We start from the raw sequence: 144,179 nt of genomic DNA, 5'->3' as shown, positions 1-144,179 counted from the left end.
CAAGCTTAAGTGGGCCCAAGCCCGCATAAATGCTAGTTTGACTTTGAACTTGAGTGGGTTCGGTATAAATGGTAATAAGCATTCATGAGGCTCATTGATGAGTCGAGAAATGGAAATTTTGGGCTACTTGGGGCCCTAAAACTCAAGCCCATTTCTTGGCCCAAATATGTGAGTAAGCGTAATGTGAGAAATAGGTAGCCCATTCCCTTAGTAAAATAGTCCATCACTTTCGAGAGTTAGCCCATTCCCTTAGTGGGCTAACCCATCACCTTAGGAAAGCCCAAGCAACCAAAGAAAATATATGTAATCTCAACACTTGGCTGGAAACAAGAGCCACAATGAAGACAAAATATCACAGTAGGTAGAACACGCAAAGAACCAATGAGTATTAGCATGCGTGAGCGTAGCACCCTTCAAAACCACGCCCTTACCAATTTCTTTCTCCTACTAGCTTTTGCCATGGAAGAGGGAAGGAAAGAAGGTGAGGAGGTAGTCAAAAATAAGAGTTCAACACTCAGCAAATTTGTGGGAAGGCCTTGGAGCTCAAAAATCTTGTCTGTGTGTTTGGATAGAGGAAGATTTCACAAAATGGGGTGAATCGAAAGGAGAGAAGAGAAATGAAAGGGGAGACTTGGAAAAATTAGAGAGAAACCATTAGGGTTTGTTAGAAGGAGTAGCTTCAGCGGCTATAAAAAAGACCATCTCCTACCCATTAAACACAACCACATCCACTACTTCACCATTAGCTACAAAACTACATCCAGAGAGCAAGCATTATCTCTCATCCCGAAGCCCTGCAATTTCGTGCCCAATTCCTCCATCTACTCCCATTTTCTTTTCTGGCAAGACATTCCAGTCGACATAGTTTTGTCAGGCTGCAGGAAAATTACCCAACACACCCATTGTTCTTCCCATCTCTCTCTCTCTCTCTCTCTCTCTCTCTCTCTCTTCAACACCCTCTTCAACACCCTCTTAGAATCCCTTCCGTCTTTCCTTAAAACCCCTGTTTCTCATAAGAACTCATCTCTCTCTCTCTTTAATGTTAAACTCATGACTGCTTTGCTTCCATGCCACAAGCTTCTCATGCAGAGCTAAGAATCTATCGTAATTACTGTTAGTTTCGCTAGTGAAGATAACCAAGGTGCTTCCTAAAGCTCAGCTATGCTTTTAAAGCATTCTTGTGGTCTGATTCTTGAACTCAAACCAGGGGAAATTTTCACATTTGCTCTTTAAATAACCCAGGAGCTCACAAAGATGGTATGCCAGCTCTAATGAAAGTCCCTACATAAATTGGCGACTTTGTTGGGGATCAGGCCATTGTCTTCATCGATGCCTCCAAGAAAGAAGACTAAAGTAATACCATGGCTTCCCAAGACGGACAGGACCATGGTGACTCGGAATCAGGGCAAAATGCCTCTCCTAGAGAAGAAGAACATGCAAGTGAGAGCTTTTACCCTTTCGGACCTCATTGCAGCCATCCTGCTATGTAGGAAAACCTAAAGGAGATGGTAGACACAATCAAGAGCTAAAAACTTTCGGTCAGTCTCCTGCTGCTTAAGAAAGCTAAAGACCTCCCCAAAAGGAATTTGTCACACTCTAAGAAGGGCTCGAACAAAGGGCCATCTTCCATCACCCAAGAAGATGTCATCGCTATGCTAGAGAAGGAACTAAGTCAAAGCCAAGAAGATTGGAAGTATGTTCCTCAGCCGCTGTATCCATCAAGCTTACTCCCAGCCCTATCCCAAAGGCTATGAGGCACCAAGCTTTGTCCTTTTCGATGGGAGGAAAAGAAGCCCGAAGGAGCATGTCAATCGCTTCATTGATGCTTTGGAACCACATCTTGGTGATTATAATCTCGACTTGAGAATTTTTGAAAAGCCTTACGATTGTGCTTATCGTGGTATACGACATTAGCACCCAGACTCCATTCGTTCTTGGGAAGATTTGTATGGTTCTATAAAAAAATTCTGACATGAGGAAAGAGTTACTCGACTCAACTCAACAACACACCAAAAGCATAAGGGAAGACAATGGATTTAGGTACACAGATTTGGGACTGCTCTATTTGCTATGATGAGAAAGATGAGGAAGCACTTGTTGAAATTTGTATCAGCAACATTGTAGACGAATTCTGAGTTTATACGGAGAATATTGGCATCAGCCAATTTTCATTTCTTTGGGCTTGATGAGAAAAACAAGCATGTCGGTCAAGCTAAGCTGGTGAGAAGCTTGGAAGAGTGAAAGAGGAAGAAGCACACCAAACATTAGATGAGGATGACAAATCATCTAGTGACTACAATTTACAAAAGAAAAGACAGGCAGGCGTACCAGCCATTGCCATTCAAAGATTAAGTGTTCCATGCCATTCTTGACACAATGTTTGCTGATGGTGCAATCAAACCCTCCAAGCCTTACAAAGTCCAGTACTACCAAGAGGAAAAGGGTGATCTAAATGCCTGCCGTTATCATCGGTTTGTGGGTCATCCAACCCTTTGCTTGTCAAACTTTGAGGAAGATCTTGCACACCGAGATACATGACGGAACTCTTGAGCTACCCTCTAGGAAGCAAGCTTTTTGTGAAGACCCTTGCCAAAGCAGAAGGGGAAAGGAGATGCATTTTCTGTCATTACATGCTCGATGACTTGCTAGATGACAACGTATTGTGCCACCTGTGGAAGAATGACCCAAAGCCATCGGAGGCTATTTGGGAGCCTTGTGGAAACATAGAGAAAGCTTACTAGTGTAAATATTCAAAACCCTCAAGTTATAACAACCTATGGCCACTTACTGATGGATGGGAGGATGGTTCTAGCAGCGAAGTTATTCACTGGACATCTTTGGAAGAACACCACTTGGGGGCTACATTTGGTCAACAAGATTATCGAGAGATAGCTATCGTAACCTCTCATAACCTCACAAAAGTTGAAGAAAGGACAATGGGTTATGAGCTACAAATCACTCTTTGATTAGTTGGTGTAGGGGCTTTTTCTTCCTGACTACAAATGGGCTAAGCACCAAGAAGCAAGCGGAAAAATGCGTCCACATTATGCGAGATCAAAAATTAAGCCCAAAAAATGCTTGAAAGGGCAGTAGAGCCTTAAGAAGTATCTTGGTTACCTTCACCGACTCAAACGATAGCAACTTACAGATAATTTATGCATGCTTACAGATAAAATTTTGAGCTTGGCATGAGAGGCATGTGGCATGGAAGCAAAATCAACATGAGTTTAGCATTGAGGGGAACTTTAGGCTTTCTTAGGGAAAAGAGTGTTAAGGTAAGAAAGAAGAAACATGGGAGATTTGGCTAGGAAGAGATATGAAGAACAATACTCTTCGACGGCGACTTAATGGATACTCTATCTGCGAGAAAGAAAAATGGAGAAGAAGGTGAAAGCAGTGCACAAGATTGCTAGGTTTTTGCAAGTTAGAGAGAAAGCTTGCTCTCTAAATCTGGGTTGGATTTGTTAGGTAGGAGAAGCTTCAATTTATAGCCGCTAGAAACCACCGTTTTTCAAGAAACCCTAATGGCTTCTACCTATTTTGGCCAAGCTTTTCCCTCCTTTCTCATCTCTTTCCTTGGCTTTTCCCATTTTGATGAAATCTCTTCTATCTATTTGCACAGATCAGAGTTTTGAAGCTCAAAGGCCCCCTTTTCCCATAGCTATCTCAATGTGGACTTCTATTCCCACCATCTCTTTTATTGCTTTCTTTCCTTTTTCCATGGCTAAGTCTGATGGGAAAAGGAGTTGGGATATATACGCTGGTTGAAGGGTGTTTCTCTCTATGGCATCCTACTGCTAATACCCCTTGGTTCCTTGAATGTTTTGGCTTTGAAACTTGCTCCCTCCATGTCTTGGCAGCTCTGTTCAATAAACCTGGACCTTCTCTACTTGACTTTTACTTTTTTAGCAAAGGGCTGAGGCTTTTGTGGCTTATTTTGGAGTTTTGTATGGGCTAAGGTGGTTCCTTAAGCAAGTGGACTATTTTTGTTAAACATTGGGCTCTTTGGTTGAGTCAATAGGCTATTTTTGCTTGGGCTATTGGGCTATTTTTCTCCCTTGTGCTCACCCACATGTTTGGGCCTAAGAAATGGGCTTGAGTCCCAAGGCTCCCAAGCAACCCGAGACTTTCCATTTCTCGGTCCATCAATGGGCCTCATGTTGATTTATTACCATCCATACCACAACCCCTCAAGCAAGCCGGGCATTTGAGTGGCAGCTCACTTAGGCTTATGGCGTGGTTGGGTGTGAGATAACGATTTTGTGCTTGGCATGACATATTGCTTGGCATGTTTTAATTTTATCATCCACAGGAAGGATTGCGATGTTTAATTTCGGCATGGGCTTGTAGAGCCGGTATATTTTATCTCAACCCTTAGCATGGCGAATTTATTTAGCATGGCACGTAAACTACAACTTCGCATGTGGCGAGTTTTCGTGTACTCTGCTTTACACTTTTCCTTAATGGAGTGTCGTTTTGGGCTGATAATTTATTCGGGCCCAATCATGAATTTTTTGGGCCTCAACAGTTGGGTTATGAGTCGTATGCAAGTAAAGCAGCAGTTGTGGCTCTGTTAAAATATCTTTGCAAAGCATGGCAACCTAGTACAACACATGCCAAATACATGCCAACCTAAGCCACAAGCTTTCATGCTATTGCAAGTCATGCACACTCCTTGGCCCTTTCATACTTGGGGGCTTGATTTGATTGGAGTATTCATCAATGCAAAGTGGTTCAAGGCCTTACTATTGCTGAGTTGCTTTTGCACCTATCCTTTTGTTTCTGGCTTTTCAAATTTATTTCAAAGATGAACTCCTTCTGTGTTTTCACCATATGCTTTCACAACTTTTGTAGAATGCACCACTATTATAGCATGTCAAGGTGCAAGATGATATTTGCAATGAGAATGGAGTATTTTGGAGAAAGAAAAAAGCCTCTAGTATTCTTTCCTTGCTTTTACCTTCTTCTGTTTTGCAAAACATGTTCTTTTTAAAACAAAAAAATATAGAGGCAATGGGGCAAACATTTTTGTGATCTTTTAAAAAAAAATTGGCAGCATGTACCTTGCACCTACCACAACTCAATCTTTTAAAATCTCAAGCAACTCATGCATTTCATTATTTCCAACCAAGTGAAGTGTACAAAACAAGCTGGAAATCATTATCTCAATGCATTCCAAACCTCAACAATTCATGCATTTCATTATTTCCAACCAAGAAAAGGGTACAAAACAGGCCGAAACTTAATATCTCAAGCATTCTAAATCAAAAGTTCTGGCAGAAAGTATGTAACAAAGCTGTGTTTCAAGGTTCCAACAACATGAGCTTTAGGCTCTCCATAAATAAATAAATAAAAGGGGTACAACTCAAGCCCAAATGTAGTCAATTGTGCTACAAATCAATACACCCTGTGGTTTCAAAAGGAAATGCTACTAAGCACCAAGCCAGCCAACCCCACAACAAGAAATACAACCTGCAAGGTAAAATAAGGATTGGTGTTAGAGAAAGATGGTACTAGAAGATATAGCCTTGCTATATAAAAAAAAATAAAAATATATATATATCATGGTGCCAACAAGGAGAATTAGGTACCTCAACTAGATCACAGTGCATGACTAAAACAAAGCAGAAGAAGCACAGAGAGATGATCCTTTCGATGTTTCCACCACGCACCAAGTGCCATTATCAGTAGCTCATTTGTTAAGGAGAAGGTCTCGTAGCTTACGGCACTAGGTCTTCAATTCGTGTTCCTTAAGGCTCAACGCATTAATGAAAACTCTTGCTTAAGGGGATCGGGCATACATCTTTATGCTACAAGCAGCTCGTGCTCTAAAAACAGCGTATGCTATAACTGCTTCTACGTATCAAGCGGAAAGTCCAAGCGAGGTCCTAATAAGACACATGCTCAAACCCTTTCAACACACTACTATAAGGTTGAAAACGATGTCTACTTTGCAACCTTCAATCATTCGCAAAACATCATTGGTAGTTGGGTCTGCCAACTCACAATCGAACCACTCTGGCCAGCCCTTAGTGATGCTGCAAGGGTATTGAAAAATCAAGTGGCCGGAAAGCATGCATTTTTTCTATTCAACACATGGAAATGAGAGTAGCCTCCAAAGCTTACCCAGTGCCTATGATCAAGTCTTGGCAAGTGTTTCTAAGCGATGAAGGTAGTTGTCTCTTCTTCAGCCCATCGTGCAAGGGGAAATAGGCCATCACTCATCACAGAGGTCATCATGACTTATTACGTGAATCCCTACAAGAATTGCCAATAGAGAATATGCTGCAAAAGGGCAAACTATAAAGCTAGTTCTCTGTGTTAAAAGCCAAGCAATCTCCACACTAGCATGCAAGCAATATGAACTTCACAAACTAAGCAAAGCAAGCTATCTCATGCCAAGCGAAATGCATAAATAAAAAATATTTTCAAAGCATCATGCAATCCATTACTCGAGCTTATGACAAGCAAAGTTCCCATTCCATGCTCAATCAATCATTCCAGCAGACCTTTTTTTTCACAAAGCAAGTGTTGCAAACTGGACACTACTTACCTCCTAGTAACCTTTTTCACACAAAAAAATTCTTATGAGTTACAAGGTATTCTTACAGACCCATCATACACATGTTTATATCTATCCCTATAAGGCCAAGAAAATAAATAGTTATCCTAGTCCAAGCTCTAAGCTCATAAAAAGAAACCAACAGTGCTTTCCTCAAGCTTTCAACAACCTCTAATCCTATGTATTCATCATGCGATTACAAGCATACGCTCGTGATGCATATAGTACAACAACAATAAAAAGGTGGTCAAGAACGTGCACACGCAAAATATATGCCAAGCATGGCAAGTCAAGCTCACACTAAAGGAGGCGCAAGCAAATGTCCAAGCGACATGCAATTTACCCATGGCAAGCAAAATTCTCGTTCCATGAGCAACAAGCAATTCCCATGGCAAGAAAAATTCTCTCCCAATAATACAAAATTCAAGCATTTGCAAAACATGCATTACATCAGTTTATGTAGCCCTTTTCCCGCGACATAGAGAAAGCCCAAAGCTAATCAAGCACGTGTTCACAGGAAGAACGAGCCTAGGCCAAACACCAATCTATGTCTATGCCTACAAAGTCAAAAGAATAACACACATTTCTAGCAAAGAGTAGAACTACTTACCAAAGACCAAGATAGAAGTCTAAATGCCCAAGTTATAAACCGGTGCTCTCAAAGCTTCCGTAGCAAGGAATGTGACACAAGGTTTGCACCTTCACCTTTCTTGTGCGAGAGGCGTGTAAACCTACAATCACGGAGCAGCGCATCACGCACTTATCCATACCTTTTCGCTAGCACAAAGAGACCCAACACACGATAAAATGAAGAAAGAAAGGAGCAATCCATACCTGACCACTCCTTCACACAATTTCAGCAAAGGCACCCTTCAGACTTGCTCGAAAGCCAGCAAACCACGCCTTTTCCGGCAACTATGTCATGGGTACTCTCGTCACGGTGACAACAAAGAATGGATAAGTCGAGAGGTCTAGCGCAGCTGCAAAACAAGAAAAGAAAAACCCCATGAGGATGAAGAACCTAACAAGCCCCACAATAGATTCAAGAAATTGCAAAGAGGAAATGGCATACCTTGTTAATCACCTCAAAGGACGGCCTCGTGATGCACCAAGAAAGAAGGAATTGGGAATTTTAGAAGAAAAGTATGCATAGAGACAATCTCTTCTAGCAATAGCAAGTGGGTTTCTTCGGGCGGGAATGACGGAGTTGAGTTTGGCTTGAGCTCCTTTGATTGTAGTGGCGGTTCTTCTTGATCTCACTCTCCTCTCTCTCTTGCTTTGCGTTCGTTGGAGGAAGAAAAGGAAAAGAAGATGAAGGTGATGGGGAGAGGTTACTCAGTGCGTGTAAATAGGAAGGAGAAGAAGGAAGAAATAATAAATGAAAAACAAGGAGGAAATAATAAATGAAAAACAAGGAGGAAGTTGGTATCTGAGAAACCACAAATAACTGCTGAAGCTTATGAATTTGATTTTGGGGTCGGGTTTAATTATTCGCCCATTTGACACTTATCCATGGCCCTCATAATTAAGAGGGCTAATGTTGAGGCCCAAAAAATCCAGTTCGCCCAAATGAATTCTAAGTCCAGCACAATGCCTTTTTAAGAAAAGACCTGATTTGGAGCCCGCGAAAGTTCGTCATTCATGCTTGCACGAGCCACGACCACGTGCCATGCCAAGTAAATATGCAATTCGTCACGCTAGGAATTGAAATGAGCCTATAAAAGGCACTGGCTCTACAAGCCCATGCTAATTATCCTGTCAAGCATCATATCCCTTTTCAAAGACAATAAAATTCAAGCACACCAAGTGACATGGAATGCCCAGCGGAAAATCATTATTTTTACACCTAGCTATGCTACAAGCTTAAGTGGGCCCAAGCAACGCAAATGCTCAGGGCTTGCTGAGTGGGTTGTGGTATGGATGGTAATAAGCATTCATGAGGCCCATTGATGAGTCGAGAAATGGAAATTTTGGGCTGCTTGAGAGCCCAAAACTCAAGCCCATTTCTTGAGCCCAAATATGTGGGTAAGCATAATGACAGAAATAGGTAGCCCAGTCCCTTAGTAAAATAGCCCATCACTTTAGGGAGTTTAGCCCATTCCCTTAGTAGGCTAACCTATCACCTTAGGAAAGCCCAAGCAACCAAAGAAAATATTTGTAATCTCCAGCACTTGGCTGGAAACAAGAGCCACGATGAAAGCCATAATATCCATGTATATAAGCTGCAGGGAGGCTCCAGCACATGGTTAAAAACAAACATCAAGGTAGAACACGCAAAGAACCAATGGGTATTAGCGTGCGCAGAGCAAAAGCACCCTTCAAACCAACGCCCTTACCAATTTCTTTCTCCTACCAGCTCTTGCCATGGAAGAGGGAAGGAAAGAAGGTGAAGAGGTAGTCAAATAGGAGTTCAACACTGAAGCAGCTGCGAGAAGGCCTCAGAGCTCCCATAAATCTTGTCTTTGTGTGTTTTGACAGAGGAAGATTTTGGGGTGAATCTAAAAGAGAGAAGATAAATGAAAGGGGAGACTTGGCAAAATTAGAGAGAAACCATTAGGGTTTTGTTGATTCAATTCCTAACAACTAAAATGAGTTATTAAAAATAGCAACTTTAATTCTCGCAAGTGCACGAACCATTTATAGTATAGCTTATGTAAATACGAGGTCGATCCCACAGAGAATGGTAACTTGGTTCCAAGTTAAATTACTTAGAATGCTAGAAAAATATATAACAAAAAAACTGACTAACTAGCTAAAGGCAAGGTCGAATTCAACAATGCCTCTTGCTAATTTATCAAGGTCTAGGACAGAATCCTAGCACCACACACGCACTCGAAATGGGGGGTTTTGTTGTTGAAATGAAAAGAAGAGCGTGAAATGAAAGTGCTCGAAAGTAAACACTGGCAGCAATCAAAAAGTTGTGAAACAAAGATTGAGAGGTGTTAGAGCCTTGGAATCTACCACTAGTCTTCCTATCCAAGTTATGAATGCATAGAAATTGACTCAAGCTTCATCAACAATAGATTATCGCATACAAGCCTATGGTATCTAGGTGCAGGATGCATGATTCTCCTAAGGCATGTGATTATGCATGGTATCTACACAACACGTGATCTCTAATATGCAACCTAAGCATGGTATCTACTTAGAATAAAGCATACAAGAGTCATTAAGCTCCTTGAGAATATGATAATCACACAAGTCCTAGAACATGGTATCTGTCCTAGTCAACCTATGGTTATTAACCCCTTGAATGATTCTTAGGCCATTCATGTGTTGCTTGTGAAAGGAGAGTAGAATTGGTGAATCTAAACCCCTTCCCAACCTGTGTTAGATGCATAAAATCTTAGTTAGCTACTCCAACAAAACATACATCAAGCACATAATAAACTAGAGATTAACAACTTGGTAATGAAAGCAAGGAAATCAATTAACTATAAAATCATCCATAACATTGAATATTCATGACTAGGGCTTCATCCTAAGCCCTAACTAAATGGATTAGTTAGACATAACTATGAGTGCAGAAAATAAGAAATACATAGATAGGATAAAGAGAGGAGAAGAACTAGATGATGGCAGCAAGGAATTCCCAGGACAGCTCCAGCTCTCTTCTCTCTTTGTGGTGAATCTGAATGTGTGTTTGAGAGTAATGGATGAAGTGAATGTGTGTGTCTGCCTATCTCCCTTGAATGAGTGAGCAGCTCTCTATTTATAGAGAGAAATTTCGTCCTCCCCTTTGGCTGGTGAAGCACACCTCTCTTAGCTGCTCCCAACTGCTCCCTTCTGCCCATGCTTGCCACTTGCTCCAGCTGCCCATGCTTTGGTATGGTTTCTTTATGGAAAGCTTGACTTTTGTTCATCTTTCTGAGTTCCTGAGCTGATTTGACTCCCATGTATGGCTGCCCATGCTGAGCACATGGCTCTAGGGATGTAGATGTGATGGCAGCCAATCATGACATTTCTGTGACCTTGGTTCAGTCTTTGACGTGTTAAGGGCTCCAGATTTATCCAATTGGGCTGAAATTTGGATATGTTATAATAGACACCCATTGGAACAACTTCTATCAAGGATGTATCCTCATCCGACCTGTGTAAGTTACTGAAATGAGGCCTGAAAGATGACCTACGAAACTGGACTGACAAGGAGTGTGGCCCAAATTGGGTTTGTCTTTAAGCCCATATTCCTTTCATCCCAATCAGCCCTTAACAAGCATGGATTGCATCAAATGTGATCTCTTGCTGTCTTAACCTACAAAACACACAAACATAGGTAAGAGACTCAAAATAAAGAGAAGCTAAACAAAATTACTAAGCAAAGAAGGCATGCAAATGTGTGAAATTATGACCTTTATCAGGTTTCTTAGAAAGGAGGAGCTTCCAACGGCTATTAAAAGGGCCATCTCCTACCCATTAAACACAACCACACCCACTACTTCACCACTAGCTACAAACTTACATCTAAAGAGCAAGCATTATCTCTCATTCCTGAAGCCCTGCAATTCCGTGCCCTATTCCTCCATCTCCTCCCATTTTCTCTTTTAGCAAGACATTCCAGAGTCTAACATAGCTTTGTCAGGCTGCCAAAAAATTACTCAACACACCCATTGTTCTTCCCATCTTTCTCTCTCTCTCTCTTCAACAAACCCTCTTAGAGTCCCTTCCTCCTTTCCTTAGAACCCCTGTTTCTCATAGGAACTCACAACTCTCTCTCTCTCTTTAATGCTAAACTCATGACTGCTTTGCTTCCATACTACAAGCTTCTCATTCCAAGCTAAGAATCTATCTGTGAGCGACTGTTAGTTTTGCTGGTGAAGGTAACCTAGGTGCTTCCTAAGGCTCAGCTACCCTTTCGAAGCACTCTTGGGGTCTGATTCTTAAACTCATACCAGGGCAATTTTCATACATTTGGCTTTTTACAGTGACCTAGGCTACAGATGCGGAAAGAAAAAGCCCTTACAATGGGTTTTCAAACCCACCCTAAAGTACCCCTAGTTGCTTTGGAGCAGTTTGTCATTTAGAAATAATGGCCTAAGTTTGGGAACACAGGCAGGTGTGGTGCGAGGAATGGCTCGGGGCAACTAATAGTCCCGAGGCTGCGAGGATTGCAGCTCGGATTTCGCCGTATCTTGAGGCTGCGAGGATGTAACAGACAAGGGGACATGTGAAGGTCGTCTTCTCTTGATCCTCTGGGGCTATGGCGATTTGGTTGTAGCCTGAATATCCATCAAGGAAGCAATAGTGGCTATGGCCAGCCAATCTCTCAAGCATCTGATCAATGAATGGAAGAAGGAAGTGATCCTTGCTTGTTGCTGTGTTGAGCTTCCTATAATCGATGCAAACTCTCCAGCCCGTGGTCACCCGTGTAGGTACAAGCTCATTTGCTTCATTCTTCACCACTGTGATACCTAACTTTTTGGGAACAACTTGCACTGGGCTCACCCATTTACTATCAGAAATAGGGTAAATAATACCAACATCTAAAAGCTTCATTACCTCTTTTCTTACCACCTCCTTCATGTTCGGATTGAGACGTCTTTGGGCATCCCTCTTAGGCATTGCATTGTCTTCCAATAATATCTTGTGCATGCACAGTGTTGGGCTTATGCCTTTGATATCTGCAATGCTCCACCCAATTGCAGTTTTGTACTCTTTTAGAACTCTCAAAAGCTTCTTCTCATCATTTGGTTCGAGATGTGAGGCAATGATAACAGGTAGAGTCTTATTTTCATCTAAATAGGCATATTTAAGGTGTTTTGGCAATTCCTTTAATTCCAACTCTGGTGCCTGCACAATAGAAGGTAAAACCTTATTAGTAGGTGGGGGTAATGATTCAAATTGGTTTGCATACCTTTTCCAACTTCTATGTAGCTATCCATGCTGCAAACAAGCTCAAGAAGTAAAGGAGATATCACAGCCTCTAAGCTGTCCACTTCTTCTTTCCTTATGCTTTGTGTAATGCATGCTTCAATGGGCTCCAAATAACTCATTGGCAGTGCTTCTTTCACCATAGTATCAATTGCATCAAGCTGGAAAACTTCATGCTCATCACTTGGAAACTTGGAGGCTTCAAACACTTTGAATGCTATTGTCTCATCAAACACGTTCATGGTCAATGTACCCTTCTTCACATCAATAATAGCACCGGCAGTTGCCATGAATGGCCGACCTAGAATGAGTGGTAACTGATTGTCATGAATTGGTGCTTCTTCCATTTCCAACACCAAGAAATCTGCTGGCAAAATTAGCTCTTCCACTTTCACCAAAACATCTTCTAGAATGCCCTTAGGGTACCTAATAGTTCTATCTGCCAATTGAATGCTCACAGATGTGGCTTGCAACTCACCAAGGTTAAGTTTTTCATAAACATGATATGGCATAAGGTTTATAGAAGCACCAAGATCAAGCAAAGCTTTTTGAAACTTAAAATCACCAACTATGCAAGGTATAGAAAACGAACCTGGATCCTTTAGCTTTGGAGGTAGCTTTCTTTGTAACACTGCACTTACCTCTTCACTCAATGCAACTTGTTCATGCTCTTTGAATCTCCTCTTGTTAGTGCATAGATCCTTCAAAAATTTTGCATACTTTGGAATCTGAGCAATGGCATTGAGCAATGGGATGTTGATTTGCACCTTCTTGAATGTTTCCATTATCTCATCCAAGCCTTGATCTTTCTTTGACTTTGATAACCTGCTGGGAAAGGGTGCAATAGGCCTAAAAGCATTAGTTGAAATTGGAACTTGATTAGCATTAGATGATACCTTAGGGCCTGTGCTCTTTCCTGGAGCATTGAGGGGCTGTTTGTTGGAAGCTGTGGGCTGCCCATGTGGTGGCTGAATGATCTCCACGTTTTCTCCATCTTCTTGCTCTTCATTGACATCTCCAACCTTGTTATCAACTTGTTTACCACTTCTCAAGATGTGTACTGCTTTAGCATGCTCTTGATGCCTTGGATTCACCTCTGTTTGGCTTGGGAAAGTTCCGGATGCTCTATTGCTCATGGAGGATGCAATCTGCCCAACTTGCACTTCTAGTTTGTTCACTGCATTTTGAAGATTCTGATTGGTTTGCATCTGTTGCCCCATGAACTTCTTGAACATGTCTTGCAATTCTCCCATTTGATCACCCCTTTGCTCTTGCACTTGTTGGGGAGCTTGCTGGAATTGCCTTTGTTGTATTTGAAATCCTGGGGGAGGTCCTTGAGATTGTTGAACATTTGAGTTATTGCTCCACTTGAAATTAGGATGATTTCTCCACCCCGGATTGTACGTGTTTGAGTAAGGATCATTATTAGGATTCCTTGCTTGAAGGGCATTTGCTTGTTCTAGCATGTGCTCTGCAAAAGATTGATCTTGAACTTCTACTTTGTTTCCTAGAGGGCCAGTCACTGCCTGTTGAAGCAAAGAACACATAACATCAAGTTTTGCAGCAATCTCATTATTAGTACTTACCTCAGAGACCACAGCTTTCATAGGAGCTCCTCTTCCTTTATTGTGGCTCCATTGTTGAGAGTTAGCACTCAAAGATTCAAAGAGAGTAAAAGCCTCATCTGCTGTTTTGTTCATCAGTCCTTCTCCACTTGTTGCATCTACCATCATCCTTTCGGAATCAAGCAAACCTTCATAGAAAGATTGCATTTGCATCCAACTCTCTATGTTGTGGTGTGGGCAAGAACTTATCATCTCCTTGTACCTCTCCCAACATTCATGAAAAGCTTCTCCTTCCTTTTGTGTGAAACCAAGGATTTCCTTTCTAATTTTGTTAGTCTTTTGAGCCGGAAATAATTTCTGCAAAAACTTATTAGAAAGCTCATCCCAAGTACAAATTGAAGCATTAGGCAAGAGTATAACCAAGACTTAGCCTTATCTTTTAAACTGAATGGGAATAGCCTCATCTTAATCTGCTCATCATCAAGGCCATGAATTTTGATCGTAGCACATATTTCAAAGAATTGCTTAATATGCATGTAAGGATCCTCAGTGGTATTACCATAATAAGTTGGAAGAAGATGAATCATACCACTTTTAAGCTCAAACCTGTCAACTGTGAGTTGAGGATAGACGATGCACGAAGGTTGATCGGTGACTTTGGGAATGGAAAACTCACGCAGGGGTTTCCGAGGTTGGACAACAAGCGCACCACCTCCTTCAACATTATTGTTGGTGTTCGGAATCTCTGCCATCGTGCTTGAACCTTCAGATTCGGAACTTTTAGAATCAGCACTTGAAGAACTATAATTCCTCCTCAAACCAGCACGTACAGCAGCGGTTCTTGGTGAAAGTGGCTCAGGTGAACTTTGCTCTTGGTCAGATTCGGACATGCACACACCAAGGAACTCAATTCAGTGCTTTCAATGGAGATAACAACTAAATACAAAAACTGAATACTAAAAGAAAAACCAACGAAAAGAAACAAATGAAACAACCAAAAACAAAACAATCAAAGTAATCTAACTATAGCACCAACGTTACCGGTTCCCCGGCAACGGCGCCAAAAACTTGTTGATTCAATTCCTAACAACTAAAATGAGTTATTAAAAATAGCAACTTTAATTCTCGCAAGTGCACGAACCGTTTATAGTATAGCTTATGTAAATACGAGGTCGATCCCACAGAGAATGGTAACTTGGTTCCAAGTTAAATTACTTAGAATGCTAGAAAAATATATAACAAAAAAACTGACTAACTAGCTAAAGGCAAGGTCGAATTCAACAATGCCTCTTGCTAATTTATCAAGGTCTAGGACAGAATCCTAGCACCACACACGCACTAGAAATGGGGGGTTTTGTTGTTGAAATGAAAAGAAGAACGTGAAATGAAAGTGCTCGAAAGTAAACACTGGCAGCAATCAAAAAGTTGTGAAACAAAGATTGAGAGGTGTTAGAGCCTTGGAATCTACCACTAGTCTTCCTATCCAAGTTATGAATGCATAGAAATTGACTCAAGCTTCATCAACAATAGATTATCGCATACAAGCCTATGGTATCTAGGTGCAGGATGCATGATTCTCCTAAGGCATGTGATTATGCATGGTATCTACACAACACGTGATCTCTAATATGCAACCTAAGCATGGTATCTACTTAGAATAAAGCATACAAGAGTCATTAAGCTCCTTGAGAATATGATAATCACACAAGTCCTAGAACATGGTATCTATCCTAGTCAACCTATGGTTATTAACCCCTTGAATGATTCTTAGGCTATTCATGTGTTGCTTGTGAAAGGAGAGTAGAATTGGTGAATCTAAACCCCTTCCCAACCTGTGTTAGATGCATAAAATCTTAGTTAGCTACTCCAACAAAACATACATCAAGCACATAATAAACTAGAGATTAACAACTTGGTAATGAAAGCAAGGAAATCAATTAACTATAAAATCATCCATAACATTGAATATTCATGACTAGGGCTTCATCCTAAGCCCTAACTAAATGGATTAGTTAGACATAACTATGAGTACAGAAAATAAGAAATACATAGATAGGATAAAGAGAGGAGAAGAACTAGATGATGGCAGCAAGGAATTCCCAGGACAGCTCCAGCTCTCTTCTCTCTTTGTGGTGAATCTGAATGTGTGTTTGAGAGTAATGGATGAAGTGAATGTGTGTGTCTGCCTATCTCCCTTGAATGAGTGAGCAGCTCTCTATTTATAGAGAGAAATTTCGTCCTCCCCTTTGGCTGGTGAAGCACACCTCTCTTAGCTGCTCCCAACTGCTCCCTTCTGCCCATGCTTGCCACTTGCTCCAGCTGCCCATGCTTTGGTATGGTTTCTTTATGGAAAGCTTGACTTTTGTTCATCTTTCTGAGTTCCTGAGCTGATTTGACTCCCATGTATGGCTGCCCATGCTGAGCACATGGCTCTAGGGATGTAGATGTGATGGCAGCCAATCATGACATTTCTGTGACCTTGGTTCAGTCTTTGACGTGTTAAGGGCTCCAGATTTATCCAATTGGGCTGAAATTTGGATATGTTATAATAGACACCCATTGGAACAACTTCTATCAAGGATGTCTCCTCATCCGACCTGTGTAAGTTACTGAAATGAGGCCTGAAAGATGACCTACGAAACTGGACTGACAAGGAGTGTGGCCCAAATTGGGTTTGTCTTTAAGCCCATATTCCTCTCATCCCAATCAGCCCTTAACAAGCATGGATTGCATCAAATGTGATCTCTTGCTGTCTTAACCTACAAAACACACAAACATAGGTAAGAGACTCAAAATAAAGAGAAGCTAAACAAAATTACTAAGCAAAGAAGGCATGCAAATGTGTGAAATTATGACCTTTATCAGGTTTCTTAGAAAGGAGGAGCTTCCAACGGCTATTAAAAGGGCCATCTCCTACCCATTAAACACAACCACACCCACTACTTCACCACTAGCTACAAACTTACATCTAAAGAGCAAGCATTATCTCTCATTCCTGAAGCCCTGCAATTCCGTGCCCTATTCCTCCATCTCCTCCCATTTTCTCTTTTAGCAAGACATTCCAGAGTCTAACATAGCTTTTGTCAGGCTGCCAAAAAATTACTCAACACACCCATTGTTCTTCCCATCTTTCTCTCTCTCTCTCTTCAACAAACCCTCTTAGAGTCCCTTCCTCCTTTCCTTAGAACCCCTGTTTCTCATAGGAACTCACAGCTCTCTCTCTCTCTTTAATGCTAAACTCATGACTGCTTTGCTTCCATACCACAAGCTTCTCATTCCAAGCTAAGAATCTATCTGTGAGCGACTGTTAGTTTTGCTGGTGAAGGTAACCTAGGTGCTTCCTAAGGCTCAGCTACCCTTTCGAAGCACTCTTGGGGTCTGATTCTTAAACTCATACCCAGGGGCAATTTTCATACATTTGGCTTTTTACAGCAGCCTAGGCTCGCAGTAGCTGCCGGAAAGAAAAAGCCCTTACAATGGTTTTTCAAACCCACCCTAAGAGTACCCCTAGTTGCTTTGGAACAGTTTGTCATTTAGAAATAATGGCCCACAAGTTTCGGGAACACCTGAACCGTGTGGTGCGAGGAATGTGGCTCAGGGCAACTAATAGTCCCCGAGGCCTGCGAGGATTGCGGCTCGGATTTACTTCGTATCTTTGAGGCCTGCGAGGATGTAACAGACAAGATACTTGGAATTGATGGTTCACAAATGGGGGTACGCCTAGGTGGTGAGTGCTTTAGTTTTAAGGGAGTATATTGTATTTTAGTCATTGGTAAGGTTTTCATGAATAAATTTCAATAGTTTTATCGTTTTCCTACTTATCTAAGATAAGTTAATATAAATCTTTGTGTATATATATATATACATACAATAATGTAAGTTCGTATATATAAGTGAATTACGAATTAAAAGAATTTAGTGAGTGGACTTTTGTTTTCATAAATGAGTTTATGCAATTCAATTTCATTATTTGAGCTTGAATAAGTATTAAATAGCTCTAGTTTTTCTAGCATGTTTTGCTGAGGTTAAATATTTTATTTATATGTTGCCGAGTTGAGAACGTTTAAAGAATATGAAAAATAAGAATTTCAGAGAACTATTAGATGGGATGGCAGCAAAGTTTTAAGATAACGTTTTATTTATTCCAGACCTTCTAGAAATATATATTTTCTTAAACCACCCTAGGTACCCAAATATAATAAATGTTGCCGTTAGTATTTCAATTGCCTTCAGATAAATTGGTTGCCTTCGATTAGGTCAGCATGCTTGACTTTGCTCCACGAGTCCTAGGGGTACTCGGACCGTGCGAAGCAGGACTGGATCAGCCTGACTAAATATCCTCGAATCCTGCGAGGATTGCGGCTCAGTCGACTTTATGTTACCGACACCTGCGAGGACGTGTCACAAATGTGACACAAAGAATTGACAGTTAATTGTGGGATTAAATGGAAATAAAGGAATTGACAGAAATAAAATGGGTACGCCTAGGTGGTAGACTAAATTTCATTTTCAATGTCTTCAGCGGAAGGATGTTTTGAATAAGTGTGTGAATGGTCATCTAAATATAGATATGAGTTGCGTTTTGTTTGGGTTGAACCAATAGGAGGTCATATTGGTTGTGGTGCCGTGAGATAGGGAATTCTTTGTTTGAGATGATTAAGGTGAGTAAATCACATGGAAATATGTACCTTTTGAGGTCTTTAATGGCACTTCTATGTCATGGAGGGATGCCAAAAGAGTACTCTCTTTTTTTGGTCTGATCAAAAGAGTACTTCATGGAGTTAATTATGAAAGATCGGGAAAGTAACCATGGCGAGATGGATGATGATTACAAATCAATAAAAGATCCTTTCTGGAATTCTTTTCGAAGAACTATATTGGCAACATCGTTTGTCAATTCTAAAGAAAGAAGGAAAATATTAGCAAGTCAAAGAATTCTAACTTCTCTTAATGGGAGAGCCAAAGAAAGTTAAATCACAAGTGGAAGCGGCTAGTTTTTAGAGCTTTTAGCTATTAAAGGATACTCTTCATTGGAGAAGGAGATTTCTCTTTTTCTGTTTGCTTAGTCAGAGATTTTAGCTTGGTTGTCAACATGGTGGCGGTTTCTTTTGACACCAGAGAGCTTCTAATGCTGAAGTATTCAGAAGCTATGATTAATGTGAAATGATTAGAGGCAAAGAGAGGTATGTAGTATGAGCCAACACCCTTTTTTGATTAGATTACGCTTTGATTGCATAATCTATAATTTTCCTCACGCCGGTTACTTACTTGGCTCCTTTACTCCTAAACACAATAGATTCTAAATTTCATTTCCCTCATAATGTGATCAGGGAACTAGAGTCTTTAGCAGCAAACAAATGTTGGGAGAGGTACTAGAGTCCCGACATTTAAAAATCCGTACCCCTTCCAATGACATGTATGAAATTTAGAGGACGAAATTTTATAAGAGGGTGTTGAGGCCCAAAAATCCAGGGTTGGGCCCAAATAAATTCATGGCCCAGTGTTACACCTTATTAAGAAAAGACCCGGTTCGAAGCATGAAAAATTTGTCATTCACGCTTGCACAAGCCACGACCACATGCCATGTGAAATAAATATGCAATCCGACACGCTAAGAATTAAAATGAGCCTATAAAAGGCAATGCCTCTACTAGCCCATGCTAATTACCCCACCAAGCATCATGTCAAAGACAATAAAATTCAAGCACAACATGCCATGCCAAGCAGGGAACCATTACTTCACAGCCACGCTACAAGCTTAAGTGGGCCCAAGCCACGCAAATGCTCGAGGCTTGCTTGAGTGGGTTGTGGTGTGGATGGTAATGAGCTTTCATGAGGCCCATTGATGAGCCGAGAAATGGAAGTTTTGGGCTGCTTGGGAGCCCCAAAACTCAAACACATTTCTTGAACCCAAATATGTGTGTAAGCATAAAATAGAGAAATAGCCCAATACTTTAGGAAAAATTAGCTCATCATCTCAATAAAAATGATCCATTACTTAAGAGGTTGGCCCATTCCTTTAAATACACTAACCCATCACCTTAGGAAAACCCAAATAGCCCAAGTGGTTTAGAAAATATCCAAAAAATCTCCAGCACATGGTTTGAAATGAAACCACGATAGAAAACCAGGAGACGTTTGTACACTCAGGAAGCTGGGAGACACCAGCACAAGGCCAAAGACAAACCCAACGCAAGCCATCAAAGAAACCAAGGGATGCTTAAGCAAAACACCCTTCAAACTAGCGTACATACCCATTTCTTTCCCCCCACCAGATCTTGCCATGAAATAGGGGGGGAAATGAGGAGAAATGACAGCCAAAAATAAGAAATCACCATTGATAAGCCTAGAGCTCCCAAAACCCTATTTTTGGTGCGATTGGGCAGAGGAGAACTTCACAAAATGGGATGGATCGAAGGGAGAGAAGAGAAATGAAAGGGGAGACTTGGCAAAATTGGAGAGAACCCATTAGGGTTTCTTGGGAAGGAGGAGCTTCCAACGACTATAAAAGGAGGTACCTCCTACCCATTAAACTGAACCAGAGTAGTCGAGCAAGCTTATTCTCTAACTGCTAACATCAAGCCCAAGTGTCTCACCTTCTATCTCCTTCTTCTTTATCCTAAGCAATACACATATGGGGAGCAAGCTTTATCTCTCCTCCGTAAAGCCTCTACAATTTTGAGCTCTATTCATCCATCTCCTCCCCTTTTCTCTTCTGTTAAAACACTCCAAAGCTTGACAGATTTTTCATCAAGCTACCGGAAACTACTCAACACACCCATCATAACCCCATCTATCTCCCTCTTCAACAAACCCTTTAAGAATCCATTCCCCTTGTCTTAAAGCCCCTGTTTCTCATAGGAATTCACAGCCCTCTCTCTATTTATGCTAAACTCATTATGGTTTTGCTCCCATACCACAAGCTTCTCATGCCAAGCTAAGAATCTACCTATAAGCAACTGTTATTTTTGCTGGTGAGGATAACTAGGGTGCTTCCTAAGGCTTCACTACCTTTTCGAAGCATTCTTAGGGTCTGATTCTTGAACTCAGACACAGGGGGTAATTTCACCCATCTGCTCATTACAGCAGCCCAAACAAATTTATCGATCACTTTGGAACAAAAAAACCCTACAGGGGGTAGATTGTAGCAACCCGATTCTAAATTAATATTTAATTATTAATTTATTCAAATAAAAGACAATCTTATCCCGAAATATATTAATGGTTTAAAAGTTGACTTTTTATTCGAGAAGGAATTTGGGGGTGTCAGTTATACCTTTGCGTAGAGCACATCGAGATGAGTACGTAGACACGTGGGGGCTCAAATCCGAGTTGTATCGAGAGAGATACGATCACAATTCAAGTAGGGGAAAATCATAATTTTGCCAAACTGGTTTTTAAAACCTGAATTTCTCTCTCTCTCTCTCTCTCTCTCTCTCTCTCTGTGGTTCGCACAGCCCCTCCCTCTTTGAAACAACAGCGTGGTTTTTCCGTCGCCACAGCTACCACACGCCACCTTTTGGGTGGCACGGTCCCAAAAGAATCAGGCCACCTCCCTCTTCCCATTCCGACCAACCTCAGTACTGGAACTACCAATCTTTGGCAGAAAATTGAAGAAATCCAGGCTGTTTTGGACAGTTTTGACATATTTTTGGGAAGCTCGTTCGGGTGTTTCCGACGGCCAAATTTTGAGATCGAGGTAGGCATTCTCTTCCTCTCGAGGTGCTCTAGCTTCTGGTTGTGTTGGATAGGAGAAATTTCTGATTTTTGGAGGGTAAATAAGTGATTGAAAATCTGCCAGTATTCGGTCTCCGATTCCGGCCACTTCCGTCGACTTTTTGGGGTAGGTCCAAGAATAAAAGTGTCTCCAAATGAGGTTTTACACCTAGGGTAGGAATCTTGGGCCTTAATTTTGAGAGTTTTTGGGGGATCGTTATCGCTTTGGGCACACATGTGTGCCATGAGTGTGGCGGCGAGTGGGCCTTTGTAGCAAAGGGGCATTGTGTCCCAATGCGATCCTCTAGTTGTCACGAACGAGTAGGCATGCTCGAATTCCAATTTGGATACCGTTTGAGCCTCGAATGGATTTTGCATATTGTGCGATTCCCTAGTTTGATAGGTTCGGACCGTTGGATCGAATCCAAATTTATGTATGTTGTACCTTGTATTTCTAGGATCGTATGGGATTCGATGGATCGTGAATTGGAGACCCGGATACTCCGAAATTACGAATCCTAGGGTTAACTAATGGTAACTGTCCGATCGTGCTATCATGATCAATTCGACCCTCCGATTCGGACCAAACTCGCAGGACATGGTTATTAAAATATGTGGAACCTATAGAAATTCCTAGAATTGTGATCAGAGGTCGTGGGCCCTGCGGGCCAGTTGACCAAAATTAGGCAGTCTGGACCCTCAGTTGACCATGAGTCTTCCGAGGTAGTTTGTCCAAGATTAGGTAGTGGATACCATGCCTGAGGCCTTGTCGAAACCTAGTCACCTTCGTATCTTCATCCACCATCAAGGAAGCTGCAAATCTTTCCGAGGTCCATGAACTTTGCTATGTACTCAGCCGCAGTCATCTTCTTGCCTTGTTCTATGGCGAAGAATTCTTGGATCTTGGTTTGCTTGAGGGCAGTTAGAAAATACCGGTTGAGAAAGTATTCTTTAAACTAGTCCCAAGTAATTATGTCAGCATACGGTGTCCCACAAGTTGCTTGCCTCATTTTCCAGCATCTGGGTTGTAAACTTCACATAGTATTCATATGGCGCTTGCATAGAGTCTGACTTCTTCTCAATATGTTTGAGCCAGCCTTTAGCTTTCTCGGCTTCTATTGCCCCATGGAACTTCATAGGTTTCATTTTTAGAAACCGATCCATGAAAACTTTAACTCGCGCTCATGTTTGCGGTCAAACCTGACTCGCCTTATACGCCTTGAGTTTCAACCGGGCTTTCATGGAAAATTGAGTCCTAGTACAACATTAAAAAATGTTACTAAAAATCCCTTATTTGCATGGAAGTCTTTATACTTGTGTTTATTGGCACTTTGGTACTTTAACTTTGTCCAATTTATAATTCAATCCTCAATAATTGCACATAGGTATGTATGTTCCGAGAAGTCCAAAAAACAGTCCTTGAGGTTCCATTCCTAGTCCAAAAACCGTTAGTTTCATGGTACAGTACAGTTCAAGTCCAAATAGTCCTATGTTATCCATACATCTAGCCCAGAGGAATATTAATAGGTATAACGGGGTCCAATAATTATGGTCCAACGAAAACAGGAAAATAGACCATAGGATTCTTAAAGTGAATGAAAAATGACATAAGGAATCGAGATCACCACGGTTGGAAGAGTGATGAATAGTGAAACCTGTTGTAAATAGTGCCTATGAATAGTAAATTCCTAAAATGAACAGGAAACATAAACTATTAACTTAGGGAAGTGAATAGTGAAATTGAATGAATAGTAACTCGAAGAAGGTTGAAATAGTGATTTTGGTGGAGGAGGAAAGAGATGAAGAATGGTTTGAAGGTTTTGGTGTGAATAAAAATTGAGGGAAACTATCGACATCTAGTATTTTTCCTTGAAGTCAAAACACCAAAATTCTAACTTCAAATTCTTCGAAATTAATTTATCCTCAAATATAATAGTAGTATTTAATTGTGGAAATAATAATGTGAGCTTCGGAAAAATTTCAGAATATTAGTACGGTCACTATAATACTTGCACGGTCCTATTTGAGGGTAAGTTGAATTTTTCCACAATTAAATGTTTCTATGACTTGTTCACATAACTTGGGCAACATATGGTCAGTGTGCCACTATGTATAAAAAGCAAGGTCTTAAATATCGATAGTTTCGGAAATATCGGTTGTTCAAAAACACGAAAATATCTATGAAAATATCGAGAAAATATCAATATTAATAAAAATTGGATAAAAATCATGGAAATTGTGATATATAGTTTTAATAAAACTTTAGAAGAATTTTATTTAGTCAATCATCTATTATTTTGACACAAAAAATTGGAAGGAAATGCATTGCATAGTGGGTTTGAGTGATTTAAGTTGATTATATTGCGAGCTGACAAACTCTATGACTTAGTGTTTGCCCGTTTTGCGTTCACTCCTGTGATGGAAGGGCAAAGTTCCCCACGCCTTGAGAACCATAGATGGTTGACAAGTCAGCTTTCTTTGGTGTGCGAGCGTGCCATCGCTAGCAAAACAAATTCTAGCAGACTTAGTTTGGAGTAGATAACTTGCGCCCAAGTTACTGATTTCTGCAAACAAACGATTGTGAATTTGGGTGAGGAATATCTCCCAAGTAAGTTCTTTTTCTTGCCTCAAACGGGTGAGGACTTTAACAATTTATCTCAAGATATAAGCAATTTATTCGCCGTAATGGTTGATGGAATTTAAAGCATTTGAATCGATGGGATTTAAACTGCATTTTTAAGCGTAATCTGATGGAATTTGAATCGCTTTTTAGGCGAATCGCCTTTTACAAAACTATAACAATAAATACTCATGCTAGAGAGATGAAGATACAATTGGAACTCCATTTACCTGGATGGGAGGCTCGCTACAATTTGGAAATGTCCGGCCGAGGAATCGCCCAGCCGGATTGGAAATGTCCGGGCGGATGGAATGTTGACAACTCGATTGCTAAGTTTCAACTTTAAATCGATACCAAAGGTTGGTTCTGCGAGCTTCAATGTACTTTAAGCTTTTGTGAAGTTTCGAGTGGGCGAATGCGCTTCTTGGGCGTATGGTCATTCTCGAGATTTCAGATGGGCTAGAGACTGCACTGTGAAATTTGAATGACTTATTTTCTAAGTCTGAACCTTGGGAATTCTAATCTAAAGCTGGTTTTCACTTGGAATTCAAGTGAGCTTCTGGCTGAGTTGTTTGTTTGTGTCTTGGCTCAATGAGCTTTGGCCGCTTCAGTGTTTTGAAGTCATTTTGAGTTTTTGTTTTTGATTGATTTTCTGGTTTTTGAGTGTCCTCTACCCTGTCCACTCCTCCTTGTATTTATAGAAAAACTGCTTTCTTCTCTGGAGTAGGGTGATTGTGTTTTTATTGGCGGCAATGATATTTTCCCCCTTTTCCTCATTTCTTCAATTTTGGTGATAGGCTTTCGGATAGGTGATCACTTCCTGTTTTTAGCTGCCTGACTCCACGCTTTCTGCTTATCCTTTCGAGTTTGTAACTGCGTATCTATCTTGGGAGATTTACCTTCTCTGTAAAAGACAGAAAAAATCTCTGTATATACATATATAAGGGACTTAATCTTCAGATTCTTCTTGATGTCACGAACCCTTCATCACTTCTTCTATGGCGCTTGTTATTGCTGACTTTTTCATTTCGTAGGTCGCCTTTGTCGACTTTTCATCCTACGACTTCGCCATTGCTTGACTTTTATCCCAGAGGCTGCCATGTCTTTGTTGTTCCCTCTTACAGTCTGACTCCCTCTTCCTATTATGTTGGGCTGTGAGGCCCAAACCACTTTGTTTGTTCGATGGGCCTTGGATGTGTCAATTTTGGCCCAAACAATGCCCCTTAAGTTTGAATCGTTTTTTGGAACGGTTTCGACTTAAATAACATGGCCATTAAATTGGCGCGTGGTAAATTCCCGCTAACTAAAAAGTATAGAAATACAACAAAAAGGGACAAACTTAAAAGCAGTATAGAAACAAGGTAAACTTAAAGACATGGAAGTACAACAAAAGGGACAAACTTAAAAGATGTAGAAACAAGGGTAAACTTAAAGACAGTGGAAGTACAACAAAAAGGGACAAACTTAAAAGACAGAAGTAGAAACAAGGGTAATTTTGAAAGGAACCAAAAGATTTCTAGTGTAATCTTGTGTCTATCCCGGTCTGTTTGTACAGCCTGCATCCCACATGGTTGGATAAAACTTTTTTAACCATTTGCCATTGATTGGGGCCGTATGAACTTCTCCATCCCTATCCTGCAACCTGTATGCCCCCATTCCGAGGATCTGGTTGATTATGAAAGGGCCTTCCCATGTAGGTGACCATTTTCCATAACCAGACCACATGGGTTCCGAGGCGAACGCCTTCCGGACTATCTCCCCTTCTTCAAAACTCTTGTCCCGACTCTCTTGTTGTAGGCCCTTGATACAGCCTGTTTTCCTGCCAGGAGTTTGTTGAGAGTGTCTATTCTGCCTGCATCCAATCCTTCCAGTTCCAGCATAGCACGGGAGTAGCTTTCTCCTACTAAGTCATGTTGGTGAGCACTCGAGGGACGAACAGCTATCTCCATAGGCAGAATTGCATCATGACCGTAGGTTAACGATAGAGTCATGCGGTCGCTTCTCTTTTTGAAGTTCTATATGCCTGAGTTTCTGACTTCTCATGCCATTGTTTGATTCTTCTCAAGCATTTTCCTGATAATGTTGATGATCACTTTGTTGCTTGATTACTGTCCATTGGCACAGGCATAATAAGGAGTGGATTGGAGCAGTCTGAATTTGAATGCCTCTGCCATGTCCAGCATTTCTCTGGATATGAAGGAAGATCCTCTATCAGTTGTGATTGATTCTGGGATGCCAAATCTTTGGATAATCTGCTCTTCTATGAAAGTGATGATCTCTTGAGATGTAGTAGATTTAACACCTTGGCTTCCACCCACTTAGTGAAATAGTCTGTGGCAACAATGATAAGCAGTGCTGGCTCTTTGGTGGATAGATCTTACCAATGAGATCCATTGCCCATCCTCTAAAGGGCCATGGTTTTACCACTGGATTCATGGGAACTGATGGAGCTGCTGGGTGGGCCGTGTCTTTGACAAGATTCACACCCCTTGGAATAGTTAATGCAATCTTTCATCATGGTTTGCCAGAGTAGCCATATCTCCTAATTAACCAGCACATTTTTCTCCCACCTTGATGCGCTCCACAGATTCCGTTCACGCATTGGCTACACCCTCTAGGATGATCACACGTGGCCTCACCACAGCAGCCATCAGATGAAGCAAACTCGATGCGATCTTTGCAGAGTCTCATGTTAGACGCCATTTAATGCATCCTTGCTCAGCCAATCAACTACGACCATGTCACACCTACTCGAGTACCCCCAATTTTAAAACCTAGAGCCACAAAATATTCTCCAAGGAGCTCTACTCAGCTGGGGACTTGGGGGCTACCCGATCGACTGTGCCAATCATGCCATTTGAAAAGGCTCGGCTCACTCAAAACGCAAACTACCTAACAAACTCCCCACCCAAGATCGGCTCATTTAGTTAAGAGTTTGGGGGCTACTGTTAATGGCTCATACCATCACTGTGAGCCGAGCCTATTAGAAGAACGCTACGTGGCGGTAGTTGGGCTGGGTTACCTTTAATACCCACCCTATCATACTTGGTACCCTCAGAATAAAAGGCCTCCCAGCCAAGATCTAATGGGATAAAGGTTGAATCAGAGCTCGGGCATTTGAACACCGACCCGACCACTCTAGTGTTGTGTTCAACCAGAGGCGCATTAATGATCCACATGCACGATCAAACCCTTGTCGCGTCAAACACTCCACCCCTTTGGTAAGACAGCCTGGCAAGTGAGATAGATCAGTTAATGTACATCCCACCAAGACCAAGTGTCGCCTTACCCCTTGATTCCCGAGTGAACAGACTGGTGAGGGAGAGGAGGATCATTTAATATACCTCACATTCAAAGCCACATGTCACTCCGTCACACAATCCCTGCCAGATAGTATGGTGATCAGAAATAGGTCATTGAATGTGGTCTAGTCTACCAGGGGAAAGGAAGATAAATATATCCTCCTTAAGTATCTTTGTCTCTCCTTCTCCCCCTATAAATACCGCTCACCTACCTCTTGACAAAGGTAATAAATATTCTCATCGTGCAAACCCTACATCCATTCTCTCCACCTTACAACCACTTCTGACTTAACCATCGGAGGGAGTTCAACTGGGACCAACCCCAATTCGCTCCTATTCTGATAGCTGTTCAAATTGTGCAGGTCTTCTCAACTCGAAAGATCTGGTATAGGCCTTGACCTCAATCCGAGTCCATGTTGTACATTATACGAGAAGGATATGCGGTTTACAAGTAATATTTGAGAGAAATCAAAGTGTGATTTTCCTTTGTCATAAGCTCTTATTTATAAGGAACCAGGTGACTAGAGATAGACTCACAAGTCTCGTAGTAATACATGGACTACGACTCGTAGATATATTACGTAAGATAAATACATGATATTTACAAGGGCATCTACAATAATATTTACAACATACATATATATATATATATATATATATATATATATATATATATAGTTACAGGATGATACAATCGCGGACACGCTGTCTACAACGACGCCTCTTGCCATTGGTCCTGTGTTCCTTAGAATCCATGCTACTTTGTCCGCTCTTGATACTTCGACTTCGACTTCGACTTCTGTTTTTTCTGTAATAATAAGTAGACACATAAAAAAAGACTATAAGCTTCACTTCACTAATGTCTCCGAATAGAATTAAATACCTTTACCTTCACGAACGCTTAATACATAATTAATTAAGGGTCCGTTTCACAATTATTTTAATTTTAGTTTTTAGTTTTTAGTTTTTAGTTTTCATTTTTTTGTGCTAGAGTGCAGAGGAAAATGAGAGTGAGAATGAGAGTGATTGTGAAATTGAGAGAAAATATGTGAGGGAAGGATGGGAGGAAGAAGTAACAAAAGTGAAAGCAATTTTAAATAGATTTCAGTTTTTAGTTTTAGTTTTCAATTTTGTTACTCCTCCCTCATATCCTCGCCTATCATCTTCTCACTTCCATTCTCCCTCTTGTTCCTCCATATTTTAGCACGAAAAATGAAAGCTAAAAATAAAAATTGAAATCGTTATCAAACGGACCTAAAGATGTTATTCATTACCAACAAGAAGACCATCCTTTATGCATGAAGCATGCATGCATGCATCTTCTAATACCAAAAACATTTCTTTTACGCTCTTGGTTGGTAGCTTTAACTTGTAATTGAAACGAAACAAGGTCGTGGTATAAAAATGGTAGGTCATGTCAAATATTTCAGAATTTCTTTAGGGCAACTAATTTTCTTGGTCTGTATTCTCTTAGGAATATTTAAAAGCTATTTTCCTAATCACAACTTGTCTGTCGCTTAACTGATACCGTCTACAAAATTAAAAAAATTAAAAATGTTTTTTCAATATACAACACTTATCTTTTTTTCTTTTTGGAAGCAAGCGATATTGTTTTCATTTCAATATACCTCTTTTGGTATGATGGCTTGCTTGGCTGGCTCACTTGTAGTTTAGTAGGTAGCTAAATAAACAAAATCCAGCAAGCACAAGAGAAAAATACTCCTCAAAAAGAATCAGCAGCAAAAACATCAAACGCATCAGCAAGTGATTCTTTGATTCTTCCCCAAGAGCAATCGGATATGCCTCACGCCCAAATTCATGCAATTTATTTACAATCACAGTATACAAGCGCCACACAAAAGAAAACTTCATAGCGAGAAAAGAAACCTCCTAAAAAATTAATTTTTTATAATTTTTTTTTTTAAAACGAAAACAAAACCTTTTTCCCTTTTAAAAAACTATTCCTAGATTCCAAATTGCCTTTAAAGAAATTACCGGGCTTTCGAATATTTTTCGTACGTAGGGTCTCCATCTTCAATGGGTGAAAGCATCCCCACCACTATAAAGATATTCCTATTTTTAGCTTTTAATTTTCAGTCAAAGATAACGAAGAAAAAAGAGAGGAACCGAAAGAGAGATGATAAGAGGTCAGCAACAGACGAGATAAAATACATGAAATTCACTTCCGTTTTGCCATCTTTACCCCTCACTTCTTCCACATCTCTCCCTTTTTTCCTTAATTAAAAGATAAAAGAATTATCAATAAATAAATAAAACAAGGTTGTAAAACAGACCTTAAACTATGTGTTTCCGCATTTTTTTTTATCCAGAAAAATAAAACATTTACCTTAAGACTGCAGATAGACTTTAAAAATGTCCCTAAAAAATACAATCAACGAAACATAAAACACAATTTCATGCCATAAATGGAGTAACTGGTTAAGTTTCATCAGAAGAAGTAGGTTCACATTTCATTTCCGTTTATACTTTCTTCCATCCAAGTCTAGCATTTAGTATACTGAATCACATACGGTGAACTCAAACTCATCCACCTGTGCATTTCAGACTCCAAGACTGGCGTACGAAATAGTTTTCCCATAAAACATGATAAACAGAAAAGAAAACAGCAAGGGCGCACAAACAACTAGTCTATCGCATCTTCACAACCCAAAAAACACATAAACCACACTGCACAATGTAGCCTTATAATATGGTTCAAATCATCAAGATTTGTCTATAAGCCGCGCGCTAAGGCAAGACTATGGCTTTAAAAGGCGTCGTGTTACGAATACAAACGTCATCCTCCAGCAACTTCTGTATCAACAGGAGAGAGAGAGCGAGAGAGAGAGCGAGAGAGAGAGAGAGAGAGAGAAAGAGTAATACGGGGAACTTCGCATACAAACACATTAGGTCCCTTTAGCAGGTCATCTTGAGGGAAAAATATAACGGGCAATGAAACTGATGGCCAATTCAAATGTGTACCATGGTTTTTAAACAGGAATATTTGAAATGAAAGCTATCAATTCAAATTTCATACTTTCAAACAGAAACAAATGAGCACAAACGCATGACAAGATCATACTAACCCGAGATACTAAAACTTGCAATATTAACAATGATACTCACCCATAAGCAGAAACATCAGATTCACCCAATTGTTCTAGGTCATTGATACCAAAAAGAAGAATGAACAGACCAATGAAAAGTAAGGGACACTACCAAAGAGGAACTATTAAGAGAGCAAACAAGTAGATACTAGAGGAACAGTACCACAAATAATGCATACAAGAAAAGAGACAATGAACCAACCAAAAGCTAGCAATACCAAATGAAGATGTCCTAAGGGGATACGGAAATCTCTTTAAACTTATCTGCCCAGTCCCTTTTACGTTTTTATATCAAATTTTTGATTTTGGTCAATTGATCCTCACTTGGCCATCATGACTTTGACGAACTCCTCGTAGTTGATCTGCCCATCACCATCCACATCAGCCTCACGAATCATCTCATCCACTTCCTCATCTGTCAGCTTCTCACCAAGATTTGTCATAACATGACGAAGCTCAGCAGCAGAAATGAAGCCATTCTGGTCCTTATCAAACACCCGGAAGGCTTCCTTGAGCTCCTCCTCAGAATCAGTGTCCTTCATCTTCCTGGCCATCAGGTTAAGAAACTCAGGGAAATCAATGGTTCCATTCCCATCAGCATCAACCTCATTGATCATATCCTGAAGCTCAGCTTCAGTTGGGTTCTGACCAAGTGAGCGCATGACAGTCCCAAGCTCCTTGGTAGTGATGCAACCTACATCAAAATTTAAAGAAACGTTTAAGCAGAATACAGCTAAGAAATTGGTGGGTGGGGAATAGTAACCAGGCTACTAACAAATGAACCACTTGTTTCCCTAAAATTCATTCTAATATATTATTAAAGTTATTATTGTTGAGAGAAACACCACTAAACTGGAAGGAAAAATACACACACATACACGAACTATCCCATTTCAACAACCCTTCCACACACCACAATTTCAATACTGAAAACAACATATAAGTAGAAGGCAAAAAATTAAAGGCAAAACAATGATCCAGATCCTGGTATTTCTAAAACAAATATCACAATAACAGTCAGGAAAGAATAGAGCAAACGACAAAATAAATTCACAATTGCCCATTCCAAAAGAAGAGAAACGAATGGATTAGCCAAAAAAATCAATAATATGACCAAGATGCTTTCCAACAACTGACTCTTAACTAGAAAAAATACTCCAGGACTGTTAAAGATCTGTAAAATCTAGAAAAGGATGCCACATGACCCTTAAATATTGTAAAAACTAGAAAAGGATGTCATATGATGTTATGAGAATGCAACCACTAATATAGTACTTCCAGATTTCACAAAAACCCTAAGTATGAACCGATAGTCAAACAATGTAGACTTGTAGAGCAATCTACACTGATTTCTAAAACAGAAAAGTTACTGAAAACAAAGAAAAGGTTATTTTCGGTAAATTGTGAACTGATACCAAAATTTGTTCAAAAATATATTCACAGATTGCTTCCAACCACACATGAAGCAGTGCCATAACACCAAAAAACTATCAAACAATGCATCCTTTGGTGATATCTATTCTTAAACGACAGCAACATACAGCATATCTCTTATGAAATTATCTCCTTATTTTCTCACGTATAGCATATAACATTGTGGTGTCGATTCCAATACCATAAAATTATTTCTGCAACTCCAAAACCATAACAGATGTCTTAAATCAAAACCCCAGTTTTTCCCAAATAGAATAAATTATCCAAACAAGGGAGGAAACACGGTTCGAAGAAAGAATGAGACTGCATAAGCCATCTACCTATCAAATTCAACCCAGAATAGTCCCTACCATGCTGGAAGATTAAATCTAACAAAATGACCTTGTCCTAGCGATCAAAACATGCTCCTAGCATAAAACAATTCAATCGCTGACAAACCCTTGATCAACCGCAAATTTTTACAAGCGAAAAACATTAGATCCAAACATGACAGATTAATTAAGCATCATAAGTACAGAGAACAAAAACGAAAACAAAAATTCTTATGGAAGAGAGACAAAAAGAGGGATCTGAGAAAAGAGACCATCGCCGTCCTTGTCGAAGAGGCTGAAAGCCTCCTTGAACTCTGAGATCTGGTCGTCGGTGAGCTGATCGGCCATTGTTGAGCGTTTGGCTTGCGAGAAAATCACAAAGAAAGTGTCCAAAGGAAAAACAGAGGAAAATAAAATGTGTCCCCAATGTGGAAAAATGTGAGAGATGGGTACGCTTTATATATCAAAAGGAAGAGTGGTGGTCCAGCGGCATCTGATTCTCTCTCATCCGCACGTATTCCTTTTCTTTGAACCTATAATTTGCTTTGCTCTATTAATTAAATCTAAAAACTAAAAACTAAACAAAACAAAAATATCAGGCACGTGTGCAACGTAAGAGTGCATACAGAACACTATGAAGTAAAAAAAAAGGTAATGAAGGTGAATATTGGCTAAACAGTTTTTTACTATATAGATACTGAGTTATCGGTACACAGTGAACATAATTTTTCTGGCTCAATTTAAAACATAAAATTGAACTTTAGACTTTCCACATGGGATCCAGATCCTCTGCTATGATTTTCTTTGCCATGATCTGCTTGACTTTCGTCCTATAAATGTCACCTCGTTAAAATTTAATCTAAAGGATTTAAACTGGACATATCATCCTTTAAAACAAAACCCCAATTTACTCCTAATTAAGAATTGAAAAAAAAAACCCTAACTTAGGGCCAGTTTGATATTGATGTGCTATGAAAATAATCGCTGTCAAATTTACTGTGAAAGAAAATAGATTGCGTTTGGTAAACTTTTTCTCAAAAGGTTGTTTGTGCAATAATCAATTTTAGAGTGTTTGATAATACATATCCTTCTGCATGACTATGTGTAGGGGTGTTTTTGTTCTAGCATGACGAATGGGCTTGGGCTGCCATAAGAAGACAACAAACAAAAATTTCCAAAAGCCTGAGTTCGAAACCAAGCTCCCAAAAGGGTTTTTATAAAATCTGATGAGACTTTAGAAAAACACTCTTAGGTTCATCTCACTAACACCAAATAAGCATGATAAATCGATTAATGACTTAGCATGAGGAGCTTGTGGCATGGGAGCAAAACCATCATGAGTTTAGCATGAACAGAGAGAGATAAGCGTGAGTTTCTTACAATGAACAAAGGGTTAAAGTGGAACAGAGGAAGATTAGATAGATTTCTTTCCTAAGGGAAGAGGAAAACAAACGAAGGAGAGAATTGGGTGGCTTGAGTAAAATTCCCAATTTGTTTGACAAAGCGTGGTCAAGCCTTGGATGGGTTATTTTGCTAGGTAGAAGAAGCATGGAGGAATAGGGCTCGAAATTGCTGGGTTTTGGAAGCAAGAGAGGAAGCTTGCTCTCTGGATATGGATTGAGTGAATTTCAGTTGCTTGACAAAGCTTGGTCAAGCTCTAGATGGGTTAGGCTGTGGATGGTTTTCTGGGTAGATGAGGCTCTCTTTTATAGGCTTGAAGAACCCTAATTTCATCTAACTTTTCCTTTCCCTTTTCATCGTTTCTTCCTACTTGATCTAATTTGGTGAAATTCTCCTATCCAAGGAGCATGGGTAAGGAACCCTTTGTGGTTCCAATAGTTTGACGCAGCTGGACCTTCCCATGAAGGGGGGAGGCGCCACCTGCTTTCTCTCATGGTTTTCAAGATGGAGCTTGCAAAGGAAAAAGAGATGGGAGGAGTTCTTTGTCCAATGGGTATTCGTCTCTCACACATGGATTTCCACTGGTTCCTGTCATGGTTCCTTGTTTGACCGTCTTGGAATCCTAGCAAGGATGGAGCACAATGCCAGATTTTTTATAAGGTTTTGGGTTGGGCTTGTATGTACAGTGTTGGGTTATCAGCGTGTTATCTCCAGCATCTAATGAGTTTTCGTCAAGCTGCTAGAAGTGTTTTTGACAAAGTGTTTGGGTGCTCTAATTAACATAAGGTTTTCTAAACAAGCTATTGTATTCTTTCAAAGGCATTGGGTTATGTTCTCTCTCTCTCTCTCTCTCTCTCTCTCTCTCTCTCTCTCTCTCATGCTAGCCCATGTGTTTGGGCTCAAGAAATGGGCTTGAGTTTTGGGGCTCCCAAGTAGCCCAAAACTTCCATTTCTTGGCTCATCAATGGGCCTCATGAAAGCTTGTTACCATCCATACCACAACCCACTCAAGCAAGTCCCGGGCATTTGCGTGGCTTGGGCCCACTTAAGCTTGTAGCGTGGTTGGGTGTGAAATAATAATTTCACGCTTGGCATGACATGTCAATCGGCGTGTTTTAATTTTATCGTCCTTGAATAGAGGCATGATGCTTGATGGGGTAATTAGCATTGGCTCGTAGAGTCAGTGCTTATTTCAACTCTTAGCGTGAGAGATTGCATATTTATTTAACATGGCATGTGGTCGTGGCTTGTGCAAGCATGAATGAGGAATTTTGCATGCTCCGAACCGAGTCTTTTTCTTAATAAGGCATTATGTTGGGCCGAGAATTTATTTGGGCCCAACCTTGGATTTTTGGGCCTCAACACTATGCTTATAATACGAGTACGTATTATTGAAAAAAAATACTTTTCCCATTCAATTGTGAAAACCATATTTTACGAGAATAATACATATAGCTGTATTATATCAATTAAAAAAAAGGGATTTGTAGCAAATGCTTTTGCATTGGAATATGGAACATTAAGAGCACTTTCACCCATTTTCCAATGCAAATGCAAAGAGCAAGGGCTGTTACTATTTATGTGAATAGTAACATCCCTTGCAAAGGCTTGTAGTGTTTCCACCCATTGCCATGGCAACTATTATTCATATGAGATACGACGAGAGGAATTTGTATGAAGTTTTGGTGTGAATCTAAATATTTATTTAAAAAATTCTGAAATTTTTAGTATTTTTTTTAATTTTTTAAATTTTTTCATTGTGACGTCAAGAACTCGAGTGATCAGGCTGTTTTTGCCTTTAGGCTAGCCCAGTTTGCTAGGACCCAACTGCTGCCCGGGCAACTTAGGCCCGTTGGAATGCCAACCTGCAATTTGGGCTCACTCCTGCCTAGGCAAAGGCAACCGCTGGAGTTGCTCTAACCTATAGTCCCACCAAACTAAGACCTCAAAACAATATAAAATGTAAAAATAATGGCCTTTGATTTCCCAAGACTTTTTGAACCGTTCTCTCCATTTATAATATATATATATTTTTTTATGTATTTGAGAAAACAAAAATGCTAATCATACATTTATATACCGCTTTGTATACCACTTCTCTAATGGAGTTTGGCCATCATATTGGTGGGCTCCACCTGTATTAGAGATATTGTAAATAAGGTGGTATGCAAATGTGGTATATCTAACATTGGCTTTTTAAAACAAGCATGGTGAAATATGATGGTGAGTATAAAGAAACTCTAACATTGACTCTAGCTTATATAATAAAATGAAGAAATCAGGGAAAGAAAACATACCACGGGAGCGTTGTGCTAACAACGTGTTATAAAACTAAGGTAGAAAATGTAGAGAGAAGTGATGTGTTAAAGATAAAGTTTCACCATGTATATTTTTCTTTCATATTTGGTAGAGCCATCTATATATAGGCTTACAGGTTAGGAGATTGAATACCATTATTTACAATATACATATAGGTTATGGTTAATTTCAGTTTGGTACCCTGTAGTTGTACCCTTAAGACATGTTAGTACCTATCTTTTCAATTTTAACAATAACGTACCCTAAGTTTGAAAATTCGCTGCAATGTGGTTCCGCCGTTAGGTGATGACATGGCACACGTGGGACCTATTATTTTTGCTTATGTGGACAAAATAAGAATTAAATACAAAAATAAAAATAAAAGAAGAGAAAAAACCTCTTCATCTTCGTTTCTCTCTTGTCGCCTCCTCCCCCAACTTTAACCTAAACCATAACCACCACTCCAACCTCAACCCCACCCAACCTAAACCACACATCTCTCTCTCTCTCTCTCTCTCTCTCTCTCTCTCTCTCTCAATCCAAAGCAACCCTCGTTGTCGTTCGCACTAGGAGGTGGTCTTGTTGTGTTGGATTTCAAGGAAGATGATTTCTGTTAGCTTATCTGATTTGTGCCTGGAATCTGGATTGTGTGGTGGCCTTGAGCGATTTAGAAGAAACTGCTCAAATAAGTGATTTGTGTCAACTTGATTTGCAATGGAGTGGGTTGCATCCTATGATTTTCTCACAAACCTACGATTTGTGCATACCCATAATTGCTCAAAAGCATAAAAACTTTGCTGATAAAGATTTAAAACTTGTGGGGTGAGATTCTGCGGCAACAAATCATGGGGGGGAAATTGATTTTGTTGGGTAGGCTGAGGGAATTTGTGTGGAGGGTGGCCGTGGTGGAGAGGAATTGGCGGTGACGACATTCCAAGGTAGAGGGGGAGAGGTGATGACTGCAAATGGCATGAAGGAGAAAAGTGGAGGCATCGAGGAGGAAGGGGATGGGGAAGGGGGAACATATTCTGGGTGGGCGGGGGTCTTTGGAGCCGTAAGGCCTAAGGTGCGGGCAACGAGAAACGGAGATGAAGAGGTTTTTTTTCTTCTTTTATTTTTATTTTTGTTTTTACTTTATTTTTGTCCACATAAGTAAAAACAATAGGTCCCACGTGTGCCACGTCATCACTTAACTGATTTTTTGATGCTCAACCTAACATCGGAATTGTGGGGACCAAATCTCACGTGTCATGGCTTAACCCATATGCCACAACTAAAAGACGTGGGATGATCGAACTTCCCTCCCACTAGAGAAGTGCAGAGCAAGGGAGACACAAATCGGTCATCTGATCCCATTACCATGAAGTGGATGACGGGATGCGCAAAGCTAGGGAAGTGGGGCTAAACCCAAGAACTCGAAGTGCTATAAAAACCCGGCTAGACCTCCAGCAAAGGTATGAGAAATTCAATCGAACACTAAGAGTACGCTGCACAAACACTGACTTGAGCGTTGGAGTGACTTTTGCATGTACTCACCCCATTTCCACCATTCGACCTCGGTAACGTAATCCGAAGTTCTCTTTCAACCAAGGAAGCGTGGAAACCTCAGTCAATAAATTGTGGAGGTGTTTCTTCTTGAAAGAAATCTTGCTCCAACATGAACCACATTGAAACGATTTTTTAAATTTGGGGTACATTACTGTTAACATTAAAAAGATAGGTACTAATATGCCTTAAGGGTACAACTACGGGGTACCAAACTGAAATTAACCCTATACGTTATAAGCACTAATTACAAATATTTAGTGCATAGGTTACGTAGAATCCAAAAACTAAGAGGTATGGTGGTCATCCACCAACTCATGTATTTACAACATTTCTCCTTGGATGTCCACCATACAATGACTTAGTTGTCTCATTAAAACCTTTGCTAGGAAAACCCAGTGGGACAAAACCTTAGTGAAGGAAAAAAGAGTACAACCTTGGTCTAGATCAGTGACATCACGTTGGACAAAACCTTTCACAAACCATGAGTGACGTTGAACAATATATCATGGTTGTGAAAAGCTAAGTAGAATGTGTTAGAGAACCCATTTAGTTGGAGTTACAATAAAATATGATACTTTTTTCTTTTTTCCAATACTCTTTAATCGAATGTGAATATAAATTATTTTTAATATCAACTTTGTACCAAAACTTTGGTTTCCTACCACATTCATATCCACTATTAGTCTTATCATCAAGAGGTCTGTTAAATTGTGACATGGAATGAATGAGCAATGTGGACTCACTCATATTATGCCGCATGTAACGATAAAAATTAATTTAAAATTAAAGTTTAAAAGTTTATTATTATTATTATTATTATTTAAAAACATCTCTCCCTCTTTCCTTCTCTTCGCTCTCTTCGTCTTTGAGTCCAGTTGAGCCCCACCACGGTTCTCCCCGCCGAACACCCAAGCTCAACTCGAACCTCAGCTGGGAAAAAAAAAAGTATTCAAAGAGAGAGTAAGGACAACAGAGAGGAAGATGGAGAGATTTTTCCTACTTTTAAATTTTTGTTTAAAGGTTCATAGTTTTTTAATGACATGTTTTATTATTTTTTGTGGTCTCATGACTCTCATCTACAACAATATCATAAGTTTACAAACTTCTTGATGGGAAAACTCACGGATGCATAAAAGTGAAAGGAAACCGAAGTTCGAGTATGAAGTTGACACCAAAAAAAAATAAAAAATTCGGTAGTAAAGGTTGAAACTTTGTGAAGTTCAGAGTACTAAAATCAAATTTACCCATTCTTTTTTTTTTTTTTTTTTTTTTTTTTGTACTCAACTCATTTTACCATTGAATAAAATATAATAAGAAAAAGATCAAAACACAAACACCCACCCGACCCCACACCAATGCCACATACACGCGCTCTAGTAGACCCAACCCAGGTGCGGATGACACCTTGACGAGAAACACTTCTGTGCAATGGGAACAACATTATTTTGTTATCCTCGACCAATCACGTCATGCCATGCGTAATAACTTTTTCACTTGACATAACATAACTAGCTGATGATAGCACGTGTTCACACAAGTTTTTCTGCACCCCAACATGGCTAACAACCATCCCTTCCCCTCCCTCTGCAAACTCGCCAATTGGGTAAAAAGTTGGGTGTCAACAGTAAATTGTTGGATCCTAAGAACACTTCCACCCATTTGCCATGGCAAAGAGAAAAGGCAAGTAAGGATGGTTACTGTTCACATTAATAATATATGCCCTAGCAATATTTTTGTTCCTTTTCCACCCATTGTCATAACAACCCAAGTGCAATTACTATTCACATGGGATTAACTTTACGAACAAACTACAAAAAACCTCCCAACCTATAGGGTCATTTATGAGTTCATACCCGATTTTGAGGACATTTACCAATACATACTCAACGTCACGGAAACCTTACAATTTGCCCCTTCCGTTAGTGAGACTTGGGCCTTGCCCGAGCTGGGCTTCTGCAGTGGACTGCTCTAACAGAATGTGCGAGGTAAAATTGACACACCATCATAATAGTTCGGTGGGGCAAAATGGCAGTTATCACTAGTTATATTCTCTACGTTCTGGTGCCAAAATAAGTAAACCCTCTACTACAGTGTTGTTGTCAATCAACCACTAATGAATTGATTGTCAACTGTGCTTTGATGTGACGCAAAATAAAACTGATTTACCATGTCAATTGGCATTAACCACAAATGAAAAACAAGGTTACCATGCCAAATTCAAAGCTTTGTCCGAAAAAAAAAAAAAAAAAAAAAAAAAAAATCAAAGCCACAAAAAAGAGAGCAAAACAAATATTGTTACTCAAGTATCTTCTAGTCATTGAAAATTAATGTATGTTGCTACTTTAGTCATTGAAGAAAGAAAAAGGAAAAAAGAACTATAATCATTTTGTTCACAAAATTTTCTAATGTGCAATTTACAGAGGAAAAGGACAGGAAAGATTCCTACTGGCGTTTCAATGAAGGAAGCAGACAGTCATACACTCGTTCCAAGCGTGAGGTCACTCTGAGTTTATATTCAGTTTGAAGGCTGGGCTTCCCCAAATCAATTATATCTTGACTCAACCTGTTTCATGATATAACAAGTAAGCTATTTTTCCAAATAAAATTACTTTAAAATAATCCCCCAACCCCTCAAGCAAGCTATTAATAAGCAACAAAGATTTTCATCAAAAAGCACAAGAAATTACAGCATTAAAATACAGTAATAGTATGTAAATATGGCGATCTGAAACTAACCACTGCCATTCACCGGTTGCTTTTGCATGTCTCTCGACAGCATGGTATAGGCGATCCAGACTATACAACAGCAATCCGTACACACACTGCGCATCTTTCTCCTGTAAAGTGAAAAACGTATCAAGACTAAGTTGGGGTCGATGACATATTCTTTATTTTCCTCTTTTTCTCCAACAAATAAAAAAATTTAACACAGTTTTGTTTCTTCAGAATCTCAAGAAAAGTAACAGAAGAGCATAAAATAATACAAAGTTAAGATCATTGGGGAACAATAATGATTCTGGAATAAGTTGATATCAGAAAGAATATATACGAAACATGCGAATGAATAAATAATCATGCGGCCAAATATAGCAACAGCTCATTTATCCTTCTCCAACACCCGACCAATCTTGGGGCCTACCCTCCCTGTTGGAACATTTCATACTCTAACCCCAAAATGTGTCTAAAATTTTAAAGCTCAATTCGCTCCACCTCACTGCGATTAATAATATTAGGAAAAAGATAAAGTTAACATTCAAGTTATTTGCAAAATTAAATAATTATTACCAATGAAAAATACAGATCAAACAACAACCCTGATTTAGAAACAAACCACAGGCAAAAAATGTCTAACAAGGAAAAATAAAAACAAAAGTCAATCTTAGGATCAGAATTAATCACAAAACAAGAATCATTGTGCTCACTAAGATTAAATAAAAATGATCAAAACAAAAATATTTTCACTTGAAAAAGAAAATATAGAAAATAATATGTAAAAGAAAATAAGCTGGTGGAGGTTGAATGGAAGAGGAAATTATTTAATTGGGTCTTCCAATCCTGCAATTTTGGAGCAATGGATGATTTTTGCGTTTTTAATTTGTTTTCTAAGTTTTCTATAGATTTCTTGTTTGACTAGGATTTGGTTTACTTATCTTATTAGACTTAGATTTGATTTCCTTTTCTATTTGGTTTTGGATTTCTTTCCTAGAATTAGTTTGATTCACCCATGTCCTACATCAATCACAGGCCATGGAGAGTGGGAGGCCATCCTAAACAACTTGGTAGGGATAAGATTTCCAAAAAGACAACAGGTAAGGAGCTATGGTGTCACACTCCATACAGAATACATGTTTCCCAAGAGTGAGGTTGCATTATGTAACCACACCCCCTAGTTCCACATCTGCATCACCACAAAGTTGCCTCCACATCCATAGAAACTCATAACATTGTCATGTCATGGTAGTAAGGTTGTGCCATCAGCATCAACACCATCTCCTGCTGAGGACATTCATCCACCTCACCACCATCCCCACCTCCTGCATTAGACATGGACACTGCCAAATATAGTCAAGATACACCTATTGACTTCTAGACACTCATGTCGTATGTTGATGTAGACATGAACTGAAGACACGTCAACTTCTAAAAATGCAGGCATGACGTGCCAGTAAATTATATCTGCTGATTTACATAGATATTAATCTATATATGAGTGTATGTTTGCTGGAAAAGTAACCATATATATAAATGAATTTAATGAAATCATAATCATGTGTGGCTTTCTTGATTAAAAATACACAACAACTTGATACGTTTTTTTAGGCAGACTTTCAAAGTAAATCAAGTCAATTCTTTTTAAGCATCCAAAAGAAGTATCATATCAGACAAATATATATATATATATATATATATATACATATATATATATTTTAAAGACATCATATGCAGTCAAAAGAGGTACAAGTAAACATGAAATCCAGCAGTAAGTATTGACCAAGGTTGAGGGAGGCAGCTATTAGGAATAATAGTCCTCCACAGTTAGCCGTGACAAGATGGTTTGCATTTCTGAGTGGTCCAAAACATGACACTAGTTTATTGCACCACCGAGTGTGTGTCACTTATACCACTCAAAAAATATGACAAAGGTGACTCAGGCTGTAGCTAAGTGTGTCACACGTCAATGTGAAACTTTTCCAGAAAATAAGTATGTGTATGAGGTACCAGATTGATTTTCATTTAAAATTATTACATTATTTTACCATCAATCCAAGAACAAACAAAATATATATATATATATATATATATATATTACAAAAAGAAAGAGAAAAACAGAAGAAGAAAAGAGCTTATAAACACTGATAAGGTAAATACATCAGATTCCAAATAAATAAGGAGAGTCACCACCTTTTTTTAAGCAACGTTATCTTGCCAAATGGCTAACTGGGAAGTTTTTAACTCGCTAGTCATATAACGGCTTTCAATAAAATCAAGGTAGAAAATTTCAACTTTGGCTGACCGCATGTAATCTTTCCATTCACTAAAGATTTTCTGGCGGCAATCACTATCAGGATAGGTTTGGTGATAACTATCTCTTCTATGCTGGTTCTGGGGACTTATTTTATATATATATATATATATACAGAGAGCTTCCATTGAGGGATCCCTCAAATAAGCTTATTTGAGGGACACCCCTTGTAGGCCCCACTCCGGATTGTATTTCACTAATCCAAACCGTCTATTTTGTAGATACTCATTCAAAGATCATCTCTACAAAAAATCACTTGAATCCGATATCATTTGACCACTCAATTGAGTTATTGAAATTTTAGTACTTTCTTGAAGCACCGTGTTCATTGATTTTGTAAAACACAATTGGATGTCGAAACGGTTTCTGATTTGTCTAATTTTTTGTAAGGATGATCTATGAATGAATACCTAAAAAATGGATGGTTTGGATCATTGGGAAAAAAATTGTAGAGTACCCTAATGGGCGTCCCTCAAATAAAATTATTTGAGGGATCCCTCAATAGAAGGGTATATATATATATATATATATATATATATTTGTAACTTTGTTATTCCTTATTTGATTTGTTGACAGTTAGATCTACACCTTATGACTCTCTATGAGTTCATGAATCTTTTGGAAACTACTTATTTATTTTCTTCAATATGCAATATCATGCATAAGTTCAAACAAAAAAAATTTAAGACAGCCAATACTGTATACCCTTGCAATTCTTCTTAATGCATATAATCCCAAATTGCATGAGTAAAAACAACAGTTGAAACTAATTCCTCTGTTACAAATGAATTCCATTTGAGAACTGTATGCTACAAAAATGTTGCCCCTTTCTATATTTTATTTGTGTAAAGTTCTATATTTGGTTAAAGTTCTATATTGGGTGCTCTTCTATTAAAATTTTCTTCATCAAGGAAAAATAGAAAAGAGATGCTTAGAATTGAACTCTCACCATCCCTTGATCAACAAACGTACGATACTGCATAATCTTTTTCTCAACCTCCACAACAAGCAACCTCCTCTGAAGCCGAGCAATTCTTCCCCTTCCTTCTGCTCTAGTATCCTGATTTGCAAAAGTAGAAATGAGACTAAGCAACTAATACAAATGGGAGAAGAAGAATACGTTTGTTATAATTATAATTTGAAATGCATTACGCAGGATTACAAAATTAAATATTTTCAGATGATTTTAGCTTTCATATTATTTCATAAAGTCCATCTGGCACATGCTATGAAGAATGCACCTGTAATTAAATAGTTAAAACTTCTAAATTACAATTTAACATCCGAATTAGGAATGTCAGAGACAAAAATGAAGTTTTGTGAAGAAAAGTGAATTATAGGTGTTTTAGAAAGCTTTTCAGTTAGGCTATGTTCTGATGCTGCCTTCAATAGTTTTTATTTTTTATTTTTTATTTTTTTATTTTTTATAATTTTAAAAATTTAAAATTTATAAATAAATAAATAAATAAATAAATAAGGCTTTAGAGAGCTCTCCTACCTGTTTGAACCATGCACGCACTAACATTATCAGAACGAGGGAGAGGAAGAATGCCGGTAACGCAGCTAGAATAGCAAAATTGATCTCATTTGCCCTCAAAATCTGGTTGAGTTCAAGCATCGCCCTGTTCATAAGATCATCTTTAGTATCTGAAATATGAAATACGATAGAGTATCTTAAAAACTCGCTTATTGACCAGAGACAGCATGATCAGAAACTCACGTTTCAATATCCAGCTTTAGCTTCTGAACCTGTGTGGCACCAGGCATTTGTAACATGAGAAATAATATAAACAGTGGTAACTTTACTTATAGGTAATAGAGAAACTACCTGAATCAGCATAGCACGAGCCAGCTCTCCGTTAAGAAGGTTTGTAATAGGATGTGTAAGTTCCTTTTCGTACCTATACATTCAGAAACTGAACAAACTCAATTATTTTCTTCTGAAGATATGGAATTTGCTAAAGAAATATAAACATAGGAAATCAGAACAAGACTTCAGTACTTGTCATGTGTGTTTAACAGTTTTCTTTTCTTCAAAAAATAAGTCGAGTAAACAACAGTATTCCTTAACAGAAACTTTAATCAATTCTATTTTAAATAAAATCACATGTTGACATGAAAATTTAATGCTTTTTAGTGACAAATTAAACTGACAACAAATGACAGCAATCAGCCTTTTAGAGATGATGTCCATGGGCATCCACTTGAGCCTCTAGCCACAATCTTGGGATCACATCCAATTTCATGCATTCAATACTTATTCCTAATTATAGTTTACCAAAGGAAATTTGTCTCTGTCTGGCATCTCAAAACCACTTCTCAAGCAAAGCTTCATTCTCTTTACCAAAATTCCCACCACTAATTATTATTTTCCTTAAATTGTGTCACCAGATCCAATCTTACCAAGTTTCTTATTTCCTTCCACCCCTTCCCACTAAAAATTGCTCATTAAACCCTCCAATCTCTTTGCCAGACTACAAGGAATCTTAACAACGGATAGATAATAGATTGCAAAACTGATCAACACTGATTGGATTAATGTCAACCTCCCCCATTGAAACCCTCCAATCTCTAGTCTTCTCTCCACTTTTTCCACTACAGTGCTCCAAAAATTTACTTCTCTTGAATTCCCTCCAATGGGCAACCCCAAATGCTTTACAGGCCACCTTCCCACCTCACATCCCAATGCCAATGCCAGCTCTTCAACCTCTCCTTCTTCAATGTGTATCCCTGCAATTGAGCACTTGGCTCTATTAATCTTCAAACCAGATATAGCAATAAACACTTCCATCACCCTCGACACCAGAGAAAAGAGATTGTGCTATCTGCAAATTTGCAAAGGAGAAATTTATACTCTTAGCATTCCTATTGTCAGCCCTCCTTTGCTCTTTCAACCAACCAACACAAAACATCAACTACCGAAGTGCATAGAAATGTATCTCCCCTTGTCACGATCTCCTTGTGGCTCCAAATTCTTCATTATTACCTAGGTTAGCAGTTCCTATTGTCTCGTATGAAGTTCTTTGTTATTATATCAATTCCGTTGTTTTTGAAAATTTTACCATCATTTCCGTTGACATATTCTATAAAGGGAAAATCCTTAGCAATGCCCCTGTGGACCTTCGCCTGCATCCCACTTTGGTCCCTTAATATCAATTTGACCCACTTTGCCCTCTAAACTTCATTTCATGTGTTTAAATGGTTCCTGCTGTCAAATATGCTCAATTTACAGTAAAAATGGAGCACGTGGGGCACATGCTCACTTTTTTGGATGTCATTAGACTATGGCCTTCTACTTCTGTCTCTTCTTTCTCTTTCTTATCTCCCCCTTCTTTCTCACTCCCCCTGCACATTTCCCTCCTCCAAGCCACTAAGCACATTCAGCTCCCACCTCTAGCACTTCCAAGTTCTCTTCAGGCAAGAAAAATCGAAAATCCATTGCAAGAAGCATACACCCACAAGAATCAAAGGTTCAATTTCATGAATGTATTTTTTATTTTTTTTATTTTTTTTCCTTTTTTCCTTTTTTATTTATTTATTTTATTTTTATTTTTATTTTTATTTTTTTAAGGAAACTTGAATGTTGTGCAATTAAATAAGGATAAGATGTCCAAAGAAAAAACTTACCAGTGACTGAAAAGCTCTACTATACATTATACAAATGGTGAAACATATGGATTGTAATCAAAATAATAAATGAGTTTCTACACTATTCTTTTCCACACCAGGCAGAGTAGTGGTTTAGGCTTAGCTGGAATTTCGCAAACTCAAATACAATTGAAAATAAGACAACCAAATTCATAGATTAGATTATATTACTATGTATAATTAAAGTGGACTTTTTAGTTGAATACAGCATCCAATCCACATAATTGATCTATTCATATGAACTTCAACAAACAAACAATAAAGGTGGCCATAGCATCCTACGGTTCAATCATAAGTAATCAAATTATTCCAAATTTTATAGCAGAAAAAACAAATGAGAGGCTCAGACGCCAAATATTGCTAGAAGCAACTACATTCAAACAGAATAGAAATACCCACCTGGCCATAACTATTTCAAGCATTTCCTGATCCGGTGCATTCTCTGGGAACTTTTGACCTTTCGTCTGCTCACTGAAAGCTAACAACATTCTGCAAATCAAGCAGATAGAAATGTAAGATTTAAAATATAAGGAAATGACACCTTTGAGCAAAACATCAATGGAAAACCAAAATCCGTTTTTCTGTCAGAGGATAAACAAACCAACTTTAAATGTTCTACATGATAAATGATAAATCAATGAGACACAAAACTAGTGATTTCCAAAGGCAAAAGTTTTGTTTGTATATTGTAGGATATAGTATTATTCCCTTCTACCTTTTATGAAAACAATTGATATAAAAATAAAATAAAAAGGATAACAGCAAACCCAGTACATATCTTCAGAAAAGAAAACACTTCCTTGCTGGTGCATTCCAGTGGCTTCTTGTGTGAGAAGACAGGTTTAAGCTGGTCCATTCCGGGATCGTGTAATGCACTATTGTGCTTGAAGTTTTTTTGGTGGAAAGAAAAGGAGGTGTAGTTCTAGGGAGATGTGCTTATGGGATCCGAAGTGTTTTTTGGCGTCTTTTTGGGCATCTGTAGCTTCAGAGTTAGGGAGTTATCTTTTTCTGTCATTTTTTCAGATTGGAAGGCATAATTTAGCATATGTTTTGTAGTTCTTTGGAATTCTGTCTTTGTTTTGGGGTTTTCCCCTAGGATTGAAGTGTCAGTATGCTTAGTTTTCTTTTAGAAGTGGACTCCTTGTTCACTTTTGTTGTAGTGTTTTATTGTCAATAAAGATTAATGTTTCTTATCATAAAACACAAAAAGAAAAGTGATCCAACTCCAAGGGAAAAAAAAGAAATTTGGGATATTGAATATGCACATTATTCAATATACACAACCCCAACAGTGATTACATTTTTATCTGGGCTAAAGATTTCAGGTTATGAATTGAACGTCCACTTCTTCCACTAAAAAATGAGAAAACTGCCAACCACTGATATAAAACTTGATAAGTCACAAGCTTCATGCTGACAACTTTTGTGATTTTAGAAAGATGAATTGCATGAATAACATTTACCATCCAAGGTTCACGTAAACATAAGTTTGAATTGAAGTGGGAGATAAGAACATTAACCTGTGTAGAGAGTTAGAAGTTAGTTGCACTTCTTCAAGATCCATCATTCCTCTGTGCCTTTTCCTAAATGTCTCAAAAAGTTCATCTCTAATTGACAGAAGCTGGGGAAATTGAGTCAAAATATAACTCGGTCATTAACATATTCAGCTGTTCTATAAATATGCACAAAGTTTGCGGTGAAAATTGAGTGTCAGCTTTTAATCATGAGATGTCAGCTATTTTTTTAAAACAAAAAGACGAAATTTTATTTCAAAAGAGACACTGTACAGTAAAACGGACAAGCAATCCACCATGAATAGATTAGAGAACATTTAATTCAGGCAACATCTAGTTTATCAAACTAAAAATATTCATGACACTACAGCTTTCCACTCTAGAATAACATCAGAAACAGTAGTGTTCCTACAATAAGGAGAAACAGATGCCCAAAGCAAATTTAAACATCTAAGAGATTTTTAACAAGGTTAATTTCTAAAGCAAAGCAAGTTGCAAGGCACCATAGCTTCCTTCATTTCCAATCAAAGAAAATAACACATTTTTTAGAGCAATAGCAACAAAAAGCAAGATACAAGTCGGATAAATATACCGGTTGCTCTACATGATCGCTAAAGAAGCTGATGGTTGAATCCCTCGCTTCACGAAGCCAATTATCAATGTCAGGGCTTCCCATCAGACGACTATGTCCTATAAGCCACATAGAACAAACTGAGAGGCCAACCACGCCACAAGTATAACGGATCCAATATTGAGTCACTTTCCTTGGTTTCCGATGTTTTGCAACCTAACTCAAAAATAAAAAATAAAGAAAAAGAGTATAAAGAACCAGAAGGAAAAGAAAAAATTGAAACAAAATGGAAAGGTTTGTTTGCTGCAGTAAGCTGGATAGTCATGTCACCTATCTTCTCTTGTACACTTCTTCAGGATGTTAAAGGTACAAGTTTTAATTTATTATCCAATAAAATCTAATGTTACTTAATTGGATAAAACAAAATTATGGAAGAAGATCTTACAATATAAGACAAGTACGAATCCAGCTTCTCCAGATTTTGGTAAACCAGATTAATAGCATCCCTAATTTCACAGTCTGTCCACTGGGATCCTTCTTGATTTATCTCCGGTAGTTTCTCAAATAGTAGCGGGACTGAGTAGCTGCCCTCGACAGACGAATCACACTGCACGGTAATTGAATTCACATATTACAATAGTCTTTTCATCCTTCTTGTTTTTCTTTCTTTTGGAATTCCAGATGGTAAAATAATTTTAGAAGTCAGACTACCACTGCAACAAAATCTTTAGCTAGGATGTTCAAAAAGCTACCTGCCGCATTGCATGCAGATGCCCAACAGATGCCTCTAGTTTGAAGAATAAGCCATTAATCCTAATTAATAAGGAGGGCAATGAATTCTCTGGATCTCTCAGTAACTCCTCGCCGAACCTGTCAATTTCCATGTAAACCTATACAAACGGCCATTGACATAAATCATATTCCGACATATACATGTTTAAAAGAAAACAATAAGTAAGAATCTGCAGTTTTCCTGACAGGGTTTAGAGACCATATTCAAATTAAATGATACATTAACAAGGTAAAGCAAACCTCGGCCAAAAATGTGGCAAGGGAACATCTTAAGTTAGTTAATACAGCTATCCTTTCAGATATGTGAGCAGATGCAGAGAGGCATATATTCTTTATAGAAGAACCTTCAGCAACGCATCCATGTATCAGCTGAATTGTTCCTTCAATAAAAGCTTGTGGCCCTCTTTCAAGCACCATAAATTTAACTTTTTGAGCATTTGATCCCTGAAATCAGAAATGTCTGTTTGTATTATTTGTATATAACATCTATAGCTGTGTGTATGGATACTTCAAAAACACAGCCAGCATAAACACACACATAAATAAATATAATAGATAAATGAAAAAAATACCATACACCATGAAATATAAAAAATAATGACAGGTATCATAACCTACATCGAAACACATCCAAAAGATCAAACCATTTGGTTTGACTTTTTATCTTTTTCCTTTTGCTTTCCAGATAGTACTTATTCAACATTGTTTCTAGCTCTTTTTTTCAATGAAAAGATTAAATTTTATTTCATAAGAAGCGCTGTACAGTGAAGTGGACAAGTAATCTACCAAGAGTAGAATCTAAAGTTGTGTTGCTCATTAAAATATAACAAATTTCTCACCTCAGCCCTAGATTGCCAAAACTGCATGTTCTTCTGGATATTATGCAGATTGGAGAAGATGTGCTCCAAAATATCATGTAGAACATCACAAACTCTAGATGCCTCTGTTGTTACCCTGCATATTAAAGAACCAAACTTTTACAGTTTTCATCTAACAAGATCTAATAGCACATAAAAAATGGAATTCTCGTGTGGCAACTAAGTATGATATGGATGATCAAAAGAATTTTGAATCATAAATAAGGCGATGATTATTGCCAGACATTGACTGAAGCTTCATGTTTCAGTACGAGGGCCAACTGCGAGGCGGCTGCAAACTTTTTTTTATAATTTTTATTAATGCTAAACAAGACTTTATTAACAAAAAGCCATTGTGCGGCACTAAGGAAAACATTTCCCTCAAAATGAAAAACAAAACAAAACCCATAACCATCATCTACCTACACCAAAGGAACTACAAACTGTAACCAAAGCAACACCAGCAGGCATGGACATACAACAGCAATCCAATTTGAAAAAAAAAATTATTAATAATAACAGTAAATGAGTTCTCCGTAAACTTGGATGACACCAATGTGAATTGATGGCTATTACATGTGGTTTAGGTGCAAATGCACAGGACCACGCATCTAAAGGCCCCACAATTTGTAATATGACATGTTGCAAAACTATATTTGTTAAAAACCTAACTTAGAATTGGCAAAAAAATAATAATAATAACAAAAAACTCTACCATAAACCTCAGACTCTCATCCTTCAGAAAAAACAAAAATGGCCAAAAAGGTTGTGAGGTTTGAAGTAAACCAAAACCATGTTATTGCCTTAGAGGATTAGCAAATTCAACCCAAAGGGTTTGGGGTTGACATAAGCAATGGACTGGACCACCTAAATGCTATGTTCTGCAGTGCATGTCTAAATTTGTGGTGTTGAAATGTTGTGCCGTTTACTGTTAGCTACGGTTGAGTGACCTAGTGTAATTCAATTTTTATGCAATTTACAATCCATAGGCCTAAATAGCTGAACTCAGACTGACTTAGCAATTTAATTAGGCTGAGCACCAAGAAATTATTTAGGGTTTTAATTTTTCAACCATGTTAAATGAAGCAGTCATAAGAGGTAGTTCTAGCACATAAAATCAACCAAGCATAACCGGAAAGATTCTTCAAATAGTCCTAGTGTGTCCTATTCACCCGTCTAGCACAATTCACACACAGTTAATATGTAGCATAAGAGCTACCACAGAAATTGTTAAACATTGAAAAATGATTATGTCTTTATGTGTATAAATATAATAATACAAACACTCAAAAACCTACAATTTCCACGCGCATCAAAACACCAACCAATATAACAAGTAAACTTCATATGTAACATCAAAAAGTGCATTTCACAAAACTGAGCTAATTTTCATTGTTCTTAAATGAATCCACGTTTCGCAACCAATAAAACATCATAAAAAGCAAGGGACAGGCCATAAAGAAGGTATTAACCATGCCATCGATTCTCAATTGTATATATGCATGCATACACTATCTCTGCAGCAAACAGAAGCAGAAAATTCATAACTTCAACAAAAGGAAAAAAATATAAATATTCCCCCTCCGTCAGTTTCGTTGGCAGCCAAAGACGGCTTAAAAATTGACAACAAAACAAAGAGTAATGACAGAGAGAAGCGTACGGAGAGTATTGCAGTGAATTAGAAGGCAGCGGTAGGGGAAGACATGCTCGGCGTTTCCGTGATCTGCCACGAAAATAAATTGGAATTTTCCCGAGAAAATTGGAATCAGAAGAGGGGACGAAGCCCACTACTCGGTTCCAGAGACAGCTGGAGTACAGCGAAATTAGGGTTTTTAGGCCCTTGTTTTCGTTCCCATTAGTTGCTGGAGCTGCAGGTACCTCCATTGCCTTGAAAGCTTTTTTTGTCCTTCTTCTCACTGTATATTGCGAGCGGTAGCAGAGAGAGTGAACAATGCATGAAACCGAATGCTGAACTTTGACCCATACATCATACACGGGCATTGAGGAACCGGGCCGGACCGCGATTTCAATGAAGCCGGGTTAACACCCAACCCGACATGACCTGGCAGTGGCAATATTGTACACAAATTCGTTTAAAAAGACACGAATTCGCACACAAAAAATAAGTATTCCAGTCATTCCAGTAGGGGCTTAAAAGTAGGGGGTCATTTATATCGAACCGGCCAAACCGGACCGGTTTTGGTGGGTTGGTCTAGTTTTTTAAATAAAATTATTAAAATCGGCAGATAGAATTGGCCGACCCGATAGTGAACCGATTTGAACCGGTTTGAATTTTTTTAAACCGTCAAAACCCAAACCAAACCGCTTCCATGTAAATTGTCTAAAAATTCGAAGAAAGTGCACTGATGGAGGAGCTGAACTCTGTTGAGAGTGCAGACACAAGGCCCAAATTCCACTAGATTGATGCGTCTTTCTTGTGAAATGTATGTATGATTGTAATATTTATTACACTCTTAAAGAATTAAAAAAATATTTTAAAAAAAGTTAGGTTTCCCTGCCCCCACGAACTCTCCTTTTCCTATTCTTCTTCTCCCAACCGTTTTCTTCTGTTCTCTCTCCATTTTTTCTTCTTTCTTCTTCCTCCCACCACTGGTTGCATCTTCTTCTTTTTCCCCACAAAGTGGTCTTCAAGCCCTCAATCTCAGTTCAATCCTCTACCATCGATGCTAGCCGAACCAAACCGCACCGCACCAACTTCTCGGCATGCCAATTGTAGTCGGTCTTACATCTCCTCAGCGCGGTGGCAGTCTCCAAAATAGCTATGCCGATGTACTCCGGTTCGGTGGTCGGCAACTCTTCCAAGCCACCGTTATCGAACCGTGAACACCCCTACTTAAAAGGTTGTGTCGTGTGAACCCGTTAAGAATATGGGCAATTTTGTAATTTTATATCCCATTTTCTCCTTTCTTCTTTTCCTTTTCACCTCCCGGACTTTTTGAGCTTTTATTTTAATATTTTAATATTTATTTAATTCAATTTCTAATTTTAAATAAAATAAATGACTCGTCCTTAGCATAGGACATTTTAACAAAAAATTCTATGATATCTGGAAAATTCGACCATAATCCATAATAGTTGTTCAATATTTCAACACAATGGTTCAATAAATTGAATTATTTTGGCATCTAATGAATTGTTTCCAGTTTTACTTGCAATGGTACTGTAACAACTAGGATGGGTTTAATAAATTGCCGAACCAACCCGTTCTGACCCGTTTAATAAACGGGTGGGTTTCGGTCAACCCGCTAACCCGCTATAATACCTGTCTAACCCGTTTATTAAGCGAGTCGTGTCATGGGTCGTCAACCTGTTTAATACATGCCAACCTTGAAAAATGAAGAGAAATGTAGAGTTCAACATGCACACAAAGGGGTTTCGAACCTCCCACCCTCATTCCTCTCCAACACTTTATCCACCATGCTACATATAACTTTGTGATTATATACTATGCCTTTTGATATTTATAATATTTCTTTTTCTTCTTTTGTTTTCCATCTATCTTCTCTTGTCTTTTTTTCTTTCTTTTCCTTCTCTCTTCTCTCCTTTTTTTTCTTTCTTTTCCTTCTCTTTAGTTTTCTCTCCTCTCTTTTTTATTTCTTTCCTTCTCTCTTCTCTCCTCTCTCTCTGTCTCTATTTTTTTTTCTTTTCCTTCTCTCTTCTCTCCTCTCTCTATCTTTTTTTTTCTTTCTTTTCCTTATATTTTCTCTCCTCTCTCCGTTTTTTTTATTTAAATTTTTTCAGTTGTGAGTTTTGTAACATGCATGTTATTATTTATGAACCCGTTACACGACTCGAAACCCGCACGATAAAAGACGATCCGAACCCGACACGACATGTTTATTAAATGGGTTGGGTTCGGGTTGAGCATTCTTGACACGTTTATTATCCCGACACGACACGACCCATTGCCAACCCTAGTAACAACCCAATCCTTTATTAATTATTAATTAATTTTTGGAAAAAGACAATTTTGCCCCTAGAATAAATTATTGGGGAAAATATTGACTTCTTGACCGGGAATGAATTTGGGAAATTCACTTATGCCATTGCGTAGATCGTGTCGAAACGAGTCTATAGATACGTAGTGGACTGGAATCGGAGGTTTAATGAAGAAAATACGATTAAATTACATTGAGGGGCAAAATGGTAATTTGCCATATCAAAACCCCCCCTCCTCTGGTTTTATCGATCGTCTCCCTCCTTCTAGCCACCGCCAAACCTCACCCCGACCACCGAACCTGCCCAGGAAGGATTGCCGTCACCCCAACTACCTAACCAAACCATCCCCATCGTCAAGTAGTTCTTAAAACATAGAAAGCTACTGGTTCGTGTCGTCGTTTTGTGATTTTCGCCGACTCTTTCTCTCTTCTCCAGGCGCCAAATTGGACGAATAAGGTATGAATTTCCACCTATTTTTCATGATCTAGTTGATGGTTGGGTAGGATTTGAGAAATTTCTAGCTTATGTGGGTTAAATTTCAACCTCAAGTTTCGCCGATTTTGCAAGCTCGATTCCGGCCATTTTTCGGGGTATGCTTAATAACAAAAGTGTCTCCAAACGAGGTTTTACACCTAGGGTAGGAAGCTTGGTTGGTTGTTTGGAGTTTTTCCAGCCGCCAGAAATTTATCAAGCCACCCACGTGCTTATTTGCCAGCGCATGTGGCGGCGCATGGGCAGCATGGTAGAGCTACTTTCTATTCTAAAATTATTCTCTAGTTGCCACGAGCGTTTAGGTACTTTCGGATTCCAATTTGGTTAATGTTTGAACCCTGAACGGATCTCGCCTATTGTGTGATTTTCGGGTTCGATACGTTTGAACCATTGGATCGTAGTTAATTTCATATATGTTGATCTAGACAATTCCAGGATCATATAGGATTCGATGGATCGTGGATCGGAGTCACAGATATTCTGAAATCGTGAACCCTAGGGAAAGATAAATTGTAGTCATCCGATCATGCGATCGTGATCCATCTGACCGTTCAATTTGGACCGAACTTGCAGGGTAGGTTCAGAAGAGTGCGTTGAACCTATAGGGACTCCCGGAACCGTGATCGAAGGTCGTGGGTCCCTGCAGACCCGATTGACCAAGTTTGGCGGTTTGACCCCTGGTTGACCGTGAGTCTTCGAGCGATTATATCCTTTGAGAAGTGTTTAAATGACGTTGTAAGCGAGTCCTAACGAGAATGAGTTATCTGGGTCCTGTTATGGATTGAGTATAGATAGTTGTTTATAGATTGCTAATGTACCCAGTAGCTAAAAATGATGAATTATGGCCCTTGGTTTTTATTAGATTGTGGCATATATATTTTAAGTATAGTTGAGAATCAATTTATCAGAAAGTTGATAAAAAGGTCGGGAAATGAATTGTGAAATAAAGGGAAAGTATTGATATAAGTGTTTGGGCCTAATTTGACACACCCAGTCCAAGAGATCAAAAGCCCATATCAATTTTGGACAGCCACCATCATTCCCTTATAATTGGGCAAAAAATGCACACTCAGCCCAAATACTGGAGGCTCAGAAGGATGAGGCAAAATCACAGGACCCAAGGGGCAATGCAGGTTTTGCGATTAAAATAGAAGTCAGGCCCAAAATCCAAAAAGCCCGGCCGGAGATCTATGAAAACCATGACAATGCACTTGGCTTCGGAAAAAGAAAAGAAAAAAAAATCAGCCCATAGCTCTGAAAAATTGGACCTAGGCTTGGCATGATTAAAAAGAAAAAAAAAATTAGAGGCGTACCCACGATTGCTGGAAAAAACTTTGAAAAGTCAATATTTTCAACTAGGTTGATAAGGAAAACAAGCTGTGTCAAGGGCCTACAACAAAAGAGTTAAAAACAAGAGTTCTGAAGAAGGAGAAATAGTTTAGAAAGCAGTTCTGCCCCTTGGAACACACATAGCTGGTTATGGTAAGTGATCACTTACATAGGAAGGTCCTTTCATAATTGAGCAAATCCTTGGACTAGGGGCATACAGATTACAAGATCGAGATGGAAATGTTAATGCTGCACCAATCAATGGCAAGTGGTTGAAGAAATTTTATCCAACTATGTAGGATTCATAGGTTGCATAAGCGATCCTGAATAGAGAGCGACAAAATGAAAGTGTTGATTAAAGTTACATTCAAAATTTACTTTTGTTGTAAATTTTGTTCAAAGAGTAAATGAATCACGTTTTTGTAATTTACAAGTCCCTAGTGAAGAAGATTGGACTTTTATTTAAATAGCACAACTTGTTAGTGGGTTTTTACAAATTTTTTATTCTTCAACTAAGATATTTTGAAATTAAAACCTAATTTCTTAGAGTCTCTGTAAAATAGCTTTCTTAATAGAGTTCCTGGAAATTTCCACACGATGGATTGAAGCCTTTGCAACTTTCAAAGTGTCTAGGTGAGACCATGCTTTGCACAGGAAAGTAGTTGTCTTAGAATTCAGTCCAGCCCAAACCTACTCTGCACCTCTGCATTCTATGGCCTTTTGAAGTTCCTCAATGCCTTCATTAAACTTGTGTAGTGGCCTGGCCTCCTTGTATCCTGCAACCATCAGTCTAGTTTTGCCTTTTGTTTTGCGTAATCAGCTAAGTTGGCTTCATGAGTAGCCTTGCAGAACTCGGAGGTTTTGAAGGTGGGCTTGAGATTCTCACATTGATCGTGAAGGTTGAGCACATCTTCTTCTTCTTCTCATCTCAAGAATAGGCTTAAAGCCATAATGCATCTGTGTAAGCAAGTCAGATCTTGCATCAATTGATCAACATCCTCCTATTCTCATCTAGTTCCAGCTCAGTGGATTGCTAGATCTTCACTCTCTCCATTGCCTCATCCACCGCCTTTGACTTGGCCTTGCTAGGAGTAGAACTCAGTTCTCCGTTTGTCAGTGGTATCTAGGTCCATGGCTTTAATTCTACCAGTGCGGATTATGGCAGGCCATGATAGATGAACCTAAGATGGATGGGCATCTACGAAAGATTATAAGTAAGTTCAAGCGGAGACCAAGGGGCAAAATTGATAACGCTTGGAAACAAGTAAGGGGAAAGGTGTTCCAGTGGACTGCCAGGCCGTGGGAGGTGTAGGACCCACCAGCTCGGGCTGGCCAAGTAACTCACCCAGGGTCCAAGCGAGGTTTGCGGCGTCTGCTCTGATCGCTGATGCCCCTCCCCCATTCTGATCTTGCCTTATTTATTTATTTATTTTGTTGCCGTGGCGTCGTCTGGGCTCTCAATCGATTTTTCCTCCAATCTATGCCTCAAATTTTTGCAATAAAATCTGGAAAATATTGAAATTATTTTAAAATACCCAAAAATTAATGAATTTTTTTCTATAGATACTGACCATTTTTTTAATTTATAAAAATTTGAAATTGAAAATTTTATCCAATTATGAGATATAAATAGTATTGACACGTAGGAACCAAAAATTTTATCAGAAATATTATCAAATTAATTATTAAGGTAAAAAAGTTGTGAAAAAATAAAAAATGAATAGTAATTGCCCTTTCTTGGTGTGGGAAAGCGAAAATCTCTTTTGCAGGGCAACTACTATTCACGTGAATAGTAGCTGCCTAACTCTATGTCATGGCTAAGAGCAAATGGGGAGTTGCTTTCTTACAGCAACAATGAGAGGTTTCAAAGGCTAGGTCATCACTACCAAAACCCGATAGTTTTGGGCACTTCTAGAAAAAGGCGATGATTAGAGAAACAAGGATAGAATTACAAAAATAGATAAGCGAGATGAAATAAACAAAAAAATTACAAGTCCAGGAACATGGTAACTACTTCCTCCCGGCTTCTAGAGTACATGTGGTAGTTAACCTCCTGAGCTCGATCACGGATTACTCTGTTCTGGATTCTGACAGTGATAGTGTAATAACCCAAACTTTAATTAATATTTATATACTTTATTAAGGAAAAATGACACTTTTGCCCTTAGACTATTTTAGTATTTGAGAAGTTGACTTTTTGACCGGAGAGGAGTTTGGAAATTTTGTTTGCACCGTGCGTAGAAGCGCGGCCAAGCAGTTCGTAGACATGAGGCACGCTCGATTCCGAGTTGTAACAAAGGAGGAAAGGTCTATAAACCAAAAGGACGTAAGGGAAATTTTAAAATTGTCAGTGCTACAGTACCACTACAGTAACCGAGTCTATTTCTCCTTCTTCCTCGCGAGAGAGACCAGATTTTCTGGTTCTCTCTCTCCACACATACTCACCTTCAAGCGACGATTTCGTCGCCATCCGATATCCGTTTTGAGTGAAATTTGTTGCAAAAGTTTCGTATCGTTGTCCTCTACCTAACCCAGCCCAGCTCCGATGCCAACTGCAGCGAAACCACCGGAAAACTCGAAGAGTTGCGGTTTGTGATTTCTCCTTGCTCGTTCTCCTCGATTCTCCACCGTCGGACGAGTGAGGTATGGTTTTCAGCTATTTTTCGTAAGCTGCTGGTTGGGTTGATTTCAGAAATTTTAAGCGTCGAGCGTTCGATTTTCAACTAAAGTTTCAGCCGGTTTTGAGGGTAGGATTCCGGCCACTTTCGGCCACTTTTTGGGGTAGGTCCAAGAACAAAAGTGGTTCCAAATTGGGTGTTTTATCTAAGTTAGGAGTTTGGGCCGGCGGTTTGGAGTGTTTCCGGCCGGCGAAAATTTCTCAAGCCACCCAAAGTGCCGGCGCGTGTGGCGGCGCGTGGGCAGTCTAGTGGGGACAATTCTCAGTTCCAGAATTATCCTAGTATTCTCACGAGTGTATAGAAATTCGCGGATCTCAATGCGGACGTCGTTTGAGTGTTAAGCGAACTTTTATATGGTATGCGTTATCCGGTTCAATAGTTTTGAACCGTTGGATCGTGATCACTTTAAGATATGTTAATTTTGACCTTACCAAGATTGTGTAGGATTCGACGGATCATGAATCGGAGTCCCGGATACTCCGAAATCGCGAACCCTGAGGGTTAAGGTTTAGAATGCGTCGATCGTGTGATGCGTGGCGAATCTAACAGTCGATCGAAACCAAATTCACGACGAATGTCCTAGGATTAAAGGCGTAATGTAGGCATAAAATAACTTTAATTTGATGCACGCGCTAAGCTTGAGGTCAGGTTTTATTTAAAATATTTATCTGAGCAGTTTATTAATATATTTTATTCAGTATTTGAATCACCTTTTCCGGGCACAGTTGACGCGAGGAGGGACCTTCCAAGGTCCAGTGAGCTCGGACCAACCTTTGAGTGGACTTTTTGTTTTCATAAATGAATTTATGCAATTTACTTATAGAATTTGATCTTGAATAAGTTTATTCAAAGAATAGTGTTTATCAGATGAGACATGCTTTTAAATATTTTGATTGCATCTTTCCAAAGTGGAATATCCTTTAGAGATATAGGAAAAGAATTTTAGTTAAACATCGGATAAATGGCGTGAGTCCGTATATGATGAAATTGATTATTTATTAGATCTTTCAACAAACTTTGCTTATTACTATTATTATTATTTTCTAAGCCACCTTAGGTACCCGGATATCTGATGTTGCCTTGGATATGATGATGTCCGGCATCCGAGTTGCCTTTTAGATTTATCGGTTGCCTTCTGTTTAATCGGCATGCAGCGATTGCCCACGATGTGGACTCGTCCGCGAAGCCGAATGCGGATCGAGGTTGACTACGGTCCCTAAATCACACCGCCGGGTTTGGCTCGAATTGACTATGTGTCACGAGACTTGCGGAAATTGTGGATATCGGAATTGATGGCAAACCAGAATTGTGAAATGAAGTACACCTAAGTGGTAGTTTTAAGCAGTTTTAATGCTTTACAAGATTAATGTTAACCATGAATGTGTTTGGTATATAATGCATGAATACATTGATTTCGACATGTATCGATAAAGAAAATGAGTTAGTTTTGTATAATTGTGTTTTTACTGTGGGGTTAGTATGTTTTACTTATTTCTAAACTTTGTTTGGAGTCCCTCACCTTTTTATTGTTTCGCCCCAGTTGTAGGCGTGCATCGAGAGCCACCACAGGACATTCCACACACTTCGCTCTTCCCCATTTTGATGTAGGGTTCCTTGCTTCACAACGGTTACCTCCTTTGTAAATAAACCTGTATAGATGCTCTGATATTGCCTTGAAACGTATTTAATTGTTGGAACTTACTTATTTTTGTATACTGGCAGTTGGTGTATATATTTAAGTACTTGTTGGCAGTGTAAATATTGGAGCGTTCAATTTACTGAGAGACTCTGCAATTTGGTAGAAATCGGATTAAGGAATTAAGTTTTAAATCAAAAGGGCAACCAAGTCAATTGTGTTCGGTAACCACCAAGTGTCGATCACAAACAGGGTTCGGCTCGGATTCCAAAGTGGAATTTTGGTCGGGTCCTGTCAAGTAGAGTGTTCCGCCTCTGCATGCTTAAAAAGAGCCAACTCCGAGCTGGTCACTCCTAGATTAACAAGTAAAGTGTGGTCTTTTTTTGAAAAAGTTAACAAATTTGAAAATGGTACACCAGTAATTAAGGCTAAGTGTGTTATTTGTAATACTTTGTTGGTTGGTAATTCTAGTAGTGGCACTAGTCATTTATCTCGTCATTTAAAAAGGCATGAAGATGCACAAGCTAGGGTAACTCTAGGTCAAATGTTATTAAATCACTGATGCTTTGAAAATTTGACTAATTTTGTTTTATGATCATGATATTGCTCAAAGAACTTGTGGATTTTATTATTAAGTGAGCCGCCATCTAAATTTGTTGATAGCCATGATTTTAAAGGCTTGATTTAGCGTGCATTTTGTCCTCAATATAAAGAAATTTCAGCCTCTACATATAAAAGGGATGTGCTAAAAAAATTTGATAAAGAAAGGATTAATTTGCTTGCTGTTTTTAAAAAACTTGATTCAAAAATCTGTTTAACTTCTAATGTTTGGTCATCACGACAGAAAATGGGTTATATGTCACTTGCTACATTTATCGATAAAGTGGTGTTTGAATAAAAGGATAATTTGCTGTAAAATGATTGAGTACCCACACACCGGAGAGTCACTTGCAACTCATATATTTGATGAAGTGTTATCTTGGAACATTCATAACAAAGTATTTACTTTATCATTAGATATTGCATCAAATAATGATTCAACTGCAGGTATACTTCCATAAACTATTTTGCTAGATTTTGTGTATAAAAAGTTGTTTCATGTACGATGTTGTTGTCATATATTGAATTTGATTGTGCAAGATGGACTTAAAGTTTTATCTTCGTCTATTGATAAAATTACTGATATTGTTTGTAGCATGAATTCATCTAACAAGAGACACAAAATTTTATCCAACTATGTGGGATTCATAGGCTGCGCATAACAGATCCTGTAATAGAGAGGCAGCAAAATGAAAGTGTTGATTAAAGTTCTGTTCAAAATTTACTTTTGTTGTAAATTTTGTTCAAAAGGTAAATGAATCACGTTTTTGTAATTTACAAGTCCCTAGTGAAGAAGATTGGACAATAGCACAACTTGTTAGTGGGTTTTTACAAATTTTTTATTCTTCAACTAAGATATTTTCTGGTGTGTATTATCTTACTTCAAGTCGTGTTATTAATTGTTTAATAGATATTCATGGATTATTTGCTGCATATTCTGAATTTTCTGTTTTTAAGGATGCTTTGACTGAAATGAAAACAAAATCTGATAAATATTGGAAAGAGTTTCCTATGGTTTTTTGCTTAGCTACTATTATGGACTCTAGGTTTAAATTATTTGCAATTGTTGAATGGTTGGACATGATAGGTATTGATCAATTAACCATTGACTCAAAAAATTTAGCTTTAAAGACTTTATTATTTTAGTTATTTGATATCTACAAGAAGAATGTAATTCCTGATGTGGTTCAAAATGTGAAAAATGTTGCAACTTCTACTACCTTGAGCCAAACTTCTGGTTCTATATCTGTCCCTATAATGAGAAATTTCTCAATTGAAGGCTTGAAAAGGAAAAGACTATCTTCTTCTTCTTCTTCTTCTTCTTCCACCAACTCTTCTGAATTACAATTTTATCTTGATTTACCAACAATAGAAGTAATTGATGATAATCAATTTAGTCTTTTGGGTTGGTGGAAAAACAATCAATCATTATACCCTATTGTTTCCCTCATGGCTAGAGATTTGCTAATTGTTCCAGCTCTACTGCTGCAACATTAGAATCATGTTTTACTGCAGGTGGTAGAATTGTATCAGAGAAAATGGCCAGTTTGAGTCGAGTACAATAGAAGCTTTAATTTGCTTGAAAGATTGGGCCCTGATAGATTCAAGAAAGCAAGATGCAGCAGTAGATGAGCAACAAGCTGAAGAATTAATGAACATTAGAGCATCAAGACTAGATTGGATGGCAAACAGTGAAGTTGAGATTGTTAGTGAATCTGAAAATGAGACCATTGAAAGTTGAAATGTTATGTAATAGGATTGTATTTTATTTTGCAAGCATTGGATTTATATTGTAGTAATGGACTTTGGGACACTATCATGCTTTTGAGTGTTTGCCTTGCAGTGAAGTTTTGATTAGATTGTGAGTGAATCTAATTTGATTTTGCATAGCTTGGTTGTATTAGATTGTGATTTTGTAAGACCTTTTTGTTTGGAAGGGTATAAGATTTGTAAGACATTTTGTAAGCTTCATACTTTAGCAAGAATGAAATGAATTTTATATATTTGACTTTCTAAATAGTAAGCCCATTTCGGTCCGCCCCGATAAGGCCCATTAAAGCCCGGCCTATGAATCGGGCCTGGGCTTTGAATTATTGAAAAAAACCCTGCCTGACCCGGCTCGTTAATATTCTTTTCCTTGTTAGAAAGAACTACGCATGGCTTGATCCCTTTTTAAGGGTACGTAGGCAACCTAGAGTTACTAGGTGCAGCCGCGAGATCAAGTGATTGAAAAGCTGTTCAGTTAAGTTGTTTTGAAATCTATTAACGTACTTATGTTATTTTAAAGGTTGGGATCAATTTTAGTTGGCAGAACGATTTATCTTATTTAAAGAGGCCTAATGTCATGAAGGTTATCAAGTCAGTATCTTTGGACTCTCTGGTATGTCACATATGTTTGGTTGCATGAATTCCATTTTTGTACATGCTGAACGAATGGGGATATTTAAATTGCTTGTTGTAGAGGGGAGACTCTGCTGAATTTTCGACATAAGTCAACTTTGAAGAAAAAGAATTTAGGAAACTTAGAAGGGTATTTTGGTCAAGAATGCCCGGCACCTACCAAGTGTCGAACATGCACAGGGTTCTCAGATTCCAAAGTGGAATTTGGGTCGGGTCCTGTCATTATGTGTAAAACCTTTCCCTCTCAACATTTTGATGGAATTTGGGGCTTTTGTGTAAAACCTGTCCCTCTCAACATTTTGATGGAACTTGGGGCTTCATGCGAACTAGAGTATTGAAGATATTTGGGTCTGCATATTTTTTATTTTAGTCCCTTCCTTTCTTTGTCCTTTTCTGATTGTTGTGATTGTTATTTTATATTATGTTGCATTTGAAGGGCCCTGGATCAGACTTTATGAAACTTTATAGCCTTACACTTTTGACCAAAAATACTTTATAGCCCAACATTTTCGACAATAAAAGTGTGGTGATATTCTTATATTTAAACAAAATTATTGTGATATATATATAGATATATATTTTTCTCTTGTTTTTTGGGTGAAATATATTTTTCTCTTTGCAGACACTTAACATTGAGGTTTCTCTATTGTCATGATGAGGGAGAGGTAGGCACAACACATGGCAGCAGGAATATCCGTTATAGCCTTACACTTTCCAGTACATAATCATACAAAACAAATATTACATATTAATTTAATATCAATTAGGACATTATTTCTTTAAGTATTGCAGTAGCTTTGATGATTGATATATCATAACTTGGATTTGTTGTTTGACACTTTTTTAAAAATCTTTTGTTTGATTTATCTAAGACTCATTTATTTGGATTTAATAAGAATCGGGAAGAATGTGGGAAGTTCATCATGAGTTATAGCTACTTGGAATAACCTTAATATAGTCATATTTTGTGATTTATGTATCAAGGAGGTTGAGGCAGGACATCGTCTTGGCACTCACTTCAACAAAGATGCACTACAAAAAAACACACAACAGTCACTTTTTTTTCGTGACTTTTGGCAGTATTAGTCACTAATATTGGTGACTATGGCCAATAGTAATGGTACAGTTACAATTTTTGATGTGGCCATGACTGTTGGGTTTTGTCATGATTAAAGCATCATTTCGTGACAAATTGTGTTGACTATCCTATTACTCCAAAGTTGGCCCCACATCATGTCTAATCAAACTATATTTATGTTTTATTATTTTATTTTATTTTATTTGACTGCACTGACGTCCAACATCGTTCCATTATCTTTATAAAAAAAAATAGAAATCATTTTCATTATTATTTGTGTTATATTTGTGTATTATATTTTTCACAATTATAATAATTTCCAATTCCTTTTTATTTTTATTTTTAGCTGAAATCAGATCCCTTACCGAAAACCAGATCCCTCATTGAAAACCAAATTACAACACTCAAACCAAAATACCCATCACCTAATTCTTAGCTGAAATCACAATCAAAGATGAAAAAAATCTGAGTCAAGACCCATATTATATATATCATCCTTCCATAAGAGTTGAAACTTTAACCAAATAATTCAAACCAAGAAACTTAAGAACAATAAACCAAAAGAAAAAAATTCCAGACACAATCCAGCTACATATGTAGGAAACAAATGTTCTTCAAACACTAAACCAAAGACAAAGACAACAGGATCTAGGCCAACATCATTTGAACACATGAAGGTTCAGACTGACGGCGTTGACGTCATCATTGGTTGGGCTTCAATGTGGTTATCAAAGAGACAATTGGATATGTGTAAACATCGTTGATGTCGGCGTTGGTTGGGCTTCACATATAAAAAACTCTTATTTGGAAAAGGATTTCAGCAGAAGGTTGAGAGATGGAAGCTTTCCAATTGAGTCTCATAAATCAAACCCACACATAAATAAAACCCAAAACCATTCCTTAAATGAAACCCACATGAAAACTTCAAAAAATGAAACTTTTACCTTTCTAAGGGGAGATGCAGTTCAGATCAGAATATTTGAGTTAGGAATATAAGATTGCAGAGAAACAGAGAAGGGCAAGATGAACTAACAACATACCAGGGATTGATAATTCTGAGATTGAAAGGAGAAGAAGGAGAAGATAGAACGGTGAAAGAAGTTGGATTAGAAAGTGAGGAAGGAGAAAGATAAGGGATTGAGGTTCATACAAAAATATAAAAGCCTTAGGATTGAGGATGAGGAAATGAGAACAAAAGAGGGAAGGGAAAAGAGCCTTGGTTAGTGAGAAAGATTCCGTCCATATATTTTTATTAAATTACCATTGTAAATATTTTATTATGGGAAAGATTGTCCTTTTATATTTTATTACATATTACTATTCATGTGTCACCTACAACAAAATTTATTATATTTAAATCATTAGATACATATAATAGTGACTAATTTGGTAAACTAGTTGACCACCCATAATTGTCACCAAAATAAATTAGTCACTTTAAAAAAATGTGACTATTCTTCCTTTTTTTTGTAGTGATGGATGAGAAAAATTGAAATTAAATTTTAAGAAAGAGACGGGACATGAGTATGGTAAAGTTCAGTTGAAGTCAAGTGGGATGCACTTAAGATTGAATGGAAGTTGTGGAAAGAACTATCATGAAAACACCTGACGTCAAACTTGCGTGGCTTACTTATAATACCCCAAAACTAGATTTTGCTAGTCCTCGAGCAAAACAAAGTAAAAATACCATTTAGAAAACAAGAAATAAGTGGCAAGCCTTCCAAACAATATCCTCAAAGAATCACCGAAGTATATGGTTCCAAAGAAACACAACAATCACAATCTAAGTTCCACACATGATTCAAGGGTAACCAAAGCTCACAATGGCATCCTTAAGTGTAGTGTGTGAATGCAGTATCAGTACAACACCTGCAACTCAAATAAGTACATGCGCACACACTTAGAGCAAAATCAAGAATTCCGAACCCCATAAGCTCATTATCAAAACAGCTCTCCACAGTAATACCATATAATACCAAGGATCAAAAGGACTTTACAAGGGTTGTAATGAGGCTTAGGGTAGTGGTTGAATGAAAGAGGGGATATGGATATATAACAACATCTTGAGCACAACTAAAGCATAAGTAAGAGGCATGAGAGATTACTGATCTTTGTAACAAGCAAGGAACACATACATGAGCATATTGTCAACAGAATTTCAGCACCTTCATATCTGTTTATTTGGCCTAATTTTGTAGCTCTTTAACCTAGATCACCATGATCTTCTATTTTATAACACCCTAGGGCCGTGACTACATTGGTCACACTTCATTACCTCTTTTGATTAGTTACCAATACCCCCAAACTTATTTCTTTTCAACACTTGGGTTATGGCACTAATGATTCACTTTTGCTCCAAAAACCTTGCATTCTTTATAACTCTTTTTTGAAGATAGTTTTAATTGCTCATAGAATAAGTAAGAATAAGAAAACAGAGGTTCATTAAGGTAGGAATGGTTTACACAAAGAAAGGCTTAACGTAAGCTCAAATGGGTTGACTGGGGATGAATACATGTAGAGGGATGGTTAGAAAAGCTCAAACGGTTCAAACATGGCCTAAATCACTTCCTAAGCATTGTCTGGAAATAAATTGTCTCAAGAGATATTCAAATAAGTTCTAGAGTATGAAACCAAGATCATGAGATAAGTAGAATTGCATAACGTCTCCAAGTAGCAAGAAATTGGACTAACTCGGCATAGTGCTCAATAAGTGCAAGGATGGCATGCAAGACGGAGTTAAATCAGAAACACACAAAGTCCTTAAACAATAACTATCAATTTATGAGAAACCATATTAGTATTAGATCCAAGTCGTATCATAGGTGTTTGGAAGGATAACGAAACAACACACAAAATCCTGCTTTTTGGCCATTAGACACACTCAAAATTTTAAATTTTGACAATTTGAAACAACATAACTAAATCCTTCCCCCCAAACTTAAATGAAACATTGGCCTCAATGTTTAGAGTGTAAGAAAAAGCAATGCCTCATAAAAGGAAAGAAGACAAGGGAAAGACATAACCAAAGGTTAGAGTTTAGAAAAACTCCCTTTTGAAGCGATTAGGACGCAAGCAAGCTTCCTCGCATATTCTATCTTCTCCTCGTCACCTTGGGTTGCCTCCCAAGAAGCGCTAAGTTTCACGTCTTCAGCCGAACGTCCAAACTTTCTATAGTGAATAGGGGGTTTTGGGCTCAATCGACACCTCATGCAATGCAAGAGAGTTCACCAAGCTTATTTTCCTTTTTCATTGCTTCCTTACTGCTTTTCTTTTCCTTTTCTGTTTATGAATAGAATCACAATGAATTGTAGGAATGATTGGAATATTAACATCTCCAAATTTGGGCAGCCTCTTCTTATGTGTGGGAATTGTAGCATTGAACATGTGGGCTGCCCGTTGCTCCTCCTTGTCTCATCTTTTCAGCAAGCATGATTCTATTGAATATGGAAGGCCATCAAATCTCTCTTTCCCCTGGATTACCAAATACTTCAATTTGAAAACAATCTTGTACAACATTTGGCTTCAGGGCATCAAACACTTTGAAGGCAACAGTTTCTCCATTAACGGTCATGGTGAGAGTGCCTTGCTCTACATCAATCTTGGTCTTAGCAGTAGCCATGAAGGGTCGGCCAAAGATAAGGGGCAATTCATTGTCAGGAATTGGTGCTTTTTACATCTCCGGGACTAAGAAATCGACTGGGAAGATTAAACCTTCTTCGTTCACCAAAACGTCTTCTAGAATGCCCTTGGGGTACAGAATAGTTCTATCTGCTAATTAAATGCTCACTTGCAACTCACCAAGGTTAATTTTCTCATAAACATGATATGACATAAGATTTATAGAAGCACCAAGATCAAGTAAAGCTTTTTGAAACTTAAAATCACCAACTATGCAAGGTATAGAAAATGAACCTGGATCTTTTAGCTTTGGAGGTAGCTTTCTTTGTAACACTGCACTTACCTCTTTACTCAATGCAACTTGTTCATGCTCTTTGAATCTCCTCTTGTTAGTGCATAGATCCTTCAAAAAATTTGCATACTTTGGAATCTGAGCAATGGCATTGAGCAATGGGATGTTGATTTGCACCTTCTTAAATGTTTTCATTATCTCATCCAAGCCTTGATCTTTCTTTGACTTTGATAACCTGCTGGGAAAGGGTGTAATAGGCCTAAAAGCATTAGTTGAAATTGGAACTTGATTAGCATTAGATGATACCTTAGGGCCTGTGCTCTTTCCAAGAGCATTGAGGGGCTGTTTGGTGGAACCTGTGGGCTGCCCATGTGGTGGTTGAATGATCTCCACATTTTCTCCATCTTCTTGCTCTTCATTGGCATCTCCAACCTTATTATCAACTTGTTTACCACTTCTCAAGATGTGTATTGCTTTAGCATGCTCTTGATGCCTTGGATTCACCTCCGTTTGGCTTGGACATGTTCGGATGCTCTATTGCTCAAGGAGGATGCAATCTGCCCAACTTGCACTTCTAGCTTGTTCACTGCATTTTGAAAATTCTGATTGGTTTGCATTTGTTGCCCCATGAAATTCTTGAACATGTCTTGCAATTTTCCCATTTGGTCAACCCTTTGCTCTTGCACTCGTTGGGGAGCTTGCTGGAATTGCCTTTGTTGTATTTGAAATCCTGGGAAAGGTCCTTGAGATTGTTGCACATTTGAGTTATTGCTCCACTTGAAACTAGGATGATTTCTCCACCCCGGATTGTACGTGTTTGAGTAAGGATCATTATTAGGATTCCTTGCTTAAAAGGCATTTGCTTCCTAGAGGGCCAGTCATTGCCCGTTGAAGCAAAGAATACATAACATCAAGTTTTGCAGCAATCTCATTATTAGTACTTACCTCAGAGACCACACCTTTCATAGGAGCTCATCTTCCTTTATTGTGGCTCCATTGTTGAGAGTTAGCACTCAAGGATTTAAAGAGAGTAAAAGCCTCATCTGCTGTTTTGTTCATCAGTCCTTCTCCACTTATTGCATCTACCATCATCCTTTCAGAATTAAGCAAACCTTCATAGAAAGATTGCATTTGCATCCAACTCTCTATGTTGTGGTGTGGGAAAGAAACTTATCATCTCCTTGTACCTCTCCCAACATTCATGAAAAGCTTCTCTTTCCTTTTGTGTGAAACCAAAGATTTCCTTTCTAGTCTTGTTAGTCTTTTGAGCCGGAAAGAATTTCTGCAAAAACTTATTAGAAAGCTCATCAAGTACGAATTGACGCATTAGGCAAAGAGTATAACCAAGACATAGCTTTATCTTTTAAACTGAATGGGAATAGCCTCATCTTAATCTGCTCATCATCAAGGCCTTGAATTTTGATCGTAGCACATATTTCAAAGAATTGCTTAATATGCATGTAAGAATCCTTAGTGGTATTACCATAATAAGTTGGAAGAAGATGAATCATACCACTTTTAAGCTCAAACTTGTCAACTGTGAGTTAAGGATAGACGATGCACGAAGGTTGATCGGTGACTTTGGGAATGGAAAACTCACACAGGGGTTTTCGAGGTTGGACAACAAGCGCACCACCTCCTTCAACATTATTGTTGTTGTTCGGAATCTCTGCCATCTTGATTGAATCTTCAGATTCTTAACTCTTAGATTCAGTGCTTGAAGAACTATAATTCCTCCTCAAACCAGCACGTACAGCAGCGGTTCTTGGTGAAAGTGGCTCAGTGAACTTTGCTCCTGGTCAGATTCGGACGTGCACACACCAAGGAAATCAATTTCGTGCTTTCAATGGAGATAACAATTAAATACAAGAACTGAATACTAAAAGAAAAACCAACGAAAAGAAACAAATGAAACAAACAAAAACAAAACAATCAAAGTAATCTAACTATAGCACCATCGTTACCGGTTCCCCAGCAACGGCGCCAAAAACGTTTTGAGCCTATCCTTAACAACTAAAATGAGTTATTAAAAACAGCAACTTTAATTCTCGCAAGTGCACGAACCATTTATAGTATAGCTTATGTAAATACGAGGTCGATCCCACGGAGAATGGTAACTTGGTTCCAAGTTAAATTACTTAGAATGCTAGAAAAACATAGAATAAAGAAACTGACTAACTAGCTAAAGGCAAGGTCGAATTCAACAATGCCTCTTGCTAATTACTTAAGGTCTAGGACAGAATCCAAGCACCACACACACACTCGAAATGAGGGGTTTTGTTGTTGAAATGAAAAGAAGAAAGTGAAATGAAAGTGCTCGAAAGTAAACATTGGCAGCAATCAACAAGTTGTGAAACAATGATTGAGATGTGTTAGAGCCTTGGAATCCACCACTAGTTTTCCTATCTAAGTTATGAATGCATAGAAATTGACTCAAGCTTCATCAACAATAGATTATCGCATACAAGCCTATGGTATCTAGGTGCAGGATGCATGATTCTCCTAAGGCATGTAATCGTGCATGGTATCTACACAACACGTGATCTCTAATATCCAACCTAAGCATGGTATTTACTTAGAATAAAGCATATAAGAGTCATTAAGCTCCTTGAGAATATGATAATCACACAAGTCCTAGAACATGGTATCTGTCCTATTCAACTTATGGTTATTAACCCCTTGACCCCTTGAATGATTCTTAGGCCATTCATGTGTTGCTTGTGAAAGGAGAGTAGAATTGGTGAATCTAAAACCCTTCCCAACCTCTGCTAGATGCATAAAATCCTAGTTAGCTACTCTAAGAAAACATACATCAAGCACATAATAAACTGGAGATTAACAACTTGATAATGAAAGCGAGGAAATCAATTAACTATAAAATTATCCATAACATTGAATATTCATGACTAGGGCTTCATCCTAAGCCCTAACTAAATGGATTAGTTAAACATAACTATGAATACAGAAAATAAGAAATACATAGATAGGATAGAAAAGAAGAGAAGAACTAGTTGGCAGCAATGTAGTTCCCAGGATAGCTCAAAGCTCTCTTCTTTCTTTGTGGTGAATCTGAATGTGTGTATGAGAGCAATGGATGAAGTGGAAATGTGTATTTGACTCCCTATTGAATGAGTGTGCAGCTCTCTATTTATAGAGTGCAATTTCATCCTCTCCTTTGGTTGGTGAAGCACACCTCTCTTAGCTGCTCCCAACTACTCCAGCTGACATACTTGCCAACTGCTCCAGCTGCCAAATACATGCTTTGGTATGGTTTCTTTATGGAAAGCTTGACTTTTGTTCATCTTTCTGAGTTTCTGAGCTGATTTGACTCCCATGTGTGGCTGCCCATGTGTAGCATATGGCTCTAGGGATGTAGCCACATTAAATGTGATGGCAGCCAACATGACATTTCTGTGAACTTGGTTCAGTATTTGACGTGCTGAGCACTTCAAATTTATCCAATTGGGCTGAAATTTGGATATGTTATAATAGACACCCATTGGAACAACTTCTATCAAGGATGTCTCCTAATCCGACCTGTGTAAGTTGCTGAAATGAGGCCTGCAAGATGACCTACTAAACTGGACTGACAAGGAGTGTAGCTCAAATTGGTTTTGTCTTTAAGCTCATATTCCTCTTGTGCCACTCAGTCCTTAACATGCATGAATTGTATCAAATGTCATCCCCTTGCTGTATTAACCTACAAAACACACAAACATAGGTAAGAGACTCAAACGAAAGAGAAACTAAGTAAAATTACTAAGCAAAGAAGGCATGCAAATGTGTGAAATTATGACCTTATCACTTATGAATTTAACAACCCATAGGAGGAGTTGTATGTGAAGTGCTGGTTTTTATGGTTTAAACTTGTTATTTCATATGAGTATAATGTATGACTATTATTTGGATAATGTATTTGTTATTTGGATTATGTTATATGTGTGTGAGCAAATTTCCTCACGAGAATATTCGGTTGCAAAGATTCCTCTTCCTTCTCCGCCTTGTCTTTCTCCCTACAAAATAGAACAAATGAGAGGGCCACACCCGGGGGTGTTGGCCAAAGGCCCTCCGATGCCTAAATTAGTTCAATTGAATCGTATAAAAAACAATAGCTAACTAGGGTACGGAGATGTGTTTAGGGTGTAAACCGGGCGGCCAAAGCCTTATGTAAAAGAGAGAGAGAAAGGAGGTGGCTAGGGTTTGAGAGGAATTTTCTGCAGAGTTTCAGTAGGGATTTCAGACGTACCTTGATCCTTGTGTGTGGCCATCCTTTTATAGTGGTCTTGGAGGCTAGGGTTTCAGAGGAATAATTTCGTAGATAGAAGGGAATTATTCCTCCCCTATTTGGAATTGATTTGATTAATTAGGGTAAATCAAATCCCTAATTGTGGTAGGTATCAAGTCAAATCCTAATTTAATTAGGTAACTCCTCATTTAATTGGGAATTGTGGTAGGAATCAAATCACTTCTCAACCTAATTAGGTAACGTTCCATTTAATTGGGTAATCCCCAATTAAATTGAGTAACTCCCAATTAGGTCAAATAATCCCCAAATGGAAGGAATTATTTGACCTAGGGTCTGATTTAATTTGGTTCCCACAATATGGAAGTGATGATGAGCATAAATATAAATTGTAGGTTATTTGAAACTATGAACATTCTAAATGATGGAGAGGAGGAGGACGAGATTAATCTAGCTATATGTGCTTGTGCTCGTGCTATTGAATTATATTATGTGAAATATGTTCATAAATCCCCTTGTATAAATTCCTCCCAAATAGGTAATATCTGGTTGATGGAAGTTTTACAAGGGAATGATAGTTAGTGTCATAGAATGTTTATGATGGATAAAGATGTATTTTCCATATTATGTTATGACTTGCAATCTAATTATGGCTTGAAGGGATCAAGGAGAATGAGTGCTTTTGATATATTGGGAATGTTCTTGCACATGCTAGGACATGGTATAGGAAATAGGTTATCACAAGAAAGATTCCAACATTCTGGTGAGACAATGAGTAGATATTTTGGTCTTATGTTGGATATTGTATGTCGTATGACAACAGATGTCATCAAACCAATTGATCCCGAGTTTAGTGACACCCCACAAGAAATACTGTCAAACTCTAAATATATGCCTCACTTTAAGGTAATGATCAAATCTGAAAGTTTTTTTTGGTGTTAAGTATTATTATACATATTCAAACTTCTTGTTATTTAATTTTAGTGTCTTCATTCATGTTTTAATCACTCACTTTACGCAATTATATCATAATAAAATAAATCTTTGAATTGACAGGGAAGTATTATGTAGTAGATGTGGGGTACCCACAAATGTGAGAGTTTTTGGGACCATATAAAGGCGAAAGATATCATCTTCCTGATTTTCGTAGAGGTGGCCAACCAATGGGCCCTAAAGAGGTATTCAACCATGCACACTCTTCTCTTAGAACTATCATCGAACGAACTTAAGGGATATATATATTTGTAATTATCCATTCAACAAGCAAGTAAAGAGTCATTGCAACAATGACGCTTCATAATTATACAAGAAGGCAAGCTCAACGTGATAAACATTTTGATAACCCAAGTAACATTTTAAGTGAAGAAATTGATAGGGATGTTGATGTACAACAACATAGCCATACAACTTATGATCAAGGAGGACAAGAGATGGAAGCTTTGAGAAATAGTATCACTGCAAGTTTAATGCACACATCTAGTTAGACATTTGTTTATATCTAGTGCATTTGGAATTTATATTTTGTTGATGGTGTTCTAGGTATCTATAAAAAAATGTTGTACTTAAGTACCTTATGACAGTTTGAACTAACTTTGTCATCTAGACAAAAAAAAAAAAAAAAAAAAAAGTAGCTTTGTCAAAACAATTATTTAGAACGTGTAATTATTTGTTTCATGGAGTTTTTTTTTTCGGATAAGTGTATATTATAATCAAGATTCTTAAAAAAAAATTATAAATGCATTGAACTTCCTTGTCTTTTACAAAAAAAAAAAAAAAAACATAAATAAATAACACTTTCAATATTATACCATTTTTTGTCATTATACACTGTCACAACACTTCTAAAAAAAAGTTTACCAAATGCTATGACACTGCTTTTTATACTCACAACACTTTTACAAATACGAGAATTACCAAACACTTAGCTGCATCACTTCACAGCTGTTTATTCTCGCAACACAGCAGGATCAATTTTTTTTAAAAGCACAGCAATACCAAACTAAGCCTTAGCAAGACAGACTTTTGTTGTACACATATTTGAACAACTTATAGCAGAAACAATATACTTTGTTCTCATCTTTTGAGTACATTTTCTACTAAAATATCTTTTGTTTTGTTATCAATGCTACCCCAAGTTCTTGGATCATAGATATTCAAAACATGGCCTATTTGTTCCTTTTCATTTTCATTCTCAATTAGTTCATCAATTTCTCTCAATTCTTCCTCATTACTTTCATTTTCCATAAGATCACCAATCTGTTGACTCAGATCATTTTTATCATTTTCTTATTGATTACTTGGTTGTTGTTGTGATTCATTAACTAAATCATGAACTGAATCTTCAGTTGAAGAACCAATTTTAAAACATTTATCAAGAGTTCCTTTTTGAGTTTGAATAATTTTTTCTAATTTTTTCCTTCTATTTCTTTTTTGACTTCCAGACTCATATTTTCTGAGTAACATTTTCTTACTTCAAGAAAGTACAACATATTGCAAATTAACCAATACCCTACCAATATTTAAAATTAAATTTAAACAACAAAGAGCAATAAAACCTTTTAGGAACTCCACTCTCCACTGGACCTTGTTGATGCAAATATGTAATGATTTAATTTTTTTTTCTGAAGTTCAAAAATCTGATTTAATTACAAAAAGTCAAATATAATTTAATTAAAAAAAGTAAAAAATTTGATTACCTTTCCAAGAGTGATTCGTCTCCTCTCTTGGTTACCATCAATCTCAAAGAAATTTTAAGGAGGTGGGTGGGAATTCAATCTTTAGGGTTAGAAATATGGGATGATAAGACTCTATCTTTCAACCTTAGGAATTGACCAAGAACAGAGAGAATCAAAGAGTATTTCTATATATTTCTCAACATGATCGTACAATGGCTCCCCAATTGGTAATAAAGCCACCGACTAGGTTACAATAGTAATTCCCAACTAAAACTTGACACGTGGCTAACTGACTAACCAAAATTGTTTTACAGTTTTCCCCAATTCCTATCATTACCCCTCCCCTTGAAGCAAAGTTTGCAAGTATTGGAAACTTATTAGAACAAAAACAGAGCTGTTGAAGAACACAATAGGACTCATTTGGAATTGAAAGCAGCTTCAACCTGAGCAATGAAATCTGGAAATCTGGCCGTGAGGTCATTGTAATCCTCCCAAGTGGCATCCTCTATTGTGTAACCCTGTAGTGCACTAAGGCATCCACCCTTGCAACATTACCTCATTTGACCAATTTCCTTTCCACAATAGCCAGTGGTTCATCTTGCACAATACCATCTTTAGTAATTTGAGGTAATGTCAAAGGAGGAGTCACATGAGTTCCCAAATGCTTCTTCAAACAAGAGACATGAAATACTAGGTGGATCCTACAACCAACATGCAACTTGAGTTTGTAAGCCACTACTCCCAATTGCTCTAGTATCTCATAAGGTCCATAAAATTTGGGTAAGAGTTTATTGACAGAACCCGACCCAAATTCTACTTTGGAATCTGAGCCGAACCCTGTGCGTGTCCAACACCTAGTAGGTGCTGAGCACACTTGACCAAAATACCCTTCTAACTAGAACCAAAATTTAACTTCAAGTTCGACTTCTGCCAAAAATTCGGTAGAGTCTCCCCTGTAAATTGCTCGTTTTCCCAAACTTTTTCACCTGTACAAGAAGCAATTTAAATATTCACAACCGTTTAACAAGCACAATAATAGAATTTGTGCAACCAATCATCAAATCTTTATGGCCTCAAGCCTCTTATACCAAATAAATCGTTCTGCCATCTATAATTGGTCTCAACTTTTAGAACAACCTGAATATGTTATCAAATTTTAAATTAATTAACTTAACTAAAGAACTTTTCAATTACTTTATCTTGCGACTGCACCTAGTAACGCTAGGTTGCCTATGTACCCTTACCAAGGGATGAAGTTACACGTAGTTCTTTCTATGTGATTGCAAAACAATTCTAGTTCTCAAATATCACCATTATTCATAAGCTCTAAAGTATATATTTTTCAACTTTCCCAATTCTCAGAATAAGAACATAAGTAGGCCACTCCTTGAACTTCCTCTAACTCATAAATCCATTTGTATATTATTGGCTTAAATTATATATATATATATATAAAATAATAACAAATAAAAATAAAAATAAAACCAACAAGCTCCGAAGACACTTTTATCCTTTCCTTCGAAATTCACATAAGGCTCATTATATATATATATATATATATATGTCAACAACTTAACTAGAATATATATATTTTCCTCTTTTACTTGTAAAACAAACTCATCGCTTAAGAAAATAATGGTGAACTGTATAAAATCCTTAAAACTTGTAAACATTCTCCTTGTCTCATAATATTAGGAAAATAGATATTAAAACCTTTGCCCATAAAATACCAAAATAAAATCCTCAGTTTTAGTTTCAAACCATCTCAAAACTTAAATTCTCTCCACCTAGGCGTACCCCCATTCCTGATCCATCAATTCCATTAATACCATCAATTCCAATATTAATCCGTCAATTCCAGTAATAATTTGTCAATTCCAATATTATTTCGTCAATTCCAGTAATAATCATCGATTCTAATATTATTCTGTCAATTTCAGTAATAATCCGTCAATTCCTTGTGTCAGATTATATGACACATCCTCGCAGGCCTCGATAACACAAAGTCAATCCGAGCTGCATTTCGAGCGAGCCTTGGGAACACAAAGTCGACCGAGCCGCATTCCTCGCAGCCTCAGGAGACTATTAGTTAGCAGAGCCGCTTCCTAGCGGGCATCGAGAACACAAAGTCGACCCGAGCCGCATTTCTCGCACCACACGGTTCAGGCGTCCTCGAAACTCGTGGGGTATTATTTATGAATGACAAACTGTTTCAAGGAAACTGGGGGGGTACTTATGTGGTGGGTTTGAAGAACCATATCCAAAACTTATCACAAACTTTCCCTTTATTCCAAAAATCTATTTTTCAAATCTTTTCTCAACTTTCCAAAAATTAGTTCTCAACTACCCTTGAATTTACACCATATACTGTTGAGAACTAGTGTCCATAATTCCGCATTTTCCCTTACGGAATATATATATATATATATATAATCTTAACAGTAATAGATAACTAAATAAATAATAAATAAATGAATAAATAACCACAACCCCCAGAGATTTCACCATTCTCGATAATGCATAATCTTCAAATATCATATATAACATTTAGGCATAATATAAAATACTATAATATAATCTCAAATATCAAAATAATAGAAATATTCACAATTAGCAATATATATATATATACATATTTATTTTCATTCCATAATCATATAAATCCATTATACAAGAAATTCCATACTAAAAAAACTACATACTCTTGAAAACAAATGTTCACTTATTTACTCATAACCATAGCTGAGCCCAAGGCTCACTTTCACAACCCACCAAATCAAGTATCCCATACTCATCTATTCCATTATTTCAATTATCACAATAATATCCAAGAATTTCATAAGATATTATAAACAAGCTCATAATCCCAATAATCAAAATAACTCAATTAACGGTCAACATTCGTTTACGCGGTCGTGCTAGTACTTTACTAAGGGTGAAACTACCTCGGAAGACTCACGGTCAACCCAGGGTCAAACTGTCCAAACTTGGTTAGTCGGGCCCGCAGGGCCTATGACCTCCGATTACGATCCGAAGTTCCTCTGATTTCAACAAGGTTTACTAAACTTGTCCTGCAAGTTTGATCTGAATCAAACGGTTGGATCGCTACCGATTGGACAATCAGACGGTTAACGTTTATCAAAACTATGAATTTCTACACAATCCTAGGAATGCCCATATCAACATATATTGAAATGAAGTCGATTCAAAGGTCTGAACATATCGAACCCAGATAACGCCTAATATGCGATATCTAATCGACGATCAAATGATATCCAAATTCATATCCGAGCATACCGTCGTACTCGAGACGACATGAGGATGATTTTAGGAGTCAAAGACAGGCAAAAAGTGGCCCGCGCCGCCACATGCCTTTGGGGCGCATGGGTGTCCTTAGCAATTTCAGCGATCTGAAAAACTCCAAAGCTGGCCAAGACTCCGCTATATGATCAACCCATTGATTGGAGCAACTTTTGTTCTTGGACCTACCCCAAAAAGTTGACGGAAGTGGCCGAAATTGGAGGTGGAAATGATAGAAAAGCATACCAAATTCGAAAGATTTGATGGCGGAGGTGTTGAGCGAGCTCTGAAAGTTTACTAAAAACTGTCCAACACCGCTGTTTGGGCTGTTTCAGCTGACCATGAGGCGAATCGAGGCTGGGACGGTCGAGAATCGAAAAGGAAGTGAGGCGGGACGCCGCCAAGAACGGAGGCGTGTGGTGGCGGTGGTGGAGGAGAGAAGTTGGCTGGTCGTGGAGCTCTTGAAGAAGAAGAAGAAAATCTGGGTTTTAAAACTGAACTTCAAAATATTTACAGCTATGCCACTGAACTTCTTGTGATCGTAACTTCTTCGTTACAACTTCGATTTGAGCCCACTACGTTCCTATGGACTCATCTCGGTACTACTAGAATCCCCATTTTCCTTCCCGAACAAAAAGTTAACTTTTAAATTATTAAAATATTTTTGGGGTAAATTCTTCTTTTACTTGAATAAATTAATAATTAAATATTAATTTAGGATCAGGTTGTTACATTTATGGTATGAGTGAGCAGCCGAAGACTAACTTTTAAGGGAACAATCTCAAATACACCATATACCTAACCTGAAATTCCCTTTCCGAGCCATGTTTATTAGTTTGAGTCTTTATTTGATTATGTGCCATAATGAGATTAGAATTCAGCAAAGTCAACATTCGATCTCTTGCAACCAAGCTTCGGTCAACATTGGCAAATCTTGTAGTGCTCATACGGTGTAACAGTTGGTGGGGGCTGACCATAGACAACTTCAAATGGGGTTAACTTGGTTGATGTATGGTATGATGTATTATAACTAAATTCTACCCAGGATAACTAAAACAACCATTTCTTTGGTTGAGCTGCAGCAAAGCATCGCAAGGGGCCTCCAAACACCTATTAACAACTTCTGTTTGGCCACCAGTTTGTGGATGGTAACTAGAGCTTATCCATAAAGCTACATCATGCAATTTAAAGAATTCTTTCCAGAAAACATTAACAAATATTGAATCCTGATAAAAACAATAGAGCTAGGCATACCATGTAACCTAAACACATGATCCACAAAGATTTGAGCAATGGTGGCAGCTGAATAAGGATGGGGTATAGCAATGAAATGTGCATACTTGCTCAGACGATCAACTACTACAAAAATGACAAATTTTCCTTGGCAAGGGTGTAGACCAACAATAAAATCCATTGAGACGTTAGTCCACACCTTATCTAGTATAGGCGGGGTCAGGATGGAAAAATCCTGCGGGCGGGTCCCCGTAGAGTCCCACGACCTAGCAGAGGAGATTTTGGGGCCAAATGAGTATAGAATGCGGGGATTCCCGAACTTGAAAAATCCCCGACGGGTATGGGGAGGGGATGGTATTGGCATCCCCATCCGCGAACCCGACCCGAAAATATATATGTTTATATTTAAATAAATATATATATAATTATAATATTTATGTTTAACCCTAAGTTAACCTCCCTCTCCTAATTCTTCCTAATCTTCTTTGGAATTTCTTATTGATGTGATTTTTTATAGTTTAGTTGAACTTTATAGTTAATTTGGATGTGTTGAAAGATAATTTAATATGAAACTTAATGTTAATGATAATTTAATATGAAACTTAATGTTAAAATGTAAGATAAATATTTTTTTTATGCAAAAAAATCGGGAATTGGGGCGGGTATGGGGATAGTCCCCGGCGAGGAACGGGAAGGAATTCCCTAAACCTATTAAACGAGGATGGGTTCGGGGCAGGGCAGGTATGGAGAGCGAGGCGGGGATGGTATTGTCATACAGCCCGTACCGACCCGTTGCCATCCCTAAAGCGGGGTTGAAATAATCCAAAGTAGGAGTCACTGTTTCATACTTGTGTTGTGGAAAAGTGTGACATTCAACAACCATTTTTTATTCATCATGTTTCATACCTAGCCAATAAAAACTTCGAGATAGCTTTCGATAAGTCTTCAAGAAGCCAGCATGACCAGCTATAGGTACTGAGTGATGAGACGCCAATGCTTTAGTGCTCCAAACCGAATTAGGGCTGAGGACTATTCTAAAGTTATGTTCGAGGAGACCATTATAAATGTGAAATTTGGATAAATGATTTGTTATAGAAAGAGATGGTGCAGTAGGTAATTGGGTAGAACCAAAGACATCTATAACTTCTTGTTTTTTACTAAGAATCCAAGGATCACCCTCATTATATCTTCGTACATTATCCATCTAGTTATGATAGGATATGTAATGGCCAAATTCTCAATACACTCTCCATGAGCATCATTTCCACTGGTGAAGTTGTCCATGGAAAAGACTTGAACTTGGTCAGTAGAAGAGATGTGACTGATAGGAAATCTAGACAAAGCATCAGCTACCTTATTATCACTCCCTTGCCCGTATTGTATCTCAAATTCATAGCCCAAAAGCTTAGTGACCCATTTTTTGTTGAAAAGGAATATGAGCCTTATGATTGAGAAAATATTTAAGATTATGATGATTTGTCTGAATGACAAAGTGCCTACCTTGTAAGTAATGATGCCACTTCTTGATGGCATGAACAATTGCCATCATTTCCCTCTCGTAAGTAGAAAGTGCTTGGTTTCTAGGACCAAGAGTCTTGCTGGTAAAAGAAATAGGCCTACCTTCCTGTTGTAACACAACCCCTATACCAGTTCCAGAAGCATCACTTTCTATGATAAAAGGTTTTGTAAAATTCGGCAAAGCGAGAACTCTAGGAGATAACATGAGTTCCTTGAGTTTGTGAAATGCGGCAGTAGCCTCAGGCCTCCACAAAAACCCATCATTCTTCGTTAACTGAGTCAAAGGAAAACTCTCCCTACCATAGTGAGGAATGAATTTCCGATAATAGCAGGTGAGACCCAAAAATCCTCCCAAACATTTAACAGGAGTAGGGACAGGCCAATTAGCCACTGCGTTTAATTTGGAAGGATTCGCTGAAACTCCTTGTCGAGATACGATGTGACCTAAATATTCAATAGTTGAAACTCCTTGACAAAAAGTTGATGATGCTTCAGAATTTCCAAAAGAATATTTAAATGCCTCAGATGGTCTGATCATGAAGTACTGTAAATGAGAATATCATCAAAAAATACCAAGACAAACTTCCTTAAACAATTTCTGAAAATCTCATTCATCAAACCTTGAAATGTGGCCGGTGCATTTGTTAATCCAAAGGGCATCACAAGGAATTCATAGTCCCTAATGAGTTCAGAACGCCCTTTTTTCAATATTGTCTGTAATCCGTGCACATTCTCTAGGTGATATCCTTCTTCTTGACCAACAAAACAAGAGAAGAAAAAGGACTATGATTGTTCCTAATAAATCTATAATCCAGCAGCTCTTTGACACACTTTTCAATATCTGACTTTTGAAGTGGTCCATAAGCATATGGGCGAATACTTGGTGGTTTACAACTTGAAATTAAAGGAATTCGATGATCATGTTCTCTCGCAAGAGGTAGAGTAGTTGGTGTACCAAAAACTATAGAAAAAGAATCCAACAAGGCTTGTAATTCTTGATGTTGTGGTGAGGATAAATCACTTGCAGGCTTGTCCATATTCTCACCCTCTACATCACAGAGAATCACTCCATAACAACATGAATGCAACAACTAGTCCAATTGATGACAAGAAATAGGATATGGAGTTTGAGGCATAGAACTGGATAAAGAAATTTGCTCATTCCCCTGCCAAAACTTCATAGTTAATCTTTCAAAGTCCCATAAGATTGGACCAAGAGTTCACAACCATTGTTCCCCTAACACAATGTCACATCCGCCCAATGATAAAGCAAACATATCGGAGGTATAGACATATTTCCCTATGCCCAAGGGTACCCCAACACAACAACTCCTACTTTGAACCTGTCCACCATTAGCTATCATGACATCACAAATATGAGACTGATCTAACTTCCAACCCAACTTCTTAACCATGCCCATATTGATGAAATTATGAGAGCTTCCAGAATCTAACAATACCACATGACAATTCTCTATTAAAGCATTGAGTTTCATGGTCTTCAAAGCAATGTAGGTAGGAGTACCATACAAAGCATAAATTGTGTTACAACAAGCAGTCACCTCAGCTACCTGTTCAATTTGTTGCAATTATTGAACTGTGTCCTCTTCCTCAGAGCTTTTATAACCCATATCCAGCAACAAGATTTGTTTCCTAGCTCACTTAGGACCCCTCACAAATTTTTCATCACAATAAAAGGAAAGATTATTCTGCCGTTTATATTGGATTTCCTCAGGGGTTAATTTCTTGATAGGCATATCCTTCCTAGGATCCTAGGAACAATTTTACTCTCAGAAAGAACTAAATCATTTTGTATAGGTAAAAGAGGCAACCTTGACTTAAAATTTCTAGAAGAATACATAGACCTCAACTTTTGGGGTTTAGCATCCACTTCATGAGCAAAATTCATGGCCTCATGAACTGTTGTAGGACGAAGCAACTTGATATCATGCTTGAGTTCTTCCCTTAATCCACCAATGAAACAGCTAAATCGAAAATTTGGACTAAGATCTCGGATTCGAGTTGTCAAACGTCGGAATTTGGAGATATAATCCTTTAAAGAACCGGTTTGATGAAGCTTAAATACTCTACAAAATCCTCAAACCCATGAGAGCCAAATTCTACGAAAGGCCTTGGTAAAATCTTCCCACTTGGACAAAGAAGACACATATTCCTCCCATTGATACCATTGTAAAGCTTCACGATCTAGATGGAAAGAAACCATTTTCACCCTTTTCTTAGTTGGCACCGAAACATAATCAAAATACTGCTCCGCCTTGTAAACCCATTCAATTGGATCATCCCCATCGCTGAATCTGGGAAATTCCATCTTAACAAAGGGCATACGATTCTCAGAAAGAAAACCCCCTTCCTTCTCAAGGTGATCTCTCTCTCCTTGCCGTCGAAAGCCGTCCCCATCGTCGTCATCAGATGGATGCGAGAAGGGATGATCAGAATCTTCATGATGAGAATCAACTGAATCAAGACGATTATCAATTAACGCGAATTATCCTCAAGAAGACGTTGAATGGCTTCTAAAATGTGTTGGTTTTTGGAATTAGAGGCTTCGGCGCAAAAACACGAGCTTCCTTTGTTACCGAACGAGTATGAACATGAGCACGTGTCATGCACTAAAGGAATAGCTTAGAGGATCAATGGCTTGATACTAATGATAAGACTCTATCTTTCAACCTTAGGAATTGACCAAGAACTGAGAGAATCAAAGAGTATTTCTGTATATTTCTCAACATGATCGTACAATGGCTCCCCAATTGGTAATAAAGCCACCGACGAGTTTACAACAGTAATTCCCAACTAAAATTTGACAGGAGGTTAATCGACTAACCAAAACTGTTTCTGATTTGCCCCAATTCCTATCACGAGAAAAGAGGTTTTAGATATGAGAGAGAGAGAGAGAGAGAGAGAGAGAGATGTTGCAAGTGAGGTAGAAAAAGATATACAAATCTGTAAAAAGAGAGATCTTGGATGTATTGGAAAGAGAGGAAGCACGGTATTGGTCTTGGCCTTGGTCTTGGAAGAGAGAGCCTTTATTTATTTATTTATTATTATTATTATTATTTTTTCTATTCCCTCTGTGGCCAGCTTATTCTAATTTTTTATTGGGAGACTTATAAATAAACCCAAAATGGGTACAGTATTTATAAAGAAGGACAAAATTAAAGTGGTTGGACAATAATGCCCTTATTCATATCTAGATTGCCTAGGGAATCCTTCTTCTTCTGCTAGCCGGATGAAACCAAAATGTTTCTTCTTTTCATATGTTGCTTTGTACTGGCTGTATGGAGCCAAACAGTTTGGCGACTATTCTGCTGGATGGATTCTTCACGTGGTCTTCATGCATCCATCATGTTATCTATGTTGTGTAGCTCTTCTTCTCCTAAGCTATTCCAGTATGAGTTGTCATTATCTTCTGCTATCTGATTGTAGATTTCATCAAAAACTTTTGCTCCTGTAGTGCTGATCCTGTATTCATATATATCATCTGGTCTCCTGGATGTGGATTCTGAATACACCTTGATAAATTCAGACTGGTATAGGAGGGTCAGACGATCATCATTAAATAACTGTTGCTCGGCTATTATTGCTCCTCTGTATTGTTGGATGTCTTGCTTAGTAGGCATTCCTGTTTGTGCTGATTCTTCCGGATTAAGTAATTCATCAAAAGAAATAATAATCCTATGTTGTGCTAAATCTGGGTAAATGCTATCTTTAAACTACTCTGGGGGTATACTAGTGAAATCTAATTTTACATTTTTCCAGAGAGGTAGATAAAAACTTATAATTTCTCTAAATTTTTCGGGGAATGAATCTAAATGCTTACTACTTTCAACATAAAGTTGATCTAGATAACCAAATTTTGCTAAAAATGCTGGAGTAATTATGATTGTTTTTTGTTTATGCTCTAAATGCAATTCTCTATATTCAATCATGTTAATCCTTGCTAAGTAAATAGTGTAATGGGAACAGGTTTTGGTAATAATGGTGATGCCAGGATGTGGATTACTTTTTAAATTGAAAAGAAAAGATTGAATGTACAGTTGAAGAGATGTATTTTGCTCATATTCTAATTCAATTATGTGACTCTTAACATCTACCGGTAAAAACCTTTCTCTAGCTAGAGTTTGAAGAAAATAGGGATTTTTAGATTTTTGCTCAAGAGAAAATTCACTATTATGCTCAAGTAAGTTGGGCTTATTAGCCTCTTTTTCTTGTAAATTATGCTCAATTATGATGGGCTTATTAGCCTCTTGTAGATTTTGACATCTTATATTAAGGACTCTAAAATGCTTTACTATGCAATCGTATTCCTTCTTTTGCTCCAAGTATTTTTCCTGCAACAAAGCAAGTTGTTGTTTTGCTATTCTATAATCATAATTATAGGCTACAAATTCTTGCTCAAGGGCTCTAATAAGTTTTTCATGCCCTTTTCTCATGCTTTCAGTATTTGTTCTAATATTCCAAAAGTTATCTAAAAGAACTTTTTGTTTTTCTGCTAATGATGCTTGAGTACGATACTTTAGAGAAGGATTTCTAACTTCTTGTACTGATATTCCATTATAAAAATAAGTATTTACTACTGATCGTGCTTGATTACTTATGCTTAATGGATTACCACCAGGTGATGGTATACCATTATTTTTGCTGCCAGATGATGATGGTCCAAAATACTGCATACCTGTTTAATGAATAATACGAGATAAGATATCTGCTAAAGTATTATCCATACCTTTAATATGCTCAAATATCGGCTTAAATCCATTTCCTGTAATAGAATCAACAAAATTCATCCATCTTCGGGCTGCTTGTTTATTAGTAGTAATTTTGTTATAGTGAGAAACAATATTTTGACAATCTGTTCGAATAGTAAATATTTCATTATGTAAAAATAATGAAAATGCTTCAAGAGAATTAATGACTCCTAAAATTTCTAAGTCAGTGGCTGGAAGTCTAGCCTGTATATCATTAAATTTTCCTGATGCATATCTACAAACTTTTCTTCTGATTTTGGTTCTTCTTTATGTTTCTTTTGATATAAAATTCCTGCCCATCCTATTGATGATGCGTCTGTTTCAACTATTTTGTAATTATTATCTAATGGTAATGCTAACGGCTTAAGTTGAGTTATATCTTGTTTTATGCCTTGAACTAACTTAATATCTTCACTATTAAAATATTTTTGTCCTGTTTTACTAGTTTTGCTATGCAAAGCTGCAATTTTCCTTCCTAAATCAGGGATAAAACTTCTAGCATAATTTAATAAACCTAAGAATGCTTGTAATTTCTTTTTATCCTCTAACTTATCTGGAAATTCTAATACTTTTTTAGCTATATGTTCTTGTAATTGTATGGTTCCTGACTTAATATACATACCTAAGAATTCTATATCTTGTTTTTCAAGCTCTACTTTATTTCTACTTATAACTATACCATTATCAATAAATTCTTTTAAAATAATTTCTAAGTGTTTTCTATGTTCATTTTTATTTTTACTATGAACTAATATATCATCTACATATACACTACAAAATTTATCATACTTCTTAAAGATTTGATCCATCTTTCTTTGAAAGATCGATGGTGCATTTTTTAATCCAAATGGCATTACAAGCCATTCAAAATGTCCTTCTAGACAGGTAAATGCTGTCCAATGGATTGATTCTTCTGCTAATCTAATTTGTTCAATTCCTTTATAAGGGATTCTATTTTTTCTTATTCCAAATGCTTCTTGTTGAAAAGCATTTCTACCGGTTTCTTCATTATTTTCTCTATATGGTTCATTAGTTTGCCTAAGATTTTGCTGATCTATTCTACTTGCAGGGGTTACAGATGGTCCAGATGAACTATATTGGTCTTCTACTGGCATGCATTCTACTTCAATTAACATATTTTGATATTCTTTTTCTCCTAAAATATGTTCTAATCCTATATTTAAAATTAAAATTTTCATTTCTTTATCTGATAACCTATGTAATCCTAACTCATAAGTTTTATACTTTTCTATATACTCTTCTTCATCTAAATTATCTATGTCATCTATGAGTTTATCAACTATATTATCAAAATTATGCTCAATCATGTTTATTTCTAAGTTATCAAATGCCATATGTATCTCTTCATCTAATTCACCTTCTAAGTCTTCTATATCATTTATTTGTTTATAATTAGTAAATCTTACTACTGCTTCACCTATATGATTTTCAAAAATTTGTGCCTTATCAGGTTGTTTATTTTTTGCTACTTATAAATTAGGTAAAATCCATTTTGTTCCTTCTAAAAAACTATTATCTACTGGTTTTGCTTCTATCATATTAACGTGTTTACTACCAAAAGTTTGTACTAGATTTTGGAATTCTACATTAAATTTGTAATTATAAGTATCTGAAATTTTTCCTACATACATAAGACTGATGCTTAAATTTTTGTACTCACCTTTCATATTATAATTTTTTGTCCTTATGCTAATTTTAATATGTTTACTAAATTCTTTAATATTCATGACATAACTAGGAATACATCCTATGACTGCTAAGTTTGTGCTAAGATCTACTTCTGCTGTAGCTATAGCTGCTTGTTGATGGTTATCCCATCTGTCATCATATATGTATACTAGTGCTTTGGTTCCTACTTGTGCTCTAGTGTCCAGCTATTCCTATCATAATTGTTCCTATATGGATTTGTTGATAGTGTGATTTTTTAAGGTGTTCTATTGCTGTGTTATTAAGTAAATTAAGAGTTACTTCTTTATCTATGCAACTAACTTCATGTTGAGTGATACTACTTACAATATGATGCCTATTTTCAAATCTTCCTAATTGATATAAATTATATTTATTTTTCTGTGATTTTTCAAAGCCTTTTCTAAGAAATTCTTGTGCTTCTTGTTCACTAGGGTATATATCTTCTGTTCTAACTATTTCTTTTCCTTTTCTTCTAAAGAGTTCCATTTACTATTATCAAATGGATTTATTCTACTTTTTCTTCTATGAGGATTATTTCCTAAGGTTAAGTTTTCTAATTTATCAACTAAGTCTTTGGGTAGTGTAGAAGTGGTATTGTGTACTACTTGATTAATTTCTGTTATTTGTTCTTCTAATTGATCTACTTTTTCGGCTAAATTTAAAATTAATTGGATAATTAAATTATTTTGTCTAACAGGGATATTACTACTTGCTACTGAGATGTTGTAAATTCTGTAAGACCTACTGGTTCCTTATCTAGTTGACCAACTTCTTCTAATGCTTTGATATATTTATTATTAATTTTAGAATATGTCATTAAACTAAAAGTCTATCTATTTTACTATGTAACCTTTCTACTTGTTCAGTTAATGTTTTTTGTACTAATTGTATTTTTTGCACTTCTAATTTTAACTGTTCAATAATTTCTAATGACTGGAGTTCTATTTGTTTTGGTTTACTATCTATAAGATCTATGAGGTCTTTTATTTCTTTCTTACTAGGAAATCTTTGGATATTCCTATTATTATCTTCTAACTGGGATGTTATATAATCTAAGTTTTGTCTAATTGTTTTTAAGGAATTTTTCTGAAAATATTCTAGTAACTGTTGAATTATTCTATTGTTTTGTTATGTTCAAATTTTACACTTTCTGCTTGACTAATCAAAAGGTCAATAATACTATTTTCTAAGGGATTACTACTACTATGTAAAAGATGTTTGTGTTCTTTTTGTGGAAAATAACAAACTAATGTATTATTATCTAGAGTTAATTTTTTCTTTTGTTGTTCACTGATTTCTAAATTGAGGTATTCTATCATAAAATCTATCTAAGTCTACCTTTTTCTTTTAAGATGCCTAAATGCTCCTGAAAAGCTTCTATTGATTCTTTACAGACTTCTAAATGGTATTGGTTTCTTGTTATGCTGTTCTGGACTTCTAACTTTCTTCTAGGATAATTATCTACTTCTGGTAATCTTATTAATTCTTCTAGATTCCTAATTTCTTTTTGGTGTTCTACTTTCCGTTTCTTTAATTCCTGCAACCTTTCTTTTATTCTAATAGATGTCCACCAAGGGCCAAACATGCAAACAGTTTACTATTCTTAACTGGTAATTCTGGTAATTAACAAAATTTTAACAGGTTATAAAACGTTAGTTTTTATCAATTGTGTTGATTGACTTCTGTCCTCAAGGTACTTTATTGGTATAACTATATTATTAAGGTGCTAAACTAAAGCTCTGATACCATTTTTCAGCAGGGTCTCGGTCAAGGTTTTCTAAAGGCCAAAATAACAACCAGACACCATGCCTAGAATATGGAACTAGAACATGGAACTGTAAAGACGCTAACTTAAGGGCTATGGAGCAGAACTCAGAGGTCCTCTGAACTCAGAGGTTCCCTGACAGACATCCAATTATTGTTATGGCAAATATAAAACATGACCAAGTGCTCAAACACAGTACTGATCGTCAGTTTAGCAAGATAATAACATAATTATAAACAGCGTTTCCCTATTTTGGACAAGAAGTCTACTAAGAAAACCAAGAATAAAAGAGAAAAATGACTTACTTAATTACTTATGTTGCTGGAACTACTGTTATCACCGGGTATAAGCGATTATCGGAGAGATAGACAATATTAATAGTGGTCGGAATATGTAAATACACTAAATGAAAAAGAGAAAGTATATGAACAAAGGGAGTTTTATTGATTGAAGGAGGAAGTACTGAGATTTTTTCTTCTCTGGTGTTCTGTACTTCGTTCTTTGGAGTTACAAACTATATACACAAATTACACCGACCTCTACCATGGCTAAGGATGAAAAGAAAAGAAGAAGCTAAGGATGAGAAGAAGAGTTCTTCTCTATCTGAAACTTTCTATCTCTCACTCTCTGAAATTTCATATGAACTTCACATGCACACACTATACAAGCCAAAGGATTCACATGACGATTGTACAAGCAAACAAAGTTTAAAATTATGGACTGCTACACTGCTTGTTGCTCTACTTTATCATTCTGTTGCTGAAAAAGACAAGGACTTCACATGTTGCTGTCGTCTTTTGTGGAGAAGAGAGACCTAGGGCTTGCATGTCTTTGTTTTTCAAGATAAAGGGCTTTCGTGCCATTTGTGGGTATTTTTGAAAGCTGCTTGTTTCCTTTGGGTTTTTCGCTAAATTTCGATTTTTTATTTTAGATTTGGGCCAATACAGTATACATATATATAATTTGGAGCCCCTTTAATTGGAGGCCCATGGTCATCGCACTCTGTGCGCATCCTCGAGGCAGCCCTGCTCTTAAGAATTGAGTGCTAAATGGGCCGAAAAATAATCGGGGAAGTTCAATTAGCTTATTTCCCACCAGGGGACGGCTGAAAATCCTTGAAAAAAGTGTTTGATAAGTGTACAAAAAGCATAATAGTGCGATTGATGATGTGCTATCTAGTAGAAAGTCTAATAATTCTACCCAACAAATGTTTTATGGGTGGCCCAACTTCTCAAGAAGTTCTGAGAAAATGACACATGCAGCTCCTCCCACTACAAGTGAAAGAGTGAGCCTTCCTCCTGGAACTAACTGTGGCAATGGCAATTTCATAGCTGGGGATGAACTTGAGTACCTATCCGACCAAGACATTGCAGGAGGAAGAATTCCAAACAGCACCAACACTAACAAAAACACGAAATCAAACTTCATTCAAAATGAGTAGAAGTAATGGTTATATGCATCCAAAAGTACAAATACAAAAATAAAAAAACACTAAACTGGAAAGCTACACCACAGCATACCTCCATAAGTTCCAGCAAAGTCCAAGGCTTTGAAGAATATTTCTGGGTCTAGCAAAGACAGCACAATTGGTGGAACCAACGTCATTGCGTATGGCAGAGATCGGCTCTGACCAGCCGGAAGTTTCAGCACTGAGTATTTGGAAATTGACATTGGATGTTAGATAAGCATACCTCTCTGTACAATTAGATAAGCACAGTGGCTTAAGTATATAAGCATGCATAAACATATTTACAGTGGCTTAAGGAGAAAAAGCCCATTCTCAAAAGGATTTATGATAGAAGCAGGTAAAAATGCACAATAGGGAAAGGAAGAAAAAAAAAGGCTGAATTACATTTTTGTTCCACTTTGGTCCCAGCCATTTCAATTTTGTCAATTTTAGTTGTTTAATTTTCTTTAACTTACAATCAAGTCCAAATAAAAAATGTGATTTAGCTAAAACGAAAAAAAAGAAAGAGAAAGAAGCTACATAAGGGCTGGACAGCCAGGGGTTTTGAACTCTTAATAAGAAGCTATGAAGAGAGGAAAAAGAAAAGTGCTCTTGTTTATTTTCATTTCAATCAATTTTTTTTTCATAGAAATGAAATTTATTGAAAGAAAAAGAAGAGGAACACACAAGTGGATAAGAAATCCACAAGCCAAATGAGCAACAACAGAAAAACAGACTTAAAAAACAAAGACACCAGCCAAACTACACAAAGGACTGCTACACCAGAAAGACCCAAAGAAACCAAGTCGCAAAACAAACACTTCACATCACAGCAGCAGCCATATCCCTCAATATAGTGGCGTAAGAATAGTCTTTGAAATCTGAAGTGACAGAAGCAGTCTTTGATCGTACATCTTCTACTAATTAAATACACATTCATATTGAAAAAAGATGATTCATTAGGTGGAAGAGAAAAATGCACTCACAGTCAGAAAGGAAGTCAGAGAGACCCAAAACAAATCCGATGTACGACGTTGCAATAGCAAAAAGTGAGAACACCTCAACAATAGGCTGAAAAAAAATCAAAACAAAGTAAAAGAAAGGGAAAATAGAACTTTATTGCTTCACATATTATCTGTTACTTCAAAGAAAGTCAAGAACGACTCTTGTGATAAACCTACTCCAACAACTTCGTTCGTAGATCGCAATTGTTGTAATGGATCCATGATCTTATCTGAGCTCATTTCAACAGTTGTGATGGTTCCTAGAATCACGGCATTCCAGACTAGAAATAAAACAAGTGGTATACTGGTGCCTAAAACAATTGCAGTCCTGAAAATAACAAGTTGATTACATACACAACATACAATATCAATAATGCATGACAAAATACTAAAACAAACCTATCAGACAAAATGATTATACGAGTAACGAAACCAAATGTCTAAGTCAAGGCACATATTTATACAATCTCTAATTATAAATTACTTTTAGGGTGCCATAGGCATGACAGTTCTTAAGGACCATTTATAAAATCAACCAGGTACAAAGTCAGCTTTGACCTTGGACTAATATAGACAAAGACTTATAAGCTACAACAATGATGTAGCAGGTCCTCTTTTTGAAAATATATCACGCAAGTTAATTGGAATCTAAAGTTTGAAGCACAAATGTGACATCCATATAGGCATAAAACATTTCTGTGTGGAATCTGTTGGACAACTACAAGGGATTGAAGAAGTCCATGCTCATGCGAGCAGCTGAACATTTCCAGAAAGCATTGGCTTGCAACTGAAATTCTTTTCCTTTTGACATATGGCACAATGCAAGGCACTCTGCTTGCGCTAAGGGGAGCAGTCTTATCTTAAGACTAGGTCGAATGAATGTGAACGAGATTTGAATATTCTATGAGCTCGGTCCACTTAATCATCATTTCGTGTTTTATCACATTCATTTATTTACAAAGTTATCGTGGATTCAATGTTTCATAATCCTTCACATCAAAACCATGTCACTATTTGAACACAACCTAATTAACCTTTCACTAAAGCTGAATTTCAAACTAAAAGGAAGAGATGGCTAGAAACCAAGTTCATTCTTCCGTATATGTCACGAACAACTATATTAATGAGATAAATGAATGCAATATATGACTGTATGCATAATACATATTAGTATGTAGTATACGTATCAATTTATGTTTGAACAAAATTTATGAGCACTACCTATGTCACAAACTTCTATATAATAGAATACTACTTATTGAAAAATTCAATTCACAGAATGAAAACTTCAAGTTCACCAGGTATTATTTGATTGCTGTTGTACTTCAAAAATATCAAATACATTGACATGGCATAAATATTATATAGGTGGTTTGTTGGTCATTTTAAATGTTAACGTTTTGATAGCCTTGTAATCAGACTTGATCATGTCTATACAGTCTTCAACCTCAGCATCAAGAAAAAGTGTTATAGTTTACCATCTTACTCTTTGAGCAGGCTAGAGGCTTAAGCCCATTTCATTGGAAAGAAGTTTCTCAGGGCCTTCCGGTGTTCATCTCTAATCTTTGTTTTATTATGGATTAGGGGGATAAAATTTGTTTATGGAAGGATGTGTGTTGGGAATTCTCCACTAAGTATCTCTTTCCCCACCTATATAGGATATCAATGTCTCTTCACGTGTCTTGGTAGTTTGTGTGATTTCCATTCATCGTCTGCAGGTGGAATTTTAATTTCAGGAGAAATCTGAAAGACCAAGATGTGGGGGAGTTTTCCAATCTCTCTCATTGATTTACCCTCTCTTTTTCACCTATACTTGACAGAAGAATTTCTATTCTTGTAACCCTTTAACTGAGGATCACTGTCTCTATTTTCAGTCCATCTGTCCTACAGGACCAAGGTGCATCCCAAGGTCCAATTTTTGGCTTGGGTTGTTGCCCATGGAAGGGTTGACACCTTTGAGGTTCTTCAATGTTAAGGGTATACTTTATCTCTCCCCACATTGGTGTATATTGTGCAAAAGCGGCAGAAAGCAATCACCATATTTTCTTATTGCTCAATGGCTTTAAGTTTGCGGTACAATCTTCTTCAGGTTGCTAGGTTAAATTGAATGTTAAGTCTTTGTTTGCTGAGAGATTTTGTGCTTTTGGTGGTGGAGAGAAGGCTAAGGTTTTGTGGAGATGCAGTGTACTGTAAATGTTTTTGTGTTTTGGATGGAAAGGAACAGAGTTTAAGACAAGCTAGGGAAGACAATGAACAAGCTTAGGGATCATTCAGATTATGGGCCTGTCTTTGACTTCAGTTTCCTCTGTGTTCTGAGACTGACCTTTTTTATTATTTATATATGGATTAGGAAGCAGCTGTTTCACCTTACTTGTATGCATGCATTTTTGGTACCTGGATTTTTTTTTTAGGCTGAGGGTAGTGTTGTTTATGGACTTTGATTGTAACTCTACATTAGTATTAATTCATACAAAAATCAAATTATCACCTTACTTTTGACAGGTCTCCTTCAAGATTCGTACAAAGAACAGGCACAACATTCTGGAGAAGGTATATTCAAAATGTTAAAGAGTTGCTTTAATATTGAATGACTATATAAGTTGGTGATGTTACCTGGTAAACAAACGACAGAACAATTATGGGTATACTCATGGGAACAGCTTGAAAGTTGGCTTTCAAAAGAACATCCCATTGTAGGTATCCACTCGCAACGGCCTAAGAAAGAAAGCAATGTTTATTTATTGTTGCATGCCCAATATTGATGCATAGAACATCATTTAAGCAACTCCCACCACTTAAAACATCATTTTGTCAGTTCTATTTGATGCATAAAAAATACTGCACGCTTGTGTACGCAACACAGTATGCAGAAAAATAGAATTGTGCATGACAATGCATATGAGACAAAGAAAATTTTCCAATAACAAGATGTTAGGATCACAATGAAATGGTTTTGACTTTCCTGCTTCTTTTGATGCCAGACCAGTTCTAAATCATAATTCAAAATGTATATAAAGCCTATCAGAAAATAAATTGACAGAGGAATACATATTTACAATATGGCTCACCAAAATGAAACAAGTCTGGTTTATTACTCTCCATTCTAAGTTACAAATAAAAGCAGTCTTGTTTCACCAAAAATAGAAAAATAAAAGCAGTCTTTTTGTTTAACTTTTCGAAATTCTTTTGCATCTCTTCCATAATATCTATGTATCACAGTTCACAAAAATTAATAGGATCTTTCAAGGGAAATATTCTAATGACAACTGTGCAGACATAATTTTGGTCAAAATTGGACTGGAGCAGAGAATCTGTACTCTGGAGCAATAACACTTAAAATCATGCAAGTCCTGAAAAGAGAGAGAGAGAGAGAGAGAGAGACTTACTACTAGAGCAGCAAAAGATATGATAATTCCAAATACCAGAACCCCATTAACCGCACCAACGAAGCGTTGACTACATGTGAAGATAAGTTTACAGTCAAACTCAAATCTCAACTGGGGAGAGAGAGAGAGAGGAGCCACAAAAATTCATCATATTTCAGTTCTCTTTGGAACCTTAGCATGCCACTGTTGTTAGCTTGTTATACATATGGCCTCTAATTTCCATTCCATACGTATCTGAAAGGTTACAAAATGCAAGGTGTGGCTGATATTTTTCCCTTGAATTGTCTGTCTGTCTCTCCATGTGTAGGATAAGGCTCCACATAAGGGAGGGGATTAGCTATCAATACAAAAGTATTGGCTCATTCCCTAACAGCTTAAGCTTTTGGAAACCAACGGTTGTCTAATAAATGTAGGTAATACATTCTCAAATTTCCTCTGGAAACAAATTTCCAGTTTGAAATTGGCTTTCATTCTGTTAGATGGTAAAGTCTTATACCATGTGAGAAAAAGTTCAAGGTACTGCAAGGATGGCACAGACACGCAATATATTTCATAGGCACACACTGTTGCTCATTCATGCACATGATCAGTCTCCCATACACACACAAACACACATTTAAAATTATCCAGTACAATGACATCATAACCTTGATCAGGCATGTAGCATAACTTCCTATTTAGCTAATGATCAGCATTCTCGACTAGCAGTCATCTTAATAGAAAGACCGAGTGATGCAGGACGCATAGGACCTAAATTTATTAGCTTCCTAATGTATTTGTTAGTTTCCTAGATTCTCCAGTTTTCCCAATTCTAGTAGGATTTCTACTTTTCCAGATTTCCAGATTTCTAGTTTTAAGTTTCCTATTTTATTTGGGTTAGGATTTCTGTTTAAGCAAGGGATTTTTATCCTATTATGTCTAGGTTTTAGATTTCTATAAATAACCCCATGTAATTCTTTAAAATTCAGATTTGAATGTTGAGTAAACCTTTTCCTAGAACTCTCTGATTTCGTCCCTTCGATCTATATTTCTTCTCCTCAATCTCCGATATTCTTCTTTGTTCTACTGTTTCTGTCCTTTATCTCATCTTTTCGATCTCTATTCTTCTCCTCGGTCTCTTATATTCTTCTCTGTTCTATTGTTTAAGTGCTTAATCTAACACCTACGGGCTGTACTACATCACCGAGACCCACGGTTAACTCGGCATATAGTCTACTAACAGTACATGATTGCCGTATTATTACTAGAACGAGATTGGTTTACTTTAATATACTTAGTTTACAAAAACGATAAGCTAAGTGTAAAGATGAACCTTCCAAAGTAGCATATGCCTCCCAACAGCAATGAAAATATTGTTGCACTTTCCCATCTGCAACCATAATGCTGCCATCAATACCTAACAAATGTAGAAGTATAATTCGAATATAAAATGGACAATTGTTACCCATAAAATTGAGATGTGAAACAGCAAAAAGTTGGTGCAACAATTGGGCCCATTGGAAATGCTACAGATTGGTCCTTACAAGGGAATTCCGAGAAAATTTGTCATAATTTCTGAAGAACGAGCTACATAGGCAACAAGAAGTGCATAGTGTATAAAAATGTATGACCAACTGCAGGATAATGAAAGTTGCTATCAGAAACTGATTAAGAAAATCACACATAAAATTGTACTATAATTAGGCCATAATGACAGACCATGTTTATATAATTAGTGGTACACAAAATAATAAAAGAGAATATTGAATAAACTATCTAAAACATTTAAAAGAAGCACAGTAGATAATTTATTTTCTAGTTAAAATAAGGCAGAATGATTTCCCCTTTGATTGAATGGTATCTAAACTGACTACAAGGTTACAAATAAGGAAGGTACAAAAGTCAACTATACTAAATGCAATTAATATACAGCTAATTAATTAATTAGCCTATTCTAGTCTTCATGCCAACATTGGGTTTTGTGTAACTTTCGAATCTCATAATTCCACATTTCTTATCAAGTACCTAAATTTGGCTGACGAAAAGATGAACCTTAAATGGATCCAAAATACAATTCACAATCTGTCCAGCTTTAGTTGTAATGTTTGCATTAGAGTTTTCTTTGTGAAATTTAGCATTCATGTTAGCATCTGATAAAAATAAATGTAGGTAAAAAAAGAGACCCACCATGGTTTCTAAATAGAGTTAGATATCTCTTGTTGTTAAAGGACATTTCTGAGTGACTCTCACTCACCATTGCTATTTTATCCCATCTAGTTTCTTGAATTCCATATTTCAATTGTTTTTCTTTCTCCTAATCACAGCACATGCCATATTGATTCCCTTTCCACCAGAAATCTCCACAACCAATTACTCATCCTTCGTCCACTTTCGACCAAATTACCTTTCCTCCCCTATTACCAGCCCATAGAAAACCCCTCATAAGGTGCTCCACTTTCCTAGAAATTCCTTTCAGAACTTGAATGCTTTCCAGTATTGGTTCTAATAAATCAAGTTGGTCTCCTCCGGAAAGGGATACCTTCATTCCAACTTTAAAATCTTTCTTTATCCTTTTCCACCACCACATTCCAAACAATTTCAGCTCTAGGATTGCCACCCAAATAGAAAGCACCTCCCTTTCTCTCAACTTGTGCAATTAGTTTTGCAATGGGCGTGGGCTTATCAATCAACCCAAGTACACAAGATGAGGAACAAAAAAAACTGAAGATGAAATCCATTTCTATGTTGAAAAGATCAAGTGACTCCAAAAATATCCTTGATCTTCTCCCTCACAATCGAATCCACGGCTTACTGTGGTCTTCTTCTGACAGCAATCCCATAAAGCCCACATTCATGCTGCTTCCCCTGGCTTCTTCTACAACACCAGTGTGCATAAAGCAGATTCCAGTTGTTGGTTCCAATATCTGGATTTCATATTTTAAATGACTCACCAAAAGAGGACAGAAACTTCAAAGGATATCGACCAAAACGACCTCTCTCAATAATATGTTGGTGAAACAAGTTGCCTCACCAACACCTAAATTATGTCAGCAACATAGAAGAAGGCTATACCGTCAGAACCAAATTTAGATAGATTGCATTTGAAAGCAAAGAAGGTAACACTGATTTAAAATAAAATTTTAAAAAGGCTAATACACTATCTTCATTGTTTTAAAAAATAATAATAATAAAAATAATAATTCCAAAGTATTCAGGCCAAAATGAAAAAATCCAAAGTAATGCATTTTGCAGTCAACAATAAGCTGTATAAATACTTTATAATCTACAAGATTATAAAGTAACCTTACCACACAATTTGAACTCCCACACTCCCTACAGTCCTCATGGCCATTGATACCTGAAATGGGTCACCAGACAAACGGACAATGTTACAATTTATATGTTATGGATGCATTCGACAGCCTAAAACTTTTTCTTGGAAAAACACAAGTGATATAAATATAAATATTTTATGTTGTTACATGTGGTTTGCTTCAGAAAAGGAGACCTAACTGTTTTTTCTTCCTCCTAGTTGGTGTCTGAAGTGTTTAGTGCATGTAGGAAAAGAAAGACAGAAAATATAATCCTACTTTTAAATCTGCAATGCAACTACGGACAATACTTGTGTAAAGAAGACTAAGAAATTAAGTACCAGTGATACACCACCAGAACCAAGTTGGCACATAGTGTTTATATTTACTTCGGCTATTAGCAGCCCCGTTACAACCTGCCATTGACGAATCACACGTACATAAGAAAAGGGAAATATAAAACTGGAAAAATTGTGTTGAATGTGAAACGAAACGAGTTAGCAACAGCCTAAGTGATAATGTAGAGAGGAAAAACACAGAGTTACAAAATGAATGCATCAGCTGAGGTGGGTTAGCAACACAACACTTACCATGTAAATCCAACAGAGTACGCAGGTGATTGCAGAAGCCAGAAATCCGGATTCTTGCGTCACTGCAGGGATTGCAAGGATCCCAGCACCGATCTACAATACAAATATCATATGGAATTCAATACCAACTGTCAACTGTCAACAATTCCTTCATCTAAAGTCAGCATTTTAGGATTGACAATCGGCATTCTAATAGCACTAACTAAGTATAGTAATACTAAAAGAAACGAAAGAAAAGAAAAACGAGGAAACAAGAGTTGCATACCGTAGTCCCTGCGACGAGGAAAATGGCGCTGGGTAGACTTCCTGTATGTATAAATCAATTAAAAATAATAATAATAATAAGCAAATGAATAGAAAAATAATGATAAAAAGTGAGTGACCAGACCAGCTTCTCTCTTCAAGGTGGCTTGGTTGAGATTGGAAAACAGCCTCTCAAACTCGAATTCCGTCTCGGTCTCAGACTCAGAGGGTTGAAGTTGAGATTGTTTCTGCGACTGCGGGAGGCATTTGGTAAGTAGTTTTCTTGGACTTGAAGGAGGAGTTGTTGGAGTATTTGAGAAATTGCTCTTGCTCTTGCTCCTCCTCGTACCCTTCTTTCCATTTCTGCAATTAAGTGGGAATGGATGAGCGGAAGAATGCAGCAATCTTCTTGACGACCACGAACACGGAATTACAACGCAACAAGAAGAATAGAATGCTGCCGCCATTTTCTTTTTCTTTTTCTTTGTCTATTTTTTTTCTTTCTGTTTTTGGGTTTTAGATAGATAGACATAGTCATAGTCTCATAGAGAGGGAGGAGGGTCCAGGCAGCAACACAGCCAAGCAAAAATAAAGCAACGCTCGACTGAGTCTCCCTCAGTTCCCTCCGTCTCCATCCATTCATTCATCATCAAACGTGATTTTCTTTTTCTTTTTTCTTTTTCGTTTATTTGACATCTGAGGTTACTAGTAAATCACTTTAGTTACTTTATCAAAAATTAAAAATTAAAAATCACCCCCTTTCTTTCTTTTTTTTGGTTGGAAAAATGACCTTACTTGGTAAACCGCCGTTTTGCTTTGCCTCCTTATTTTGTTTTTTGTTTTTTTATAAATTAACAATATGATTTTTTTAAAGGCTTATTTTCATAAATGATCTTGAGGTTCGAGAACGTTAATTTGGAGAAAAGACCCCAATAAGAAGATAAATTATAAAGGACAAAGACGAGGACACCACTGGATAATTTTTAAAGATGTGGATCCTTCCCCGGAGGAGATATTTCTACTTGCAAATCACAACACATACGCAAATTCATAAACAAAAAAAAAAAAATAAAAAATTTATACGCATGTCAAATTATGATTGGCATGTTAGTAGTTCCTACTCACCAAGGAGACAAGTATTTTCCTTCTCAATACCAATGTGTAACGCTTGAAAATGCTCAAAGTCTAATATATTTAGTCATGACTTGTAAGTTGTAACCCCCAATGTGAAATTCTATACTCTCAACCTAAAATAGTTGGAATGAACTGCATTAAATAATATGAACATTATTGCAACTTTCCCTGTGAGTGAGGGAGTAAATTACTCAATTGACTGGGAAAAATGGGAGGATGAGCCACAAGCACTTCTCGAAGCCGGTTCTGTATACCAGTTATTTTCTTCACGAGTGAGAAAGTTGGCCTCTGCAATAAAAATTCCAAGGAAAAATACCATGATTTAGACAAGCCTTGATATATCTCAAAAAATCTTTATATAATTTTCCAATTCTTTCAATCAAGCCTAAAATTATTCCAACAAAATAGGTGATCTGAAACTTTAGGCAACGTTCCATCAAGTGACGATTGACTTTCCCATTTCATGGTTGTCCATGATTAGCTGGGAGGAGGTTTTATAGCTATTGGATAAATAAATTATTCAAACGACAGCATGGGAACTAGCAATTATAGCATTCGTCAACAATTACTTCTTTGTTACCTTTTATTTTCTGCCTCAGCAATTCGTAATAAACATGCTTCTGATGAATTTCTTTTACATCATGATAGCTAGTTAATACTCTTGACACAACCATGTTGTAAAAACATCAGATACAGTGCAAAAGACTGACCTGATAAAAACACATCTTTATATTCATCGTCATCATAAACGAATTGGGGAGGATCTGGAGAACCAATCCCAACAATAGTGCTTCCACTGCATCAACAATATTGAGAAAAATGGAAATGATGCAAATGTCAAACGAGTTTGTATCAGTAGCAATATTACATGGCAATATATGTTCTCCATGCAAAAGTTGACAATGTGACGTTTTTGCACAATGGTTTTCATTGTGGGCCATTTCACCATAAAACCCTGTTACGGATGAGGGGGGCCTAGGGATACTTTTTCATCACCCATCAGCCTGTCAGCTTCGGCGTTTCAATGAAATAACGATAAAAGCAAGAGTTTAACTGAATATTCCAATAAGTGCTACAATGGATGTACCTTCCAGACATAAAAACAGCACCATATTGTCCACGGCTTGCTACATGTACACGCTGTTTTAATCTTTTAAGAGATGGAAGAACTTCAAACGCTGGAGGTTCTGCAAATAAACTTATATAAAAAGTTTGTAAATGGAGTGCTTTTTAGATAAAAGGATGGAACTGTAGCAGTCCAATACTTTATGACCCTGTTGAGACCCAAGACCTACTCTTGAAAACAAGCAAGGTTTCTCTAGTTCTGTAACAACGTCAATCCAGTACAAAGTTCTATGCAATATATTTTAACAACCATCACATATGGAAGATTGTTTAACACATAATGACTATAATTTGAATGTGTAAAACACTTCTAGATATAAAACAGTTGAAAGGCAATCAAACACGATGCCTTAGATGAACCTTTCTGGTCATAGAGAAACCTCTCTGGTCATGTATACATACCTAAATCATTGATGCAAACATCCTGTGATATTCCATTCCTTGAAATTTTCTCCAGCAAAGTAACAGGATCAGCCTTACTAGTTCTATCCAATTGAAGGCGCTGAAATTGTTTTTTCAAAAAAAAGATTCTTAAAAGAGATGGTTTCAATATATTGACGCAGATTATTATTAATCCATTCACTACATTTAAATATGCAATACCTTGTAAACTTCAGCCGTTGAACATGCCTGTTGGGGCTTTATAAGAACCATTGGAAGGTCCAATGGTAGTGGTGGAGGGATATTTTGAACAACCTGGACATCCAAAACCAGAGCTGAAATTTATACTCTCATAGAAGTATCAGACATTTTGAGGACAGGCATATATATGGTACAAAAATGCACCTACATGTGTCAAATTGTTCTGTACATGTTGGATTCCATACACTTTCTAGGGGTGGAAAACAATTATGAATATTTTTGCAGAGCCATCATCTGAAATGATGTAGACTGACTGACACAAAATAAGAAACAGATGAAGTTCTATCTTTGTAATAAATAGACATACCTCACCTCGACCAGTACAATAGGCTGCTCCTTGAGAGAAAAAGAAGGGAACATCTGAACCAATCTCACTCGACCATTCTTGGAGTTCCTTCTCAGTGGCAAGAAAATCATTAAACTGATTTGCTGCCCATAGTGCAGTCGCAGCATTGCTGCTTCCACCACCCAGCCCTGCTCCTGTGGGCACCTTCTTGTCAAGATGAATCTGCCAAAAACAATTTACATACAAAATATGTATATTTAGTTACAGCACCTAACATTGATTAAATTCGAAGAGATGTCATGTTAACATTCAAAATCTTCTCAATCACCTAGGCATCTATTCTTACCCAAAAGAAATTGTTGCTACCAGTCTTCTTCCTGTAAAGGTTAAGGGCCTTAATAATCTGCAGAAAGAAGGTTTCCAATCACAATGTCCCAAGGTTAAGAACAACAGGCAAAAAAGAAGGAAAAAAACAGTGCCTTACCAAATTTCTATCATCAAGGGGGACCCCAGGCACATTGGTTGACAAACGATCTTGAGCTTTTGAGGGTGACAAAGAAAACTTAATTACATCTCCAAGGCTTATTACCTAGTCAAGATACCAGGAGACATTTGGGGAGTAAGAGATGTATGTATATATAGAATACAAATTATGTGAACTTAATAACAGAAGAAGCAGTGCATAAAATTTCGACTTCCAGATTTTCTTACAAAAGATCATGTAAGCAGCAAGTAGTTATAAATTTGGATGGACTCACGTGAAAGAGAGATGCCAAATCATGAAACCCATCTTCCCTTTTGTTAGTTATTCTCAAGAAAACATTTATCTGCACAAGAAAGGTTTGCCAAATTCAACACAAATTGGAAAACCCAGTTGCCAGAAAATGAGAGAAGAAGCCCCATAATGACTTACCTTGCAAGGTGAGAATAGAGTGAGCCTTGAAACCGGAGCGGCTTCCTTGTCCACCTCATCTGCCAGCTTGTTTATCCTTTCATCAGGATTGTACACTATCTAGTCACCAAGCAACCCAAAATTTAACAATCAAACAAGCATTTATATACAGCGAATTGAAAGCCCAATTAAAAAAACATAGAAACAACAAGAACTCAAGAGAGTCCAATTTGAATTTGAAGCATAACAAAGAATTGAGATTGCAGTACAACCTCTACTTGTTTTCTGGCAGAAACCATGAGTCTGACAAATGGGGTCCTTTGATTTCTAGACTTTGAGTCAAAAAAAGAGGACCCATGTGACCTGAACGAAGAGAGACTGCGATTTTCAATAATATTGGGAACAGGGTGGAAGATGGGGCTATGGCAGAGAAAATGAGAGGAAGCCATAGCTCCAGAGTGCACAGAAACGCTGTGCGAGACTTGAAGAGCTTGCCTGAAGCTTCGAGTGTTCAGTCTTTTGAATATATGTGGTATTTACTTATATCTTCAGGAACAAAAGGTACCAATTTCTACACACATTTTGCTACTCCTCCTTGTCCTGTTCAGAAATGGGTTTGGTGGGATTACGAAAAGAAAAACACTCGATTAGAACGACCGCAAAAAAAAATGGAGCCAAGTGTATTTGTGGGACAAATGCGGAAAGCGCCAAAAATCCCAATTGGCAATGCCTGCTCATGCCCAATTTTCAATCGCCTTAGGCGAATAATTAACTTTTTTCAAAACTAGGAAAGGCAATGGTCATCTTTTCCTTTTCAACTTGGTCAATTGTGGTTCTAGTTTCATCAGTTTCAACCATTAATAGTATAGCTACCTACCTCTTTTGCCTTTCCATTCTTATGTTTTCCATTCATTTTGTGTCACGTGTATTCTGTTTAAACTTATATTTGTGTATTTATGGTATATTGAACATCTCTAAGAAAAGAGGCAAAAGAGTAGGTAAACCTCATTTACCTTACCTTTCGACCACAAAAACAAAAAAAACAAAAAACCTCATTTACCTTGTCAGATCAGCATTTTCATGCTCTAAGGGAAGAGGCAAATGGGTAGGTAAAATATATACACTCTCCCTAACAAGGTAATCTTGTGTACTTCAAAATAAAAAGGTATATTGGGCCTCACTTGCTTTTTATAATAAAATATCATCTCCACTCTCTCACCTACTTTATATAAGATATTAGCCTCTCTACACGTGTTTCTGCAGATCCGAGAGGCTTTTTTTTAAAAAAAATTAAATTTATTTTAGAATTAAAAAAAGATCATGGGTAGTTGTGTTCCATAAAAATAGGATCCATTATCTGAATTTTCTTTTAATTTTAATTTTTTAAATGCAAAAAAATGTGAATTTACCATATTATCCTCATTTAATTAATAATTTTTTTTGGTTTGAACAATTCTGGATACTATGCATTTGCCATTAACCACAACTAATTGCAATTCTTAATGTTTGCATTAACCAATTATTTCGTATTTTGAATATTTCACAATTCTCTGCTTTTTGCTTTATATATATAGATAATAGTATGTGTAAAAGATAAAAATAAATAATATTATAATGGTTTGTAAACTTGCATTGCCAAGTCATTTTGAGTGACCAACTTATTTCATGAGGCAAATGGGTAGGCAACATGCCACCTAGGTTGTTGTTTTTTTAATAGAAAAGATGGTATTTCATTCAACAGAAAGGAACATTACATGGTAAAAACTAGCATGTTAACGACGGCCTCATTAAAACCTTCCCAGAGAAAACAAAACCCCGGGGGGTAGGAAAGAGTACCATCTATGCTATTGACTAAACAGAATAGTTAAACATCTTATACGAAACAAACGAACCTAAAACCCAGCCACAAAATCCTTAAAACAACATCCCATCACTACGTAGATACTATCAAAGAAGTCCTCCTATGATCTAGAAAAAGCACTATAGTTCTTCGTACAGAGTCAAAAACGTACTATGGGTATAGATCCAGTCAATCACTAAACAGCAAAACCATTGAAACACATCCCATCATTATGCAGATAGTGTCAAAAAAAAGCCTCCTATGATCTAAAGAAAGCATCATAGTTCTTCGTACAGAGTCAAAAACATATTGCGAGCATTACAACAGGTTCAGCCAAACACCAACCTCCACCTCCAATTTTCTTGATCCAAAACCCTAGCTCACAAGCAAGGGAGACCAAGATTGGTCTCTTAACCTGAAGAAATTTCCGAAGAAAGATCTTCATAGTAGGAACGTTCATCGGTTGCCAAGCTGTTTGGGCCTTATTGAAATTTGACCGGGTTAAGCCTGAGATCTGACAATTAAACTAATAGTGAGCCCAAGCTATATTTCGGTGGGCCTAATCAATAAAGTCATATAGAAGCCCAAAATCATAAATATAGCAGAATATCTACATGTGGTGGAATATACCAATCTGGCCGAACACATTAATATGGCCGAGAGCATAAAAGTGGTCAAAAGCCTATATGCGGCTAAAAGTGTAGATAGGGTTGAAAGAGTAAAAGCGGCCGAAAATGTAGATACTATAGAAAGACTAAAAGCGGCCGAATACATAAAATTAGCCAATGCTTAGATAAGGAGAGAGATAATATATATGAGGATTTTCTCATATATTACAATTCAAATATAGAAGGAATTATGCCAGCTTGATGGTCAATTGAAGTTATTGTGGGAGAACTCAAGATGGAAGGAAAATCAAATCAAATATTATTATTCACATTAAATCACATGCATGAGACAAGGGATTGAAGATATTTTATAGCAATTATGATTGATTTGAAGGCCAATTAATGACCGACCAAATTGAGACGCACCGAAGCCCCTATAAATACCAAGCTTATGGAAGAGAGAAAGGACCCCCGACACAACACACAACTTGTCATTTTACATTCTCTTCAATTTCTATCCTAGGAGTAGCATAATGTAGCCATAGCCTAGTTCATATTTTTTCTGCTATAGATTCCGTAGATTTCAATTATGCCTTTACATTCTTGTTCTTGTTTTTCAATTCTATTTTAATTACAATAACTTCAGTTCATGTTATCTTTATTGTTCTTCGTAATCTAGTTTACTTTTCGCCCTTTACTTTACGCACTCACATTTTTATTATTTAATTTACGCAATTTACATTATCCACTCATCTTTACATTCTTTATTTTACGCACTTTAAATTACACACTCGTCTTTAAATTATTTATTTTACGTACTTTACTTTCCGCACTTATCTTTCAATTATATTTAAATTCAAGCACCTTTTACTTTACGCACGTGTTCTTCGTTTCATTACATTTCACTTTCAATCTTCATCTCCACCCACTCCACATCATTTGGTTGCTCACATAAAGCCTTGACTCTAAGGTAGTGAAAGAACCTAGGTCGTGAGGAAGTTCCTTGCTTGGCTGAACAATTGTTTGATTAAAGTCAGATTTCGGATGCATCACCTACTCACATTCCATTCAAGCCTAATTCGTGGCTTGGTGGTGGCACGCCTCACACTCAATTAAAGAAGGACCAAAAACTCATTCAATAGGCCTACCCGGCCGAAAAGAGGGAAACATAATTTGGCACGCTCGGTGGGACCCACTATATGAGTGATCAAAATCAATGGAATTATTCCTACTAGCCGATGAGCTATAACAGCTATAATTCTTAAGGCTCAAGTAGCCAATCCACAGGCTAGTATGGTAACCACAACCAAAATAGCCAATATAATTGTACACATTATGGTGGCTATAGTGGTCAATATGATTCTACATATCAATATGGCTATGGTAGCCAATTCAATGGCCAATATGGTAACCACAACCAAAGTGGCCAATATAATATGATGTATCAAAATTATTCGAATTATCGACATGGCTTTGGTGGCCAAACCAATCAAGTGGCATGGGAGCAATACTACCCATATTGCCAAGATGGTTCCACCTATATGTACAATGAGCCTAATTATTATTCCCACCAAGCAAATCATCCCATTGCCTATGATGGCCAATATAATCTCAAGGTGGGTGAGAGGCCATACCCATATGGGGGAAGAACATATAAATAAGATGAGATCTAAGATAGAAGTTATAGTAAAAGAGCTCGTAGATAGATTGCAAACTTCCCACGACATTTTCATCCAAAGTTTACATGGGATTTCATCTCCACTTAGCCAACAAGTCGAGAGGCAAACTCTCAATCCTAACTTTGATTCTCAATCACAAGAGGAAAATCCTCATATGGTTGCAATTCGGCCACCCATTCCACCTACTCCTCTAGAGAAAAATGAGGTTGGTAAAGAATATGAGAGTGAGAAAGAGGTGGGCGAGACGACCTTAAAATCAAATACTCAACTCGACCTTCCTATTGAGAACCTAACATTGGTTGAGGAAAATGAGCCCACGGAAAAGGATAAAACTCAAAAAGTGATTAATGTTGAGGATAAAAATATCATCCAACCCAAGGCAACTATCCTAGGATGTAATAGCTTACCACCTAGTGAAGGAAGAGGTCGAAGCACGACCCAAGGTGCAATCATGATAGACATGATTGTAGGAGCAAAACTCGACATTACGAGACCACAATTGCAAGTGGTCAAGTTTATTGAGCCCAGCTAGAGGCCAAGATTGGCCTACCAAGTGGACTTGGGGGGCATGAAGGGTCGGCCAAAAGTAATACAAGTTGTACTAGTCATCCTAGTACTTCAACCCATCGCCAACAAAATGGCAAGATCCGAGTTGAGTATAAAAAGGGCTCTAAGCTTGGAATCAAGCATAGGCGGCCACCCCCTTGGTCTCCATAAAAATATTATTTTCAATGGCCACTACCCAAATTAGTAGGCCAACAACTTTCCCAATAAAGGTCATGTTAGTATTATGGCCATAAAAAAAAAAAAAAAAAAATACAGAACTTATTAGTGATTTGGGCACTACAAAAGTTCACAGACAAAAGCGGTCGAATAGTGTTGGCCGTCAAAGGTTTCTTCTCAATACAAGAATGGCCGAACCAAAGTCTATTATTTTAGCTGCAAATTATTTCTATAAAGAAAATACATGTGAAGGTGTTAAGCCGCAATTACAGCCTAAACTTAGAAGCAAAATATTGGATAAAGGCTGATACTATTTTCTTCAAGAAATTTAGTCGTATCCAAAGATAAAGGCTGAAATTTATTGATGGAAATCAAAAGTTCATCAACTAAATAAAAAATAAATAGTTTGAGGTTCAAATGCAGCCTAGTTATAAAAGTACAAAATGGTCATAAAAGGACCATGACATTTTGTAAAGATGCTTTTGTATGATGGTTTTGAAGTTAACCCATAATTCGGCCCTTGATCTCATCAAGGTCTTGTAGTCGTCTTCCTTCTCTTCGAAATCGGCATGTTGATGCATAAACTTTTCTAGTTCGACCTGATGTGGCCGAGAGTCTTAGACTGCATTGTCAATCTTAGCAAGGTTGGTTGATTTTCTGGCCTCAATCTTTTTTTGCTCTTCCTCAAGTTTGTCTAGTTCTTCTTTTATCTCATGGTACATATGAAGGTGGGCTTGCAAAATATGGTTAGTTGATTGAATCTTTTCAGTCAAGGTTTGGCCAGCATGGTACTCCATCACAGCTTGGTTGTAGGCCTGGATGCCCTCGACCAATTGCTTCATGAACCTTTTGTCTGCATACCTATATCGACCCCTCACTCACGTCATGACACGTAGAATGTAAACAAGGATGAGACCAGCTCAGTGAGTCATGCCGAAAGTCGGTAAGTGCCATAGACTGACACACCCACACCAACCTTCGGCACACCATGCCAATCGACCAGCCCGCACATCCGACCGACTACTGATAACCTCGGAACTCCCGCCGAACACAACAGGGCACGTGTTGACCGTCGAAAACACTCTCACGAGTCCCACATAGAAACTAAGTACAAAGATCATCACAAATGCTCTCTATAAATAGAGCCCCTTGGCACAGCTAAGAGGTAAGACTGTTTACTTGACTTGTGCCTTCAAACTGTAAATAGAATTTCTCTTAGTCACTAACTTTGGCATTAGAGGGACTTCGGCTGGCGCCACACCGGTGTCTTAGACCTCACTTGCCGTTTCTTTCTCCAAGTCGAATCCAGCATCACGCCTCGAGGAAGGATGCCACAGATCGAAGGCACCTCGGGTCCAAGCCATCCACATCACCTGTAAGTTAGCCTTATCTTTATCTGTTTAGTTTTAGCATGATAAGGTCATAATTTCACACATTTGCATGCCTTCTTTGCTTAGTAATTTTGTTTAGCTTCTCTTTATTTTGAGTCTCTTACCTATGTTTGTGTGTTTTGTAGGTTAAGACAGCAAGAGATCACATTTGATGCAATCCATGCTTGTTAAGGGCTGATTGGGATAAGAGGAATATGAGCTTAAAGACAAACCCAATTTGGGCCACACTCCTTGTCAGTCCAGTTTCGTAGGTCATATTGCAGGCCTCATTTCAGAAACTTACACAGGTCGGATGAGGAGACATCCTTGATAGAAGTTGTTCCAATGGGTGTCTATTATAACATATCCAAATTTCAGCCCAATTGGATAAATCTGGAGCCCTTAGCACGTCAAAGACTGAACCAAGGTCACAGAAATGTCATGATTGGCTGCCATCACATCTACATCCCTAGAGCCATGTGCTCAGCATGAGCAGCCATACATGGGAGTCAAATCAGCTCAGGAACTCAGAAAGATGAACAAAAGTCAAGCTTTCCATAAAGACACCATACCAAAGCATGGGCAGCCGGAGCAAGTGGTAAGCATGGGCGAAGGGAGCAGTTGGGAGCACTAAGAGAGGTGTGCTTCACCAGCCAAAGGGAGGACGAATTTCTCTCTATAAATAGAGAGCTGCTCACTCATTCAAGGGATATAGGCAGACACACACATTCACTTCATCCATTACTCTCAAACACACATTCAGATTCACCACAAAGTGAGAAGAGAGCTGTCCTGGGAATTCCTTGCTACCATCATCTAGTTCTTCTCCTCTCTTTATCCTATCTATGTATTTTCTTATTTTCTGTACTCATAGTTATGTCTAACTAATCCATTTACTTAGGGCTTAGGATGAAGCCCTAGTCATGAATATTCAATGTTATGATGATTTTATAGTTAATTGATTTCCTTGCTTTCATTACCAAGTTGTTAATCTCTAGTTTATTATGTGCTTGATGTATGTTTTCTTGGAGTAGCTAACTAAGATTTTATGCATCTAGCACAGGTTGGGAAGGGGTTTAGATTCACCAATTCTACTCTCCTTTCACAAGCAACACATGAATGGCCTAAGAATCATTCAAGGGGTTAATAACCATAGGTTGACTAGGACAGATACCATGTTCTAGGACTTGTGTGATTATCATATTCTCAAGGAGCTTAATGACTCTTGTATGCTTTATTCTAAGTAGATACCATGCTTAGGTTGCATATTAGAGATCACGTGTTGTGTAGATACCATGCATAATCACATGCCTTAGGAGAATCATGCATCCTGCACCTAGATACCATAGGCTTGTATGCGATAATCTATTGTTGATGAAGCTTGAGTCAATTTCTATGCATTCATAACTTGGATAGGAAGACTAGTGGTAGATTCCAAGGCTCTAACACCTCTTAATCTTTGTTTCACAACTTTTTAATTGCTGCCAGTGTTTACTTTCGAGCACTTTCATTTCACGTTCTTCTTTTCATTTCAACAACAAAACCCCCCCATTTCGAGTGCGTGTGTGGTGCTAGGATTCTGTCCTAGACCTTGAGTAATTAGCAAGAGGCATTGTTGAATTTGACCTTGCCTTTAGCTAGTTAGTCAGTTTCTTTGTTCTATGTTTTTCCAGCATTCTAAGTAATTTAACTTGGAACCAAGTTACCATTCTCTGTGGGATCGACCTCGTATTTACATAAGCTATACTATAAACGGTTCGTGCACTTGCGAGAATTAAAGTTGCTGTTTTTAATAACTCATTTTAGTTGTTAGGAATTGAATCAACATAGCACGAACAACTTTGATTATGGATTCATCCTCAGTTGGGAAAAAATGAGCATCAAGAAGACTTTGAATGGACTAGCAAAGACGAGCATGTTGAGCTTCATTAGCTAAATCCGCATAGTCTTTGTCGAGGATGGTTTGGACGGTGGCTTTGGCTGCAATATTTAAGAAGGAATTGTATGAAGAAGTGGTGGCAACCTTTGCTGCAACCAAGTAATCTCTCATGCCTTGAAGTGACTCCAATATAGCCTCTGAGGGGAGTGCTTCCTGCCAAAGGCATAACATGAGCAACATAGCGACAGTTGAGCATTTGCTAAATATATATATATATATATATATTAAAACAAGTACCTTTTTAGGGTGCAGAACACTCATTTCATGTGTTGTAATTGTAGTAGTGTCTTAAATAGGTAGAGCAAATTCAACTTCAACTGGAGTCTTTGATGAAGCCACAGTTTTTGAAGTCCTAACATTAATTTCTTACGGAAAAATCAAGGGGTGAGCATCCATAAGGGATAAGGAAAGAGGTTTGATTAAGAAAAATGTCTACCTGCGTTGTATCCTTAACTATTTCAACCACATTGAAAGGGGAGACATGTTTGCCTTGGTTGTCATCAACTAAGGCCGCAACAACGGCCTCATTAACCTCAAAGCTATGACAAGTACTGTCGACCCTCGAATCAAATTGGTCTTCGGTCTCAAAGCTTATAAATTCTTGAGAATGGTCAGGTGAGGAAAGGTCAGGTAGATCCTACGAAAATAATGGTTAGCCCCTGCAAGAATATTATAAAAATGGTAACATAATTCTTTAGGTGAGAGTACCTTAATGGTTTTGCTTGGTGAGCAGTATTTTCTTTGGTATTGTTGGCGAAGCAAAACTAATCTATTTGGCCACGTTACCTGAAATAAAAATTGTTGTGAATCATTATAATGTGGGCAGTTGAAAATCAAACTTGTAGCCATGAATAGCGCATACCTATTTTGCTCATTGAGTTGTAGGAAGTAGCATCCTTAATTGCTCACGGGTGACGTATTTCCACCAAGTATCAAAGTGGGTCATAGAATTAAAGTTGGCATCCCGAATATGTAGATTAAAGGTTTTCCTCATTTGCTTGCTGTCTGCGGAAACCACATTACATTCTGCTTTTGTTTTGAACTTAGCTCTATGGGATGTGCCCATATTGCAAGTTTTTGTGATCGAAAAAAGGAGAGTTTGAGTGAAACCCAATTGATGATTGGTCGCATAAGGAAAATAAACCTCAACCCACTGACAGGCCGAGGTGTAAGTCTCTACTCAATAAAATGCTAGCCCAAAGGCTTTTACGAAAGGCATCTCGGCTGGGGAAGGAAAACTTAGTTTCAACCCAGGATAAGAAGGAAATTCTCTGTCTAGACAAACAGAAAATTCGTTTGGGGAGCGGCCATCACAGTTGTATAAAATTCCAAAGTAATCTTCAACTTTGAGGCCGGAAAAGGGAAGAGACAAAATATTTACTCCAACAAGAGAATTAGGAGCAAATAGATCATGAGCTGACCGTACTTTTGGAAAGTATACTTGAAGCCACAATTGAAACAACCAAATCAGCACTATAATATTGCAATTCATTGGGTTGAGTGACACCATATTGTAGAGACCTCAATATAAATACGCCAACACCATTGGCCGAAGGGCCAACCGATGGCCTTTTGCTAGTGCTTCGGCCAGAGGCTGAACTTCTAAGGTAACTTGTGCCAACGCCATGCAGAAGACATATTTGCATAGCCAAATCATGAGAAAAGCTATATGTTCTTTATGCGTGAGTGGCCCTATTTCTTGAGCATTAGCTTCCATGAAAACCTTGTAGCTTTTGTTCTTCTTGATGAAACCGAAACCAGCCTCACATTTTGATGGAGATAAAGCACTTACTTCACCACCACATGGTTGAAAATCCGCCATGGTGGCTAAGTCAAGAAGAGTTAGGGTCATCATCCCAAATCTTAACTTCATAGTATTGGTAGAAGTTGACCAAAAACAGAGACCAACTGCGACAAGATTACGGTCGCACGTGAAATTAGACTTATAAAGCATGATTGCATCATAGATGCCCTCTTCCCTCCATTGCATATTGCACAAGCTTGACAATCGATCAAGTCACTTGTTCCATTTTTCTGGCCTTGAAGTAGGCCAACCTCTCATATGCTTGGGTCAATCCCAACCTTGCTAATTAAGGTATTTTTCAAGCAAACAAATGTCTTTCTGTTGCGGTCGCATAACTTTAACAACAAAGCTGGGCATACGGCCGTAAAAATAAGGACCAAGGACCATGTTGCGTGGAGTGGCAGGCATCGGCGCAAAATCATAAAAGTCGTTAGAGAAAGCATCTCATCCTCATTGAGGGCGTCAACCAAGATGTTGTTGTACTCTCTTACTTCTTCAGGAGACATTGTAGAACGACAATAAGGCGGGAGATTCATAATATGCAAAATATTATTTGTTAGTAATATTAAATTTTTTATTATATATATATAATTTGGCCTTACAACCATGCTGGGTTAATGAATGGCCTTTTGGGCCAAAATGGCCATCTGCATGTTAAAAAAATAATTTTAAAAAAAAAAAGGAAAAAAAAAAGAGAAACCAGTTGGGTGGCCATGCGGCCAAAACAATATTCTTGGCTTTGCAGTCACAAAATAATTCAAATGGCCATGTGCATGCGAAGAAGGAAAAAAAGGGCAGCTGGGTGGACTTGCGGCCAAAACAATCTTAATGGCCTTGTAGTGACAAAAAACTTTCAAAAGGCCAATATTCGTATGGCTAGGAAATATATATTTGTATGCATATATAAAGCAATGGTAAATATCTTAAGAAAGTATTGTGCCAAAATTAAAAACTCACAAATTTGAGAGACAATTTTGAACGGCCCATGGTCTTCCAAATCCCGATTTTGCACCAGAAAAGGAAAGGAAAAATAGTGAGTAAGAAGAGGTGATAGAAGTGGCTTACGTTTGAGAATAGCTGAAGACTCTTTTGGTGCTTACAATAGTGATGTACTTCATGGATTAGTACACTGGGGGAAACAAAATTTGGCACACCTAGTGGGACTTCATTAATTATGTTTCCCTCTTTTCGGCCGGGTAGGCCGATTGAAGGAGTTTTTGGTCCTTCTTTAATTGAGTGCGAGGCATGCCACCACCAAGCCATGAATTAGGCTTGAATGGAATGTGAGTAGATGATGTGTCCGAAATCTGACTTTAATCAAACAATTGTTTAGTCGAGCAAGGAACCTCCTCACAACCTAAGTTCTTTCACTACCTCAGAGTCAAGGCTTTATGTGAGCAACCAAATGACGTGGAGTGGGTGGAGATGAAGATTGAAAGTGAAATGTAATGAAACGAAGAACACGTGAGTAAAGTAAAAGGTGCTTGAATTTAAATTTAAATATAATTGAAAGATAAGTGCAGAAAGTAAAGTGAGTAAAATAAAAAATTTAAAGACGAGTGCGTAATTTAAAGTGCTTAAAATAAAGAATGTAAAGACGAGTGCATAATATAAATTGCGTAAATTAAATAATTAAAATGCGAGTGCATAAAGTAAAGAGTGTATAATTGAAGTTATTGTAATTAAAATAGAATTGAAAAACAAGAACAAGAATGTAAAGGCATAATTGAAATCCATGGAAACTATAGCGGAAAAAATATGAACTAGGCTATGGCTACATTATGCTACTCCTAAGATAGAAATTGAAGAGAATGTAAAATGACAAGTTGTGTGTTGTGTCGGGGGTCCTTCCTCTCTTCCATAAGCTTGGTATTTATAGGGGCTTTGGTGCGTCTCAATTTGGTCGGTCGTTAATTGGCCTCCAAATCAATCATAATTGCGCTAGAATATCTTCAATCCCTTGTCTCATGCATGTGATTTAATGTGAATAATAATATTTGATTTGATTTTCCCTCCATCTTGAGCTCTCCACACAATAACTTCAGTTGACCATCAAGCTGACATAATTCCTTTTATATTTGAATTGTAATCTATAAGAAAATCCTCCCATGGATTATCTCTCTCCGTATTTAAGCATTGGCTGATTTTATGTATTTGGCCGCTTTAGTCTTCCGACCGTATCTACATTGTTGGCCGGCTTTAGTCTTTTGATCGTATCTACACTTTCGGTTGATTTTAGTCTTTTGACTGTATCTACACTTTTGGCCGCATATAGGCTTTCGACCACTTTTATGCTCTTGGCCATATTGATGTGTTTGACCAAATTAGTGTATTCCACCACATGTAGATATTCTGCTATATTTATGATTTTGGGCTTCTATTCGACCTTATTAATTAAGCCACCGAAATATAGATTAGGCTCACTATTAGTTTAATTGTCGGATCTCGGGCCTGACCTGTTCAAATTTCAATCGGGCCCAAACACAAGCCCACGAATGTTCCATAGGAGAATTATTAGGAAAACCTTGGAGACCCCTTGAGGCTGGTCTCCTCCGCCTTGTCAACGAAAGTCGTCGACCCAAAAACTACACTTACCAGAAAAAGCCATGTCACTAACAATCAGATGCCCAACACTTATTTCCGTACACTTGAAAATTGACTATAACAGTCCTTCCGTCTCTCAACCCCAATATCCATAATCCTCATCATGACTATGACTACATTAAGGGCTACTCATCCATATTCTAAGTTCCAACACTTACCAGATTTCCTCCTTTCGAGCTATCTAATTCCTATTTCTGTTCATCCTCCTCATGATTGCTTGTCATAAGTTTCCATTGCCATCGCCCAATATTTCCATCCTCCTCCATATCCCCAATTTCATTTAATTATAAAAACAAATCTATTTATTTATAATTTCACTCATATCTTCTTCTTTTTGTATGATGGTAGATCCCATCACCCTATTCCATAATAGATCTTCCAATTTGAGATCAACAAGATTATTATAAAATTGGGATTGTGGAACTAGCCTTCTGTTTGTGTAAATTACGAAGTCAATTGAGAAGCAAGCTTGGTAATTTGAAGAAGAAGAGAATGGGAGAGTGACGGCGCAATGGAAGGACAAGGCCTGAAATCCGATACCAGCAACGCCAATACATCCAAGGGGTAAGATCTTATCACCACCCTACCTTTTATTTTGTAAAAAGAGATCCACACTTTCCTTTATTATTATTATTATTATTACTTTATTTGGACGCATGTGTGTCTTCTTGCTGTTTGGTGGTGGAGGCCATATATGAATTGACAATGTCTGAAACTTCATGCCTGCTCCAGGGACATTTTGTAGGAAATCGATGTGTTAAGCTTGATAGAAAATGTAGCTTGGACCTTTCGTCCATCAAAGCTTGATAAAAATATAGCTCAGACCTTTCGTCGATCCGAGCTTGGCCAAAATTGAGCTTAGACCTTTCGTCCATATGAGCTCGATAAAGAATATAGCTAGGCACTAGAACCTTTCGTCCATATGACCTTTCTCCACCAGACCTTCCATTCTAGGTAGGAAGTTGGAGCAGATCGTGAGAGTTTGAGCTGAGAAGAGTAGCATCGGAGGTCGGGCAAGAGGTTGACCACTCCTTCCATACTTGTAGAGTTCGAGCTCGCATCCCCCAAGAACCAAGGTAAGGTTTTTTGTATGCACTTTCCTTACTGTAATTTAATTTGATAGTCTAAACCTGGTGTGTGTTGTAGGAAGTATGTCACTAGAGAAGAGGGCACAGAATCTAGGCTCCAGGCTCCCTAAGTCCTTGAGGAGAGCTCTTGAGGAATAGAGAAAGGAAGAGCAAAGAAAAGGCGGTGGCAGAGGCAAGGTTAGCCAACCTACCATTCCCATGGATGGTGATCCCAGTCCCCTTCGAGTCATCCCTCCTAGCACACCTTCTTCGCAGCCAACTATTGTGCTCAATGAGGATAGTTCCACAGAGAAAGATAGAGAGGTGGACACGACATCCGTGGAACCTGATCCCAAGAAGCGAAGCGTGGATGGTGGTGGCATACAACAACACCAAGCTAACCCTTCAGGCCTGAGGATCCACTCAGCCTTCACCTCTTTCTTCAGGACATGTCAGCTTGGCATTTGCGATTCCAAGCTTGAAGGATTTGAGGACAAGTCCCCTAATGGAAAGATAGATATAGCTTTGAAAGCCACGCTAGAGGTAACACTTGTTCTCATATGGCCCTTCTTGAATTAATGCTCACCTCCCTCACTCTTTCTCATTTTTCTTATATATTTTTATTTTTAGGCTACTTGGCTCCAATATCATGCTCAGCTCGAGACCCCTGGCCTTCTCCAAAAACAAAGCGATAGATCAAGGAACTAGGGAAGAAAAATGAAGATAGTGGCCTTCTAACCGCCAAGCTAAGGTCAGTGGTTGACCTTGAGAAGAAGAAAGTCAGTGATGCTAAGTCCGAGTTGAAGAGCATGGCTGATAAGCATGCTAAAGATCTTGGTGTCATCCAAGAGCAAGTGGCCAAGCTTATTAGTGTGGTGGTAGAGTTGAGATCAACCAAGGATAAAGTGATCATAGAATTCAAGTCTTCTGATGAGTTTGAAGGGGCTCAAATCAACTTGCTTAGATGAGGGATTTCAATCTTGCATGAAAGCCATGAGGAGGTGCTATCCTACCTTGGATTGGACCATCTTGGAGGGTGCCCTTGCTCGAGGTGAGCTCGACCTCAGTGACGATGTGGATGATGGTGCCCCTTTCCCGGACCTGGGGGGTCCAATAGTGGGTGAGGTGGAGACAGGCACCTCTGAGGTTGGTGTGCACGATGAGACCGTGATGGGTGGTGCTCATGGGGATGACGCTTCTCTGACATGATCGGGCTAGATTGGTCTTCTTGTATACCCCAAGTGGAATGCTAGTATGACGATCAACCATGGAGTTATGGAGTTAGTACTCCTTTTATTAGACCGTAATTATACCCATTTTGAGACATTTGTGTTGTTCATCTTCCTGTCTCTCTGTGATCACGGTGGTTGTTTGATGTGTTTTGTTGGACCTTGATCTTCATTGTATTATCTATGTAGGCCAAAAACTCGAAGGTGATTTTTGTTGAAACTTAGTAGATTTTCAAATAATATATATATATATTCACGGGTATACTAGAGCTCAACAAATTGAGGTTGAACCCTTACCAACCTGAGCACAAGCTCGGCACATCTAGGTTGGTTCTTTACCAACCCGACCATGAGCTTGGCATGGCGAGGTGGGTTCTTTGCCTAAGTGGTCCATGAGCTTAGCGAGTTGAGGTCGGTTCCTTGCCAGTCCGACCATGAGCTTGGCGAGTTGAGGTCGGTGCTTCCCCAACCTGACCATGAGCTTGGCATGGCGAGGTGGGTTCTTCGCCAACCTATCCATGAGCTTAGCATATTGAGGTAGAGGTCGGCCCTTTGCTGACCTGGCCATGAGTTGGCGTGGCGAGGTAGGATCTTCGTCAACCTGAACATGAGCTTAGTATGGCAAGGTGGGCTTTTCTCCAACCTGACCATGAGCTTGGCATGTTGAGGTAGAGGTTGGCTCTTTGCTGAACTGGCCATGAGCTTGGCATGGCTAGGTGTGTTCTTCGCCAAGCCGACCATGAGTTTAGCTTGTTGAGGTAGAGAGAGGCTCTTTATCGACCTTGGCCATGAGCTTGGCATGGCGAGGTGGGTTCTTCTCCAACTTGACCATGAGTTTGGAGTGCCTACATTCTTGCCAACCTGACCATGAGCTTGGTGAGCTAAGGTTGGCTCTTTGCCAACCTGAGCATGAGCTCGGAAAATGTTGAGCTCAGAGATTTCGCCCATCAAAGCTTGATAGAATTATAGCTCAAACCTTTCGTCCATCTAAGCTTGGCCAAAATGAGCTTAGACCCTTCGTCAGTATGAGCTTAATAAAGAATATAGCTCAGACTTTTTGTCCATATGAGCTTGGCCGATATTGAGCTTAGATCTTTCGTCTACTTGAGCTCGATAAAATATATATATATATATATATATATATAGCTCGGACTCTTCGTCTAGAGCTTGATAGAACATGTAGCTAGGACCTTTCGTTCATCAAAGCTTGATAAAAATATACCTCGGACCTTTTGTCCATCTGAGTTTGGCCAAAATTGAGCTTAGACCTTTCGTCCGTATGAGATCGATAAATAAATATAGCTAGGACCTTTCATCTATATGAGCTCGATAACAAATATAGCTCGGACTCTTCGTCCAGAGCTTGATAGGAAATGTAGCTTGGACCTTTCATCCATCAGAGCTTGATAAAAACATAGCTCGGACCTTTCGTCTATCTGAGCTTGGCCAAAATTGAGCTTAGACCTTTCGTCTATATGAGCTCGATAGAAAATATAGCTCAGAGCTTTCGTCCACATGAGCTTGATAAAAATTGCGGCTCAGACCTTTCATCCATCTAAGCTTGGCAAATCTATGGAGCTTCATTCCTTCCTGACTTGAATGTGGCCCTTTGAGTTACCTTGTTAAGGCTTGGAGAGACGATACGTTGGAAAACAAATCCAAATTTTATTCACTAAATAAAATTGAAAACAAAACAAGAGCGAGCTCAAACACTAGCTAACTCAGTTGAAACTACCTCATGAACTATCATAACAGGATAGTTCCACACTGAATGAAAAGAAACAAAACAAAAAATCTAAATCTCAAACTGATGATCTAACTCTGACAGCATGTAGACGATGAGGAAGTCACTAGTAATACTTCTTTAAATGCTCGGCGTTCCAAGGATGAGGCAGATTTGCTCCCTCGAGATCCCTTAGTCGATAGGCACCCGGGAGCACAATGTCAATGACACGATAAGGCCTTTCCCAAGTTGGTCCCAAGCTTCCATCTAAAGGTTTGTGAGTAGCAAGCATGACCTTGTGGAGTACCAAGTCATCAACCTAGAAAGCTCGGTGTTTGACACGAAAGTTGTAGTAGCAAGCTACACATTGCTAGTATGAGGCGTTGCGCAGCTGAGCCTGGTCCCGTTGTTCATCTACCAAGTCCAAGTTAAGATTCATCTGGTCATCATTTGCTTCAACCTAAAACACTTCCAATCTCGATAAGCACTACAGCTTTGGCTCCAAAAGCAGGGGAATCAGTGTCCCAGTGATGTTTGGTGTGAAGTTCTGTACGCCCAAAGAACTTGGGGTAATAGTTCAGCCCATGCTCCTTTAGCCTTGTCTAGCCTTGTTTTCAAGTTCTTTTTATCAACTTATTAATTTCTTCGACTTAGCCATTAGCTTGAGGATGAGCTGGAGATGTAAAGAAATGCTTGATGTTGAGCTCGACACCTAACTCACAAAGCTTTGGCATTATCAAATTGCTTACCATTATCTGTAACTATGGAATATGGGATACCAAATCGTCATATGATGTTCTTCCAAAGGAACGCGGTGCAATTCTTCTCGGTTATTGTAGCAAAGGGTTCAGCCTCAGCCCACTTGGTGAAATAGTCTACTACAACAATTGTGAACTTGGTCTGACCTTTTCCCTTTGGCATAGGGCCAATTAGGTCAATTCCCCACTGAGCGAAAGGCCAAGGACTACTAATTGGAGTCAAATTATCTGGAGGTTGATGGGGAACCATCACGTATTCTTGGCACCTGGGATAAGTTTGAGCAATCTTCTTGGCATTAGCTTGGAATGTTGGCCAATAATATTCTTGTCTCGGACCTTTGTGGGCAAGAGATCGAGTGCCTAAATGATTTCCACAAACGCCTTCGTGGATTTCTCAAAGCACATAGTTAGCCTTATCAAGTGTCATGCATCATAGGTATGGCAAAGAGAAGCCTTTTTTATACAACCTGTTGTTGATGATCAGATATCAGAACGACCTATACCGTACACGTCAAGCTTCCTCTTTGTCCTCAAGTAGGACTCCATGTTTCTAAATCACGTATTGGATCCATCCAAGTTGACTCAGAACTAATAGGGAACACTTCCACGCAATCTTCCTTTGTGCTAGGTTTCTCTAAGAATTCCACCAGGATAGATCTTCCCAGGTCGATATCTAAGGAGGATGCTAATCAAGCAAGGGCATCAGCTTTCGTATTCTCGAGCCAAGGAATTTGAATGATTTCATAACCAATAAAATCATCCAACAACTTCTTGACCTTGGCTAGGTAGGCACTCATGCTTCTATCTCGAGCTTGGTATTCTTCAGTAACATGATTTACTACTAACTAGGAGCCGCTGAAAATGCGAAGCTGTTTAACCCCGAGCTCGGAGGCTAGCAAAGTCCTGCAAGGAGTGCTTTATACCTAGCTTCATTATTCGAGGCCTTGAACCCAAACCATAAGGGATACTAGGTCTCATCATTTTTAGGTAAGGTTAATACTAACCCTGCCCCACTTCCTTGTTGATTTGAGGCACCATCAACATGTAGAATCCAAAGTGGAAGTTTAGGTCGTATCTTCTTCTCCATGCTCATCTCAGGCTGACCGGTCGGCAATAATGGTGGTTGTACATTGGTGAACTCAGAAAGAAAATCCCCCACAGCTTGAGCTTTGATTGCTTCTCGTGAGCAGTACATGATATCAAATTCACCTAGTTCAATTGACCATTTGATGAGCCAACCTAAGGTCTCAGGCTTTTGCAAGACCTGCCTTAATGAGTGGTTGCTCAGCACAACGATGGTATGAGACTGGAAGTAAGGGCCAACTTCTCGATCTCATGGTACCTCGTTTCGTCATCTTGGAGAGCTCAGCTTACATAGTACACGGGGTGTTGAACCTTGCCTACCTCTCTGATGAGCACCAAGTTTATCGTTGTGGAGGACACGGATAGGTACAATAAAAGATCTTCACCACGTTTTGGCTTGGACAGAAGAGGGGGTTTGCCCATGTACTCCTTTAACTCTTGAAAAGCATGATCACACTCAAGGGTCCAATCAATGATTTCGTCCTCCCTTTTATAGCTTGGAAGAATGGTTGACAATGATCTGTAGCTATATGAATCGATTTAGTGCAGCCACATGGCCTGTTACGCTTTGTACTTCTTTTAAGGTCCTAGGCTACGTCATGGTAAGCAGAGCCTTGATATTTTCTGGATTCGCCTCGATGCCACGCTGGTTGACGACTTAACCATAGGAATTTTCCCGAGCTAACCCCAAAAGCGCATTTGGCAGGATTAAGCCTCATCTTATACCTCTTTAATACCTCTATGATGAGCACCATGCTCATCTCCATATGTTCCAAAGCTATGGTAACGATGATATTAATCGAACTGCATGTGTCAATGAAGACCCGGTTCACACAACAATTTACGATCTCAGCTTGGATTATGAATGGGTCATCATGCGAGTGAACTACACCTCTTTCCTTTTCCCTGTTAAAAGTGATTGCTCGGTACCCGAGCTTGGGTGACCTCGGAGTCTGGTAGCCTAGACCAATAGAGAGTGTCTGGACCAATAGAGCTTGGGTGACTTTGGAGTTCGTGCTTTGTTGGAGTCCGCAGCTAGAGTTTCTCCACCTGAGATAACTGTCCACCCGTTTTGCGTTTACTCCTGTGGTGGAAGGGCAAAGTTCCCACGCCTTGTGAACCATTGACTGGTCAACAAGTCGCCTTTCTTTGGTGTGGCGTGCCCATTTGCTAGCAAGGAAGATTCTAGCAGACTTAGTTTAGAATGGATAACTTGTGCCCCAAGTTACTGATTTCTGAAAACAAACGATTGTGAATTTGGGTGAGGAATATCTCTCAAGTAAGTTCTTTTCTTGCTTCAAAATGGTGAGGACTTTAACAATTTATCTCAGTATAAAGAGGTTGTTCGCCGAATGGTTGATGGAATTTAAATCTTGGCAGGCGCCTTTTTGAGAACTATAAAAATAAATATCCATGCTAAAAAGATGAAAGGGTGAAATTCATTTCGTCGATAGGAGGCTCGATCAGTCGGGCCGGAAATGCCTGGATCGACTATTGACAACTTCAAGCTGCAAAGCTTTAGTTGTAAATCGATACCAAAGGTTAATTATGGCAGAGCTTTAGTGTACTTCAAGCTTTTGTGAGGCTTTTGAGAAGGCGTAACGGTTTCTTTCTACAAGGCGTATGGTCGTTTTCGAGGACTTCAAGGCTAGAGACTGCACACTGAAATTTGTTGAGGTTTTCATGTTTGGGAAAAGCTCAAGCTCTACTTGTCTTGATTCTTTGCTAAACCAAATTTGTAACGAGAGAAATTTCGTTTTGATTGACTTTTTTTCTAAGTCTAAACCTTGGGACTTCTGATATGAAGCTGATTTCACTTGGAATTCAAGTGGGCTTTTTGGTTGATTTTTGGGTTGTTTGTTTGATTGATTTGAGTGTTGGATTGATTGTTGTTGTTGTTGTTGTTGAGTGTCTTTGAACCTGTTCACCCTCTCTTCTATTTATAGAAAAAATATTTTCTGGAGCAGGGTAATTAATTTTTTAATAATGGGCGGCAATTATCTGAGAAAGATCTTTTTAATTTTTAAAAAACACAAGAAAAAGAATTTTATCTAATTTTTGGCAGCTCTCAATAGTCACTGCTTTTGAAAGAGAACCTAACTCCTTTTTTTAATCCCAACTGCCCTTGTGAGATGTCAAACCGTGGTGGTTAGCTTGATTTCCTGTTTGAACAACTCTCTGCCCTTTTGCTTATCTTCTTCTTTAAATAACAAGGGTTGCTTGTCTCTTGGGACAATCACCCTATTTGGAATAGAGAAAATATCTCTGAATATATATATACATGTAAGAGAGGACTTTGATCTTCCGATTTATCCAGAGATTTCCCTTCCCGGTTTGCGGCTACGCCCTGTTTTAATTAACTCCCAATCAACTCAGTTGAGTTTGTTGACTTTTCTATTTCTGGTAGTCACGTGGGCTCCTGAAAAATAAGCTTTAATTAATCCTGTGATATTTTTAATCTGATACGCGTCAGTGGTGAAAAAGCTTTTTTTTAAGCCCAATCTTGTCTTGCTAATTTGATCAGTCTTGGTTTGCCCTTTTGGATTTCCTAGGTTCCTTGATTTTGGGCTGGGTTTGCAAGATTTTGGCCCAATTTTCAAAGAATGTTGGTGGCTGCCCAGGATTAACATGGGCTTTGGTTTTTTGGACTGGGTGTGCCAAATTTTCGGCCCAAACAATAACATTGATGTCTTTTGTAACATGTGGTTGCTTATCTGGTGTGTTGTCATGCTGCTCTGCTTGCTTCTTCTCACCCATGAATTGACTTAGATGACCTCACCTAATTATTGCTTCAATCTCATCCTGGAGTTCGTAACATTGGTCCGTCATATGACCATTCTCGCGGTAATATCTTGATAATTCATATATTTATACATTTATACCATCCATTTCTAGTCTATTTGTGATATTTTTGAGTTAAATTTGCTGCGTTTTACCCTATTTTGTGTTAGTATGCAGTTGTATCTACTTTAGGATCAAGTTGAAGGCAAAAGAAATGAAAACATGCCATTTTTGGAGCTGGCCCTTGTTCAAACATGCCATAAAGGCTGATTTGTTAGGATCTCTTTGGAATATCCTACAGCCTCTTTTACCCCGTAAAAAATTGCCTTTTAGCCACTTTTACAGACCCTATTTATTTTGGACGAATTTCACAACCCTATACCTCACTTCTTGTTTATTCTCTCCTTTCATGCACATTAAAACCCTAACCGTTCCATATATTTCCACCATCAGGACTCATCGCAGAAGGCTGTTCTTGGAAAAGTTCAACATCAAAATTGGTTCAAGGGTTTCCTCTCATGAATTTATTTTCACTCATGTTGTTTATTTTCGTTTAAACCTCTATGAACATGATGTGTAACTAAATTCATAGCTAGGGATTTCGATGTAGCCTTGCAACATTAATCCATGTTTCTAAGTTAAAGTATTCAGTTCATCAATCTACTTCTTGTTTCATTCACTGAATCTATTGTTAAATATGTTTGTCAAGTTTCATGTTTGATCACCAATAGAGTTGCCTACAGATTATCTAGACAAGGTTATAGTAAACATCATGCTTAATCTTGGTAGACATGTGAATGAATGAAGAGAATGCTATGCAAACATCCTGTCGTGTGTTTTCTTTGGTTCTTTAACGTCTTATTGCATGCTAATGACTCTTAACTTGGAACCAAAGTTGAACATCCCAATTAGGTTGCAGATTAGGAGAATTTGATCAAAACCACACATCATATGGCTGATCATATATATGTAAAACGAACTCTGGAAACAGGTTGGTAGTTGAATACGGTTTAACTTTATAAACATGAAATTGGTTTTGCAATGGATCCCTGGTCTCATCCCTATTCTTCCTACATCAATATCTCATTCACTGCTACATTCTTCTTGCATTTTAAGTTATTTTTCATTTACAACACAAAAACTGCTCTCAATTTGTCACTTTCATTTTTAGTTAGGGTTCTCTCAAAACTAGTAATTTATAGAGGTCCAATCGGTCCCTGTGGTTTGACACCCTTACTTGTACCACTATACTAACCATATATTGGCACTTGGAAGGAACACAACATATCTACAATATCGATTTGGATCCTTTCGCCCTTTGGAAAACCTCGAAGGTCAAGGTTTTGGCAACTCAGTTCGGATGTGGAAGAAGACCTCCTGTCAATTAGTATTCAACGGAGTGTAGTTGTCGAACCGCGGTCGAAATAGATTTTGTGGCCGATCTCGGTCTCTCTCACCTCGTCTAGAATTCTTAAATCTTCTTTTCTTATAGTCCGTTTATCTCCTACACTAGGCTACGATGGATCCTTCCCTTCTGGTGAATCATATGTCATCTCCTCAGCTATGGCATGACAATACGCCTCAGACACCAAGTCCTCATATCTCTTAGGTGGAAGCTTGTTGACATGGAACATAAAAGGTCCTCTTTGGAACCCAGCTAGAAGGGCAGTATAGGCCGTATCTTTGGAGCAACTAGGGATGCTAATTACTTCTCAATCGCAACTTCTCCTTAGGGCCCTGCTTGATGCTGATGAGGTAGTTGGGTAGGTATCGCTTTTGAGGCGATAGAAATTGGTTCACTTAAGCTCTGCTTGAGCAGGTCAAATGAGCTTTCGAAGTTTGGCTTCAAGGACTTGAACCAATCCTTAGTTGATCTTTCTGAGAGCAGAGGAAAAGCTCCACATTTCATGGCATCTTCGGCATCCTTCACGTTCATCCAGTAACCAAAGTCGTTCAGGAAGTCTACTAGATCGATGGTCCCATCATAGAGTCGCATCCTGGGCTGTTTGAAATCCTTTGGGAGCTTGAATCGCTATGCCAAATTTCACTTTCAGCAACACTAGATAGGCATCGGTAAAATGGAAAATCGATGCTATTAGTACATTAGGCCTTGCTTTTATAAATAACGATACCAAAAAGGTACAAAGACATCAGCACGATTTTTGGTTTTTTATAACGATGCCTTTGATTACCCTTTAGCATCATCAGTCATAACAACAAATGCCTAAAGTGTTTTTTTCCTCTCTTTTTTTGGGACATTTTAAAAAAAAAAGCCACAGATGCCTAAAGTGTGGTCAACGCTCTAGTCCAAAATATTTCACACTCTTCCCTCTTAATTTTTCCAATCCCTCGCAAACTTCAACCATCTCCCTCTCAATTTTTTCAGTCCCTCTCAAACTCTTGCCCTAATTTCCATATCCTGAAAAAAATCTATCTCTCTCTCTCTCTTTTTTTAGTCTTTCTCAAACTATCTTTCTTCTCTCTCCTCCATCGCTACCGCATTCTTGCAAAAACCAGATTCTCAAGCCAGACGCTCACACTATTTCTCAAGCCCAGACGCTTAGACAATTCTTAAGTCGACGATTGTGAGTGATTTCATCTATCAGTGAAGCATTTCCCTTTGCCCCAAAATTTAGGGTTTTCATCACACCCCACACCTCCTCTTCTGGTAAGCTTTTCTTCTCTCTTCACAACTAAAATTTTAATTAGGGTTTCAATTTATTGGATAATTTCTCTAATCTTACTCTGTCTTTTTCTCTCTTCTCACTGGGTCGTTGTCTCTTGTCTGGCTCTTTTGTCACTTGTTGGCTTGTTGTCGCTCTGGCTTGCCCTTTGTCCCTCCTTCGTAAGCCCTTTTATCTTTTCTTTTTTTTTTTAAATCTTTTTTTTTTTTGTAATTATATATTTTCAATTTATATAGAAATAGGGAAGTTTCTAAAGTAAAGATTTCTGGGATTTTTTTTCTGGGCAAATCTTATGTGAATTGAAAAATATGGTTTTTTTTGTTTTAGGGGATATTTTTCTAGATTTTAGGTTGGATTATGATAATGGTGATAATTGTTTTGATAGTTGTCGATAATAGCCAATATGCTTTTGTTTCTATTACCAATGCATTCTGATCCAACCAGGAATTATCTGTGATAGACGTGCGCATTCCTTTGTAACTCTTATATGTTTTTTGTTTTTTCTCTTTAAAACAATGTTTGGATCCTAAATAAGTTGGGAAAATGTTTTTCATAATTGTGTATGTTTGTCTGGTTTATATTTAGGCTTATACTCTTTGGAAGTGAAGTTGAAAGGGTGCTTGGTGGTTGTCATGTACGAGGTTTGGTCATGTTGTATGTGTGTGTTTGTTTTCATTCTTTACTGTGAAAGCTCCTATTAAAAAAGTATTAACTATGAAAGCTAATTATTTGTCCTCCTATACTCTTCTTGACTATGCTGAACATTATGAGTTGCTGAACATTTATGACTATGCTGAACACTTATTAATTATAGAAGCTTTTAGTATTTAATTTAAAGTTGTTGTTCTCAGTGGTTGAAGTAAAAAATTCAACATTTTAACAGTGCTTTTTTCTTTTAAGGTTCATTGGTTTTGGTCGGTGGTGATCCTGGTGTTGGCAAGAGTACAATCGTGTTGCAGGTAGTAAGTTGTTGTGAAGAATGAGATTTACTTTTGCATTGTATTTATAAATTCATTCATTGGTGTTGCTGAGGATATTTTTCATGTTCTCTATGTTTGTTCATCATGTTGACTATTGTTATCTTCTTCTTTATTTGTGGTTTTGTTTTCATGTCAAGCCATACTTTTAAACTGGAAGTTGGGTTCACTAATAGCTGAAGGGCATGAGCTTGGTAAAACAGCCCATGTTGTGTTTGTCTCTAGTGAAGAGGCCAGCATTTTCTTAAACCTTGTACTGGCGAATCAGCACGCGTTCTTTAAAGCTTCATTTATGCAATGTATTGACTTTCCTACTATCTAATTCTTGTCAAGCATATCATTTTATTTGTTGGTTAGCAGGCCCATAAATGGTGCATAAAAATGAAACTTTTTGTGTTTTCTAGTTTTTAGGTATTTTCTTTAACTTGATTAATTTAACATTCTTCCGTTGATTCCTATGAATATGGAAAACTTGTAAAGTTTTGTTGAATTCTTAGATGAAATAAAGGTAACTGCATTAAGTGTTGAATAGTTCTTTTTCAATTAGAAAAAAGTCAGTATGAAGATTGAAACAGAGGATCTTTTCTTGTACTCAAGCACTAATATTGAGATGCAGAGTGTTCATGCAATGGGCACGGTGAAGAGGTTTCCGAAGAGTGTTGAAGATGCTGATGAAGGTAAGGTCAATACATATATGTTTTGTTTCTATTCTTTTATATGTTTTTTCTTTTGGTTGATTTATACCTTTTTTTTCCATCTTTTTTAATTCAATGTATAGTTGCTTGCTTTATGTTTTTATTTATTTATCAGTAAGCACAAATATAAGAATGGCCTTGAGTTATTTGTGTTAATTTGTTCGTTTAATCCAAAAGTTCTTTAGTTTGGTCATGAATTCCTTGTTTTCCTACAGCTTATTACATACCTGGTGAGTTCTCTTTTACTTTAGGCTAAAGATCATTTTTGGCATAGTGTTACTTAATAGTTGCTACTCACCACCAAATCTTCTACTGGTTCTTGTGGTTCCTTTTAAAAATAAAATAAAAAATAAATCTCAGCTTACTAAAGTAGTTATTTTTTATTCATTTGGCTGAAATGAAGTTGTTTGTTTGAATGATGCGGCTATCATTTGACTTGAGATAAAAGTCATGCTTGCATTTTGTTACTAAGAAAAGCTAAATGTGGTTTTTGGTTAATGCAAGACAGACCTTCAATTACAGTTTGCATACTATTTCAAATCTTACAAAGACCATAGGGATGCCAAAAAAAGATGTCCTGGATATGCAAATTATGATCCAAGAACTCCGTACTTACCTCCTAATTTCTTAAAGAGTATCGGGTGGCCAGGTAATTTCTTTTAGATAGATAAGTGGCCTATAGGGTTTGGAGGCACTTTACCATCATGAACTCTATTAATCTAGTCATGTGTTAATATTTAGAGACAATGGTGGGAGTTTAAGTCAAAGCACATGGACAAAGTTCTCTCCTTCAAGGTATGTTCATTCTTTACTATAGCCAAGTAAGCTAAATATATATAATTTGGATTTTTTTTTAAAATTGTTATATAATGCCACACAAACTTTTAGGGTCATTACTGCAGTGAAGTGGTGAATATCTTATTTTTTGTTTGAGCAAATGGGTAAATTTTATGAACTTTTTGAAATGGATTGGTGAATATCTGATTTTTTTTTTTTTTTTTTCAGCAGATGGGTAAATTTTATGAACTTTTTGAAATGGATGCATACATAGGAGCAAAAGAACTTGACTAATATTAGGGTGAACAACCCCATTGTGGATTCCCGAATAAGAATTTCTCAATGCATGTGGAGAAAGTGGCTAGGAAGGTTGGCTTTATTCTTGTCATTTTCTGTGGAGATATCTTTTTTTTGCTCTATTTCATTGAAGTTAAACATCTAATATCTATTAGAAGTATATACTTGAATGTTTGTCATCTGATTTATATGATATCCTATATTTTATTTCTTAGCACTGCACTTTGTAATTTCATATCCATATTGAAGCTACTCATAAAAGGTACTATGAACTTCTGACTTCACCTTTGTCTATAGGTTGTGAAACGTGAAATATGTGCAGTGGTTACAAAAGGAACTCTAACTAAGGGAGAGATGCTGTCAGCAAACCCTGATGCTTCTTATCTAATGGCAGTGACTGAAAACTCTTACATGTATTTTTGTTGCTGGTATTTTGCTTATAAACAAGTATGGATCATATGTGGGGTTGGAAAGTCTGTGATTTATGGAAGTGTTGGATATATATATATATATATATTTGATTTATGAATATATTTTAATATATATAGGTTTTTCGGTATGTAATGGACAACACTATATGATATTGTTCCTAACAATCTCAATTTTGCACAAACAACAAAAGTTAAAAATTTAAAATAACAACAGCACTCATAAGATAATTGATGCTTATAACTAAAAGTAGCATCATCATTATTGTATTATGTGACGTTGTAAGTCGGAAAAAGCATCAGTGTGGTATAAAATTTTGTTGTTGTAAACCATATTTAGCATCGGAACTATTAAACCTACCGATGTCATTGCATGTTTAGGCATCAGGGGTCAACGATTTTATGGCACATGGAAGGCACTTTAGCATTGGTGTTTACGATAGAACTGGTGCGGTAGATATATAAAGGCAACGGATAATATCCGATGCGTATGACTATATCATACGCATCAATTCCCAATACATTGGTTTTTAGGGGCCTTTAGTAACATATATTATCCAAAGCTAAAAGTCAATTTTCACATAGTGAATTCAAGGATGTCCTTAGTGAATGGTATGGTGTCAGTTGTCATGGCCAGGTCAAGAGGTCCTGGACATCACTCAAGCTCGAGGGCTGTTAGGACCTCCAGCTTCCGATCCATCTCATCATGCATCCGCTTCATGGCTTCCAAATTTCTACTTTCTCCGGCATGCTCTTCTCCGTGAACTTGGGGGACTTTAGACTGATCAACTTCCCTATCACGATCACGATCATGATTGATTTCACGATCACGATATTCCTCCAGCAAATCTCTTAGGTCAAGATATTCCTTCTGCTTTCGACTAGCATGCGAGAGAAACCAGAGAATGAGCCGTGAAGGCTAGGCTTGAAAGTTTGCAGCTTCCCATGGTTCGTTCCATTAGGAGATCGAGGATGGCTCTCACCCTCTTCGACGCCATGTCCCTCACATTGAAGTTTGCCTCGGCTTTGGGGTCCGCTGAGTTGACAATCTCCATGTTCTTGACGCCACTCTTCTAGCCTTCGTTGTCTTCCTGTATGGGTCTTCTTGGCCTCATCCATGACCCCCTTGTTTTGATCACGATGTTCGTTAATGTTTCCTTATCTCTTTCAGGTAGGTCACAATGTTAGTTAGGCGATTGGATTTCTTCCTTCCCTTCTTCGGCACAGCGGGGGTGACGAGTTCGTTGTGGCTGGGCTCTTGACTCATGGTTTAAGCAAGTGGTTGTTGTCTAAAAACTTAAATGGAAATCAACAAGATGTCGATTCTCACAGACGGCGCCAAACTGTTGATGCCTAAAATTGGTTCAATAGAAGATGACCTCTTCGAGATCGAGGTTGGGCAATTCTTCTGGACTAGGTCAGCGTGACCAAACAAGTTGTCCTCCAGAACCTGTAAAACAAGATAGCTTTAGTGGGTGACACTGGTGGGATGCTAGCCAAGGACCCTCCGATGCTTAAGTCAGTCGAGTGTTTGAGAGTAAAATCACAATATGTTCTAGTGCTTGGAATTGCACAATAGGTTCTAGTGCTTAGAATTGCATAACTTTCACGAAAGGTGGCCTTAGCCTTTTATATCGTCCCAGATGACCTAATCCTTTTTGGAGTGGAACTCCAAAGCAAACCAGCTCTCCTCAAACTAAGACTCCAGAACAACCTAACCCTCCTCAAACTACGATTCCATTTAGATAGGCGTCTTGATGATCCTGAAAATCCTAATTTCATTAGGACTAGAAGTCCTTTGAGTGAACACCACGTAAATCAACCTCATGTGCACTAAGTTTGAGCTCATGGACCAATGGGCCCACAAGCCCACACGAGTCAAGGTGGAAAAATATATGGCGACCAGGCTCAAGCCCAGCCCGACCACTAACACCGTGGTCCTGGCCCAACTGACCACTAATACCGTGGTCTGGCATAGCTCGACCACTAATACCATGGTCTAGCATAGCTCAACCACTAACACCGTGGTCTGGCACAGCTCAACCACTAACACCATGGTGTAGCCTAGCTCGCCTAGAGGTATTTTACCTCACAAACACAACTCATTCGTGTAGAGAAACTGAGACAGATGGGTAGGTGCTCTATAGAAGATGGAATCCACTGAACGCGATCAACTCTAGAATCTTGTATGGAAGTCTTACTTACAAGTGTCAAACAAAGAATTCTAAGTTGTGATAATGCAAATTAAACCTTAGACTTGAGACATCACAGTTGTCTTGTGTATATGTTGTTTCTCTTTAGAGCATTATGCGGTCGTATCAAAATGATGTGACTTAAAGGTGTTCCTCGGGATTCTCAGTGTGTACACAGAGACATGTGAATGTACAACAAGGAATCTCTACTCTTAGTAAGAAGAGAGAATACTCTAAAGATATGATTCGTGAATCTTTGGCCAAAGTATTGGATGGAAATTGAAACAAGAACGTTTGCAATTTCATCAAATTGAATCATATAATCAAGAGATGTCGTATTAGGGATTTTGACACAAGTTTACCATATCCCGAGAATATGACATAGAATATTGAATTAGAAAAGGGTCAAATTGCATTGTAATCACAAACTGACTAGGCTCTCTAAATAAATTCTTTTTAGCTTGGGTAGCCATGACATACTGCTAGGTGTCACTTCATGGTTTGTGGAAGCCCAGTAAGGATTAATTATAATTAGCCTTCGCTAATAGGGAGAATTGTATGGAGGGATACAATTCACACTTGATTCAAAATGAATCATTCATACTCATTACCTCACTAATTAGAACCTATAAGATCGCACAACGAAAAGGAATCAATTGGGAAATTATGAAGATAATGAATGATTTTGTGACTTGGTCAAAGTCAATGTGAAAGTCAAAGATCAAAGTCAAAAATCAATGGTCAATGGTCAAACAGTTGACCCAACACTTGACATGGTCAACTAAGGATGACCGAGACCAGCACTTGTTAGACAAGTGAGTGATTGAATTAGTCAAGTCACTAGAGTAATTAAATTGATTAGATTACTTTAATTATTCAATTAAAGTTATGAAACTTTAATTAAAGGTCACATATGACTTGGAAATTCAAAAGGGATTTGACCATATGGACTTAGGCACATATGTGACACATTATAGGATTAATGTGTTGGACCAAGATAGCAATAGATGACACACAAAAGGGGGGGTGTGGCTACACTAGGGCTTGGGGGTATTTTTGTCACTCTTGTGACTTTTTTGATCTTGTAAGTGTGCAACTATGGAATCCTATCATCCTGGGGTTTTTCAAGTTGGTGAAATTGGAAGAGATAAAACATCAAGCTCTCTCTCCCTAACCCCTAGAATCTGTCACATCAAGTGAAGGTGCTAGCACCACTCTTCACTTGTTGTCTACTTATTCTTTCATCCCATTCAATCATTGGTGAAGAGTTTTGGGGAGGTGCATATCTTTGTACCTATTTGGAGAGTTACAAGGTGGAGAATCAACATCAAAGGGAGAGACAACAACAAGAGTCTTTGGTGCACACTTTCATAGACTTCCATGAATCCCTGGTTTATTTAATGCTTCCGCTCTTACTTTGATTTCATATTAGATATTGCATGCTAGGTGATTTATACTCTCAAATTTTGGTTGTAGAGTTTTTAGAAATCTCTACACAACATCATTCCCACAATATTCCCTTCACCCCTAGCTGGTGGATTCGGTTGAGGCAGATTCGCACCCAAGATGTTTGGTTGAACCTCCACTTGAGGCCTTGCCGCTGGCACTCCATTCGAAGCCACCTGATTCCCATTTTGGCCAATTTGTTGGCCTAGCAATCGATCAAACCTCTCATTTATGGGAGCATTTTGGGTAGCTATGGTTTGAGCCATGTCTTGCATTCGTTCATGGTTGAGTTGGTTTGGTGTCTACATTGCTCGAATGAGTTTTTGGATCTCCAACTAAGTGGCGGGATTCGGCTTTAAGACTGGTCCTCCAACGACTTCCGTAACATCTTCGACCACCACATGGTTGGGGTCGACAACTAGGCTCGGCCAAGCATATTTTGGCTTTCTTATCCGTTTAGAACATTTTGTGGTTGTGTGTTCATTGGAAATGAACCAGCCATGCTTGTCTCTAATTCTGAACAAAGTCTAGACTCTTCAAACTCTTGATCACTTCTAGGATTCCTCCTAGTGTTTACCACCATACAAAACCTAGTTGTCCCACCAGGGGTGCCAAATTATGTTTCCCTCTTTTCGACCGAGGTGACCGATGGAAGAAACTTTTGGTCCTTTTTCTATTGGATTGCGTAAGCATGCCACTACCAAGCCACTGATTGGCTTGAATGGAAAAGGTGGGAGTGTTGTGTTTGGACTTCTGACTTCTAATCAGCAGATTGATCGGCCAAGCAAAGAAGGCTCTTGGCCTAGGTTCTTTCACTTTCTCAGGGTTGAGGATGCTTAGGTTATTGGTATTTTAGTATTTTTTGAGATTTAATGATAATGATGCAAATTAAATTAAAAGATGTGATTAATCTTAAAGAGAAGAATTAAAGTGCAATAAAGTAAATCAAAGAGATAGATAAACGTAAATTAAATGAAGAACAAAATAAGAACGATATAAAAGATAAAGGCAATAAAATAAAGCAATATGAAATTAAATTAAACTTAAAGCAAATTCGATAACAATTTAAAAGTAAAGCAATAAACTTGAATCTTAAAACAACGTAATGGAAAATGCAAGAGATTAAACTTACACTAACGAAAGTGAAGAACTGATCTAATCTACTTGTTTGGAAAATAAAAACCTAGTCTAGGAATAGAAAAGTGAAAGACAAAAACTAGGTTTTTTGCTCTTTGTCTGATAGGGTTTATATAGGGGCATTCGTCAGCCTATCGGATGGTCATTAAACGCCAAAGGTCAACTTCGTTCAAAATCTTTCCTTGTATGGCTTCCTAAATCCATGCAATTGATTCGAATGAGATCATCGGATTACAAATCTGATCACTTGATTCTCTCCTCTTTAGGAATGTTCTAGATTAACATCACTCTCTTTGATTGCTTTCCTTGGATGGATCTTGTCACGTGCATGAAAATATCCAGAGGTTTTGGGTCTACTTCCATAGGTCGAGCTTGGACCTCCGAGGACTTGGGCTTAGCATCTGGTGAGACGTTGTGGCTTCTGGAATCTCTAATTGTGACTAAAAGAAATTCGCCTATATTGGGGTGACTGGAAATTTCTCGGTTCAAACTTAAGATCATATATATATATATATATATATAATAAAATATGAATGCAAACCAACTCATGGCTATTGAAAACTACCCGGCCGTAAGGCCTCCGTTTTTTTATACAACATGTAACATATTTGCATATGAATCATGGATCAATAAACTTTCTAGCCTAGACTATGGGTACTTAAGTTTGGTTGGCCAAATAGCCATCTAATTGCCAATTTGGCCTTTAACACTTTAGTATCATAAATTCTTTCTTTTAGAATATTACTTAATATGTTTTATCTTAGGTCATGGAATCCAAACCAACTTTCTGACCAATCTAGCTCACTTTGGATTGTCAAGCATGCATACATTATATATATATATATAAATATAAATTCATATCCAAAACTGATGGTTCTTTATTCAAATAGCGTGGGTCCATTCAGAGTACTTGGTGTAGACATTTAGAAGCCAAAGTACCTTTCGATAATTACATATGTATTCAAAAGAATCAAAAGCTACGATAGCCCTCCTTCTTTGCTCCAAACCATGGTCAATCTCAAGGGACTTTAACCCATATCAACCAAGACTTTATGTTGATAATTTCAACAACCTTCTCCATTTGGATTTCGATCCATCAGCTATATTTGCGACCAATTGCAAGGCCTTTCAACGGAAAACCACATCAGCCATTGTCAGCCATCTCCGACTTCGCTGGTGAGATTTTTGACCAAAACCAACTGAGGTCATAAGAGAAGAGGTCCCAATCTGACTATTAGACTTGAAAAATATAGTTAGAGGAGTTGCTTTGAAATCTAAATATTGTTGCAGCAAGATTTCAACCCACGTGGAGGCTCCAATCCATCTAAACCTATCTCCCGACCCGGATATTTTTGGGTCTCATAAGTGGCTAGTAAGACAACCCAAAACCTTGGATTTACGTAGCTGGTTATCGATTCCAAACCAAAACTACTTAGTTTTTCATTTATTTATTGTCATTATAAATAAAAATTTCTTTGTTTGGCTAGGCCTTGTGGAGTTGAGTCTTCACTTGACTTGGTTTGGAATTGGAACCACTTGACTTGGCTGGAATTTGGTCTCCTTGGCTTAGCTTGGCTTGGCCTGGCTGGAATTTGGTTTCCTTGACTTGGCTTAGAATTGGAGACCACATCCAAACATTGCCCTTTGATTCCTTGGCATTTGATTGGTGAAAGGGTAAGTGAATCAAAATTCTTACGACTTTTTAGTTTTCTCTAGATGTTTCAACTTCATTCTTTACTATAGCAATTTATGGTGTTTGAATTAAATTGATGTTTAGAGAGATACCCTAGTCAGTATTTTAGAGACCTTTGAACTTCATAACCGTTAGAAAACCTAGGCATTATAAATACCATTTTGCTTCCAAATGTTTCTTCATAATCAAAAAACTTCATTGCCATTTCTCTTAGAAAACTTTCTCCCACCAAACCTAAACTTTGCTTCCTAGATTCGTCATTTGATCGGCCAAAAACCATTCAAATCACCACCAAATCCGTTATTGTGCTAGTTTTCAAGATGTTGTACTTTTTTCCTTTTGATATTGTTGTGATTTTGATGAATGGTGGCCATTGGAAGCTTATTTTTTAAACTTTTGAAAGTTTGGATGTTCTTCATGTTCTTAGCAAATTTTATTATTTTACCACCATATTTTCCTTGATTCAAATAATACTTGTGTTTGTAGGATGGATCCAAAGCTAAAGTCCATCATCTCTCAAGTTGAGGAAGGCCATGGTTGAAAGGGAACAAAAACTCGAGGAAGCCTACACCATCAATTCCAAGGTGATGTCCCAAGATACATTCTTGGTCCCTTGTACCCACTTCAACCTCAGATGAAATGGTGAAGATTTGGGCCAAGCAGAGTGATAATCCTCCACCTTTCACCATGGTGTTTGATTGGAAATCTACTTGGGAAGCTCTCTGACCTATCAAAGGTTGGTCATGTAAACCTTCTGAGGTTGACCTTGTGGCTAGGAAAAAGTTCAAAGCCAAGAACCCCAACCCAATGGCTGACATTGAGCCTAAGAGAAGTCGGTATGATTGGTACAAAGCTTTGGAACCAAGATTGAAGACTTCTTGGCAAAAAAGTGGGATCTACGATGTCATGACTCTTTGCACTTCCAGGAGTTTTCCTTGTGATCGTTACTCATCATCGCAGGCCTATGCTTTTGGTCATACTCCACCAACTGCATAAGGTTATGGTTTGGGATGATGACCCCCACTGTACTTGATCTGGCCGCTATCACTGGCTTTCGTCCACATGGTGTGACCTACTCAGTAGCCAACCTTTTGGAACCCATTTTGGAGCCAGACTTCTTCCAAATGTTGTGAAAACAGTGGTAAAAGCTGAAGTGGTGTCATTACTTGCTAATATTAGGTGATTGGAGTTGGCTTTTGATCACATTAAAACATACTTATAAAAAACACCTAAATCAATGAACTTTAGTATATAACACACTCAAACAACAAATAAGAAAATAGAATGCACAAGCACTATAGTAGCAATCCTATCCCAAAATTTCATTCCTTGGTCTAACCTTTTTAAAACACTTTAAATGTCACAATAGTTCAGAAAACCCCTTTCTCCAAAACCCTTTTTCCTCCCAAGACATAACTTCACTCAATTACATATAAGTTATAGCTCAAAAACCCTTCAAAGAAATAAGTCTTTGAAGTACTTTCTTTGATCAAAACCATATTGCACTTGTGCTCATAAAACACAAACCAACACCACAATTTTCAGAAACTTCATACAAAGTACAATCATCATAAAAACTAGGTACAATACATATATATAAGGTAAAAAATGTATCACTAAATTAGAATAAAAAATTATAAAAATTTATTACCCCACCTCATAAGTTTAAAAACTGCAGCAAGTAACACCAAATAGCAAATCAAACCCAAAGCTCTTTCTTGTTTCCTTTCAACCCAATCACATATGCTCAAATTATGAAGGGATGACTTAATGAGTGCTTAAGTGTTTGAGTGACATAAACTATTGAAGTTCTTACCTACTCTTAAGATGAGAGAAGGATAGGATTTTCTGAAAGTGTCAAATAAAAGAGAGAGAGAGAGAGAGAGAGAGAGAGAGAGAGAGAGTAGAGCAGTTTATGTGCAAACAGGAAGAGAATGGTGAAAATGAAGAGAGAGAAAGAATTCAAGCAAAATAATAAGCAAATAGCTTAAGAGTTCCAAAAATTCTTCTCACCTCCTCAAATGCAAATTGTTCTACCACGAGATGGTTGAGATATTAGCTTGACACACAACCAAGCAGGTGACAAGGATGAGGTTTTAATGTGATGGTCGGTTGCTGGTGGTGGTAACTGGTGGACGACGATGGTGGCCAACCGACCAGAGATGGTTGTCGACCGATGGTGGGTTGCCAGACATGTGGCATAATGTGATTGCCTTTAAATGAATTTGTTAAAATATAGGAGTAACAATGTGTGTAATTTTAAGGGTTTTTAATTACATTATTGTAAAACTAGGTGCTATATTTAAGTCACTAACCTTATCTAAATTAGGTAAAATTGAATTATTATCTACCACAATAATAAACTTTCTAGTGAATTTAAACCAAAAGCTTCCATTTTTTTATTTGGGTTAATTACAATTTTGGTCATTGGGGTTTGGGGTTCGGGTCAAAATTAATTTTAGTCACCATGATTTTAATTTTTCTGATTTCGTCACAGTACTTGCAATCGTTAACGAATCAAGTCCAATCCTTCAATTCTGTCACTTCGACAGGGGTTTTATTGTCCTGAAAATTAAACAAAATTTTAAAATTAAATATATAAAATTAAAAAAGAAAAAAAGAAAAAGGCAAAACCACCCCATCCTAACCTCTCTACCATAACCATCATACCCGTCAAACCACGCCTCTACCCATGAAATTTGTCCCCGATCCTTCCCTTCCCACCTCCCCCAAATATACCCAGCACACCCAATCTCTCCACCGTTTCGTTGTCTATCAAATGAAGAATTTACCATCAATTTTTTATACTGATATTTAATGCACAGATAGTGTCAATCCATAGCAAATTAGCAACTAATATCTCAATCTTGTTCTTCTTTTTCTAGCTATTGGCCCTTCGTTGCATTGACCGAAATTTTTTAAAAGCTACTTGGCTCGTCTGTTTGTTGTTGTCTTTCTTTTTTTCTTTTTCCAGTTTTTTTAGTGGGGATTCCATTGGCCGGAGGGGATGGGGTTGGAGGGTAGGGGGTGGCGACTGGGGCTGAAGGTGGGGATTCTATTGCCTCCGCAGGGACGAATCCAGAAATCTTCTTTCCGGAGGTCAACACATATGAGCTCACAATTTTTTACATACACAAGACCCGTAGAAATGAATGAAAATGCAATAAAAGCACATACATGTAGTTTTAGTGGGTATATTACATATATGCATGTTTATTAGAATTTTTTTTTAGAGAACATGTTAATTTATTTTTTTTATGAGGAACATGTTTATTAGATTGTTATATGCATATTTCGGAAATTAGAAAACTTAAAAAGAAAATTATTTTTATTTGTGTGCAGTTAAATACTACTCTGGTTTGGTTTCAATAATAGGGAGATATACTCGAACATTAAAAAAAAAAAGGAAGATAAACTCCAACCAAAAAATAATACGGAGATATACCCCAAATAACCAAAATTAAGAAGTTAATGTGATTACTGAAATTTTAGATGTAATTTAAATTAAATAAAGAAAAGTTTAATTAGGTGGGGTTGTTAATATCGGGTTGGGGAAGAGCTCTCCTTTGGGTTTTTGTTTTCTCAAACCTGTCCAAAAGGCCATGATAATAAATTAAAATTTAAAATTTAAAAAAAAAATTTAAAAAAGTTAAGTGACCTAGTCCTAGACGGTGTCGTTTTGGCCAGTCCAAAACAAAAACAAATAAGAAGAGCGCAAGCGACATGCGAGAGCAAGGCAGTGCTGCCATACCTTCTTCATTTAGACATTTCATCAAGCAGTTGCTAGGCACTCTTACCCAGCCATCAAACACGACGAGGGGTCAATCCTTTTGCTTTTCATGGCGTTTTACGGGTTTCAGGGTCAATTGACCACTTTTGCCTAACGTGGGTCCATCCCGTGCCTCCGGCATCCACCTCTGGGTTCTCTTAGAGCATTGGCGAGGGCCAAAGGGAGGTTGGGGGTGGCAAACCCAAAATGTGGTTTCTAGCAACAAGGGCAGCGGGGCCTACAAACCTGGTGGCCCGACGCGACCATGGTATCTTGGCGTCGATCTTCTTTGTTTAAATTTTTAAAGTGCGCGTGCAATACACGTGCCAGTTTAAAAAATTTGACGCGTACTATAATGTAAGCCAATGGCATGATTCTACGTGTACTAGGCCATCCGATTTACTTTTTAAACATATCCAACGGCAACCATTTTTTCGCGAATAAAAAATTATAAAAAGCAATTTTAGAGGGTGAAAATCTTATCTGAAATTTGAAATTCACATGAAATTTATCTGGAATTTGAATTTTGAAATGTATCTGAAATTTGACATTTTGAATTTATCTGAAATTTGAATTTTGAAATGTATTTGAAATTTGAAATTTATATGAAATTTATATGAAATTTGAAACCGAAAATCTAATCCGATATGAATAGTATTGACACGTAGGAACCCAAAAATCTTATCCGAAAATATTATCTAAATTAATTGTTTAAGTAAACAAAGTTGTGAAAAAAAAAAAAATGAATAGTATTTGCCATGGCAAGCCTTGCACTGCTGAAAACACAATTTTTTTTATGTTAGAGCGTACTATTCACGTGAATAGTCCGCACTTAGGGCCCCTTCAGTGTGACAAGGACTAACTGGGAAGTGCTCTTACCAACCACCAGTCACCCTTTTTCTCCGTACCCAACCCAAGCTCTATTTTTTTCCCCCTACGGCACAAGATAACCCCATTGTGGGGTTACGGTGGGGATGGGGTGGTTTTGTCTTCTTTTTGGCCCTTTTTAATTTTATATATTTGATTTTAAAATTTTGTTTAATTTTTAGGACAATAAAACCCCTACCAAACTGACAAAATTGAAAGCTTGAACTTAATTTGTTATCAACTGCAAATACAAAATTGAAAGCTTGAACTTAATTTGTTATCAACTGCAAATACAGTGACGAAATCGGAAAAATTGAAATCACGATGACTAAAATTAATTTCAAGCCAAACCCCAATGACCAAAATTGTGATTAACCCTTTTTATTTTTACACCAGGCAGCAAAACGAAATAAACATATCAACCAGCGAAACCCCCACTGTGTAGACCAGAAGAGTCCATAGTATATTTTCGTATTACAAATACAAAAAACAATCATTGCGAATACAAGAGGGCTTTCTACCCGACAACTCATTGAGATAATAACTTAGATACGAGAAACTATTTGACAAAACTGATGCTAATCGTCTACCTATTCTCTCAATTGAAAATATAAATTGGAAATGCTTTGATTAGATACGAGAGAACCAATAAAATCAAAAGGCAGATGGGGACTAAAAGCTACACTCGGAGATTATCTTTCCCATTGCACTCTGTGCTCATTGCCACCAGTCAACAAAATCTATTGGAGCACAAGACAGAAACTAAAACTTTCCCACTATCATTTCATGGCCACGGACTCCCTTTTCCTCATTTCTCTTTCTTAGCCAATGCCTCCCCTTTGCACTCACTTCCAGCAGTAACCACAAAACCTGCACCAACCTGGAAGGCAAACAAACATAATAATGAGATACCAGCCGCTGCATGAGACATGAGGGGAAGAGAGGCAAGGAGAGAGATCCCAAAAAAGGTATGCTTACTTGGCAATCTTTTAGTACAACGCGATCTTGGAGCTGTACATTGCTGCAAATAATTGAATTTTGGATCGAACAGCCATCGCCAATGGTAACATGATTCATAACAACTGAATTCACAACCTGCAGATGTTAAACATTAAAATTTGATAAATTTATCTGAGCTCCAGATACCTCTGTCATTGTAGTTAATCAGAAAGACAACAGAGAAAATATAAAAAAGCTAGATACAATTTTTTATGGGTGGTGATTTTCCCACTCCCTTTTATTTTTTAATACTTTTTACTATAAGATAAAAGGGAGTGTAAGTGAACAAAAGAGGTGTGAGAACATACAATTTTAAAAAAATGGTGTAAGTAGATAAAAAGGGAGTGGGAAAATCAGTACCCTTTTTTATTATTTTTTAATTCCAACCTTAAAAGATAAACAAATCATCTTACTTTCACATTAGAACCTATCCGGCAGTGACGGCCAATAACAGATCGCTTAACACTACATTTGTCACCCATTTGTGAACCTTCCCCAAGCATGCAATGTGGTCCAACCTAAAACAAAGTCCCACCAGCTGATGAGTACCATAATAACCTTAAAATGAAGTCACCCAGGGCAGTGACCTAAACTTTCCCAAAATTGTCAGAAAGGTCAACAATATCTAATGCTAATTTGGCAATCCACTTTTTGGAAATGTAAATACTTTGACTTACAGTTGTTTTTGATCCAAGTTCTGCTGATGGATGAATGATGTTATTTTGTGGAGAGAAGGAATACCCTGACAAATGGCTAGCGTCTCCTATGACCTGGCAGGAATTCAGAATTCAGCATGTGGACATGCCAAAAGGTTGCACAGAATGAAAATGTAGAACAGATGATTATCATAGGAAATGCCCAACTTAAAGCTCTTAAACTCACATCTCGATTAATGTCACTGAATGCTTGAATGGAATTTAAACGCACACAGTATTTGCTCTTTCCAGCGATATAAACACAGCATTTATGGGTTCTTCGAACAGGAGTAGAGCCATTAGGACCTAGGGCATAGAGCTCATGGAAACTTGGAGTGGATGAATTAGCCAGGATTTGAGATAGCATTAATTGGTTGTTCTGAGAACTGGCCTTCTCATTTCCGTTTTCTTCTGTTTGTGGTGCACCATTTAACAACACTTCTGAACTCTTTAATACAAAGAAATATGAACTAGTCAGATGATTTAGAAGGGCCAGTATCCTAAAGGACTCTAATAAGGAAACTCACTGGACTAACCAGCTGGCAGCGAACAAGATAAGGCAATACATCCTGCTTTAAACTCTGAAATGTATCCTTTTGATCCAAAACTTCATGCAGAACAGACCTAGGAGGGAATGTCAGTATATATTGTAAGCATGTAAAAAGAACAATTTGTGCATGAAACAATCATTATTTATAAGCAAAAGAAAGGAGTTATAACCTCTTGAATGCATATAAATGAGCATCCATGAGATCAGATCGAATTTCCATCTACACAGAAAAGAAAAAGTGTAAGACTATGCAGAAACCTATTTAACCTTATATCAAGGTTAAATGACATTTG

The 144,179-nt window shown here is 37.8% G+C and overlaps 6 protein-coding genes, 1 long non-coding RNA gene, 2 other non-coding genes and 2 pseudogenes across 15 annotated transcripts in view; 4 read left to right on the top strand and 7 right to left on the bottom strand.

Moving 5' to 3' along the window:
• Window positions 1–11,593: 11,593 nt before the first annotated feature.
• On the bottom strand, window positions 11,594–14,885 carry LOC148919334 (uncharacterized). Its single transcript, XM_089048849.1, has 4 exons — window positions 14,416–14,885; window positions 14,017–14,164; window positions 12,444–13,956; window positions 11,594–12,396 (listed from the first exon to the last, which is right to left on the bottom strand). Exons 1-4 carry the CDS (start codon window positions 14,883–14,885, stop codon window positions 11,594–11,596), a joined length of 2,934 nt encoding a protein of 977 aa, XP_088904975.1.
• LOC148919335 (small nucleolar RNA R71) lies at window positions 14,219–14,325 on the top strand. Its single transcript, XR_016125729.1, has one exon. It is a non-coding gene; the product is annotated as a small nucleolar RNA R71 (small nucleolar RNA).
• A 15,857-nt stretch (window positions 14,886–30,742) lies between the features above and the next one.
• On the bottom strand, window positions 30,743–32,925 carry LOC148919333 (calmodulin-7). Its single transcript, XM_089048557.1, has 2 exons — window positions 32,758–32,925; window positions 30,743–31,434 (listed from the first exon to the last, which is right to left on the bottom strand). Exons 1-2 carry the CDS (start codon window positions 32,831–32,833, stop codon window positions 31,061–31,063), a joined length of 450 nt encoding a protein of 149 aa, XP_088904683.1. The 5' UTR covers window positions 32,834–32,925; the 3' UTR covers window positions 30,743–31,060.
• Window positions 32,926–40,024: 7,099 nt separating this feature from the next.
• LOC148919332 (protein DGS1, mitochondrial-like) lies at window positions 40,025–52,088 on the bottom strand. 4 transcript variants are annotated; one of them, XR_016125505.1, is made up of 15 exons: window positions 51,798–52,088; window positions 50,120–50,234; window positions 49,521–49,724; window positions 49,241–49,378; window positions 48,934–49,095; window positions 48,510–48,704; window positions 47,924–48,024; window positions 46,803–46,892; window positions 44,584–44,656; window positions 44,476–44,504; window positions 44,254–44,377; window positions 43,705–43,815; window positions 41,571–41,784; window positions 40,469–40,569; window positions 40,241–40,295 (listed from the first exon to the last, which is right to left on the bottom strand). XR_016125505.1 is itself a non-coding variant. In XM_089049106.1 (14 exons), exons 1-14 carry the CDS (start codon window positions 52,019–52,021, stop codon window positions 40,175–40,177), a joined length of 1,788 nt encoding a protein of 595 aa, XP_088905232.1. In that variant the 5' UTR covers window positions 52,022–52,088; the 3' UTR covers window positions 40,025–40,174. The 4 variants fall into 4 exon arrangements, 1 of the variants encoding a protein (XP_088905232.1); XR_016125506.1 differs by having other exon boundaries at window positions 41,616–41,784; XR_016125507.1 differs by having other exon boundaries at window positions 41,571–41,766.
• A 15,997-nt stretch (window positions 52,089–68,085) lies between these two features.
• LOC148919330 (uncharacterized) lies at window positions 68,086–71,479 on the bottom strand (annotated as a pseudogene).
• Window positions 69,368–69,475, top strand: LOC148919331 (small nucleolar RNA R71). The gene has a single exon (XR_016125744.1). It is a non-coding gene; the product is annotated as a small nucleolar RNA R71 (small nucleolar RNA).
• Window positions 71,480–72,871: 1,392 nt separating the features above from the next.
• Window positions 72,872–73,534, top strand: LOC148919329 (uncharacterized; annotated as a pseudogene).
• Window positions 73,535–90,495: 16,961 nt separating this feature from the next.
• Window positions 90,496–100,321, bottom strand: LOC148919328 (uncharacterized). The gene is made up of 14 exons (XM_089048603.1): window positions 99,539–100,321; window positions 99,416–99,456; window positions 99,151–99,243; window positions 98,902–98,976; window positions 98,558–98,607; window positions 96,794–96,883; window positions 96,583–96,639; window positions 95,271–95,340; window positions 94,498–94,599; window positions 94,373–94,425; window positions 92,062–92,212; window positions 91,867–91,951; window positions 90,954–91,082; window positions 90,496–90,833 (listed from the first exon to the last, which is right to left on the bottom strand). The coding sequence occupies exons 1-14, from the start codon at window positions 99,858–99,860 to the stop codon at window positions 90,646–90,648; spliced, it is 1,506 nt and encodes a 501-aa protein (XP_088904729.1). The 5' UTR covers window positions 99,861–100,321; the 3' UTR covers window positions 90,496–90,645.
• A 135-nt stretch (window positions 100,322–100,456) lies between these two features.
• LOC148919327 (4-diphosphocytidyl-2-C-methyl-D-erythritol kinase, chloroplastic-like) lies at window positions 100,457–104,133 on the bottom strand. 2 transcript variants are annotated; one of them, XM_089048604.1, is made up of 11 exons: window positions 103,745–104,133; window positions 103,494–103,592; window positions 103,339–103,407; window positions 103,065–103,169; window positions 102,927–102,983; window positions 102,607–102,802; window positions 102,256–102,368; window positions 102,055–102,154; window positions 101,615–101,714; window positions 101,238–101,323; window positions 100,457–100,815 (listed from the first exon to the last, which is right to left on the bottom strand). In XM_089048604.1, exons 1-11 carry the CDS (start codon window positions 103,919–103,921, stop codon window positions 100,715–100,717), a joined length of 1,203 nt encoding a protein of 400 aa, XP_088904730.1. In that variant the 5' UTR covers window positions 103,922–104,133; the 3' UTR covers window positions 100,457–100,714. The 2 variants fall into 2 exon arrangements, with proteins under 2 accessions (XP_088904730.1, XP_088904731.1); XM_089048605.1 differs by having other exon boundaries at window positions 102,256–102,348; window positions 102,602–102,802; window positions 103,745–104,129.
• A 23,675-nt stretch (window positions 104,134–127,808) lies between these two features.
• LOC148919326 (uncharacterized) lies at window positions 127,809–130,621 on the top strand. The gene is made up of 7 exons (XR_016125366.1): window positions 127,809–127,840; window positions 127,950–128,005; window positions 128,265–128,323; window positions 128,889–129,018; window positions 129,545–129,685; window positions 129,778–129,831; window positions 130,408–130,621. It is a non-coding gene; the product is annotated as an uncharacterized LOC148919326 (long non-coding RNA).
• An 11,463-nt stretch (window positions 130,622–142,084) lies between these two features.
• Window positions 142,085–144,179, bottom strand: part of LOC103326903 (uncharacterized) — a 6,559-nt gene continuing 4,464 nt past the window's right edge. For 2 of the 3 annotated variants that reach the window (XM_089048453.1, XM_008229151.2), the window contains exons 7-13: window positions 144,057–144,106; window positions 143,864–143,960; window positions 143,524–143,784; window positions 143,319–143,411; window positions 143,055–143,159; window positions 142,621–142,737; window positions 142,085–142,522 (exon numbers count right to left, since the gene is read on the bottom strand). In XM_089048453.1, coding sequence (XP_088904579.1) covers window positions 142,451–142,522; window positions 142,621–142,737; window positions 143,055–143,159; window positions 143,319–143,411; window positions 143,524–143,784; window positions 143,864–143,960; window positions 144,057–144,106 — 795 coding nt within the window. In that variant the 3' untranslated portion in view covers window positions 142,085–142,450. The remainder of the gene's footprint in view (window positions 142,523–142,620; window positions 142,738–143,054; window positions 143,160–143,318; window positions 143,412–143,523; window positions 143,785–143,863; window positions 143,961–144,056; window positions 144,107–144,179) is intronic. The other variant, XM_008229152.2, reaches the window with a different exon arrangement.

The sequence above is a fragment of the Prunus mume genome, linkage group LG3 (genome assembly GCF_029339155.1).
Source record: "Prunus mume cultivar Tortuosa linkage group LG3, ASM2933915v1, whole genome shotgun sequence".
In the NCBI taxonomy this organism is placed as follows: domain Eukaryota; kingdom Viridiplantae; phylum Streptophyta; class Magnoliopsida; order Rosales; family Rosaceae; genus Prunus; species Prunus mume.
The sequence above is the reverse complement of the archived record's forward strand: the minus strand, read 5'-3'. Positions and strand labels throughout refer to the sequence as shown.

Excerpts from the sequence above, each read along its gene's own strand:
- LOC148919327 (XM_089048604.1), bottom strand. The coding sequence starts at position 103,921 with ATGGCTTCCTCTCATTTTCTCTGCCATAGCCCCATCTTCCACCCTGTT. Across the intron at positions 102,803-102,926 it reads GTAGCAACAATTTCTTTTGG|ATTCATCTTGACAAGAAGGT; the intron begins GTAAGAATAGAT and ends TGTTTTTGGCAG. Across the intron at positions 101,324-101,614 it reads GCTGTTTTTATGTCTGGAAG|TGGAAGCACTATTGTTGGGA; the intron begins GTACATCCATTG and ends TTGTTGATGCAG.
- LOC148919332 (XM_089049106.1), bottom strand. The coding sequence starts at position 52,021 with ATGGAGGTACCTGCAGCTCCAGCAACTAATGGGAACGAAAACAAGGGC. Across the intron at positions 43,816-44,253 it reads TGCGTGCATGGTTCAAACAG|GATACTAGAGCAGAAGGAAG; the intron begins GTAGGAGAGCTC and ends TTTGCAAATCAG. Across the intron at positions 40,570-43,704 it reads CGTTTGTTGATCAAGGGATG|GAGAAAGATGCGCAGTGTGT; the intron begins GTGAGAGTTCAA and ends TTCACTTTACAG.
- LOC148919334 (XM_089048849.1), bottom strand. The coding sequence starts at position 14,885 with ATGTCCGAATCTGACCAAGAGCAAAGTTCACCTGAGCCACTTTCACCA. Across the intron at positions 14,165-14,415 it reads AAAGATAAGGCTAAGTCTTG|GATGATGGTAGATGCAACAA; the intron begins GTTATACTCTTG and ends TGATTCCGAAAG. Across the intron at positions 12,397-12,443 it reads ACTTCTTGAGCTTGTTTGCA|AATCATTACCCCCACCTACT; the intron begins GCATGGATAGCT and ends CAAACCAATTTG.
- LOC148919333 (XM_089048557.1), bottom strand. The coding sequence starts at position 32,833 with ATGGCCGATCAGCTCACCGACGACCAGATCTCAGAGTTCAAGGAGGCT. Across the intron at positions 31,435-32,757 it reads CTTCGACAAGGACGGCGATG|GTTGCATCACTACCAAGGAG; the intron begins GTCTCTTTTCTC and ends ATTTTGATGTAG.
- LOC148919328 (XM_089048603.1), bottom strand. The coding sequence starts at position 99,860 with ATGGCGGCAGCATTCTATTCTTCTTGTTGCGTTGTAATTCCGTGTTCG. Across the intron at positions 99,244-99,415 it reads TCCTCGTCGCAGGGACTACG|ATCGGTGCTGGGATCCTTGC; the intron begins GTATGCAACTCT and ends TTTGTATTGTAG. Across the intron at positions 95,341-96,582 it reads GGCATATGCTACTTTGGAAG|TCAACGCTTCGTTGGTGCGG; the intron begins GTTCATCTTTAC and ends CTTCACATGTAG.